Source organism: Corylus avellana, chromosome 6 (assembly GCF_965113065.1).
Source record: "Corylus avellana chromosome 6, dhCorAvel1.hap1.2, whole genome shotgun sequence".
Classification (NCBI taxonomy): domain Eukaryota; kingdom Viridiplantae; phylum Streptophyta; class Magnoliopsida; order Fagales; family Betulaceae; genus Corylus; species Corylus avellana.
This window is the reverse complement of record NC_142495.1, coordinates 18,999,971-19,144,149: the sequence shown is the minus strand read 5'-3', so window position 1 is coordinate 19,144,149 and position 144,179 is coordinate 18,999,971. Positions and strand designations below refer to the sequence as shown.

Genomic DNA, 144,179 nt, shown 5'->3' with positions numbered 1-144,179 from the left:
TTTTCATACCATTTATTTATTTTATTAGCCCAAAGTTTCCTTCATTTCCTGCGTTAGAAAATTCACATCTGATTATTTCTTCTCTTGATGTCTTTCACTACCAAAGAATAATTAAACAAACAAATAAAGTATCCCAATAATAATAATAAAAGGGACTAAAAGGATGAAAAAGCTGAAAGTGGAAACAAAGCCTCAATTAGCTTCCCTTTTACCAAACATTCATGTATATTATATACAAAATTAAAATAAAGAAGAAAGGTGGTAACATTACATAGCACTCTAATGATCACTTATTAATGGCTTGTTTATTATTAAATTTTTTTTATGTTCATTTGAATTGTGAGGGTATTAAATACAAACTATTTTTATTTTTATTGTAATTGAGATAAGCCGAGAAACATAAAAGCAAACATTAACACTTAATATTTTTCTGAAGCTTCAGAAGTTTAGATGGATACATATGCACCTACACCAGCTACTTCTTCTTGTCCCATAATCATAGATGATGAAGAATTAGAAACATATGATGATGAATCTGATGAGTTGGATACAGATACCCAAGGGATTAGATGTGTTTGTTTTGTGGGAACATCTCATGGTCGTGGTGGACAACTACCAATCCCTGGTCAAAAAAGATTAAGAACGAAAAGATCTTCAGTATGAGACCATTTTACTAAAGATATAAATAGTTCTAAAGATTTTCCTACTACAAATTGTAACTACTATGGGAGGTTATATTAAATGTCATCCTACAAGAAATGGCACCTCTAATATGTTGTACCATTTTAAAATTTGTGAAAAGTACAAGAGATTAAAAGCAAGAGAAGATAGCTCTCAATCTAAGTTCACTTTTATGGCCAAAGAGAGTCAGAGTGTTGGTGCTAGTGGTAATAACCTATTTGTTGCTAAGTATTTGGAAAAACTTCTTAGGGAGACACTTTGTGAAATGATCATTATTATTGAATTTCCATTTTCAGTTGTGGAGAAGATGGGTGTTAAGAAAATGTTTAGAATTTTTGAGCCTTAATTTAAGCATCCTTCTCGCTATACAGTGATGAAGGATTGTGTTAAGTTGTTTATGAGCAAAAATGATATAATAATAAAAAAAAAAATTGTTGATGGCTGGTCAAAGGGTTTATTTGACCACTGACACTTGGACTTCGATTCAGAATATGAATTACATGGCTGTAACTGGACAATTCATTGATCCTACTTGGAAATATCACAAAAGAATATTGGCATTTCGCCATGTCACGCCCCCCGATTAAGGTGAATAGGGGAATGCGACCTTAAAAGGAAAACACAACAATTAAGGAATATAATTATCAGATATCATTACATTAATACTAAACCAAGGAAAGATAGGATGTCAAAAGTTATATAGAACTATTGTTTTAATATGAACATTTATAAGATCTTGTTTACATATAAGCTGGAAATCCAAAAAAAAAAAAAAACAAACATTTCAAGCCGTGTTAGGAGGCATAATCAAAAGTGACTACTATAGGGAGGTTATAGCCTCCCCATGCGTTAAATGTTCTCCTATATACATATAACAAAAATTGTGCAGTCAACAAAAAAAAAAAAACAAAAGTCTGCACAACAATGGCTTGATCCTTGCAACCCATTGGAATCCCAAGCTTTAAAACTCCTGCGGCTCCGGAAAGCAGTAGGTCCATATGTCCCAAGCATAAGGCCATATAATCAGGTTCTCAAGAATAAGGACACCTACGAGAAGCCCCATTCTCAACACTATTATATATAATGGCATCTGAAAAATTTAAAGGGAAAATGGATGAGTTCAACAACTCAGTAAGTAGCCACAACACCAAAATACTATAAAACATGCTATGCAGATTTTATGCTATAATCTCAGTTATGCACAAATAATAAAATAATTGACAATTAATATAAGAATAGCAAGTAACTTATAAGATGTACAAGTACTTCCTTTTACTTTTCTTTCAAAACTACTATTTTACCCTTTTTGACCCGACACCACAAATTTACCGTGAGCGGCGCACGTTGGCTTGTCCCGAAGGACTTATATGCTCATCTTGTCATCACAGGGGAGAGCTACCAGGTTGGAAACTTCCCTAGGTAAAGGCTACTTGGCCGATAGCACACACCTTCTCGTAACCGTCTTTGGTGTGCTTGCCATGCTACCCTATGCGGTACCGATCGTCACTATAATCATGTCTCGGGTTAAACATTTATAGCAATGAATGCACATATAACATTTCATATGATCTGTAAGCTCATCTGTAACTGTATGCTATACCATGAACTTTAAGAGTTCTTTTCATTCATAATTGCATTCATGCATAATTCATGAAATAAGGTAACTGTAACATGTAAAATTCTTAAACAATGACATATGATTGAATAACAGTTGGCATTAAAATATGAAAGGAAGTGCAATTGAAAATCATGTAAATGAATTCTTCATAAAATCCTCAACATTTTTCCAAAAGACTTATAAAATTTGTTGGGGTTTTTGGTGGTGTCCCCTTACTTGGATTTGATGTTGAGTTGAATCGAGTCATCCTTTCACCTAAATAAATTGCAAAGATGAGCTTAGCGGAGTATATTAAAGTTTTAGTCAAAATTTTAAATAAAATATATATATATATATATATATATATATATATATATATATATATATATATATGTACACACAAAACAACGTGATTATATATATATATACACACACATGTGTGAGGTGCTAATCATTTATCCAACAAGTCTTACACATATAAAAAAATTTATTATTGTTATTATTATTATTATGGATGTATAATATCTAATCACAAAAATATTATACTGACTTATGTGAACATATTAAAAAAATTTGTCAAAACAAAAAATATATATAATCCTTATAAAACCTACAAAACTAACATTTCAATAATAAGAGTCAAACTCCTTAAATAACCACTCATACAAGAATCCTAAAATACCCATAAGAAGCAAATAATAACCTATCCTAAATCACTTTCAAAAAAAAAAAAAATGATAATAGAGAAAGGGGGTCCTCACCGCTGCTGTGTTAGAAATGAGGTTGCAAAAAAAAAAAAACTTGAAATAACCTCTAACTTGTTTTCTCTACTGTGTGGTCCTGATGAGAAATGAAGACTTTTTGGGTATTTATAATATATCAAGGAGAGTTGAGAGAGAGATATAATAAAACAAAAATCAAGCTAAGGGACAAGTGCCAAAATGGATATGGGGAGATCCATGCAAAAGGACAAATGTCCATTACGTGGAAGCCTTCATCTTACGCATGAAATACAAGTGGCAAATCAATTAGAAGAGTAAGACACGTTGATAAAATTGGCTTGGAGTCTACGTCTCTTTTTATTATTATTATTATTATTAAGTAATAAATCCCCCTAAAATCTAGAAGACTCCAAAGTATTTAATAGGCTAATAATCTCACTAATACTCTCTTAACTAAAAGAGTTCTCTTATATATGTATATATACCTATCACGTACCACGTTGAGTTAAGAAGAGATAAAATCTCCTCCTATATTCTAGGAGATCTACATGATATTTAATTGGATAAAAACTCACCTAACATTCTATTCTAATGGCTTTTCTATATATGAGTATATAAATATTCACATTTATGTATAATCACATGAATTAAATACAGCAACTATATATATATATATATATATATAAACAAAAATGCTTTATAATTTTATTTTAATTTACAAAATTTATAGGATGTCATACGCCAAGTGTCGGATCACAAGGCAATAACGATTATCAAGGAAATAGAGCAATGTTTGGTGGAATGGGGGATTAACTGTTTGTTGGCAATAATACTTGACAATACAAATGCTAATGACAAGGCAATTAGTGAATATATAAAAAAAAAAAAAAGAAATATGTCAATTAAAGATGTTATTTGTCGCCATGAGTTTGTTCATGTAAGGTGTTGTCCGCATGTTCTAAATTTAATTATGCAGGAGGGTACGAATGATGTACATGATTCAATTGAAATGATCCGAAATATGGTGAAGTATGTGAAGGGATCCTCCCCCCCAAAAGATTGGCCTTCTTTAAGTCTTGTATAGAAAGGAAGACACTTGGGTGTAAATCTTCATTGAAACTTGATGTTTCCACTATATGGAACACTACTTATACCATGTTGGAGGTGGCACAAAAGTATGAAAGGGTATTTGATCTTATGTTAGACGAAGATTCGAATTTTTTTAACTATTTGAATGATGATAGTGGTGGGAGGGATTCGTTGGGGGCTTTGACTGAAGATGATTGGAAGAAGGTTTGGTACTTTGTTAAATTTCTGCGTGTGTTTTATGAGGAGACAATTCAAATGTTGGGTTCCTCGTACTCAACTTCCAACTTGTTTTTTAATATACTCCAAAATGTTTATCATTGTTTGATGGAGTATCGTGAAAGTGATGATTATTCGTTGAGTAACATGGTAACAAAAATGAAAGAGAAATATGATAAGTATTGGGGAGACTTTGAGGCTATTAACCCCTTGTTGTTTCTTGTTTCTATTCTTGATCCACATTACAAGATATTTGTCTTGGAATTTTGATTACAAACAAATGTGGGTATACCAAAAGCAAAAAAAATTGTTGACAACTTAAAGAGTATCTTGGACCAGTTATATCAACATTATGTTAAGAATGTTGGAGAAAGTGGGGCTAGGGTTTCAAATGAAGGTGTGGGTGTGGGTACAAGTTCAGGAGGTGTGGGTACTAATAAGAAAGATGCTTTAGCTATTTACCATTCATTTCGGGCGTCCAAAAATGTGATGATGTGTTGGATAGAGATAGAACAATATTGTACGGAGGAGGTCGAGACACCAAATGAGACCTTTGATATTTTAATGTGGTGGAGGGTAAATAAGGCAAAGTTTCCGGTTCTCACCGAGATAGCACGGGATGTCCTGGCAATTCCACTTATTTTTGTTCCTTCTGAGTCAGCGTCTAACATCAAAGGTCGCATCATAGAACCTTTTCGAAGTTCTTTGGTTCTAAAAACAGTGAAAACTCTTATTTGTTGTTAGAATTGGTTGAGATCTTCTCCCAATTTTGAGTTTGGTGAGTCACTCTTGCCTAATATTGAAGATGAAGAAAGCTACAAGCTTGAGTCGAGTAATATTTGTTAATTTCAAATTTGTTCATTGTTCTAATTATTTGATTAAATTATTTTTATTAATCCTTTAAAAATTTCATTGTGGTAGAAATTATGTCTAATTCCCTCACATTTGACGCGGATTAAGACTTGATGGATGAACTTTGCGGGGTGATGTTTTGTTTAAAGTATTTGGTAAGTTTTTTGCATTTTATTTTTTTCTTACTTGATATTTATTTCTTACTCTTTAATTTTAATCACTAATAGCGATTCACTATGTTTATGTTTTGATTTGTTGGATTATTGAAGGAAGCAAATTTAAGGAATTGAAGATAATCCATGTTTGAAGTGGATCATGGAAATTATTATGTAACTGTGTTTATGTTTATCCATATTGATGACTATCTTTATATTTTCTCTCTACTATATTTGTGTAATTGGTGTTGCCCTTTATGTGGGTTATTTAACTTATTTTCTTTTTACTAAGCGACTTTACTTAGTTGATACTTTGTTTATTATTCTTGGATGGATTTTAATTTGGGTTTGGGTAGGTTTGATTTTTTTTTTTTTTTTTTTTTGAGTTTTGTTGATTTGAGATTGCAAGATTGGTGCAGTGTTTGCTACTTTAATGAATGCATTGGATGTGATTTCTTTGCCTTTTGTGAAAACATTTTTTATTAATTGGTTTTGTTTGGTTGAGATTTGCTTAGTCTAATTAGAATTTCTAAAGACACATTAATATTTTGTGACTGTTATTTTAATTTTTACGGTTGTTTAAGTTGACATGAAAATAAGTTTGTAATTGCATTAGCTAGGCTTCTCTGTTTTATTGACTTTTTCTATCTATATGACAAATGTAAGGTTTTAATCTCAAAAAGTAATTTGCAAGATAGTATAGAATGACACAATGGCATGATAGAAATGGATTGATTGTGTCCTTGATGATGAAACAAGCAAAGGATATTAACCATGTGCTTGGAATGGTTGATCACAAATTTTTAGATTTTGTTTAGATTTCTGAAACAACGAGGAAAATGAAAATAGCCTTGATTTCTTAATAAATTTTCCTTTGCCTTCCCCAACTGTTTCCTTGATAAGATAGCTAGAAAGGGTTAGCATTGAAACCTTGTTAATTTACAACCTCAGCAAGTAAATAATTGATCACTACTATAACTTTAGCTCAAGGTCATTGGCAGTTTATTCCTTTGATTTTTATTTTATAATATAAAAAAGATGTGGTGGATCAATATAAAAAAAAAATTTCAATAAGCTATTTTAGCCAAAATAAATAAATAAAAAGGCCCCCAAAAGGTCTAAAACAACTAATTTTTAGTAAGTTATTTTAGTCCAACAAAAAGTATTTGGGCCCCCAAAACAATTAATTTTTGCCCCAATTAGCAAAAAGTAAAAAGCCCACGAAAACCGGTTTAACCGATTACCGATTAACCGATAATTTTCGGTATAAAACCTTATCAGTTGGTAATCGGTTCCTAACTGATTAACCGATAGCTTATCGGTCGGTAACCGAAAACCCCCAAAACCGGACCGATATGACTGATAGCTAGCCCTAATACCTGACTATCACTTTGCTGTCTCGGACAAATTGCCATACCACATATGAGATCTGCTTCTTCTTTTCTAAAAATATCATAGATCAAACTTTTATTCCACCATTTAGTATCTCCATCTATAAGATAGCTAACCCGAGCATCAACATCAAGCATACTAACCAGAGATGAGATAGAATATGTTGATGGTGATGAAACCCATCTATCTTTCCAGATTTTTATGTCATTGCCATCCCTAACCCTCCATATTAATCCCTCTTGAAGAAGCTGTTTTGCTAACCACACACTCCTCCAAGCATATGAAGGTCTCGTACCAAGGTTGGATGTTGGAAAAGAGTCATTGTGGAAATACTTTTCTTTAAATATCCGAGCCACCAAAGAATCAAGATTTTGAATTATCTGCCACCCCTGTTTTGCCAACAAGGCTAAATTAAAACACTTTAAGGGCCTGTTTGGGATTGCGTTTGAGAGCTTAAAAATGCTTTTAACATACAAAAAGTCCGTTTGAAGAAAAAATTACTCGTTTGGTAAAAAAATTAAAAGCACTTTTAAGGGTCCAAAAAACCTAGAAATTGCCAAAACGCACTTTTAGCAAAAGTTTAAAAATAAAACTTTTGCCCAAAAGCTCATTTTGACTTAAAAGCTCTATTCCTCAAATGCAATCCCAAACAATTCTAAATCTCGGAAGCCCATACCACCTTTCTCCTCCCCCCTTCCCATCTTTTCTCAAATCATCCATGCCATTTTCGATCCATTATCCTTATGCCCCCACGAAAATTTAGACATCATGGAATTAATGTCTTTACTTAAAGTTTTTGGCAAAAGGAATACACTCATGGCGTATGTTGGAATAGCCTAAACCACCGCCTTCAACAGTACTTCTTTCCTTGCTTGAGATAAAAACATCTCATTCCACCCATTAATCCTATCCCAAATTCTCCCCTTTATGCTTGTGAAAGCACTCACTTGACTTCCCAGTTAGAGCAGGCAGCCTTAAATACTTTTCATATCTTCTAGTTGAATTGACACCCGCATTACAAAGAATAAGATCTTTCGCCTCTGTTTTTGTATTCTTACTGAAGAAGACTGAAGTTTTCTCCTTATTCTTTGTCCTGAAGCTTTCTTATAAATAGCAAAGAGCTCCTGAATACATAGCCACTCAATAATGCTCGTCTTACAGAAAAGCAGGCTATCATCAGCAAAACACAAGTGTTTAAGCTATTGAAATAGCTTTGATACCATGTTGAAATAATGATATGCGGAATATTGAGCAGAAGCAATATAGAAAAGGAACACAAAGAATTTACGGGTGGTTTGGTGTTAGACACCTACGTCCACCACTCGGAATACCTCTAAGGGCTACATTGTGTTCATTTACTTTTTTTTTTTTTTTTTACAATACAAAGGTCCTTATAGGGTAATGTATAAATATAAGTTTGGTAATCAAATCCTCTTGATTTGATTACAATCCAAATATATGATTACAATTAACCTATAAATAGAGAATATTTTAATATCAACTTAATTATGGAATATACGAAAAATATTATATACTTTCCTTATATTCTAACATAAACGAATACACCTAGTAATAGGAAGCCCTGTAATCCGTCAATTTCTTTCAGCCTGCTGGAGAAGTGAACTCAGACCTTCCGCACACAATATGAAAAAATATGGAGATAGTGGATCCTCCTGCCTGATACCTCGAGTTGGAACAATCTTTCTATACGATTGTCCATTGACCAACATCGAATAAGAGATCATCTGAATGCATGTCATAATCAATTGTACCCACTGACTTGCAAACCCAATCTTCTTCATTATAGCCTCCAAAAAATTCAATTCTACCCTATCGTACGCTTTGCTCATATCCAATTTTAGGTAAGGGGGATGAAGAAAATAAAATTAAGGAGATAAAAAATTAATTTTAGAAGAGTTATCTCATAAAAACATATTGATATTAGTTATAGCATATATATACTAACATATTATTAGGTTTTTTATTTTTATTTTTATTATTTTTTTTTTCACCATATTGATTTTTTTTTAAGAGTAGTTAATAAATCATAACTAAACATACTCTTTTCATAATGGAATTTGTAGAATAAATAATATTATGAAACTAAGGAAAATATTAATTTATTTATATTTGGTGGTGGAAGGTAAGTTATTATTATTTTTTTTGGCATAGTTGTCTTCTTATATATATACATAAAAGTTTTAATTTTATTTTTTAGACGATCTGGTATTTATGTTCTATTTATTTATTTATTTTCCAGATCGGACGGTTAGCATTTAATTTGGTCATTTAATATTTCTTTTGAAGACCAGATTTAATCTAAAGTTTCATATTTTCTTCTCTTCCGTTCTTCTCTCCCGTTCTTCTCTGTGTCTCTCCTATTGACAAAACGCCGGATCGTTCTCACTCCCCCCCGGACACCTCCTCGCCGAATTGCCATCGCCGTTTACTTCTTCTCCGAAAATTGCGTCTTCGCCGAACAATCGAGCTACATCTCCCGTTCTTCTCTCTGTCATTGACAAAATGTTGTCGTAGATTCACAGATCCGGCGTCATCGATTGCCTTCGTGCCAACAGGTCTCTCTCAAACATTATTATGCCATCTATTGGTACTTTTTTTTTTTTTTTGTCAATGGTTTAAGTTTTGTTTTCCATGATGGATTTGACATTCGTATGAGCCCGTGGCTTGTGAGTGATGGTTTAAGCCATTTTCTCAAAATTTTCTAAATCTGTAATTTTTTTTTTGGGTTCAACTCTGCTCCCAGTAGTGGCTTTCCCCCGAGATCAGAGCTTACGACGATCTTCTATGCGAAGATTCGGTGTTATTGTATTATTACATCAGTTGTATCGTTGCAAATTTGGATTTTTGTGAAGGTTGTGATTAGTTGCTGTATGCATTTGATCTGATTTGGAATTTCTGATTTCGTATAAATCATTAGATTGTGGACTTCGAATCTGGGCTCTGGTTTAATTCGAAAGATCCGGTTCCATGCAACCATTTTCCATTTCATATGTAGTGATGATGATGCCCCTGTGTGCGTGTGCGTGTTAATTGTGCTATTTACTATTCTTTGTGTAACAATTGGGTTGTACATGGTTGTGCTTCTTATTGTAATGTTTATGTGGTTAACAACATATTTCATTCTTTTAGGTGCTCGATACAAATACAGTTTCCTTTGCTGCCTTTTCAGCTGGTCTTTGTTGGTTCTCATTTCTGAATAAGTCAAGATGGTAAGGGTTCTTACTAATATATATATTTTTTTATCTTTATTTATTTATTTCAGTTTTTGAGTGCCGGTCTCAATTGAGTTACAGGGTTTGGAATTAATATCACGCCATAATTCAGCAATTGGAATGAGTAGAATGTATTTTATTTTTTCATTTTTTCAGTGCTTTTCTCAATTGAGTTATAGGGTTTGGAATTAATGTCATACCATAATTCAGCAATTAGAATGAGTACTCTTTTTGCAACATATTGCATTGCTGCGGCCTGCATAGAGCGTTGCATTCCTAGTAGCTCATTTTCTTGAATGGTTGACATTTATTATTGCCTAATATTGCATTCCACTATAATGTCACCCTCAGAATTGTAATGTCAATAAAAGTATGTGTTGCCATAAAATAATGCATGAACCTTATTATGATTGGTGGGTTGTTAAAACTATAGGAGATTATGTGATCTGTGTATAAAAAAAAAGATGATTTTTTTTTTTGGAGATAAATTGACAAGGATACTTCAATTTTTTTGATTAGTGATTGAAATTCATTAAAAGTGAAAGAGTGCAACCAAGTATATAGGAAGTATGCAAGAGAAATATGAAGACAATCATTGGCAAATTGTTCAGCGGTGAAGGGTTTTTATGAAGAATACCTTTAGTTCCATCTCCATTCTCTCACAATCTTCAAAACTACAATCATTTTTTTTTCTAGATATACTACATTTAGCATTATGTGATCATCTTCCACACTGCTACACTTTGAAAGGTCTCACACTGCCCCATATTACCTCTAAGTAGTTTGTTTAGTTGTGCTACTTCTAGGCCCCTATATGAACTCCGGAGAAGCTCTTGAAATAAAACATGTAAAATTATATAACTATGGGATAATCAATTATGACTACTGTGCACATATGCATGGAGGTGCTCTTCTTATCTACACCAGACATGTACATATATAAGAATCTGAAACCAATTTACTACAGTTCTAACATTTTGAACTCACTCTATACATCTGTACCAATATGGAGAGGATAGTCTAAAGCTTTGTACTATGGTTCTCTATAGTTTGTCTCCTTTAAGCATTCTCTAAAACTTTTTATTCAAGATTCAACCTAGTTTGGTTCTGGTTTAATTCGTTTTTGGCACATATTACTTATTTTTGCTGTTCCTTTATTTGTAGTATACATTCGAACAAAATTGTTTCTTAACTACATTGATTTGCGATATAGGTTGTTCTTGCCGCTTCTATTGTAAGCAAGTCTGGTAAAGGTGAGTTCTTTGCTTGTCAGTTGCAGTTTTTCCTTGAGTTGAGTTATCGAAAAATCTTTAATTTCCTTCTTGTTGATCTCAATAACTATCCACCTTGATGGGTAGTTTTTTTTTTTTTTTTTATGATGTATCTCACGAATTATTATTGCTATTTTTTTTATCTCAATTTTTTTTTTGAGAAATATTTCGAGGCTTGGAAAATTGCATGTTTCCTATATTGTCATTTGAATTCAAAATCATGCAATTCTTTTTGATCATGATTCTATTCAACATTAGTATGGACTTGACATCTCTATGTTCAAATTCCATAAATGTGAGTTTGAATGGTACATTAATTCTTTGCTGATGTTCACTTTCTTAAATGTGTTATTTCTAGAGCAGGATCTGTCATTGATTACCTTGCTCTGTTTTAGTTTTTCATTTGTTAGTCACTATATGGAGTACGATGACATCATTGAGTTGTTTCTGTTGACATTTTGTATTTTTTGTTTGGTTGCAGTGCTTGTTTCGAGGCAGTTTGTGGATATGACTCGTATAAGAATTGAAGGTCTTCTTGCAGCTTTTCCCAAGTTGGTAGGAACTGGGAAGCAGCACACATATGTTGAGACAGAGAATGTGCGCTATGTTTACCAGCCAATAGAAGCTCTGTACTTGCTACTTGTGACAAACAAACAAAGCAACATCCTTGAAGATTTGGAGACTTTGAGGCTGCTCTCTAAGCTTGTATCCTTTTCTTGGTGGTCGATTGTTCTATTTCATGGCCTGAACTTAAGTTTCCCTTGATTTCTTTGATTGACTAAGTTTGGATATATGTTAGGTTGTTGCTATAACTTAAATATTACTTGTGTGGATCTGGGTCCTACTTTTTTGATCTTTTTGTGCCCCATATGCTTATGCCTTATCTCCTTTTCATCTCCTGAAGCTTTCTTAGTGCATACTAGATTTTGTTTTGTTTTGTTTTTCTTGTTTCTTTTTCAGTTTAGGAACCTTCATTTTCGTAATTATTTGCCAAGCGATTTGTTTTATACAGAAAGGTTTACTAGTTGTTAGGGCTTGGTAGAAGAGATGGGCGTGGAATAAATTACAGGTAAAGCCATTATCGGTTCTAATCACCAAAGCATTTTACTTATCAAAAAAAAAAAAAAAAAATTACAGGTTTTCTTCTCTACTTTTTGTAGGTTTAATTGAACAATTTAAGGTCTGGTTATTTGAATTTAGATTAGAGAAAGAGACAAAAAGAAAAACGAAAGAAATGAAAGCCTGATCAATTGTGCCTAGCAATCATGCTGGAGAGGAGTTAATCACACGCTCTTGAAAGAGCTTTGAAGCTGCTGAAAATTCTCTGAATATCTCTCTTAAGCTGACAGACTACATAGACTTTGTATAGTCGTTTGGCACTTCTTATTCTTGAACCCCCCAATTTAGAGACAGGATCTAGGCAGATTGACTAGTTTTGATTACTAAAGGCCTGAAATAAGGATCCAATGAAACAACTTGTCTTACTTAAAATAAACCTCATGGATGGCCTAGGACAGATTCAGAAGCTGACTATGTCTGCTAATTTGGTGAGCTAAGTATAGGGAAAACTATGATTTAAGGCTCTAATACGTAAGACAACATGACTAAAGGTTTATAACTGGTTTTGGGATTACCTTAGGTGAATATTTGGTGACTGTTTCTTTCCCTGATATACTTTGTGTATTAGGGTTGCGTCCCTCTGCTCTCTTTGATGTAAATTCATTGCTTATAAAAAAAAAAAAAAAAATCAGCTAGACTTGATCTTTAAGTGGGCCTGCCGACCATCATTCTCAGATTTATTTGCTCTCTGAAGCTCTTTTTTTTTGAACCTCTTGTATTCTTCATCATTTCCCATTTTTACAATTTCAGAAGTTTCTGAGGCATGTGAGGTTTTTTACGATATTTATGTCAAAGATGTCCTTAAAAAATATACACGTTGAACATGTCAAATAGAGGCATCGAGTTTGTTCCTTAAATATTTCTAGGTACCTGAATATGCCTATTCTCTAGATGAAGAGGGAATTTGCAAGACAGCTTTTGAGCTGATTTTTGCTTTTGATGAAGTCATCTCCCTTGGGCACAAGGAAAATGTAACTGTTGCACAGGTTAAACAGTATTGTGAGATGGAGAGTCATGAAGAGAAATTGCACAAGCTGGTATTGCAGAGCAAGATCAATGAAACCAAGGATATTATGAAGCGCAAAGCTAGTGAGATTGACAAAAGCAAGGTATCCTTAAAGGACCTGCAATGCTTCTGTATATATTTTCTGCCTATTTTCCCAGTCATCAGCCATCCCTTATAAAATTTATTGTTACATATTCTGCAGATTGAAAGGGGGAGAGGGGATAAAGGAGGGTTTATTTCTTTACAGTCAATGGGCTCTGGAAGAATTGAGAGTAGCTTTGGTGATATGAACATATCTAGTGGTGGCGGAGGTGGTTTTGGAAGTGGTTCCGGCTTTGGATTGAGCACTGATATTGAATCCTTTTCTACCAAGTCCAAAGGTTTGTGCCTGTTTGTCCAGATGAATATTCTACATGGGCACTTTCATTCTTGATGAGTTGTGGATAATGTTGATATTTGGCAAATGTTTTAGATTCATGAGAATCTTCTGTTTATACATTTTAATAATTAGCTCTTGTACATTATTCATAAACATGTGAGATATGTGTTGTCAACTTCTAGAAACAGATGTTAGAATATCATTTAAATACATTGCAATGCATTGTGTTTAAGGTTTACACTGGTTGCCTCTTTGCGGAACACAGGTCTCTCTTCTCTAAAATTATTTTTTCATGCTGGATATATGTTTACCGCTCGAAACCCTTATGATACTGTATGCCTCGTCCTTAGGTCGTCCACCTTCATCTGCCACTGCTCCTCCAAAAGGTCTTGGCATGCAGCTTGGTAAATCTCAAAAGACAAACCAGTTCATAGAATCCTTGAAGGCAGAAGGGGAAGTAATTCTTGAGGACGTGCAGCCAAAGACAGGCCAGTCCAGATCAGCTGCTCCACCACTAACTGATCCCATCACTTTGACTGTTGAGGAGAAACTCAATGTGACACTGAAACGAGATGGTGGAGTTAGTAACTTTGATGTTCAAGGAACATTGTCACTTCAAATTCTTAATGAAGAAGATGGGCATATCCAAGTTCAGGTACTCTCTCTCTCTCTCTCTGCGCGCTTGTGCATAGTTAGTCAACAAGTGAGACATAACATAGGAAATATTTAATTGAAATAGGAGATAAACGGTAAAGTCAAAGTTCGAATTCAGGATCTCTGCTTTGATACCATATTAAGTCACCAGTTGTCACAAAAACTTATACTTATAAGAAATGATAAATTTAATTATCTAATTATTACTCTAACAAAGATTGAAGATAGACTAATATAGGTTAAAATCACTGCTAAAGGGCTGGTCTTCTTAGTTTTCTGAGCCAGGCAGCTAGGGAAAAGGATGAAAATAGCTTTGCTGAAAATTTATATGAAATCGGAATAATAATCAATTACAACCTTTAAACTCACTTTGATAGAAAGGAACCCTACTTAAATTATATCCTAAGCCTTGAAAATAATAAAATCTCACCCTATGAAAATAGTCTAAATAAAAGGACTCAAGAAAGAGATCAAAATAAAAGCCTGACTTGGTGGGGGATGGAGCGAGGATTAGCTTTTGGCATGACTTGTGGTGTGGAGATTCGGTTCTCAAGGTAGCCTTTCCAGTTTTATATGGAATTGCTCGTGAGAAGAATGCTTCAGTTGTGGCTAATATGGAGATGTTGGGAGGTTCAAATTAGTGGAATGTGAGTTTCAATAGAGAGGCACATGATTGAGAGTTGGAAGTCTTTGCATCCTTTCTTCAGGTGTTGCATTCAGTCAGAGTAAGACAAGGGTGTGAAGATAGATTGTGGTGGACTTCTTCCAAAAAAGGTCTTTTCAAGGTTAAGGCCCTCTTTCTTGCTTTGGCTGGCAATGAGGGTAGAAGTTTCCCTTGGAAGAGTGTGTGGAGGACGCAGACTCCTCCGAGAGCGGCTTTTTTTGTTTGGTTAGCGGCTCTAGGCAAAATTCTAACTTTGGATAATCTCAGGAAGCGTCACGTCATTGTGATAAACATGTGTTGCATGTGCAAGAGGAGTGAGGAGATGGTGGATCATCTTCTTTTTCATTGTGAAGTTGCTTCTGCTTTGTGGTACGCCATCTTTTGTCTCTTTGGGATGGCCTGGGTGATGCCAAGACAAGTTTTTGATCTTTTAGCCTATTGGTGGTCTTCTGGGAGGTGGAGGAGTGTTGTGGTGTGGAAGATGGTGCCTACGTGTCTGTTTTGGTGTTTATGGCAGGAAAGAAATAATAGGTGCTTTAAGGACTTGGAGAGGTCTTTGGATGACATTTTATCCTCTTGTTTTCACACTTTGTGTCATTGGACTGTAGCACATCTGTATCTGTTGTCGATTAGTTATGATGATTTCTTTACTCGCTTTTCTTTTTCTAGTTAGGTGATCCTTTGTATATTCCCTGTGTACCTAGGGACGCCTTACGCTTTTAATAATACTGGTTATTATTTATCAAAAAAAAAAAAAAAAAAAAAAAAGCCTTGAAACAAAAGCTGCCAAAGTGTTGTGGTACAGTATTATGAACAATACAGCTCCAGTGAGGTGAGCAGTATCCCCACTTTTTTTCAATAATTTTATAATCCTAGTTGAATCAATTCTCTAGTTGCATTTTTTTTCCTAATGTTTATTTTGAAATTTTGTCTCTGCTTAACGTATATTTTTGGCTGCCCATGCGGCGACAGTTTTTGTGCTTTTGCTTCACTGCAATTATGACAAATTGTGACTTATTTTTCAGATTGAAACCGGTGGGAATCCAGGTATCCTTTTCAAGACGCACCCTAATATGAACAAAGAGTTATTTTCCAACGAGAATATTCTAGGCCTTAAGGACCCAAATAGGCCTTTCCCAACCGGTCAGGGTGGTGATGCAACAGGTGTTGGTCTGTTGAAGTGGAGAATGCAAAGTACAGATGAGTCAGTGGTGCCATTGACAAGTGGGTTAAAATCTTACACTTCCCATCTTTCATCTTCCTTGTATACAATTTATGTTCTGTGCTCTTAACTTTTACATGAATTAATTTATGTTTCAGTCAACTGCTGGCCCTCTGTTTCTGGAAATGAAACTTATGTCAGCATTGAATATGAAGCTTCATCAATGTTTGATCTACGGAATGTTGTGATCTCAGTACCTCTTCCAGCTCTTCGAGAGGCACCAAATGTTAGGCAGATTGATGGAGAATGGAGGTGCGAGATTCAATTTTATGTCGTGTTCTTTTATTTTAACATCTAATTTATCAATAACTATTTAGGAATGCCATAACTGGCTATATTATGAAGTATTTGAATCAAGGTTTTCAACGCCTTCGGGTATATGCGTCAATCAAAGTTACAATTACACGAGACACTGATAGTTTGCACAAGATTTTCACCATTTATAGTTATTGAAGAAGAGACTTGATTAAGATGGTAGTGTCCAAAAAATAGAAGGTGCCAAAGTCATACTTTGTGACTGCAAATTTGAGAAAAGATTTGAATTAGCGTATTGTTTGAAAAGTTAACGCGGTTTAAACATTTACTTTTGTCTGTTATTATTGTTACCTTTTGCACTGCTTTTGACTTCAGGTATGACTCGAGGAATTCTGTGTTGGAGTGGTCCATTCTTCTTATTGATAACTCAAACCGAAGGTTTGTTGTAAACCCTGGACTCTTTGGTCTTCAAAACTTGCAGTGCTACATTTTCATTTTTAATACCAGTGCTTACAAATTTCTTGTGTTTCACTATTGAATCCTTGGCAGTGGATCCATGGAGTTTGTTGTTCCTCCAACAGATTCATCTATATTCTTCCCGATTTCTGTGCGGTTCTCAGCCACTAACACATTCAGTGATCTAAAGGTTTGCTCTTCTTCCTTCGTGTTTGACAATTGTAACAGGCTATTTTTCTGATACCGTGAGAGGTACTTTTTTGGTTTCTACTTCACTTGCAGGTTATAAATGTGATACCTCTGAAGGGCGGAGTCCCGCCAAAGCATGCCCAGAGAACACAGTTAATCACAGAGAATTACCAAGTGGTGTGAGTGGTGAGTGGGTTAAAATTTTGATGTTATACCTTTTCTACTCTATAAGAAGTGAGATCGATGGACTTATTATATCCACTTGTATGAACCTTATATGTAGGAGATACTTCTTGCAATAACTGCATTTGCCCCACTTGGCAACCCATATTTCTGCTTGTCTTTGGATTCTTGTACATCAGGCTGGATTCTAGCAATCGCATTTCTGTTGTGATTTCAGCCTAAGGATCTCTGTAGAGCTTGGATTTTACTTGCGATTTTTCTCATTTTGGGATTTTGTATGTCTAGCCTGGCCCATATGCTGCCAGTACAATTGAACCAACTTAAAATCCAAAGAGATTTGTTTTGTTTATTTTAGTGTACACATTATGTATGTTTACTAATTAGAGGGGGGAAAAAAATGGAAAGAGAGAGCTGATTCTGCAGAACTATGGAAAATGCTATTTCTTAAGTATAAATACGAGTTATGCAAGAATAAAAGAATACAACTATGTAACAATAAATTATGCACAAGGGTTAAGTGAAAAGGCAAGTTGTTTTCAATGTCTATTTTGGTGTCCAATGTGCTCCCAGAAACACCCAATTTGAAATCCAATATTCTTCCCCATTGTAGTGGTGTTTGGTAAATGAGTTGGCCTAGATACTTTAGTTGATCTAGATTGATGTGGAAAAAAAAAAAGTAAGAATGTTTTGTATAAAAAAGTGAAAAAGTGGTATGGAAAAGTGAAAAAGTTTTGTTTTGTAGTGATTTTTTTTTATTTGAATAATAATAAAAAGTGAATTATGTGATATAAAAAGTGAAAATGTTTTGATGTTGATTTTTTTGGGAAATGGTGATGAACAGTGTCTAAGTCAACTCTAACCCTTTTACCAAACAAGGCCGTAGACAAGTGTAATCATTTTGTTGTTGGACACTGCCCAAAAGCAAGCTATTTTTCTTTTTATTATTATTATTATTATTATTTCAACAATTGAATGGTTCTCATGAAGTTTAAGAGGGAAGTACCGTAAGGTTGACACTTTTTGACACAAACTCAGTATAAAATTATCAGGTTAAGAAGGTTTAATAAAATATAATTTGGATCAAATTGGGTCGACTTGATTAGACCTAAAAAATAAACGAGTCAATTTTGGGTCAACTTAACTTAACTCATGGGTAACTCGTACAAATTAATACTTTTTGTTTTGATTTTTTTTTTTTAAAAAAAAAAAAAATTCTGTTTCAAGTTCTTTTCACGCACAAATTTGTCAAGCTTGAGCTTTTACTGTGTTATCATTATTCAACAATGCCATGGATATTTTTGTGAACGGTATGTTAATAGTGATGTTATTATTATTATTATTATTATTTTTTATATGTCCGCACAAGAGGGGGAGGGGGGATTCGAACTAGTGACTTTCACTTCATTTGGCGTGGTCCCAGCCGATTAAGCTACCTCTTGGAGACAATAGTGATGTTATTATTATTTTACATTTTTGTTCATGATTGTGGCTTTAGCTCTTTCGAGCTTTGAAAGCAACAAAAATAATTACTTGGAGCCAAGTTTTAGGCAATTATTGTTTATAGTATACTTTAAGTTAATTGAAGTAATAAATAATTACTGCTCAAAAGAAGTTAGTGAGAGAAGCTCCTCCTTCTCTCTAGGTAGAGAATATACTACCTCCTTGTGAGGTCTTCCACCATCGTCTGTGTGGGATTTTGGGGGAGGAGGGCTCCTCTCCCTCTTTGCTTCATCTCCGACTTTGCAGTGTTGTTTTTGCTTGGTTTTCTCATTTTTTAGTCGCTCAAATTCACAACGTTTTTGCTTCTTTTTTCTGTCGTCCATCTCCCTACTGTCCTGGGTTGCTCACCTCCTTCCCCACTTGGCCGCTTGCCGCTCCCTGTCCTCCACGTTGTAGCTTGGATCTTCTTTGTTTTTAGATGAGTTTTTTTTAAAAAACCCGATCTACTCTCCTCAGATTGACCCGAGCCTACATGTGCCATTCCATCGTCATCACTGGCCTCCCAGCTTTTTAACACCATCGCCTGATCCATCACCAGCACGGCACGCGCCAGAGTGTGATCTCCACGCGCCTGAGCGTGGATCTCATGCGTCGGCACGTGTTCCTCATGCCCGGAACAATAGACCACTCCACCGTCATCACTATCCTCCAAGCTCACCTCCGCCTCCATGCGATCTACCTTTTGCACAACACTTGCCGGAGAATGAGCTCCAAGCGCCTGAGCGTGGTACTCACGCGCCGGCACGTTCGCTCCTCCTCCATCACCATTGCCTCTGCTGGTTGTTGGGTTTTGTGTTACTTTTTTGCTTGCTTTTTCTTTTCTGTATTTTTTTGTTTTTGTTTCCATGTATTTCCTATTTTTTTGTTTGGGTTTTGTGGGTTTTGGTCTCCCTCTGTTTGTATTGTTTAATTTTGTAGTGGAGACTTGTGCTTCTGGAGATAGTACTCCATTTCCAGTAGTTCTAGATCCGGATCTTATTTGTGCTTGTCCTATATCAACTTCCCTTGGGTGGTCGATGTTCTTTGCTGCGAGTGCAGATGGGTTTGGACCTCATGGGGTTCTTACAATTGTAAATAGGGTTTGTAAGCCTCATGAGGTTTATGACTCTTCCTGTATTTCTTTTGCCTTTAAAACCGCTTTATGCGGCCCCTTGGAGAGGACCGAGCTAATTATTTGGCCCATTTCCTACTTTGTTATTGTTGGTAATTTCTGTGTTTGAGTCTATTATAGGGGAGCCCACCCCTTTTCGGTATTTTGATCACTTGTAACCCTTTTCCTATTTGATTATGAAAAAAAAAAAAGTAATAAATAATTTATATATAATAAAAAGTCCTTCATATTGTCAAATGAGTTGAACAATGAAATCTTTTTCATGGATAAATCATATTTCCCCAATGTGGTACTACTTGGAGGTTGCATTTACTAAAAACACATGGGATTTGGATTAGAGGAATTGGTGAATCCATCTCTCGCATTGTCTGAACATCAAAAATCATGTTATGAAATTCGAGTCCCATGATATAAAACACATCTTCTGTTTTTGAAAGGTTTTGGTTTATATATATATATATCATCAACACAGATTATAAATCGTCAACATTTATAATCTGTGTAAATCCAAATCTGTCATTATAATTTTGTATCATATTAGAAAAAGAAATGATTGGTGTCAATAATTAGCTCATATTTTTATTATATTCTCCTATAAATTTAATAGATCAACCATTAAATTTGTGGGATTTAACATTAACTTATAAGTGAACTAATCTAATGGCTGAATTGTAAGATAATATGAAGAAAATATTGATACCGATAATTTCTCTATTGAAAACTAGCAACTTGCACTCTACAAAGGAAGTTGAGTTTCTTTGCTACCTTGTTGGTGTTGTTGGTGATTGCTTTCTTTTTATTCAAACATCATCGCTAAGGAATTCTGTTAGTACGTGAGCTAACAACGCAGAATCCTCATAATCGAATTTTTCGAGTATATAATTAAAAGAAGAGGTAGAGGTTGAGAATCTAAGATATTGAGAGTGTGGCGCAGGGTTGTGATTTGTGATTTGGTGAGTTTGCTTATATATATATATATATATATATATATATATATACGGGCATGAGTATCCTAAAACAGTTATCTGCAAATAGCGGTATGTACAGACCTAATTGCAATTAAAGAAAATTATTGTATTAGCCCTCAAGTTTTGGACTTTTTTAAATGGCTTTTTGAGTTTTATTATTATTATTATTATTATTATTATAGCTTATTGAGTTTGAGTCCACATAAAATTATAACTTTACAATTTTCAAAAAAGACAAAAAAAAAAGAAAAGAAAGAAAGGTAAAGTCCATTTAACCTCCTTAAACTATCACCACAATGACAATTTACCCCTCAAACTATCAATTATGACAATTTACCCCCAAAACTATCAATTACGACAATTTACCTCCCAAACTACGAAAACAACGACAATGTACCCTCTAATGCTAGCAAAATGATAAAATTACCCTTATAAAATTTTCAATAAGACAAAAATACCCTTAACATTTTGAAAAAAAAAAAAATTAGTATGTTATTTTTATTTTAGTAAGAGTAATTTTGTCATTTTTAAAAAATTGGAGGTACATTGTCATTGTTTTGGTAGTTTTAGGGTAAATTGTGGCAATTGATACTTCGATGGTAGATTGTCATTGGAGTAGTAGTTTGAGGGGGGTTAAGTGGATTTTACCAAAAAAAAAAAAAAAGTGGGGGCTCGTAGCCGCCACTTCGATCCTTTTTTCTCTTTCATTTTTTTATTTAAAAAAATGGTATAATTGTAATTTTATATGGTTTCATTAAAAATAAAAAATTGACAGAATCCATATGAAATTGGGCGAAATGATCAACTTGATAACGGATACAAAATCAAGCTGCTATAAAATAGAAACCCAAAAAGTGATTATAAAATAGCACTAAAAAAGAAGACTAATACAATAATTTTCTTTTCAAATATATTCTTAAATTATAGTAATTTAGCGTATGGCTTGCTAAGATAGGGAAATGCTAGGGGTACTAAATCTTTTACTAACAACGGCTTTCTAAACTAATGTGTAGCTCATTCATTGGAGAAAAATAAAATAATTAATTAAGAAAAATGTAACTGAGTACTAATGAATTTAATCTCAAGCCTTTCTCTATCTCCAACGCATATGGCAGGAAAAATTTCTTGGCCTTATGCGTTCCACCATGCTCATTGGGCTTCTAGGTTTTATCCAAAACCCAATTGCATTATATCTCTCTAAAATACTTAGCCCAATAAATAAGAAAGCTTTATTCTGGTTAAATTAAATCAGCTTGATGATGGACAGTGAAAAATAATTATTGGCTTAAATAAATCCGTAATCATGTTTCACTGACATTTGTTACACGACAATATTTTAATCAAAATGAATTTCACTAAATAATTGTGATTGCACTCCAATAAATATTTTTGATTAAGCAATTAATCTCTTTGACTTACTTAATTTTTTTTTTTGAAGACTTACTTAATGTTGACTTATGATTCTTGCATGAAATCTTCCGTAGCATAATTACCTCTTAATTCTCTATTTATTTATCATTGAGTCACTGATTTTATGTTATTCTCATACTTGCGAAAATCACATTTATATATTTGGTATGCCAACAAAAATGCTTTAGCCAAAGCCTTGAGAATAATATCCATAAAATCTATTTCAAGGAGAAATTTCGTATTTCTTTGCGCACCAACAAAGGATTTAGATTCTCTCTTGGAAAAAGCTTTCCCACAATGTTACATGTGATCACCCAATGTATTGAGGTTATTTCGACCGATGATAGGTCTCACTCTTTGATACATTGAATTAACCTACATGTAACATCTGAGTCTACAATTCCTTCATAATTTATAATCAAAGTCGTAAGTAGTCTTGAATGAGTTATTGTCTTTCCTTATAGACAATATTTTTATGGAAAGACAACCCCTTAGTCGGTTCAATGCCTTAGGGTCTCAGCACCTACACATATTTGAAAACACCACTTTGCTTCATCAAGGTAGATCACCAAGATTTGATGTGCAATAGTCTTACTCAAAATGAAATTGTCTTAGTTCCATTTATCGACTGCGAACTTTCTATGTTTAAGGATACATGGGTTACGGACTAAGACCTCATATGATAATCAAGTTACTCACCCCTATAGCCGATTCAATGTTATCATATGTGATAGACTTATCTTGTAGTAAGCATGTAAAAGATATTTCATATGCCATTTGGTCAAAATAATTTAATTAGTAAATATAACAAATATTCATTCATTAAAGACATTGAATGTCAACATGGATATAAAATAACTAAGATTCGGGGCATAATCCCCAACAACTACATGATGACATGTTCTCCTGTGCTGATTCATTAAATCATGAACTTAAACTATGATTTTTTTTTTTTGGTAAAACATACATGTTTTAAAGTTGGGTGTTCTTTAAAGGATGGTATATGAGAGCCCACGAGCAAGAGGAATGCTTTTCCTTTGGCTTGTGTGGTGTTGGTATTGTACTTTTGTCCATAGGCCTTGAGGTTCACTTTGATGGAAATTAGTTAGGGGATTCTATGAAAAAGAAAATGGGTGGGCAACCCATACAACAGCCCCGAACCAACCAAAAAACAGTGCCACTGTAAGAGAGCTAGAGAACCATTGGGAATTGATCAAATGAATGATCTGGCCCATCAAGAGAACAAGGGCAGCCACAAAGGGCTGCTAACAAAGGCAAAACAAGAATCATTGAAAGAAAACCTTTTGGTACTCTTGCAGAGAGAACCACTATAAAACCGGCACCGATAAAGGTTGGATCAACATCGCTAATAATCACCTAAACCCCAACAAACAAAATTGGTGAACAAACACCGAAAGGCAGAAATACAACCAGAAAATAAAACAACAAACATAAATACAACAAGAAATGAAAAAAACACAGAAACACCTCTACAACAACTAAACCAGCAGATCAGGCGACAAGGCATTGGCGTGCAACCCATGCGCCGGCGCGTGGGCGGCCGATGAAGATATGGAGCCTGGAGGCGAGGAGTGGAGTAGCTGGTGGAGATCTTGGCGAGGCGCGACAAAGGCACACAACAGAAAAGCAGTAGATAAGTAAGAAAAGTTCTCCAAACCCATAAATCAACAGCTGCGGGAGTGGGGGCGCGTGAGGCGGTGATGGGGTGAGGGGAGGCCAGAGAATACGGATGAGTCGCACCATGGAGGGTGGATCTGACAAGGTAAGATAGATTGAGCTTCAAAGAAGCCAAATCTAAGGCCCAAACCAGATCCAACTGGAGGAGACAGCGCAATGGCATAGAAGAAGCGGCGAGGTGGCTAGGGGCAAGCTGAGGCGGCGATTTATGGGGAAGAAAGGATAAATTGCACAAGGCGATGGATAAAGCCTTAAACGAGGCAGAAGGAGCTAGAAGAAAATCTAGCTAGTAGGAACTCGAAGGTAGAGCCATAAGAGAAGGAAGAAGAGAAGAAGGAAAAGGTTTAGCGGGAGGAGGAGGGAAGAGGGTTGATTGAGATACTTGATGATTATGCTTTCTCTATGTTAAGTTATGTTATGATGATTTAGTTATTGTATTATGATGTAGTGTAGTGGCAGCATTTATCCCAATGGAGTGATTTGGAATTTAGGCTAACCAGGACCAATTTTGCATTTAACCCAATTAAATTTGGAGGCATTACAACCTACCTTAGGTCCGAATGTTCCTCCACGTTTGCCCAAGGTTCGTTCAGACCAAGCCCTTTTGTTGTTGGAATAGACTATTTTTTCCTTAATATTTTTCTAATTTTTAAGTCTATTTCGTGTACCTATTTGACCCGAGACATACGGGCAAAGCCATACTCTTTTTTTTTTTAAATTGGACTCGAAAATTTCATAGCTTAAGGAGACCTTTCGGCCAATACAACCTCCCAAATGCAAGGAGGGACAGAATCCTCCCAGACATTACATTTTGTGAGATTCCAAGCCAATTTTGCTATTCTATGTGCCGCTTCATTAGCAGTTCTCTTCATGTGATTCACTCCCATGATTGGCAGCTACCCAACATGATCTTCTCATCGTCCAGTAAGTTCCCATAGTTCAACCTGCTACTTTCTTCACTCTGTAAGGCTTGAACAACTGATAGGGAGTCCCCCTTAAGAATGACGTTTTGGAAATTCCTTTGCCTGACCAGCTCAACGGTTTCCCAAGCTGCTACGGCCTCCGCGTTCGTTGGGTCTGGGTCTGTTATATGAAACTTCATCATGCACTTAGTCACCAACACCTCTCCAACATGGTTACGTGCAACTATTCCTACCCCCATCATCTTTCGCCTTGTGTCAAGGGCAGCATCCCAGTTGAGTTTCACTACCCCTAAGCCTGCTGCTTGCCACTTCTCCCGTGAAGGTTGTGTCACTAACACTGTATTTGCTTGTATAACTTTGTCAGCATGCATCGTCGCTTCTATCTGATCTTTTACATGTCATATTATTACTTTCGGTGGAAGAAGGTTCCCCTCAATGACCAGCTTATTTCTTCTCAGCCATTATTGTCTAGCAACACAGACTGTCAGGTCTAGTTCCTCATCCTTCAAACCATCCGTCAGCTTTGCAAAGATGTTTATAAAAGCATCTTCATCACTTGTACATTTTTTAAGCTTTTTGTCACATTCCAACCAAACATCTCTTGCGAGGGGCAACTCCAAATAGCATGGCCAATTGTTTCTACCTCCAACTTGTAGATCGGGCATAAAGGATCCCCCACAATTTTACATTTCCATAAATTCTCCATTGTGGGCAAAATATTGTTACAAGCCTGCCAAAGGAAAGTTTTCACCGTTCTTGGGCCACGTACTTTCCATATCCTTTTCCATACAGTGATCGTGGTATTTTCCATCGAACTCCCCCCCATGTCCTGCTGCATTATTTCCTTAGCTAGATGGTAAGCACTGCAAATTGTGTAGTCTCCATTTTTATTACCGCCCCAAACTCTCCAATCACCTTGAGTTCTTGGGCATATAGGCATACTACAAATTAATCTGGCCTTTTCCTCATTAAAAACCTCCTCGACAAGGGGAATATTCCACTAATTTGTATCCGAGTCAATGAGTTCACATACCCTAGCTTGACTGTGAAGAATCCGGGTCGGAGTTTGAACTACATGAGTCTTTGCCAATGGTAGCCATCTATCCTCCCAGATGTGAATTAACCATCCATCTCCAACTCTCCATAGCATACCCTCTCCCAACAAATACTTTGCATTCCATATGCTCCGCCATGCATAGGAGGGCCTTTTCCCAAGAGGAGTTTCCATGAACGTGTAGTTTGGGTAATATTTCTCTTTGTAAATCTTAGCCACAAGAGACTCAGGGGATTGAATCAGCCGCCATCCTCGCTTTGCCTACAAGGCCATATTGAAGCATTCTAAGTCACGATAGCCCAATCCACCTTGCTCCTTTGTCTTACCCATTTTTTCCCAACTCATCCACGACACCTTATTAACGTTTTCTTTATGCCCCCACTAAAACTTGGATATCATAGAGTTAATTTCTTTGCATAGAGTTTTGGGAAGTTGAAACATGCTCATTTTGTATGTGGGGATAGCCTGCACCACAGCTTTCAGCAACACCTCTTTCCTTGCTTGGGATAAGAATTTTTCCTCCTTCCAACCATGCATTTTGTCTCATATTCTGCCCTTTATCCTTGCAAAAGCACTTGTACGAGATCTACCTATTAAAGCTTGTTGGAAATAATTTTGGATGGTGCACAAATTCTCATTGATATAAAATCATTGCAATCTAAAAATTAACAATAAAATAACTAAAATACAAGAGATAAAAAGTAGAGTATGGAAAGATCTCACAATGTGCTATAGAATCACGCAAGAGCGTTGTCCTTAAAGGTTGATTCGTGCCTCCCGGAGTGTATAACTCGGTGCGATCGGATCCTTTGACACGCAACTTCCCAGGATTAGACTATAGCGTCTACCTTCGTTAAGGACGCACTTCCAATAACGAAGACTAGTAGAACAACCCTTTGATCTTCTTAAAAAAAAACCGCAAAGAGAAAATAGAAATTGAATAGAATAGAATTCTATGCAATTGATCTTCTAAAATAGGACAAAACTCTTTTATAAAGAAAATGAGTTTGCCTTTCTTTCTTTCTTGTTGCAAGCTCACTCTACCATGGGATTGTGGATGTTTTCTTTTCTTTTTATAATGTCCAAATGGTCATAACACCAAAAACGGTAAAACATTTGTTAATAACAAAATGGTCAAACTACAATAAAACTTGTTAAAGACTAACGGTCAAAACGGTAAAAATCAATTAAAACTAATTTTTATTCATAACCAAGTAATAAATACAAACGGTCATAAAAGTTATATCTCATAACCAAGTAATAAACACTAACGGTCATAAAAGTTATATCTTATAACCAAGTAATAAATACAAACGGTTATAAATCAAAATGATTAAAGATGATTTTTATTTCTCATAAAAACCTTTAAGAAGATATTATCAAATGATAAAACATTTCCAAATGACTTAAAATGAATGTTTGTAACAAATATTACAACAATCCCCCACATGTTACAAACATTAGAATAAAAGGAGATTGAAAGCATGCATCGATGTGGTACTCGAAAGTTTTAACCGCACCTAGGATAAATAAGTAGGAACTTAATGAATCGTGGTAGAGTTAAACTCTTTTAACCAAATCCACAAGTTAAACAAACTTATCATCCACATAACTTTCTCCAAAAACAAAAAATTAAATCAAATCAAATAAACAAAAAGTCAAATCAAATCAAATAAAGAAAATTGGGTTGTTCTATAGCGGATTGGCGCCTTATACAGGCCATGCGCCTCTGGGCTTCATGAGTGCTCTAGAGACTTGCCAAAGTCTCATAGGAGGCGGCACCACCTCCACACTCACATAGGTGGTGTCCATCAAGAATGTGTGCAGAGAACATCTCATCCCAACAAGTAGGGACTATGGACCCATTAAGAGTTTTAAACTCATCCTTACTCATTCTGCATCTTTTGTTATTACACCATAAAATGGCTTTCATGAGCGCTCTAGAGACCTACCCAAGTCTCATAGGAGATAGCACCTCCACACTCATATAGGTGGTATCCATCAAGAGTGTGTGCAGGGAACACCCCATCCCAACAGGTAGGGACTATGGATCCATTAAGAGCTTTAAGCTCATCCTTAATCACTCTGCATCTTGTACTGTCTTACACCATAGGGATGGACTCATAACTAATCTTTTCAACAAGATAGTTAATAAACATAAATTGACAGTACCATACCTCATTTCACTTGTGACTTCGTTTCCCATTAAACCTCATTCATGGGATCTCCAATCACAGAGGTTGGGTATCAATCATAGTGTCATGATTTGGGTATCAGTCCTATCCCCCTCGATGCTTCTCTCACTAGCCTTCTTGCTAGTGGCTTGGTCAAAGAATTTGTAGAATTCTTTTATGACCTCACAAAGTCCATGGACATATACCGGTCTCAATAAGCTGCCTCACAATATTGTGCACTTTCTTATTATAAATTATTTGCTCGAGCTTTGGCAGCCTGAAAATCACAATAAACACATAGGTGGAACTGTGTTAGCTTATAAAGACAAATAAATTAACCAATAGGTTCTTAGCCATTCATCTTCAGTTCCTGCCTTCTCCAAGGCAATTAACTCTGACTCCATAGTAAACATTGCTAAGCAATTCTTTTTTAAGGACTTCCAAGAGATAACTCCTTTAGCCAGAGTAAACACATAGCCACTAGTAGGCTTTGCTTATCTGAATCAAAAATCCAGTTAGCATCACAATATCCTTTCAATATAACAGGATAATCACAACATGACAAACCAAAATTAATTGTGCCTTTAAAGTTTCTCAACAATTTAGAGATAGCATCTCAATGCTCAATACCATGATTATGAGTATATCTACTCAATCTACTAACAATATATGTAATATATATCAAGGCATATACAGTTTGTCAAAACATCAAGCTATTAATGATTTGTGCATATTTTTCTTGCAAAACACAATCACCGTGATTCTTAACCAAATATATTTTTGAATCATATGGTGTAAACATAGGCGGATAATCAAAGTGCTCATATCTTTTAAACATCTTTCGAGCATAATATATCTGAGATAAAATAAGGTAATAATTATCTCTAATAACCTTAATGTCCAACATGACATTCGCTTTACCTATGTCTTACATATCAAAATTAGATGCAAGAAATCTTTTAAGTTCATGCACAACATCAATGTTAGTTCACAAAATAAGCAAGTCATGAATATAAACAAATAATGACACATTCATTATTGTAAAACTTGTTATGCATTTACTTGCATCATTAATCAAATATAAATTAAACAATATCACCTTGTCAAACGCCATTGTTTAGGAGCTTGCTTTAATCCATACAAGGATTTCACCAGTTTGTACACTTTATATTCTTGACCGGGGATTACTAGCCCCTCGGGTTGCTCCATATAAATCTCTTCATCATTTAGAAAAATAACTTTGACATCCATTTGATGTACAACAAGTTTATAAATATAAACAATGGCAAATAACATTCCAATAGATGCAATTTTAGTAACTGAAAAATAAGTATCAATTAATCAACATTTTGCATTTACTTGTAGCTTTTAGCTACCAAGTCTACCATGTACTTATCTATTGTATCATCCGGTTTAAGCTTCTTCTTAAACACCTATATATAACAAATTGATTTACTCTTAGAAGGTAACTCAACGAGTTCCAAAGCATGGTTAGACATAATTTATTCAAATTCGTTATTTATAGCTTCTAACCAAAAAAAATGCATCAAAAAGAGATTTAATTGCTTCATCATAACATATTGAATAATTATCAACAATATAAGCAATAAAATCATTACCGAGATTCCTTCCGTTCTAGCCCGCTTGCTTTTTTCTCAATTCTTATACATCACCAATAATTTATTAGAAGCAACAGAAAATTTATGAAAGAATTTTTCCTTATTTTTCAAAGGAAACACGTGCTCAAAGAAAATAGCATTTTTAGATTCAATAATAGCATTGCAATCTAAAATATCACTCTTGATAGTAAGGAATCTATAGCATGAACTATTACATGTAAAACCAGTAAAATCACAATCATAGGTTTTAAAACCAAGTTTCCTCATTTTAGGTTTGGGTAACATAACATTTGTTAAATACCCCCACACTTCGAGGTATTCCAAACAATACTTATGAATGTGACAAACAAAATAATGGCTTCCCCCCACAGTTTGGTGAATAACCCAAAACTGACAATTATAGAATTCATCATTTATTCCAATATTCTAATTTCTTTTCATCCCCTTGATGTAGCCAAGATTTACATGTATAAATCTATCATGCTAAATATTAATGGAATAAACCAAATATTCACAAGAAAATAAATTTTCATTAATAGCTCACAAGTGCTTTAAGAAATGACTTCTATGAGCTCATCTTTCTCTAGGTATGATGTGTCACTTCCTCTTCTTTATTTTCTGTCAATTGACAGTTCTAAAGCTGTTTTTTTTTTTAAAAAAATATTAATCATCACTTGTGATTTTTTAACATGATCCTTATATATTATATATATAGGGATTGCATATTTCAAGTTCTATTTAGATTTTAAAAATAAAATCTTTTTAACTAAAGCCGCAATAAATATGCAAGGTATCATGCTCAACCATATAATAATCAACTATTATTGGCTCATTGTCATAAATACGAGATTGGTATCAATTTAATGATATGATAAATTTATCATATATCAAATGAGCATCAATATAAAGGAACACCAATAATCACATATATTTTATTCTGAACCATCATGTCAGGAAAATTAAAAAACTGAATGATATAGATAAGGAATTACCAAATAACTTAATGTATTTATGCTAATCTAGCATGCCATTGCTAATAAAAATGCTAGATGCTATTTCAATTTTGAAATAGAGTAATAACCAGAGGTTCATCACTTATCAGATTACAATATTCATATAATATAAATTTTAATTCAATCAAGTAGTACCTTCATCACTTGATTTTTTTCTTTTAATAAATGAAATTGTATATCGTGTCTTGAAAAATATAAATCAAGATCTATGAATCATAATTTAAGAACTCACAGTGGAGCCAACGATTTTACTCAATATCCTCCAAAATAGATTGTCGCCACTACACACCAACTAGGTGTTGTGAAAACCGATCGACTCAATACCCGCACCACATTTTTTCCTCTTACAATGTGCTTACCTGCAAAAATCTTTAGCAAAGTTGTATTCTCTGCACACATTTAGCAATGCCTATGTATTTTTCTCCATCACACCATGAGAAACTACTCATTGTTATTATTATTAATCTACATGGATGTTTTCCAGCCAAGCTTAGCACAACATAACAAAGAAAATGCTAAGTTCTACAAATCCATAAAAAGGCTTAACTCTATTTATTGTAAGAATAGTAACCCAACAATAAAAGATTATTTGACAAACAAATTAAATTAACATAAATTTGAGTTCAAATAATCAAAAACTCTTTCAATTAAAATATTTTCACTTTCAATACCTACACATGAGATTAAGCTCTTTTTCTGATAAACAAATCAATTATCGGAATTTTTCACAACAAAATCTTTCCACCCAAGAATTGATTTCATCATTCTCGTATGCGAATTGTATACCACAAACTTTTATAGTATTTGACTTCTCATAAATTTAAATACTATTGTTATGATACTAATCAAAATATTTGTGCAACCATCATAATCAACCTTTAAGATTGTTGGAAATAATTTTGGATGGTGCACAAATTCTCATTGATATAAAATCATTGCAATCTAAAAATTAACAATAAAATAACTAAAATACAAGAGATAAAAAGTAGAGTATGGAAAGATCTCACAATGTGCTATAGAATCACGCAAGAGCGTTGTCCTTAAAGGTTGATTCGTGCCTCCCGGAGTGTATAACTCGGTGCGATCGGATCCTTTGACACGCAACTTCCCAGGATTAGACTATAGCGTCTACCTTCGTTAAGGACGCACTTCCAATAACGAAGACTAGTAGAACAACCCTTTGATCTTCTTAAAAAAAAACCGCAAAGAGAAAATAGAAATTGAATAGAATAGAATTCTATGCAATTGATCTTCTAAAATAGGACAAAACTCTTTTATAAAGAAAATGAGTTTGCCTTTCTTTCTTTCTTGTTGCAAGCTCACTCTACCATGGGATTGTGGATGTTTTCTTTTCTTTTTATAATGTCCAAATGGTCATAACACCAAAAACGGTAAAACATTTGTTAATAACAAAATGGTCAAACTACAATAAAACTTGTTAAAGACTAACGGTCAAAACGGTAAAAATCAATTAAAACTAATTTTTATTCATAACCAAGTAATAAATACAAACGGTCATAAAAGTTATATCTCATAACCAAGTAATAAACACTAACGGTCATAAAAGTTATATCTTATAACCAAGTAATAAATACAAACGGTTATAAATCAAAATGATTAAAGATGATTTTTATTTCTCATAAAAACCTTTAAGAAGATATTATCAAATGATAAAACATTTCCAAATGACTTAAAATGAATGTTTGTAACAAATATTACAACAAAGCTGGCAACGCCAAATACTTCTCATACCTTTGAGAAAGCCATACTCAGTTTATGACATATTTATTTGACTCAAAATAAAATCTTTACTTTTAGAACACCATATTTATACACCCTAACATCTGATCCCATCACCATTTTCAACTATATATATATATATATATATATATATTTGCATCCAATATCAAAGATCTTTCTTTTCTCTTTCTTCCTTAACTTCTTCCAATCATAGCAACACCCACAACAACAACAAAAAATGAGGCTCAACCATCTTGTTCTCCAACTCCCTACAATCCACTTTACACCCGATCTCCTCAAAGACCTCTACCTTTACCATGAAAAACTTTAAGCTCACTCTTTCACTACTTCAACCAAAACACACCATGCATTCATACCTAGACACCCACATTCTATAAATTATGAAGGAGAAGGGCTACATCCCCCTCGACTACTCAATTGCATGACAATGTATTTTCAAACTTTTAATTGAGATAATGTCCTCCTCCAAACTACAACAAATTATCAATGTCTCTCAATGACGAAAATAACCTTAATAAGATAAAATATTTGTTTTTTTTTTTTAAAAAAAAAAAAAAACCCAAGGTGTAGAAATTTAAAAAGAAAAATCATTTTTTTTCTTAGAGAAATAAATTTTTTTTTTGGGTTTTTTTTTGGGTTTTTTTTTTTTTTTTTTTCCGAATGTATTTGAGTATTATTGTCTTATTGAAAAAAAAATATGACCATTTTTGTCTTTTTCTAGCCTTGTGGAGACATTGTCAATTTTTTTGGTGGTTTAAGAGGGACATTGTCCCAATTGAATGTTTGGGGATGCCATAGTCAATTGAGTGGTACTTTGAGAGGGGTATATGAACTTTTTCCAATTTGAAATATATTAAAGCTATATATGTACCATAAATAATTTGAAACTTCAAAAAACTAATGAAAAAAGTATTAGGATCTTACCCTTAAAGGTTGCTCTAAGCCTTCTCGTTCCAAACACTCCCCTCTCTCCTTCTCTCAAATTTCTCAACTTTTCCTTTCTTTCTCTTTATTTTCTCTAGTTGGTGGCTGATTCGTGGCTATAATTCAAAATGTTACTAGTCTCAAAATCGCAGATGTAACCTTAATCTAGAAATATCTTTGTTGTGTTTACAATCTCAATCTTGGTGAGTGTCTATTTAGGGCTTAAAATCTAATGTTTTCTTGCCCTTTAAAAAACCTAGTTACCTCAACTTCCGCACCTTAATTGCTCAAATAATTATTTTTCTAATCATTCACTTTTAGTTACCACATATTTTTATTGAATTTATCATCATCACACTTGATTTCGCATTTTAATTTATAATTTTAAAGCACGCAGGTTATTACATGCGTTTATTGATTGAATACTTGTATGGTGATGTAGATAATTATCATCAACAACGACATAGGTTTTTTATTTATTATTTATTTTCTAGGGTGGTGATGTAATAATTATTATCAGAAACGACATTTTGCGTCGTTAATTGTTGATAACTTATTATCAATGATGAAATTTCGGTTTAAATTCTCAGATTATTTGCGACGAATTCTAACACTATTAGCAACGGGGCAAATTGCGACCACGATTAGTGACGTACGTCTAGTTTCGTTTTAGTTTGGTCATTAGCAAGAAATAATGATGATAGGTCATGCGGATCCATAATATTGTAATATCTTAATTTTTTTTTTCTAATTATTAGTATATTATTGTAATATCTTAATTATTAGTATATTATATGCGACCAATTTATTTTCAGTATTTATTTATTTATTTCTAAGCACGTCCAGTTGCTTCTCAGTTACATGATAGGTTTACAAATACGAAATACAGAAAGACACTAGTATTTCGTATTGCATAGCTTGGAGCAGCTCATCGCACAGCGTTGCAGTTTTTCCGGATCTGCAACATACAGAAATTATGTGTAAATACTTTATTTGAACAATATAAATTTGAATCACACTAATTAAGTTCACAAAAAAAAAAAAAAAAAAAGAATAAATTAAGTTTACTTGAAATTACAAAAAAATTGGAGTTTAGGGGAAAATTAGGAATTGATGAATATTTAAAGAAAAATAATGATATAAAATATTGGATGTATGAAAAGTCTGCCACATTTGCGCTAGAATTTCTTATAAATCCCAGTTTCACTTAGCGTCGGTCTGTTTGGGTGTGCGTTTGAGAGATCTAAAAGTTCGTTTATAGAAAAAAGTACCCGTTTGGTAAAAAAAAATTGAAAACGCCTTTAAGGGTTTAAAAAACCCAAAACACACTTTTTAACTTAAAAGCACTATTTCTGAAACACAATCTCAAACATGGCCTTAGTAACGCCCATGATTATCTTTATAAACCATCATTTTAGTATAGAATTATATAATTAAATATTGTATGCATGTATATATGCTTCATGCATAGGTATATATATATGGTAAATTAGGGTTTATTTTGTTCATACCAGAGCCCACATTTGTGCACATAAATTTGGAGCAGCTGTAAGTGCAGTTGCAGAGATTATCAGGGATGGACTTGGACTGCTTGCATTTGCCTATGCACAAGCTGGCGCACCAAAGGGGCCGAGTAACATGGCATTGAGGGTAACATTTGTCGTAGCAATCTTTGAAGGCAGGCGTGGCCTTGTCTTTGTGCCCTTCAACCCCTGCAAGCATCATGATCATCACCATTACCACAACTTTCCTAATAATCACTCCCTCCATAACTCCACTACTCCTTCTCTCTTTCTCTCTAATTAACTTGCAAATTAAGTTGAGACAACCCTTTCATTTATAACATTTCTCTTTATTGAAAGTTTGAAACAAAGCCTTATCTCTTTGCCCTAAACGACAGTTTTCATTAGATTCTACATTTAATGTCGGATATGATGTTCCTATTTTGGCATATGTCATTCATGGCATGTGTCATGCATGTGAAGTTACTCATTGAATGCTCATAGGTATATATTGGTCAAACCAACAAAAATCTCCATAAAATAAGGATTTTGTTCATTATAAACTCCTTATCATTTTTGTGGTTTACCTAACTTACAATTAATTTATTGTAATATTAAAATAGATTAAGAGGTTCTTGAAGTATGTCCAAAAACAAATTAGCTCCTATAGACAAACTTCGTCCACTAACTTAACCAATTCAGATAGTGTAAGATGTTGGACCCAATAATGACACGTGTACTATTTAAACAAGTGTTACACTAATGAAATGTATTTAATTAGTGTATAGAATTTACTTGTATGGAGTAAATTATTATTATTTTTTTTTTGACATACCTCACGGACCACTGAGTTTATTTTCATACCTCAAGAAATTAATTGTAAATCAGGTAAATCATAGAGACTGATTTTTCATTTTTCCCTCACAATTATCCCACAATTTTTATGTGGCGTGTAATCCTAATTCCCAAACAACCCTGAGATTGATCATTATTTAAAAATAAAAAATTGAGTTGATTGAAACTGCCACATTATCATTATAAATACTTGTCAAAAAAAATATAGCATATAACATTACTTCTATATAATATCTACATTTGGGCGCAACATTAATTGCTTATTCTTAAAGCCTGTTTGAGATTGCGTTTTAGAAATAGAGTTTTTAAGTCAAAAAACGCTTTTTGGCAAAAAACTTCATTTATAAGCTTTTGCCAAAAGTGTGTTTTGACAATTTTCAGGCTTTTTAGACCCTTAAAAGCGATTTTAATTTTTTTACCAAACGAGTATCTTTTTCTTCAAACGAATTTTTTGAGTATTAAACGCACTTTTAGGCCTCTCAAACGCAATTCAAATAGACCCTTAGTCGTTAAAATATATCGTACGATTTACACAAACCTCATATAAGTACCTTTTTCTTTTATCATGGTAGAATCTTAAATTTTTATATGGGATAAAATTATTAAAAAAAAAAAAAAAAAACTCTTTTGCAAAAAAAAAAAAAAAAAAAAAGATTGTTTTTTGGGAATATAACTTATAAAAATATAGATTTTTAAAGAAATTTAAAAAAATTTGTGTAACTGAGGCCCTCCAAACCAACCATCTAGTTCCATCCCTCAAAAATAATACTTGAGATTTTGAAAAAAATCAACTCTGATAGAGCTGTATGATCTTGATTTGTACCACACAATATCCAAACGGATCCTCTCAATTTTAATTGAAATGGAGAGAAGTTGGATAATGCAAATATGAGGGGCAAAATTATTCTAACATTAAAATCGGGATAATTTTACCTCTCTTTTAAGACTAACCAGTTCCTCTCTACTTCAAATGTAATGAAGAGAATTCTTCTCCACACTGGCTTTTAAGACGACTTTCAATGCTCTCTAGATAGTAGTAGACACTGGCATGATTTCTTGCTTAAATCTTCACAAACAAGCCATTACTTTAAGAGCAAATTAATTAAATTACATTTCATATTTGGGTAATACCATTAGGTAGGTACACTCAATGTGATTTAAGGCACGGGACCTCCAATTTAAATCTTATTTATTTATTTTATGGTATTTGACCTATAAATACTGCCCAAAGGGTGGCTGCTTTTGGGCAAAAGATAGGAGGAAAAAAAAAACAAAAATAAAAGAAGCAAAAAAATGGAGGGTCAAAGTGTGAAGGTAGTTGCTGTGATGGCTACGTTTGTGATGATATTTTTAGGTCAAGCAACGGCTAGGTTCGACAAATGCTATGCTAAGTGCTACTTCGATTGCATTCTCGACGTGAAGAAGACAATTCCATACGTGCCCAAGAAATTCTTGCCTTGTGCTTGGAAATGTACAAAGAAATGTATCTTTCATCCTGCCTCCACCCACATTTACTATTGTAACCTTGGTTGCACATTAGATTCTTGTGCCGATTTTTGCGAGGGTACGTATGCTCTCTTGCCCATTTTTCACTTCACTTGCCACTTCTAATTTTTTATTATTTTTGCAATCATATCGGTTTAAAAAATGTCAATTTAGTGTATCGATCTTTCAATATATATATATATATATATATATATATATATTTCAATTTCAAACCTCCGTTATGATTTCTGTTAAATCTTAACGGATGTGTGTCAAAATTCTTAAAATACTCATATATTTCTTTTTAGAAAAAAAAAAAAAAAATTGCAAGGATTTAGACATGCATTGGTTAGGATTTAATGAAATTTGCAAAAATACCCATCCCTGAATCTTTGAAAAAAAAATACAAAGACATCTTGAAAATTTTGACATTATACACTAAATTGACACTTTTTAAAGTTTAATGGTATAATTGCAAAAATGGTTAAATTCACTTTACCTCTGAAGTTTCAGGAGTTTTTCAATTCGTACCCCAATATTTAAAAATTGGCAATGTACCCTCCTAATGTTTCAAAAATTTTCAATTCAGAATCTCCGTTACTAATTTCCCTAAATTTCATAGGTTTTAATGAGAGTAATTACGTAATTTCATAGGTTTTAATGAGGGTAAAATTGGAATAGAAGGCATCAAAATCTCATGTGAGACGCACGTGAAATGATTTCCGTCCAATTAGATGGAAATTAATAATGGATGCTTGAATTGAAAATTTTTGAAACATTAGGAGAGTACATTGCCAATTTTTAAATATTAGGGTTCAAATTGAAAAAATCCTTGAAACTTCAAGGGAGTAAAGCAAATTTTCCCTTTTCAAAAACAATAAAAGATAAGGAGTAATAGATAAAGTTTTTCATATATAGTATCAAGGATTGGCTTTTTTTATATAAAATTATCCTTACTGTTATTATTATTATTGATACTTACAATTACTGTGCTTTGTATGTGGCAGATGCGTCGAAAATGGAAAGCTGTATTGGCAATTGCTCAAAAAATTACTGCATCGTCAATAAGTAGTAGCTAGCCTGTTATAGATTTGTGCCCATGAGAGCAATTCTCGTCCCTTAAAAAAACAAAAGAACACAGGAAAAAATAAAAAAAAAAAGTTTATGTGCTGTTGGAGTCTATCCTGTAAGATTGATTTTGCTGTTATCTTATTCATGCATTTCAATCAGATCTATGTTAATTAGAAAAAAAAGAAAAAAAAGATCTATGTTAGTATAGAAAATAGTTTCAATTGATATATGTTACAATTAGGACTTTAAATGAACTGATGTGTTTGAAAATAGCTCGAGTTCAACTCGTATAAATTATACGACTCGAGTTCGGTTAGTTTATTAAACTAACTAAGCTTGAACAAAAATTTAAGATTGTTTATTAAACGAATCAAAATCGTATAAACTCAGCTCAATTTGTATAAATTTGCCAAACTTTATTTTTTTTAATTTTTTTTTTTGAAGTATTATTTAACTTCGTATGGCAACAGAATTGAGAGATATTTTTAGTTAAATTTTTCCTTTTGAGTAACTAAGTTGCCCGTCTAGTCCTAGTAGAATTCTAAGTACATATTACAACCCAAATAGATAGGAGATAATTGTGTTGAGATAAGATTTTCATGCTTGAAACCTCACCAAGTTAATGTAAATTAACCAAGGTCGGACTTTTATTTATTGGGTTAGAGAGAAAGTATGAGTAATGCTAGAAGCCCCTCTTGTGTCCCGTTTATGTCACTCCAAGAATGACGTAATTTCTAAAATCACCATTGGGCCTGTGATTGATCATTATTGAATTTTGATCAAATTGTGTTTTTAAACGCTACCTCATTTTTTAAGTGATACGAAAGTGACTTATAGAATTATTCCATAAATATGCATAAGCAAGAGTTTGGGCTTACGGATAAAACCTAGGCCCAGGACACAAGGGTAGGTGCATATATGGTTTGGGAGTAAAATACCAGCCCAAGCCACACGTGTAGGGGATGCGGCTAGGGTATTAGTTTACCTTGCGACACCCCCTAGTTGCACTGGATTCAGACGATCGCGACTCCTAATCCCACATGCACCGGAACTAGCTCGATCCTCTCTCAATATGCTAAGCTTATAAATAGAGAGCTCTGCACCACTCAAAATACACTCTAGTTTTTCAGTATTTACTAATTAAGAATTTTATATTCTTGAGTGTTCTAAAAAAATAAGTATAAATTTTGTGAGAGCAAGTTGAGAGCCCACACTCTCGTTTTTATTTTCCGCTATACATGTGTCGTTTATGCTATATGGTATTAGAGCCAGGTTTTGTTTTATCGTTTTTCTAGTGTTGAAATTTGAAAGTTTTCAGAGCACCTCGATCATGTGACTTAAAAATTTGTTTAAGACCTGAAACATGTTGTTTAATATGTTAGGAGCTTGACTGAAAAATTTCAAGTCTTTTGGAGGTTATGGTTGCTTAGATTCCGAATTAATTAAATTTTAGAATTAGGGCTGCTTAGATTCCGAGTTTTAGTTATACCTTAGACAAGTCCTAAAACTAGTTGGGCACTTGTTTTCGCATGGAAAAATCGTGGTTGACATAGCAAAATTTTGTTTTGGTGTTTCAGAATTTTTACGAACCCGTTGTAATATGATTTCCATTGATCGACGAATTTGGAATTCATAATTCTTGTAAAATCGAGTTTTCTGTGATTATCAAATAAATTTAATTTATTATATAATGGGATATGTTGTAAAGTGTTATAAGGTATTGACCACAAAAAATGATCAATTGTACAAGCATAATTCATGTGGTTTTACAATTCTTGAAAAGTTTGTTTTAAGTTCATGTTTAAAAGACATGATGTTTGCAAAATTATGTTGTTGTTCTTTTGATGTCCAATTATTTTAAAAAAAACATTTGATCTTTGGAGTATAGTGTAAGAACACAAATTAAAGTTTGTTATGGGTGATCATGGTACTATAGTTGGGAACCAAAATACTACATAATTAAAGGTTAATTGTGTGTTTAAAAGTGATTTTTATAGAGAAAACTACATATAATTTTTTCAAAACACATTGTACCCTTTCGTAATATATATTGTAATATGATAGGAATGATCCAATTAATTATAAGCATAAGACTTTTGGACTTTTATTTATTTAGGACCAAGTCCTTACCAATTTGTGTAAATAAAGGCTTTTGAGTAGACACAAGCTTTATTGAAAGTCATAAACAATTGGATGATAAACAACTTAAAATTAGGGGTGAAAAGGTGGTTAGTAAAATCTATAGGCGGTTAATCGGCGGTTAGCGGTTAGCCGCTAATCGGTTTTTAAAGAAAATTTTTCTAAAAAAGTTAAAAATTAAAAAACAAAATGACATCGTTTTTATGATAATATGATAATACCCTACTACATACGACATCATTTCTATATTTTTATATATATTTAAATACAAAAACGACGTCGTTTCATGTATTTTTATATATAAATATAATATATATATAAATGCGGTTAGCGATTAATGGTTAGTGGTTTTTTCAAAACCTAAAACCATTAACCGAAACCACTTAGGTGGTTAGTGATTTTTCCTAACTGCCTTTAAAAGCGGTTAATGGTTAGCGATTAGCGGGCAGTTACCATTTTCTGCTTAAAATGCATGCAAGGTTAACGAAAAAGTTTCTTAACACGACAGTAATCATATTTTGGCTAAAAATCATCATTGTTGTTCAACTCTTCCTTCAAATAAATACTTTTTCTTTGAAAAATGTTCTTAGCCAGGATAAAAGAACTTTCAAAGAATCTTATCAGTATCTAGAAAAGTCAACAATAAGGTTCGTTTTTGAGTTTTGTAACTTTTCTATGATTCATGGACACGTACCAAACCAATAACTTGGGCCTGTCATGCATCCATTTTTGTAATTGAGAGTTACTTCTCTTTCTTTCAAAAGGCAAGTTTGAACATGACCTTTTTTTAAAAAAAAAATTTTTAATCAAGGTGATCCTCGTTTCACCTGTAGGTCAGGCAGTACCCGGACATACATGTTGGCTGGGAATCAAGCATAGAGGCCCAGCTAGGATCCACCAGACTAATCCCCGGTCCAATACTCCACACCACCTCAATGACTCACAATATTGTCTTACTTTTAACTCTCCCGAATCAGACGTCTCAAGAGATCACTAATCCTGGTACTACTTTTGTAGAAACACGCTTAACTATGGAGTTCTAATGGGTTCATAACCATCACGGTTTTAAAACGCGTTGTTGTCATGAAGGGTGTAAGTATACATATAAGCACATCTCCATCTTCATACTTAGGCGATGTGGAACGCCACAAATATTGATGTGGCAATCCTAATCAATTCATGCTTCTTTTTTTTTTTTTTTTTTTAAATAAGGACTAATCCAAAGGTTTGTTGGGATTGCCATGTCAGCTCTGTGGAATTATTGTGCGGTAAAAATGTGGTTTATAGTATTACTATTGGTGTTAAAATGGATGAAAAATGTCGCATTTTTCCTTCAAATTAAAAATAAATATATAAAAAAATAAAATAAACGAAAGAGACAAACCACTCCTAAGGTTGAAGGGTAGTTTTGACACCCCAAAAGAGAACTTTAGGTTGGTTGGATGACCCTAAACCTTCAAGGGGGTGGTCGGCGGACGGCCACCATGTCAACCCCTTTTTTCATTAGATTGAATGGTAATTTTGATATTTCAAGTAAAAATTTTGAGCCTATAAATCACATGCACAAATTTTGATCAATTATAACATCAAACACTAATGGAAGGTGTCAATTATAAAGAAATAATAGTTTGAGAGAGTCAAGTATCACAAATAGTACTTTAAGTGCCTACCTGCAATTAATGTGGAACTATGTGTATTTTCCCCTTAATAATATGAGGCTAGACTAATTACAACATTTATAAGGACAATATGCTCTTCCGACTTTTCAAAATCAACTATATTCCTCATTCCAAATAAAAATGAAGCGTGAACATATTACAACTATAAATGAAATTAACTAACGGATTTAAGCCTCACTAACACGCAAATTTGAAATGATTAGGTCTATATTAAACCCATCCTTCTTGTCATTCTTTTGCAATTTTTAATATTTTATAAGATTTATGAATTTTTCTAATTAATAAGATTGTTTGGATTCTTATGGCAGATTTTGATTTGGTGGAAGGCCCTTTGGAGACTTGCTATTACAACTATGGAAAGGATTGTTTTACTTCATAAAACATCCATGTTATGTATTTACTAAGAATAAAAGAAAAGTAATGACCACTTATATCCTTGTGGCCAAATACTAAAACTTTCCCTTTATTAAGGTTGGGTTTTCCTAGGAGGCTAGGATTGTAAACTCCATTTTTCAACTTTGATACTAATATAAATAATGGTTTTCTTTAACATCCATTTAAGACAATTGTTCTTTGCATCCCCAAGGGATAGCTCAATCGGCTGTAAACCACGACTCATGAAGCGGAGGTCACTAATTTAAATCTTCTCTCTGCCTTCTCTTGTGTGGACATGTCAAAAAAAAAAAAAAAAAGACAATTATTCTTTTTATAAGATAAGATGCAACTATAATTTCTCATCTCCGGTGTTGTTGTTGAACAAATTTCAAAATAAACATAATGTTTTATTCCTAAATTTGTTTATTCTTACAAACGATTTTCATCTAATGACAAGTTTTCTTTTTATTACTTCTTACAAACTTTATCATAAAGGTGAGGTTCATAGTTGGCTAGTGACATGACAACATTAATGATGGCTAGTGTGAGAAATGAACTAAAATGTTGGTTCTTTTAATTGGAAAACCCTAAAAGCCCAACTATTTTGCTCAACTTGGGGCCAATTTTTGTCTTATTTTTTAATTTTAAAAATAACAAAATAAATTAAAAAAAAAAGTTTCTGAAGCAATAATTTTTATTTTGGTTATCCTTTTTTTTTTTGTATTTTTTTTAAAAAAGTAAAAGCTGTATTTTTCTTTAGAAACTTTTTCCTTATTTTTTAATTTAAAAAATAACAAAATTTTAATTTTTTTTTTTAAAAAAATTGGTCATTATTATGAATAAAAATACAATTTTTATATTTTTTTTAAAATACCAAATAAAAGAATGACCAAATAAAAATTATTGCTTCAAAAACTTTTTTTATCTTTTATTTTGTTATTTTTTTAAATTAAAAAATAAGAAAAAAGTTGGCCTATATCATTCCTCACATTACTTTATTTCTCACATAAAACACGTGTAATTTTATTTTATTTTATTTTATTTTATTTTTATTATTATTATTATTATTTTAATATTGGTCATAAATTACCATGAAAATAGAGAAAAAAATAATAAAACTTTCTTCTCTTGGACATGATAAAAAAATTCCAATAAACTCTAGAATCATGATAACATACAATAAACGATTACTAATATTTATTTCTCCATGACCAGGAATTTGAGTATAAAAAATTTGCAATTTTTGTACTCACAATGTATATGCACAAAATTAATGGGATGAAACTTTTCAAAGTACCATAAATAAATAAAATAATAATTTTGCGCATAAATACTTTCGAATGATTTGAATTTAATAGAAGTTATATTTACCATTGTACTTCAAATAGAACGTGGTTATAGACTCACAAAAATAAATAATGTAGTGCAGAGAAAAAAGAGTCTTGTACAAATAAGTATCACACAAGGATACTACTTCCTAGAAACATTATGATCATCTACTATATTCGATACCCTAAATTGAAAGTTTTTTAACTTTATAAGAGTAATTTCAAAACGCATAGAAGTTCATGGAAGCATTGTAAAGTTTTAAAATCTGATTCTGAATTTGCACCTACAAAGACTTGCAATTTATTGCTGTTCTTTAAGCTTGCATGTTTGTTTTTGAAAATTTGTGATGCATGCAACACATGGAATCCATCAACTGTACAATCTTTCTTTTCCTTCCCCATTTCCCCCATTTGAATAAAAAATAAAAAAATAAAAAAATAAAAAAGTAAATGTTGCAAGGGAAATGAAGAGGAATGAATAAGGAATGACAAGCATCAACTTGTCAAGTGAGGTACAATGACATCATATTAGTCCAATCTTAAAGGCAACATCAGAACAGTTTTGCTCTGCTTGTATGACATTGCACTTCCAACATATATCCCAGATTTAGGGGACAACTATAAAACTGAGGGCAATATTAATGTCTTACAAGCTCAAATTATGCAGTCCGAACCCAAGATTTACCCAAAATGAAGTCAACAGTCTTTTCTCCAAAGACTAGACTCAGAAATTAAACCAGTACAAGAAAAAAGGACAGGATTCTGTAACTCTGCAGCATATGGGGATAAGGTTTTCCGAACTCTAAAACTACTTTCTTCTCGGGAGAAAAAGGTACCAGGATACTTCCGGACAGAAAGTAGAATTTTCCATGCAACTACTGGGAAGCACCTTTCAATCATCCGAACCCTTGGGGGAATTTTCTGGAGTCTTCAAATCCGTAGACAACTTCCCTTTATGTGCCGTAACGGCAGCTCGAAACTCGTCCACTATAGAACCATCCTTGAACTTCAATGCAAATGTAGAAAGACCATCTTTCCCTTCACTAGAACCACTATTAATGCAGGCAAAAGTGATGCCTTTCTTCTCCATATTTGTGAGCTTCATGTCTGGGTAAAGACTAGCATTCAAAATTAACCTGTAATTTCCTCTGGCTCGCATAAGAACTCTGGCTTTTCCCGTCCCAGTTGTGGTATTCACCTTAAGTTCTCCCTTTCCACGTTCCTTCCAACCTCCATCCACAAATTCAAACAACACAGAATCAGCAGTGAAAACCACTTTCTCATTTTCTTCCCCAGTCTCAACCACAACCTCCTGCATTGATGGGAAGCCAGCTCCCTCACTCTTCGAAACAATTGAAGAACTTCCATTATTAGAGAGACCGAGACTAAAAGGCTTGTCATCTTTCTTTCCAAAAAGAGACACAGAAGCAGTACCAAGTGTAGACCCATCATTTGAAATAGACCCAAAGGAAAATGTAGAGGTGGAAATTCCAGTACCAGCAAGACCAGTAAAGGCATTTTTGCTGCTTGAAAGCTGTTGGAATGAGCTCAAAGGGGTACCTTCCACACCTGAATTAACATCTTCTCCTGTGTTATCTTTCTCGTCTTCATCAACAGTCTTTTCTTCTTTTGCAGCTTGATCATTATCGAACTTAGTTTCAGTAGCCTCACTGCCAATATTACTGTTCTCCTTCTCCACGGCATTGTCCTTATCTGCTGCAGATTCACCCTCTGCCTCTTCAGTTCTGTTCTCTGACTGCTTATTGCCCTCATCTGCTGCAGATTCACCCTCTGCCTCATCTTTTCCATCTACACCGTCTGAAACTGTCTTCTCAGCAGCAGCTGGTGCTTCATTTGTAACTTCAGCTGAGGTTGCATTGGACTCTGTAGGAGGAACTAAGTGAATCCCAGCAAATGGATTGAAAGCGGGGGCTGATGTTGTCTGACTTCGACGAACTTTCACAATTCTTCTAGTTGCCAGCACCTCTTCACTGGCCCTCTTGAAAGTTCCAGTCTCTTGTTCAGGAAGATCTTCCTCATCTTCAAGACTAGCGTTATCTTTAGTGAGTTCCCTTCCAGCAGACCTCTTCTTTGAAGGTGGAAGGGCTTTTTCCGCATCCCCCATTGAAGAATCAGGTCAACAAACTAAGACTTAAGAACTGTTGTCACAACGACTTCAGGTAAACTAGTATCTGCAAGTCAGCAGAAATCATATTTTTCAAAAGACATTAATTAACTAAAAAAAAAAAAAGATCATATAAAGGGGAAAGTTACATTGACCAACATTGAGGTTCATGAAATTACAATACTTTCCCTTGATGTTTCAAATTAGACACTAAACTCCCTCAAATTGGAACATGTCATATACCAGTCATACTTAAGGCCCTAAAAACTTTAGATTTTCAAATCATTTACTGATTTACACAGAAGAAAGTGGACAACAACTTTTTTGCTAATAATGGGCCGTGTTTGGTAAAACATAGTTACCAAATGAAACATGTTTCAAAAAACAAAATACAACACTTTTTAGAAACGTCGCACACGTTCCTATAGGAATATTTTTGAGAAATACATGCTTATTTTTTCAGGTGCCGAGACCTACTTGTTACTTATAAAAAACAAAAATAAAAATAAGAAAACATATAGAAAGATGGCCACGCAGCCACCCCAATAGGACAGGCTGCTACCTGCAACAAATAGGAGGGGATTGCCGCACGGCCACCCCTGACTTTTTTCCTTTTTCTGTTTTGTTTCTTTTATTACTGAAAACACTTCTAAGATTTTTTGCTTTTCAAAAACACTAAACACACTTTTCAATAAGCTTACCAACAATTTTCTTCTATGGACCCCCACAAAAAAACACTTTTTAAATGTTACCCTCACTTAAACACTTTCTATTTTTCACATTTTCTAAAACTCTTTTCAAAACACACTTTTCTAATTTTCAAAATACAATACAAAAACTTTACTAAACGTATGAAAAACTTGTTCTTGGACCACTACTTTCTAATTTTTTCAAAATTTTTGTCTTAACTTTCAAAATTATGTCCCCTCACAGCATGCATAATGCTTCAGAAACTAGAATTCATTTGAAAAAACAACAAAAATAATCAAAACCACAAAGCAAATGTGCAAGGGATTGTGAAAAAATATGCTAGAACAATTGCACTGGTTTGAATCAAGTTTCCGTAAATAATTTCAGTCCAGCGTTTTGTACAATGATTACTAAGCATAAATTTGTCCGTTGCACTTGTAAACACAAATAGTATTTTATACATTTTAAGCCAAATTATGTTCCTACGTAAATAAAAGATCCTGATAGCTGATTTAATAGATATTAGTATCTAGGGGTGATCAGACTATTCAATTCAAGGTTAGTGTGCAATTCAAAAAAGGGAGAAGCACATTTTGTGAAACCTCAAGGGAGGTTAGTTTAACTTTACCTAAAATAAACTCATCTTCCAACAACCAAGTTAATTTTTGATTGAAACCAAGGTAACAAAAATAAAATAAAATAAAACACTAAAAATAGACAATAATACAATAGAATTTGCATTTGAAAAAAAAAAAAAAAAAAAACCTAACTAACTAGAGTTCTTGGCTTTTAGGACATTGTGTATCAAAACCCTGACTCTCCAAATCAAATTCACTAACTGAAATGAATGCTAAAGCACTGTAAAGTTATATTGACTCAACTCCTCTAAGTTATCATTCTGTCCCCAAAAAACCCCTGGCATATCAATTTAAGCCCTCATGGCCAACTTCAAATGCATACCATGAGCTGCTTTATTTGAAGAACAAGAAATTCCTTAAGGGAAGTTTGTAACCTTTAGCTAGGTCCCAGAGCACCACCTCAAATATGTTAGTTATGATACATCATATAACAACCACAACATATGACCAAATCTGGTCACATGAAACGGGAATGACTGATCCAAAAGTTGACTCCACCCAAAGAGTGTAGTACATGATATCTATCAAAATTTATTAATACTGAAGTTTTCCTGAACTGGCAATTTCAGACAAAACTCAATTTGAAAAAAGAAAAAAAAGAAAAAAAAAAAGAAAAAAAAAAAGGGCAGAATCAAAGATCAAAAATGCATCAAGTAAAGTCATAACTAGGAGCTCTAATTTGGAGAGATCAGTTTAGAAGTCACTGCAATAAAGAAGTGTGGAAGTTCAGCTTAATATGGAGCATTTGGAGAAAACGCAACACTCGAAATTTCAAAGATTGTGCGAAGACAGTGATAAGAGTTAAAAGTCAAATGTGTTTAAAACTCTTTATGTTTAGATGGCTGCTTACAATTGTTCTCGTTTCTCTAATTTCTAGAGTTTCTTGATTTGTGTTTTCTCAATTAAACTCTTTGTAGCATTATGAAGGACCAAATATATATGATATAAAACCAGAAAATTTGCTAAATCAGTCCCTGCAGTTTGACCTTGTAACAAATATATCCATGTGATTTCAAAATGAACATATAAATCCCTCTTTAGAAATTCCAGCCATTTTTCCAACAGTCTTAATGAAATTAAAAATTCACCCTCAAATAAAAATTAAAAAAAAAAAAAAAGAAACAAACAAACAAATAAAAAGCCAAAAAGAAAGATTTGGGATGGTCAACCACCCTCAAGATCTACTATTGGGGGTGGCAGAACCACTCCCATGACTATGGGGGTGGCTGAACCACCCCTAAGGGTCTTGCTGGTGGTTTAGCAACTCCCTCTAGTTGATGGGGGCGATTCAAACCCCCAAAACCGACTGCTGGGGGTGGCTGAACCAGCAGTATCAACTAAAGGACATAGCAAAACCACCCCCGAGGCGGCCCCACCCTAAACCTTTTTTTTTTTTTAATAGTTTTTTTATTTGAGGGTTTCATAAGGACTGTCGAAGAAATGCCAAAATTTGTACGGAGGGATCATTTTATTACAGAAGCACACCACAAAGATTTATAAGTTCATTTCGAAACCAAAAGAATTTATTTGTTACAAGGTCAAATCACAGGGACCAATTTTGCAATTTTCCTTATAATACTAGCACATGTATTTGAAGTTTAAACAAAAAAAAAAACTACACATATGTCATTGCTAACCCATTCCTTTCTAGTCCAAAACTACTTAATTTTGTGTTGCATCATTTTTGATGGATCTTATTGGGATAGAAATAGACAAATAAGGGACAATGATTGGTGTCAAACTTAGCAACTAAAATGACTATAAAATAAGTATTTTGAAAATTAAAGCATCCTATAAAATCATGTTAAGAGGCTGGAAATTCACCATTGGTAGTTGCTACCAAGTGTTCCAACTGACCTAGGCAAAAATAAATATGATAAAATTATGGAATGCTAGAAGTTAAACCAGGAATCCCACATTTCATATTGTGATATCCATGCACAAAGCCACAAGGACAATTAACATTTTATATGTCCACACTAATATCCCCAGCTTAGTTTAAGAACATACAATAGAAACCATCAGCTGCCAGACTACATCCACACATTCTACAAATGACAGACAACAAAACTGTAATAATTGGACAATAAAACAAAATGAATGAATGCCTTGTCTACAATATGAAAGATTTTCTTTTGGTAGTCATATCTACAAGAAATCTATGCTAGCACTTTAAAGTGAAATGTTTTCTTTTGGTTTTCATATCTACATGATATCAATGCTAACATTTTTCAAAACATCAAACACTTACTAGCACCTCCAAGTAAGATCTTTTCCCAGTACTGTGTCTAATTCCAAATGCACTCCAATTCTATATACTTTAGGCAATATTTTTTACTTATAAATATTACAAGTGATATCTTGCTTTGGCTTAAATATAAAAATTCATAAAATACTGTAGATATACTATCCATCCAAAATATTACCCACCAGTTCAACTATAATTAAATATATCCTATACCGAAATCTTGACTTCTTTGTAGTAACAATCTAGGATTGAATTAATGCTATGATGACAACAGTCTCCTAAGCACAATTGTACAAACTTGGAAATTATATTCATATACAATAAAGTAAGTACGTTAGCGTGGAAAATAAGTACACAAAGAAAGAAAAGCAGTAATGCCATGGTGGCGCTCAAAGGCCACTTCAAATGACCATTTTTTATTTTTTTTTTGATAAATTAAGATGACCATTTTATTAACATTTTCCCTTTTAAGGTATACAAAGGAACTTCCCCTGCAAACATTTAATTGATACATCATTCCAATCCAGTGCCCAAAATAATTCGATGTTTGAACCTTTCTTCATTCTTCTCTAAATCAATTGCCATTCATTGAAAAGTACCCAACATATAGTATAACATAACAAAAGTAAGATACAGCTGAGTCCTGGTTCATTTCAAGATCAAGAGGGAATATGAAAAGACAGTCAAAGAATGATATTCAACTTCAAATGTCAATCTTAACACCAACACACTAAGGTAGCAATGAAAGTGCCAACTTGCTGGGGGAGGAGTGGGGTAAAGCAAACAGAAGCTAGCATATATGTCCATAGTATTGCTTGCTTAGCAGTAAAACAAATAAAACAAAAATCAGAGAAATGTTTGCAACCCTAAAAGTGTCTACAGGAACCAAGGCATTCAGCACCCAACCGCTAAATGCCCAACAAATGCAATACTGAAAAGGGGGGGAAATTACTTATGGATGTCTATAGGAGCCCAATTAGCATGAAATCTCCGACTTAAATTTTCCAAATGTGAAATCCCCAACCATATAAGAGTAAAAACGCAGTGAAAATAAAAACCACAGTAAATAAAACTACGTAAAAAGGACTCTGAAAGGGCAATATCTAACCATAAATCGCTTTGAAAATGTACTAAAAAGAAGAGAATATTAAACCAAAACCACCAAAATATTAGTGATATATGGGACCCAACAAAGAAAACGCTACATTCATCTAAGTCTTCGTTGAGCTGGGTTTTCATTTTCTTGCCAAACTGAACCCACAAACAACATAAAATAAAAATATCTTTTCATTTATTGTCTTTTCTTTTCTTTTCTTCTACCAGCAACCAAACAAAGACTAACACCCTAAACCCTAAGCATCCGAAACGAAAGCTAAAACATCACGAAATGGGTCACCAGGAAACACCAAGAAAGCAATAAATCCAAGAGATTACAACCAATCTGCCACTAAAGAAAAACCCTAGAAGTATGCACAATATACACAATTAAAAAAAATAAATAAAAAATAAATAAATAAATAAAGGAAAAGAAAAACAGTACCAAGAATGAAAACATATTCCAAAACCATGAAACATCATTACTTTGTATGGAAACAGAAATGGACTGAGATTGGGAGTAGGAATTACCTAGAACCAAAGGCAAACCGAGAGCCAAATCCTCAGAGAAAGAGAGTGAGAGGGGGTTCAGAGATGTGAAAAACAAAATAAAAGAGAAATGATATTAAATTATTTTCTTATATTTTATAAATTTGTTGGATTGAAGGGTTTGGACTTTGGATATGGAAGTGTCTGAGGGTTTCCTCTCCTTTACATCAGCTCCGAAAGGGCTTTTAATTGTGCATAGCGATGTTGAATAGAGGATTCCTCACCTGCTGTTGCTTAGAATTTTGCGTGTTACTGTGACAGAATTGTGACACGTGTAATCAGGGCTAAAATGATTTTCGGGAGTATGGATTTGGGTTTGTGGTTTTCAGGCCTGAGATAAATGGCCCATGACTTCGGCTTTCGGGTTTTGATTGTCATTAATTAGCAGGCAACCCGTTTGTCCTAATGGGCTAACGAATGGCCCATTACACTAGCACCTCCATAGGTTTTGCAATCGCCTTGTACGCATCTGGTTGGAATTTTGAATTTTGAATTTTGAATACCAACACTTGAATCTAGTGGGTCTAGCTTAACGCATAATAATAGCATGAATATAATTGACTCTTGTCGGAGGATTGCTTTTACTGATGGTGGGGGTCGTACACAATAGAAAAAATAATCACTAGAATCCATTAGTCCGTGAGGGAATGAGGACACTCCAATAATTAAGTTAATATTGTCTTAAAGAAAGAAATTGAATAAAGAGTTCTCAAAGAGAAAGAGACATAATACTTTCGTATTGAAAAACGCTATGCCAACCCCAAAAACTTGTTTATCACAATTTATGCGGAATTAATACTATGAAATAATAAATAATTCAATTACCAAAATATATAAAGCAATAAAGAGGCAGACACATATATTTTGGTTACGAAGAGGAAACCTTTTAAAAACTGATCTAAAAGTAAAGCCTCTTCGAGGCAGCCAAACCCAGGAAATCACTATCAAAAAATTATCTAGATATTACAGACACTAGGAACATTTACAACCCTTTGCAAGACCTTGGCTCTATAAGATCGACAAGCCTACAACTCGTCTCCTTACTCACAATCTTCTTCAATGTTATTCTCATTTACCAAACCATTCCGATAGACTTCTCAACCGTAGATTTATCAAAGGAATAACTCAAACTCTAAGAGATTCAATTTGACACTCACCACATATGATCTCTCTTAGCACAGCCTCTAATAAACTCTCTAGGGGTGAAAATTTGTACCTCTCTCTTTTATAATGATGTATATATATCAGTACATCAAACCCTAGACCAAGGCCCACTAAAAATATGTTTTTGGGCATAATAGGTACTAGGTGTCCGGACAGGATTAGTGCTTGTCCGGACAGGGCCTTGCGAGCAAAAAACATGCTTGCTAGAATTGGTGTCCGGATAGCCTAGCAGCATGTCTGGACACCCCTGCAAAGGACATTCCATCGGTCCTTGATCAACAGCTTCGATCGATGAATGTTTGTGGTCCGATTGAGCTGAAACTTTGTAAGGATGTTTATGGCACATGAGTCCACATTATCAACGGTGGAAATCGGATTCTGAGCATTCGATATCAGTGTTTGAGCCCGTTGACAGTAGCCTCTGCATTTTGGAACCGAATTAAGCTAACACAAATACTAACAAACTCCTCCTTTGGTAATTCGGTGACAAAAACCAAAATGCCGAGCCAATTCTATCATCATCATCTCCCCATATTTTCGCCCCCTTTTTGTCACAGAATGATAAAAGGTTTTCATGTTTCTTGAAACACTTCACAAAATACATCAAGACATATATCGAACAGGAATACATAAATAAAAACTCATGATCATAAGAAAATGACATAGAATGCAAGATCATGAAAACACATCAGCAAAACTCTCCCTCAATGTATAACTCAATAAGTACAAGGAAAACAATTTGCAAACAGGAGTATTCATAATAAGAGTATATCCAATAAATGATCAAAAATTGCAGATTTAGCATAAACTCTTGTTGAATGTGCCAAAAATACCCAAAGCATACAAGAGTTTCAAAAGATGAATAAACAAAATCATTGTTGCAACTCATGGCATGCCATTAAGTACCATCACTATTCATGCTATATGTGTTGTATGTGACAAGCCACAATCAAGAGCCAAGCAATAGACAAACATATATTGACAAAGAAGACACATTAAAACTTCCAAACCATATGAAAGAAATTCATAACTTGTTAGGTTAGAAGTCAAACCTTACTAGGGCCTAGTCACCCTCATCCAATACTCTCCCCCTTAATCTTATCACAAGGCTCAAAGCTACATCCAGAATTTTTATTTTGGATGAGCCAAGCACAAAAATTGACACAGTGAAAATTTCATTTTTGAAATATTTTGACATTTTGCACATTTCACTTTAGATTTTCTCTTTAAGAACGTGTCTTTCATAATATTAAATACAAGACATAAGAGTTTGAGCTGGAATTTATAGGTTCTTGGTTCAACCAACATTTGGTCAATTTTAACCCACAAAGAAAATCCATTCTATGTATATGGTTTGTCCAACACAACAAATTTGTCATGGATTGATATTCCTTCTTGAAGCATAAGTGCATAGAGATAGCATAAATTAAATGTACCACAATAACACATACTTGAATGGATCAATGATAGTTCATTATAAAGATAATCAACTCAAGCATGATAAGTGTATTCCATAGGTACATAAATTAAGAGGATTTCCAATTAAGCAATTAAAGAGCATTTAAAGCATATAACTATATTAACTTTTCAAACATCTTTGCAACAACAATACATTTCTAAAAAATTTATTAACACAAATAAAACACAAAGAAGGGCAGCAAAGAAAAACAACAACATGTTTGAATTGAGATTAGAACAGGCAATATATGAATTTCATTTAGCATTAAACTTTCATCACATCTTATAGGTTCAACTACCAAATAATGATTTTGTTTAATAACTACTTCTAGGTCTTAACAAGACATTACATATTCATGAATGTTTGATTAGTAAGTAGACAAAAATCTTGGTGGTCCGCACACAACATTTCATCTATACGCCTTTCAAAGATCATGGTAAATGAATTTCTTGAAAAATCCTTTAGGAATTTACCTCAAAACAAGAATCTCAAAATAACCATGTATACACTCTTCGTGCAAAAAGTGTAACAACAAAAACAATGCAATGCATAAACAAGAAAGAAAACACCAAAAAAAAAAAAAATGCAAAGCAAAGAAAACCAACATGCTCTAGGATATTCAAAAATATGCAAATCAATCAATCCTAGGCATGTTATTGACTTACCTAAATTAAGGTGAGATCACTACCACTCCCCCTCAATAGGTGAATGGTATAATCATTCCTAACCCACTTTTGAACAATCTTAGAACCAGATTTATGACGCACAAATGGTCTCAATTTAAAACAATTTGGTCGAATATGATCAATTTTGCCACAACGATGACAGGTGGGAACAAACCTTTGAGAATGTTGTCTTTTATGATGAGGGATATATTTAGACTTTGATCTAGGCAAACCTGACTCTATATCACTTTTTTCTTTCTTAGGAGAAGCCAAGGCCTTGTTTGGATGGGCCAGATTTTGTTTTTGTTTTGGATATTTTAAAAAACCCATGCAGATTTGGTGTTTGGCCCGTTTGTCACAAAACCCAACTGGAATTTAATTCCGAAATGTGATCCAGGTCCAAATTCCAAAACCGGCCCGTTCGCACACTCGAACCCCAAGCACGACTAGCCCTGATTTTAAGGCCAGTGTTCTATAGTACCTACAGGGGTTCAGAAACAAGGCCCAATAATTACTGCCCACCGACTCACACGCACCGACACACCAACCCACTGCAGCGGATTTACTACTTGGCGTGAAGATCAACTGAAGTCAGGCGGCTCTGCAACAATAAATTAAAACCACCTGTACCCAATGTCACGCTGAACTCGGCTTGGGAGACGAGATGCATCTGTAAGAAATAAGGTGCTTTAATCCTAACCGTCAGTCGGTATTCGGTAATGCTAAGGATGACATGTGGCAGGTCCCTGTAATTCCATTCAAATCCGCGACCCACGGAATCATGCGCCACTGCTGTCAAAAGTTAATAAGAAGGAACAAAATCCACTACAAGATTTACAACGGCAACCAACGCACGTTCTCCATGCGTTGGTTGCCGTGAAAGCTGGCGAATCCAACGAAAAGCAAAACTGATGTGCGGGAATTCCAACATTAGCTGAGCATCGTCCGATTTCTTTCAAACCTCATCTGACCGTCCGTTTTCAGAGTTAGAGAATTTTAGGATGGACTTGCACTCATGGTAAAGGGATGAAATTCTTGACCATCGACTCGTGGATGGACGCCACCTCACCCATCATGTAACCTGTGCCTAACAAACATATGTGATCTACTCGCGCAGACTTTTGCCATGCACCTACACCACACCGAATCACACCCATTGCGTGAATTGCGAACCGCGTATGTCTAGTGGCATCTTGATTTGTGCATGCTCATCAGATCGTCCATTTTTTTTTGAACAAATGTGGGCCGTCCATACCAGATATGTGAGCACAACGTGCCCTTTCAATCATCGTTGATTTGTTTATTGTCTGAACCATTTTGGCTTATCTCCGCAAACGAGAGCTGCGATGCATTTTTTCAATGGGCAATTACACCCGTCTTCTCCAGCGTCCTCTGCAGTACGTATGCCCTCAACTTCTTCCACCCCGAGCCGCGCGCTAATGGAGTCCTCATCAATACCTAGTACACTTTCCCCGGAGCTGAGCTGATATGTGAATAGTAATCACCCGTCCATATAATCCTCCTCCACAATGACATGCAGAAGCCCATCTTCATAGACCTTTCTTTAGAGGGGTCTGTGAAATCCTCCGATAGCTACTCCGTTACAACTATTCCGCAGTCACCTTGTAAGCAACGGCGACCCTGTATCATTTCAGCATCTACGGACACAGGCACCCCTTCGAAGACACGGTCTTGGAAGGTTATAATCGCGCTCCCTCTCAATTTCTATGCTCTTTTTCGTTCAATTTGTTTAGTTTCTATATCATTTACACACACTGTGACCTATATTTGTGCAGGCGTATTGGACAAGGAGTAGCAAGCGATCTCGGGATCCAGAGACACCCATCTCCTACAAAAGGCGTAAAGTATGCCTCACACGAGCTATTCGGGTTTTTTTTTGTTGTTTGGCAGTGAAATGCAATTCTTCATAAGATGTAGACATGAAAGCGATTTTTTTTTTTTTTTTTTACGTTGGTATATTTATGCATAGATGGAACTCGCTGAAGGCGAGGACCCATCACTTTGGTCTCCTGAGTTTGAACGTATGTTTGTGCAAATGCTGGTCGAATTGTCCAATACGGGGAGAATAGTGAATGGGTCAGTTAATATGAACTTGTGGTCGCCTATAGCTTCCCAGCTTTCTACAATGACCGGTCGGACCTACACTGCCGTACAGTGTCGGACTAAATTTTCCAGACTTAGGATGAACCACCGTGACTTCTCTGACCTCCTCCAGCACAGAACTGGATTTGGTTGGGACCTAGTATCAAACACAGTCCAGGGGACGAAGACCTAGTGGCAGCAGTATCTTAGGGTAAAGTTCGGTAACCCTTGCCTAATATATCAGTTCCCACATCTAATTTTAGGTCACACAGAAGCGTTCTTATTTTTTATTTTTTCGTCTGTCCTAGTTCAAGCCGAAGGCTAGTCGTTTTCGAAGGAAGGGCTGTCCAAACTACGAAATGTTGGGTCTACTCTTCAATGGCTCAACAGCCACTGGGGTCCTCCGCCATTCATTCGCTAGGACACCACCGAGTAGTGACGAAGACGACGAGTTGAATGAGCAACTCTTGCGGTTTGGAATGCATGTTAGTCAAGCAACCAATGCGGCTGTTGATAACAGTGTGAGTGGGGATTTTCTTGGTTCTGTGGGTGGTTCGAGTCAGGGGAGTGGCCAACCTCCTCCTCAAAATAGGGGTATAGTCATTGGGGGTAACGGACGTGGTAAGCGTCCAGTTGATACTTCTGGGCCTAGCACAGAAAACAAGAAGAAAGGTAAGGGTAAATCTCATATAGATTCTCTTCGAAGTGATGCATTAAAAGAGTTTACCGAGGTTAGCCGTTTGAAGAAAGAAATCTTGTTACAAGATCAACTGCGAATGAGTAGTGGGGAAGGTAGTGCAGGTGCTGGGGGTAGTGGCGCATCTTTTTCCAATGGCATGAGTAGGGCCATTGGCATGTTGGATGAGATTGCCCCCAACCTAGATGATGATAGGTATTTCAGGGCATTTGAGCTCTTTAGGGATGAGAATGTCCGTAATGGTTTTATTGCACTACCTCCAGAAAGGAAGAAGGCTTGGATTGAGAAGCTGTAACTATGTTGTTGGGCTTGTGGTTTAAGTTTGTATGCATGCTGACTGCATAGTCCAGTGTTGGACCGTTTCTAATGCTACTTATGGCATTGTTTGTTTTTTCAACATGTTTCTATGGGTTTGTCGGCTTGTTTAATTATGTTATTTTCCAAGAACAATTGGCATGTAATATTAGTGCCACTGGCACTTTTTTATATTTGCTTATTTCCAAGAACAATTGGCATGTAATATTAGTGCCACTGGCACCTTTATATTTGCTTTTTTATATTTGCTTATTTCCAAGAACAATTGGCACGTAATATTAGTGCCACTGGCACCTTTTTTATATTTGCTTTAACTTCTGGCACTTAACTAATGTGACATGTTTGACAACATCTCATGCAAATTATTTGTCATCAATGACTAATCATTTGCATTTAAGGCAACCAACAATTTGTGAATACCCAAAAAAGTGTGGTTTTCAAACTAGAATTGTACTTTATCTTCAACATGAAAATTTTTACATTTCAGAAATCTGAACCAAAATTTTTTACAAAATCAAAAAATACGAATTTCAAAACAAAAACAAAAAAGTGACCAGCCAAACAAGGCCCAAGTTTTTCCAAAGTCTTTGGGATTTAAATTAAAAATAGTTTGTTCTGATGTGACCAATAATCCTATAATGGTGGCATATCGGAACAAACTTAGCTTGAGTTTGTTTCCTAGAAGAAGTCTTCGATTTGGGCTTCACACAATTATTTAAACAAGAGGTTTTGCCCTTATCCAAACAGACTGTATTAGCCTTGACTTCTTTAACATTCACAGGCTTAACAAACAAGATTTTTCTTTCAGATTTAGAAGCATGCAAAGTAGAGCAAACACCATCATCAACAATCATACTATACTTGTTATTAACACTAAAAAAACTTTTCAGATTATCACTAGAGAATTTTTGTGAGAGTTCTTTCAAATCATTCTCAAGTGATATATTCTTTTTAACAAGCATAGACATCTCAAAATTTAAAGAATCAATCAAAGCTTGTGATTTAGACAATTCATTCGCCAAAGACTCTTTTTCATGTTCTACAGTTTTAAAATTCTTACAAATCTTTTTGTATCTATAGGACAGTTGACTATACTCATTAGAGAAGATCTAATACACATTGTCAAGATCATCAAAACCAAAAGAGTCAATGACAAGAGACTGAGATGTATTCATAGTAAAAAGGAGTCAAGGATCTCACTCAGGAGTTTAAACCAAACAGAGTGAACCCGCTCTGATACCAAATTGAAAAACGCTATGCCGACTCCAAAAACTTGTTTATCACAATTTATGCGGAATTAATACGATGAAGCAATAAACAATTCAATCACCAAGATATATAAAGCAATAAAGAGGCAGACATAAATATTTTGGTTACGGAGATGAAGCCTTTTAGAAACTGATCTAAAAGTAAAATCTCTCCGGGGCAGCCAAACCAAAGAAATCATTATCAAAAGATTATCCAGAGATTACGGACACTAGGAACACTTAAAACCCTTTGCAATACCTTGACTTTGTAAGATCGACAAGCCTACAACACGTTTCCTTGTTCACAATCTTGTTCAACGTGATTCTCCTTTACCGGACCCTTCTGATAGACTTCTCAACTGTAGATTTATCAAAGGAATAACTTAAACTCTAAGAGATTCAATTTAACGCCACCACATATGATCTCTCTTAACACAGCCTCTGACAAACTCTCTGGAGGTGAAAATTCGTACCTCTCTCTCAACAATGATGTGTATCAGTACATCAAACCCTAGACCTGAGTCCACTAAAAACACGTTTTTGGGCATAATAGGTACGAGGTGTTCGGAAAGGATTAGTGCTTGTCTGAACAAGGTCTTGCAGCAAAAAACATGCTTGCTGGAATTGGTGTCCGGACAGCCTAGCAGCATGTCAGAACACCCCCTGCAAAGGACATTCCGTCGGTCCTTAATCAACAGCTTCGATCGATGAGTGTTGTGGTCCGATTGAGCTGAAACTTTATAGGGACATTTATGACACATGAATCCACATTGTGAACGATGAAGATTGGATTCTGAGCATTCTATATTAGTGTTTGAGCCTGTGGACAGTAGCCTCTACATTTTGAAACTGAATTAAGCCAACACAAATACTAACATGTATGACTCTTTTTGAAAAGAGTGTTCCTTTGCAAACTGAAGGGCTTGCTAAATATGCTCCTCAAATGCTTGCACGAGGTGGGCTAGGAGCTATCTGATTATTACCATGTAATGGGCCGCTTGATAAGGCTTTTTATATTAAATGAGATTTCTACTTGGGCCTTATCTTGATTTATTATACTAACAGCTACCCCCAATTCTCATGGTTGACTTATCTAGCTAGTCGCCCATTGAGAATCTTGTGTGTACTTGTAATCGTTGTTACCTCTGACCTTCAATACTAATGGTGAAGAGTTGGTCGCCAGGTGCCTATTTAGGACTACAGGTGTTAAGGGTGCCAAGCGTGGGGAGTAGGTCTTAGCCCCTCGAGCTCGTGGCTCGGTACTTGTCAAATCGTTGTTGGCAAACTTATCAAATCATTATTCCCTTTTAGGTTATGCTTGAAGAAAGGTTTTCACATAAATGCATGGGGTGAGGCAACATGCAAGGCCACGCCATTAGTGTCCCGAGTCTAACTTAACACCTGAGGAAAGATGTAGTCATAGAATTTCAATCCGGTCACTCACACATAGAAAATTTTATGCTAGTGCAATGGAGATCCTAGCAAGTTGGGAAATGTGCACTACAAAAAATTCACATAAACCCAGCGTTTCCAATTCCGATGTTTAGGGAAAACGCCGTGTAAAACGCCATAAGCCAGCGATTTTAGAGGAAACGTCGTCCATGGGTCGGCGTTTGAGAAAAAAATTGTTGCATTTTATTTCTTTTCTTTTAGGTGGACTGCATAATCATTTTTAATATTTGGGTCCATAATGGGCTAGACCAATTCTATAAGCACTTAAGGAAGCCATGTACTCTCACCCTACATATATAATGAAGTTAGTCCATTAGACTTCATTAGGTCATCAGAGCAATTAGGATTGAGAGACTACTACACTTTACACACACAACACAATAGGATAAAAGAAGATGGCAAACTCATCTTCTAACAAAGAAGGTACTATACATTCTTTTCATTATTGTTCACATGCTATGGAGTAAGACATATTTATTTAGTGAAATTCTAACAATTGGTATCAGTGCCTTCTGTCTCCTTTCTCCATGGCAGTGATAAATCTCATTGTTTTAAATAATAATAATAATATTATTATTATTTTTTAATATAAACAATGAGACTTGAGTTTGAACTGCTTTCTTTATGGAGTTTTTTTTTCGTATGGGTCATCATATGCGTATTTTTTTTTTTTTTTGTTCTTTGGTGAATAAACGAACTCACTGCAATGCATATCTGTGCACTTGAAGACGGTCACAATGCATGACCTTCGTTTTTGTTGAATAAACGAACTCACTGTAGAGACAAATAAAAAAAATTAAAAATAATAATAATAAAAAAAAAGTCTGGCCAGAGTCCTAACAATTTCAAGCGGCGCACTGTGGGTATTGGTACTTCACAGAATATGGATAATATGATATTTTTAGATCCTGCCTGCACATTACTTTTTTTTCAAGAAAATATCAACACATCTCACAATTTACTGTGAATGTCTTGAAAGGTCCAAGACATAATTTCATTAAAAAATAAAATTGGGAGATGATAGACGCAGTCTTGAAAGTCAAATTTTTTGTTTGAGAAAAGACAAAATTTCGTTTGTTTATGCGTGAAAAGCTGCTAGCCTAAGCTTAACGGAACATTATTTTGTTTATTCATTTGGTTCAAGTTTATTTGTTTATTTGGCTTTTGGAGTGTGGCCAATGTATGTTTTTCTCTGATTTTGAGTTTGCTTTGATTTTTGAAGCATAAGATCTTAACCGTTTATATATATATATATATATTTTAAAAAGGAAAAATTACAGTTTACCTTCCCAAAGTTGACAACATTTTTCAATTCGAGCACCAAAGTTTCAATTTTTGCAATCCACCCCCTCCAAAGTTTCAAATTTTTGCAATTTGACCAATTGTATCCAAAACTTCCCATATTGCCCCTAATTTTTATTTTTTAATTTTTTATAAAAAAAAAAAAAAAAAAAAAAAAAAATCAGGGTGGCTGTAGCCACCCCTTTGCCCATCTAGCCATTTTTGCACCCCCAATTTTTTTTTTTTCATAAAAAAAAAAAATCAGGGCCAATATGGGAATTTTGTGATAATATTGGTTGAATAGAAAAAAATTGAAACTTTGTGGGGGTGGATTGCAAAAATTGAAACTTTGATGTTCGAATTGAAAAATGCTGTCTACTTTGGGGGGGTAAACTGTAATTTTCCCTTTAAAAAAAAAAAAAGGAAGGTTAAGATGGGCATGCCATAGAGGTGTGAAGTTCAAATGTATGTGCACTTTTGATGGAGCGATGAGGCTTTTGCATTGATATTGATTTACTTATTTACCAAACAAAGCAAGTTAAAGATTGAAGCATGTGTCGTGACTTCTAGAATTTCTTTCGACACTTGTGGCATTTTATAATTTTTAAATCTGTGTGAACTTATCTTAGATTCATGTCATTTTATGTCCAATTATGAGTTGTTTATATTTTTATAAATTTGGATTTATTGGATATGAGATTTTGCAGAAAGGAGATTGGGTTCAACTACGGTATTTGTTTTGAGATTGTTAAGTTTTTGTTCAGTATTTATTTCAACAATGTGTTTTATTTTTGTGAATATACACATTGTTTTGTTTTTCATGCATACATATGGTTTTGAGTATACATATTATTTGGGAAAAGTACACTTTACCCCCCCAAAGTTTGGGGCGATTTTCAATTCGACCTTCAATATTTCAATTTTTGCAATGCACCCTCCCAAACTTACAAATTTTTTTCAATTCGACCAATTTCATCCCAAAATTCCGATATTGCCCCTAATTTATTTATTTTATTTTTTATAAAAAAATTTTTTTAAAAAAATATTCGGGGTGGCCATAGCCACCTCTTTGGCCATTTGGCCATTTTTGCAACCCCCCAAATTTTCTTTTTTTCTTTTTTTTTTTTTTATAAAAAATAAAAAAGTAAAAAAAATTAGGGGTAATATGGAAATTTTGGAATGACATTGGTCGAATTGAAAAAAATTTGCAAATTTGGGGGAGTGCATTGCAAAAATTGAAACATTGGTGGTCAAATTGAAAATCGCCCCAAATTTTGGGGGGCTAAAGTGTAATTTTTCCATATTTATTTTTATCCTTAAAAGGGAGGGCTTTGACAACTTCATTGATATTTATTTCAATCATATGTGTTGTTTATTTTGATTGAAATATTTTTTGACGAGCATAAATTGTTAATGTGTTATACAATATATTTATGTTCAACATAAAGACTTAAGCTTTATGGTGCACAAATTGACAATTTCCTGCATGCGTGTTAAATGTGGAACATAAAATCCGAAATTTTTATTTCCTTCATCTTGGATGACAAGCTTTTTTTGTCCTAAGAGATTTTCAGTATTTTTCTTGGAGACATATAATCATGAGAGTAGTAAATTATATATATTCTCATAAAATTTGGTTCTACCCCCATCAATTGATAAAATATAAATGATGCAACTATTGTAGTTGTAACACTTATTGATTTGTAAAATGACTCACATACGTGAGATAGTTGAGTCAATGTAAAATAAACTCACACATCAATGGGAGATTTATTGTGAATGCACGTGTGAGTGTTTGTCTCATATTAAGGAAATAAAAGAAATGGGTACATGTATTATATTGAAGAAAACAAATGTTAATATCTGTGTATTTTGTATACACATTGTTTTATATACATTGTTCATAGCATTTATGATACTGAAATATTTGGTTATGAACAAAGACTAATTTCAAGATATGTGCTATAATAAATAAATAAAATGGTGCGCATATTATTGTTGCATGTGAAACTATATGCATTCATTTCAAGATCTATATGTGAATTTATATACATTCTTATTGAGATTAAGGAATTTTGTGCAATATCAATAATTGTGTTATGTATAAAATTGATCATTTTGACCAGTTAAGATCTCACTTATCGTGGGACTAACTGCGATAAATTGTTAGATTTTATTGTTGATTCAATGAAGGATTTTGTGACGTTTGAGAGCATCGGCATGTTTAATACATGATGCATTATTGCCTTTATTGTAATTCAGTGATGTTTTGCATGTGGTGTAATTTGGTGGTTGCTACGGTTTTGTGTTATTTTGATTGAATATTATTTTGTGTCTATTGGTTAAATCTCTAGCATGTTTGAAATATATCTTGGTGTAAATCTAGAGATTATTTGCGAATATAAAGTTTTTTATTTAAAGAAACAAAATCTATTTTGCCCATAATATTTAATAATGATTATCAAGTAATTATTCAATTATATTGTGTCTTTATTATTGTAAATATGCACTTGTTAATTATTTTAATGAGTTTTTTCAAAATATTTTTGGATTAAGTGAGACAAATAAATGGATTTCATTTACACTTTTACATAAGAAAAGTTTTTAAATGAGATATACAATTTACAACTAATGTTCATTTTGATTATGAGTAGAAGTAATATTTATGATTTTCTGTTATATTTCAATTGAAGTTGAACTACTTGAATGTATAATGATATTCACTTAGAGATAAATGAACTTTGAGAGTCTCCACTAGGGTTTCTCTGAAACGGCTAGGTTGGAGTGGTAGTCTTCTACCGCCTCTGTGGGAGGAGGAAAGGGGTGGTTCGGAGTGTTAGTCCTCTACTGTTATTGCAAGAGAAGGTGAAGGGTGCTAGTTTTCTACGCGGCATCCTCTGGCTATATGGCGGAGGGGTTGGAGGCGTTACGTGGCAAAATATCCTTGACGGGGGGTGAAAAGGTTGGGTTGAAAATTTGTGAAGGGGAAATCGCAGATGGCCGGGCAAAAGGGGAGCGATGTTTGGTTTGCAAAATCGGAGGGGAGCGTCGGGTTAACAAGGAGGCGTTCAGAACAGTTTTGTCTCGAATATGGCAGCTGTCGGGCTCAGTGGTTTTCAAGGAGATCCAGGATAACATTTGGTTGTTCGAATTTGAGGAGATACATGATAAGAGACGGGTGCTGGAGGGTAGGCCCTGGTCCATCGACCGTCAAATTCTGGTTTTGCAGGAGTTTGATGGGAGTACTCCGCCCTCGCAAATGGACTTCTCTTTTTCACCGTTCTGGATTCAGGTTCATGAGATGCCCCTATTGTGTATGACCAAGGCAGTGGCTAGTAGGATTGGAGCGTCATTAGGCAATGTTGAAGACGTCGACATAGCCGGTGATGGAGTGGGGTGGGGAAGATGTCTCCGTATACGAGTTACTATTAATCTTCGTGCACCACTGGAGCGAGGAAGGGCATTGCAGGTGGATGGAAAAACACATTGGGTGATTTTCAAGTACGAAAAGGTTCCTATGATGTGTTTTGATTGTGGTAGAATTCTGCATGGGCCTATAGGGTGTCTGGTGATGGCGAGTCCCAGGAGGAATACAGATGGAAGGAAGCAGGAGTGGGGTGTTTGGCTGCGGGCCGAAGACTCTCGGCGGAACAGTGGAGGGGATAGGGGCGGAGGAGCTACTCGCTCGACAGACATGGGCTTTGACAGCGGGTATTCAGCTAAGGGAGGGGAGAATAAGGCAACTCATTCTATTAAGGGAAACCCTAGTTGCTCTAGTGATGGAGAAGATGGGACGAGTAGCAAATATTGTGATTCTTTCCATATGGAGGTCGAGGGATTGGCGGGGGGCGGTGATGTGTTGCTGGATACGCAGGGGACTGATGCGATTTTCTCTCCTCCTATGGGCGATTCGGACGTGAATAAATGCATGGGTCCCCAGGCTGGTTTAAGTGTGGACGAAGATGCAGTTGCTGTCAAGAAAGGAACTTCCAGCGCGGCGCCTAGTCAAGTCACTGTGGCGACAGATAGTAATAGTTCTAAACAGGTGGCCAGTCTGACAGGTGGGTCCAAGGGGAAGGAGGTTGCTAAGGTGAGTTGTATTAATATAGAGGGGAGGGACGAAGGTGGGTTTGAAAGCCTGACGACTCAAAAGGATGCTGTGGGTGTGGTTGAATGTGAGCCAGCAACTAATGTTGGGATGGAGGGGACACAAACCAACCTGAGGAGATGGAAAAGACGAGCAAGAGCACCGGAAGAGGAAAGGGTGAGTTTACCCCGTTCGGGTGCTAATAAGAGAAAGGCCCTTCCTACAGGAGAAGGGTCAGCAGGGGGTGGGAGGTTGAAGAAAACTTGCTATGAGATTGGGCTGGAGCAAACAGTTGATTCAATGACGGCGGTGGTTGTTAAGCAACCCCGCCAAATGAGTCTCATAAGTTGGAACTGTCGAGGGCTTGGGAACCCTTGCACAGTTCGAGACCTTAAGCAAATGGTTAAGACTAAGAAGCCCAGCTTTTTGTTTTTAATGGAAACCATTTGCAACAAAAAGCGTATGGAGCGGATACGAGTGAAACTTGGTTTTGAAGGCCTTTTTGTGGTGGAGTAGGTGGGCAGGAGCGGAGGTTTAGCTCTCCTATGGAAGGTGGCAGGGGAGTTAGAAATTCAAAACTACTCCCGGCGTCATATTAACGCTATCGTGAAGGTGTCGGACAATGGGGTGCCATGGAAACTCACTGGGTTTTATGGGCACCCTGACCCTACAAAACGAGCAGAATCATGGTCCCTTCTCACTCATCTAAAAATATATGCTCCGATTCCATGGCTTTGTGTGGGCGATTTTAATGAAATCACCCTCCAATCCGAGGAAGTTGGTGATGGTCGGCGACGAGAAGGACAGATGGAGGCATTCCAGACAACTCTTGAGGAGTGCAATTTGGGTGACTTGGGGTTTTCGGGCCCAAAATTTACGTGGTCTAACAAGCAACAAGATGATACCCACACCCAAGAAAGGTTGGATCGAGTTGTTGCTAATAGCGGGTGGTGTGAGATGTTTAACTCAGCGGGGGTGGACGTTTTGGCAGCAAGAACCTCGGACCATAACCCACTTTTTGTTTCTCTCTATAATACACAGTCCTGGTGCATGCAGGGTAGAAGAGGATTCAAGTTTGAGGCCAGTTGGCTTCCGGATGAAGAGTGTGGGGCCATTATAAAAGAGGTCTAGGAGGAAGCAGGAGATGGGGGGAATGCCATGACGCACGTGCGGGGAAGTTGGACCGGTGCAAGTCTAGGCTCAAATGGTGGAGTAGGGGTAAGTATGGAAGGCACGAAAATCTGGTCAAGGAGAAGACTGAGTTGCTGGCCAACCTGCAGACCCGTGAAGGACCTGAACATTATGCAGCCATTAAACATCTTCAAATGGAGATAGAAGCTTTGCTGAATTTTGAGGATACTAGATGGAAACAACAAGCGAAACAAAATTGGTATCAGGATGGGGATCGAAACACTAATTTTTTTCATGCATGGGCCAGCCATCGACGAAGAATTAATACTATTAAGCGGGTTGTTGATGTCGAAGGACGAGAATGGTCCAAGGTGGAGGAGATTAGTAGTGCTTTTGTGTCGTATTATGAGAAATTGTTCGCTTCTGAAGGGACCGAAGGCAAAGAGGTGTTCTTAGAGGGTTTGGCAGCCAAGGTTACCGAGGAGATGAATTTTCGCTTGATAAGCACTTTTGAGGCGGGGGAGGTGGACCTCGCCTTAGCACAAATGCATCCACTTAAGTCATCGGGTCCAGACGGTTTCTCTGCTTGCTTCTATCAGAATTCATGGAGTACGGTACGTAATGAAGTTTGTCAAGCAGTCCTTGATTTTTTAAATGGTGGCTTTTTTGATTCAACGATTAATGTCACACACATAGCTCTGATTCCTAAAACAAAACACCCTACCCGGATTACGGATTTCCGCCCCATCAGCCTTTGTAATGTTATTTATAAGTTAATTTCAAAGGTATTGGCAAATAGATTGAAGCGGGTGTTAGGGGAGATCATCTCCCCAAATCAAAGTGCGTTTATCACCGAGAGGCTCATAACGGACAATGTTCTTATTGCTTTTGAGGCCTTACATACGATGGATGCTCGATTGGTTGGCAAGGAGGGGTATATGGCCTTGAAACTCGATATGAGTAAGGCATATGACCGGGTTGAATGGGATTTTTTAGAATTAGTCATGAGAAAAATGGGGTTTGCAGACTAGTGGATTCATTTGACCATGACCTGTGTACGTACAGTCCAGTACTCGGTTATTATCAATGGGCAAGCATATGGGGAAATTACACCATCGAGAGGCCTTCGGCAGGGTGATCCGCTCTCGCCCTATTTTTTCATAATGTGTGCTGAAGGGCTCAGCTCCGCCTTGCAAAGGAGAGAGGGTGTTGGTGATCTTACGGGCTTGCCTATTACTCGGGGTGGCATAAGATTAAATCATCTTTTTTATTGCGGACAACAGTCTGTTATTCTGCAAAGCAAAAGAATTCGAGTTAAGGTGCCTTCAACAAGTCCTTAATGATTATAAGCAAGCTTCGGGCCAAAAGCTAAATAAAGAGAAGACCTCTATCTTTTTCAGTCGAAATACCCCGACTGTAACACGAGGGCTACTATCACAAGTGGTTGGAGTGCCGGTGACATAGAGATATGACACATACTTAGGCTTGCCAGCGCTTGTGGGAAGATCCCGACTCCAAGCTTTTGAAGGGATCAAAAGGCGCGTTTGGGATAAAATGAACGAGTGGAAAGAGAAGTTCCTGTCACAAGCTGGGAAGGAGGTGCTCCTGAAATCTGTGGTACAGGCAATCCCAACATATACCATGAGTGTTTTCCAACTGCCAAAAACTTTGTGCCGGGAGATAAATGCCATGATGTCTAAATTTTGGTGGGGGCATAAGAAAAATGGGAATAAGATAGCTTGGATGAGTTGGGAGAAGATGGGGAGGTCCAAGGAGTCGGGTGGGCTGGGTTACCGAGATTTGGAATGTTTTAATATGGCCTTGCTCGCAAAACAAGGTTGGAGGTTGATCCAAAACCCAGAGTCGCTAGTAGCAAAAATTTTTAAGGAGAAGTATTATCCGAATAGCACTTTCCTAGACACTCCGATGGGGACGAAACCGTCTTACGCATGGCGAAGCATATGGAATGCCAAGTGGATACTACGGGAGGGTATGGTGTGGCAGGTTGGTGATGGATCCTCTATTTCCATTTGGGGTGACCACTGGCTACCGGTGCAAACAACTCATAAGGTACAATCACCTGTTCGGTTCCTTGAGGAGACTGCGAAAGTAAAGAAGCTTATTGACAACAATACCCATTGGTGGAATATTTCCCTAGTGGAAGCAATCTTTCACCCGGATGAAGTAAGTGTAATTTGTGGTATTCCTATATGCCTAAATTCGCAAGTGGACCAACTGATTTGGGGCCCAGCTAAGAACGGAAGATTTACCGTTCGTAGTGCCTATCATGTTGCATTGGAGGCTGGTGGGCGATATTCGGGAGGGTGTTCGGAAGATGGGCAACAAAAAAGCTTGTGGAGAAGGATATGGCGGATCGGAGGCCCAAGGGTGGTGAAGATGTTTTTGTGGCAGGCCTGCAATAACATATTGCCAACAAATGAGAACTTGTACAAGAGGAAAGTTCTGAAAGATCCTTCCTGTCCAATCTGCAAGTGAGAACCTGAAACAATGTGTCACGCGCTATGGACTTGTCCGGCGGCACAAGACGTTTGGCATGGAAGTCTGAGGGAGATACAAAAGAGCGCCACGGCAGATATGAGTTTCTGGGATATTGTTGGGAGTCTGCTGGATCGCTTGGAAGGTGCCGAAGTGGATGTGTTTGCATGTACTGCAAGACAAGTCTGGCTTCGCAAGAATAAGTGGGTTTTTGAAGGGGCTTTCTTCTCTCCAGTACAGCTGCATGAGTGGGCCTCTGACCAGGTGGAGGCAGTTAAACAAGGAAACCAGGGACGAAAACAGGGGAGTGGGCTGTTGTGTTAAAGATCTCCAACACGATGGAGTCCGCCAATATCAGATTTTTTGAAGTGCAATTGGGATGCTGCGGTTGACCTGGCGGGGAAAAGAATGGGGATGGGTATTGTACTCCGAAATTATGCTGGTGAGGTGGTGGCGGCAAAGTGCTCGACGTAGAGGTACATCACTGACCCCATGACTACTGAAGTTGTGGCAGTATGGACAGCAGCTCAATTCATTCGACAACTTGGAGTAGAGAAGGTTATCCTTGAAGGTGATTCTCTTGGAGTGATCCAGAGTTTACAAGGGGAGGAGAGTAGTTGGGCTTCAGTGGGGCAATTGCTGGAAGATGTGAAGATACTCATGGGTACCTGCAGATCTTGGCGTGCCATTCATGTTCGAAGAGCAGCAAACTTGGCAGCAAACAAGTTGGCTAAGGTGGCGTTGCAATTAAATGAGGAACACCAATGGCGGGCCTCTACTCCTTTATGTATTCGGGACATTGTAATGGCTGAGAGATCTTGATCTTTTTATGAAATAATAGAATCCCATTTCAAAAAAAAAAAAAAAAAAAAAAAAGAGATAAATGAACTTTGGGTTAAATGTGCATAATTTTTTTGTACACCAAAATGATAATTTTGAATGGTTATGTATCTGCTTATTATGAGACTAATCATGATAAATTATTGAAATTTACTGGTTCAATGTGGATATGTTGTTGTACATCAAAATGAATGATTTTGAGTGGTTATGTACTTGCCTATCATGAGACTAACCATGATGAATTATTAGATTTTATCGGATATTATTCGAAATAAATAAATAAATTTGGGGTTATTATTTTGTGAATCGTAACAATTATACCAAAGTCCATACGGATAATAACTTTGCCCTTTCGACAAATTATTATATGGTAGGATGCTTAGGACAATGAAGAAATTGGTTAGATACTTTGCACTTGGTTGCCCAATCTTATCCTCTTGATAGCGGGTCATTTTAAGTTCTTGTATTTAATTATTTTGCTTTATCATGCGTAGCAGTCAATTTTTTTGTATTGCAGACTCTAGCATGAAATTGAGATAAAAATAATGTATAAGAGTCAATTGTGTGGTACAGACTTTAGTATGGATTTGACATAAAAATAGTACATAAGAGTTTATTATTTGTTAGAGACTCTAACATGAATTTGAGGTAAAATTAATGTGTAAGAGTGCAATGTGTATTTTGAACTCTAGCATGTGTAAGATAAAAATCTTACTATTTAGTGAATGGGGATATTTATGAGCGCATATTTATGGTTTTATATGCATCATAAATTTCTTGTGACATCTTCAATCCTGATGATCCTGGCATATCTCTCTTGAAAAGACACATATTATGAAAATGTGATAACTTCCAAGTCTCAAGAGCCTCAAGCAATCATATTGGAGTTAACTGTGTGTAGCTCGATGTGCACTTAACGGTAATCCACATTTATGATGTAGTTGGATATTGTGATGCCGATTATTTTGGTTGTCCAGGTAGTGTATTTGTGGTGGTGGGAAGAGCTATTTTTGTGGAAAAGTGTTATATAAACACTTATAGCTTCCTCAACTATGAAGACATAATGTGTAGCTTGCTGTGAGGCTACATGTTAGGATACATGACTACATAATTTCATCTCAAGGTTGGGTATTCCAGATGCCATTGTGATGCCGTTAGAGATATTTTGAGTTAATTCTGCAGATTTTTTTCTTTCTCTTAAAATACTAGGAGCTCCTTGCAATACAAGCATATTGACATAAAATATTTATTTGTTAAAGAGAAAGCTAATTGAATCTCACGTTTGTGTAGTGCTCCCACAGAATATATGTTGGTAGATCTACTGACAAAGAATTTTGGCTCCTATAGTATTTCAGGAGCATGCGACTCATATGGGGTTGTTAGAGTCTTTTGTTCTATTAAGTTAGTGAGAGTTATGTGCCTTATATATATCGTGAGTATGTTTATGTTGCCATTTGTGTGCATTTGTGTTAATTATGGCATTGATGTTATGATACAAGACATTGTGTGTGAGTCTCAGTGAGACATTGTATATTAGTCTTAGTGGGCTTCATTTGAAAATATACTGATCACTATTTGTGCTATTTGTGAGCAATACTTGCATTCTATTTTTCTACATCACGTGATTGTAAATACTTGTTATATGTTATACAACCTATCAATGTGTTCATAACTTGTAGTTGCAAACACATCCAGATCAGATTGTGTTTTTGTAATACTTATTTGTGTTTACTTGGTAATTAAATGACTTATGCAGTCTAAGTGGGAGATTGTTGTATTTTATTTCTTTTTTTCTTTTTGGGTGGATTGCATAGTCATTTTAATATTTGGGTCCATAATGGGTTGGACCAATTCTATAAGCACTTGATGAAGCCATGTACTCTCACCCTACATATATAATGATGTTAGCACATTAAACTTTATTAGGTCATTAGAGCAATTAGGGTTGAGAGACTAGTACCCCTACACACACAACACAACAGGACAAAAGAAGATGGTAGACTCATCTTCTAACAAATAAGGTACTTTACATTCTTTTCATTATTGTTCACATGTTATGGAGTAAGACAGATTTATTTAGTGAAATTCTAACAAAAAACACTAATCATTTTGGGGAAAGGTGTCGTTTCTTTCCAAACACTGTAAAATGCAATCCACTTAACTTCCTTTTGAATATCTTTGCAACCTATATTGTCTTGCGAAGAGATTTCTGATTTGCTCCCCCCTATTTGAAAGTTCATTCTAAGTTTTAGACTCATACCCAAGCATTGAAGAAAGGGGCGGAGAGAGGTAAAAATCTTCCATAGATCCTAAGCTTTCACCCTCAATATTACAAAAATATTGATACTCATTTTATTAAATAATTAAAAAAAATTGAAACTCCATTTTCTCAGCAACCAAACAGTAAAAAAAGAAATTCAAAATTAGAAATTGGGAAAGATGACGGGTCCTCATCTTTTTACCCTGTTTCTTTCTCTTCTTGTTTATCTTCCCGTCCACTAAGTGACGCACAAGTGCTGAATCTCATCAAGTAGAACATCACGAAGTCAGGCAGGTCTAGAGGATGTTCTCAAGGGTCTGATTCTTGAAGGTTGAAGTAAGAAAACAAGGAAGATGAGAAGAATAAGGTTTAAAATTAAAGGGCATTTTGGGAAGGGAAAAGTGGCGAGAAAAAACTTAATTTTTGGGAATAGCTTAAATATTAATGATTCAATATGACCGTATATAGCTTAAATGAGTGGATGTTGTGATCCTGAGCATTAATTATGATAATTAATTTCAAGAGTTAACTTAAATCGTTTGATCAAATCTACAAGATTGAGCTCATGGTTATTTAAAGCACCATATAATTTCCAGAGCATGAGGTGGCCTACAACTGGATCCCATTTTCCCTTCACCAACGGTTCAGATTAAACAAAAATTAATCTAACGGTTCATATTAAAAATCAAAGGTGCATTTTTGGCCTCGGTAAGTGTGAGCGTCAGGCACAGAGAAATTATTAACTGTGAGTTTTCACACTCAATTACGCTCCATGTCGCCCAATGATTGATCCGAACCATAGAATAAAAGATCTTAGTTGATGATTAAATGAAATCGTTGGATCTTTGTGCGGTGATGGATATGCGGGACATAAGATTATTGCCTTTTGAGTTTATGCGTATCCCACCATCACGCATCAACGGCTTACATTTAATAAAAAAAACATTGAACGGTTCAATACGTTTTCACAAGAATTTAGGTGATTTAAATACAAATCCTTAATTAGTCAGTACCAAAACGCACCATTTTTTTTAATTTTTTGCATTAATTACTATTAACTTTGTGTTTAATGCAATTCAAAGAATATAATTTTATGTTTAGGTTATTTAAACGTTGAGCAATTATTATGCACATTTAAGGATAGTTAAGGAAAAAAAAAAAAAAAAGATAATTAACTAGTCCATACTTGTGTACTAACACCCTACATGTCGGAGGGTTGGTGTAATACCCCAACCTTTTAATTGAGATTAAGTATGTCCCAATTGGATTAGGAGAGTGTTAAGTTGGATTCTGAGTGTAAGAGGTGGATTTTGGACTTTTTCTTGAAATTTTCTACCAAGTGAACGTTCGAAGTTGGATTCAAACGATCAAGGGGAATGTTGGATTTGAACAATCAACGTTGCTAGTATTTTTTTTTTTAATTAAAAATAAAAAAATAAAAAGAAGCATGTGAGACACCTCAACCCTTATTATCCTTTCAGCTCGCCTATAAGAAGGATATTACGTCCCTTAGTCACCATTTTCGTCCATTAAAATCCAGAAAACCTTAAGAGAGAGAGAGAGAGAGAAAGAGAGAGGAGAAGAATGAAGATCTTGTTGTTGTTCTCAAGAGAGGTAACACCTCTTACTTTGATCTCCTCTCTACTACCATTTTTAAACATGTTTTCTGTTGTTAGCTTTGTAGTATTAGTTTGTGTTTATGTTAGTATTATAAGTTTTTGTGTTGGATATTATGGGTTAGGTGGTGTTTTGTTGAGTTAGACCATGCTTAACATGTTGAGATTAATGATTTTCGTTGTGATTACCCTACTGACTCATAGATTTGTTATAGGTCTACTTGGTCATTTTGGTTTTAATATGAGATTAGTGATGGGTTAGTGAGTTAATAATCTTAGACGTGCATTTCGGTGCATGGAAGTGTTATTTATTGTTAAGTCAGCCTTAAGCTTGACAATAGGACCTTAGATCATGTGTGGGTGGGTAAATGTAAAATGGGAGGTTTTGTCAGACCTTTGAACGTTCACGAGGGCTACCGAACATTCGATACAATACTCAAACGATCGATGGCCATATAAATTGACCATTTTGCCCCAATTTAGGTTTATGGTATTTTCGTCTAGATTAGGGATTGATATTAGATTATTTTACAGCTTTGGATGTCAGAGATGGTTTAGAGAATTACCCAGTGGAAAATCACGACGATGGTGAGTAAAAACTCACACGGATACTTGTTATTTTAGTTCTCTCATGACATGATTATTTTATGTATTAAATATGCATGTTTACAACTCATATGAAATGCATCTTAGAAAAATGTGAACTGTATTTTGTGAAAATGATTGATGAAAAATAAAAGGATAAAAATACGAGTTCGTAAATGCATGCATGCATGGAAAAGACTGTGAATAATTGAATCATATAACATAGTACATCGGAACGTGCAGAATAACGATTATGAGCTTATTATTATAAGGGTTAGCCTTATGGTCAAAGAGATTTGATTTACTTTTATCGTTTGGCCTTGGATCCAATAGTTATTTGTGACGGGCACATCATGGAAGGATAGGTCACCATTACAGCATTCCACCCAAGATTGAATTTGGTCGGGCTACTAGAATATGGTGATATACGACACTATTTAGGGCACCAATATTGTACTACAAGTCACTCGAGACAGCGCCAACCGTACTAAGAATGGGTTAAAGGCTTGAATAAACCATATAGAGTTGAACTATAACTTGTTTCTTTTAATTATAATGTAATTATATCTATATTGCATCATCATGTCATATAATCTATAAACTGAGAATCTTACCTTATTACCGCTTGTGATTTATAAACCTTTTAATAAATAACTAAGTTCACTGCAAAAACAATGATTAGTTCATGTTTATTATTACTCACTCAGTCTTAAACTTACACTTGTATATTTTTTCCTGCAAAACATGTGTTATATTATAGTTAGTTTGTTCAATGATGACGGAAACGATGGAGAATGAACCATTTTTTAACGAAAAGCCTTGGAGGATTTGGCTGGACTTATTTTTGAGGAATTGGTTTTTGATGTTAAGAGAAAATACGGGGAGGAGGAATTGATCATTTTTAGAGTATCTACATGGTATTATATTTAATTCAGTGTATTTGGAGTGAGGGCCCTCAAATTGAACCTATTGTTGAGGTTATTCAAGATTGTGATATGACCATTCATGGAGATTTTAGAGTTTGGAGTTGGGAGTTGGCAAACAACTTTCCCATGTTGGAAAACAACTTTCCCTCCTTACCAAGTTCAACATCAAATGACGAGAATTAAAATATCATTTAAAAAAAAAAAAAAAAAAAAAAACCAAAGTCGCCGCTAGTTGGAATAAAACTTTTCAAATTCCATACCAATATTTTACCACTTCATAACTCACACATTCAGTTAGCAATTGGTGTTAACATGGACAAAAAATCCCTCACGTGGGACTACTTTCCAAAATGTTATTAAAAAGTATTAAAAAAAAAAAAAAATGAAGGGGTGGCCGAACCACCCCCTTCTCCATTTACTTTGTTATAGGAACCGAGAAAAAAAAAAAAAAAAAAAAACACATATTATGCATGTAAGTGGTTCCTTCAATGATCGCTAACTATCACTCACCAACCAAGTCACAATATTAGGTGCCCCTTAGAGGCTCTCTCAGTTAGCTTCCATAGTCGACGATAAAATCAGACTTGCAAGTAAGAGTGTAAACGAGCTGAGCTTGAGCGAGCTTCTCTTGTTTAGACTTGGCTTGTTTAAATTTTACTCGAGCTCAAGTTCAAGTCGAGCTCAAGGATGAGTCAAAAAAATCAAGTTCGAGCTCATTATAAGTCGAGCTGGCTCTTATATTTATTTATTTATTTTCTTAAAAAAAAAAAATTAAACTTCAAGTACTCTTAAATGGCTTAAGAAGTCAACTTGCATATGAGAATTTCCTAAGCCTGGCTAGTCGGAGTATGGAGCCTAAGTCAATACAGCAAGACACTTAGTTTTAAAGAGATAAGATATGCATCCTTTTATAGATAAGCAAACTTGGGGATTGATATTTTCTTAGCAATGTAGGACAAGTTAATATGTTGTATTCAGACTGCATTTGGACAACGCCCCCCACAAAAAAATATTTTTTCAACGTCTCTCTCTCAATCTCCCTCACCAGTCATAGCGCATCTTCCACCTGAACTCCCATTTCCCACTCTCTCTCACTCTCGCTCACCAGATAGGTAGTGATAGTGTTTGTGTCTGTTTGATTCTTCAATAATTTATACCTTTCGCAATCTCCCTCAATAGTTTCTGTTTGATTCTTCTTCCTTTTGTTTAGGTCTGCTCTAATTAAATCGGAGTCTTTTAAATGATTGCTCTCTCTCTCTCTCTCTTTCTAATGCTTAAATATTAGTGCAATTTTAAGATTTTAATAATTATGAGATTTATAATTAATTATGTGTTACTTAGTTTATATATATATATATATAGAGAGAGACACACACACACACACGAGCTTATACGAGCTTGCTCACGAGCTTAACCGAGTCGAGCCGAGCTTGTTTCGTTTAATATTCGAGCTAAGATTTGTGTTCACGAAGCGTTTAATTTAATAATCGAGTCGAACTTATACGAGCCGATCCCGAATTCGCTCGTGAGCAGCTTGCTCACTAAACACCCCTACTTGCAAGTGTACCTTTATGGTGACCTCAATTGAAAATCGAAGTTTGTTGCTTCCAGAATATAGATTTGGTCTTGCAGTCAACGCATGTGGCGCACCTTTCTCTAATAAAAAGACTAGCACTAGCACTAAACGCATCAGAAGACCATCACCAACGACCTTGACAAACTCAAGCCCCACATTTTCAACCACCATCTCTATTGTGGTAATTCTTTCGGCTGAATCTGAAAGTACTTTGTCATGGTAACTATGTTAAGTTAATTGCCTATCGAAAAAAAAAAAGAAGTGCTCCCAGTAAAAAAATTACTACTCTATTCAATAGACCAAGAACAATTGAGAAAAGATAGATGAGTACAATATCTCTTCGAATATGAAATATGGTGATACATCTGATAGTACCAACCTACATATGTCTCTCTCCCATCAATCGGTACTAGTTATTGTTATTTGGATTCCTCTTCACTTGATTTGTCCGATGACAAATATGAAGTGAAAGAAGGATCCTCCTGTTGGGAATTAGATTATACTCTTTCTCTCCCATCTTCTCACAAATATAGAGATGAATTGATCGATTTATCAAATCCTAGGTCGAGATTGACGAGGCTTTGAAGTTGTACCCTCCGTTATGGTCTCTTACTCTCTGCTTCCTCTTCCTTTTTTGCCACACCGTCATACTCGATGACAAAGCAGTTACCAGCACTGAGAGGGCTTGCGGCAGATTTTGATAAGGCATTGGAGGACTTAGTAGACTCTGCTTGTGGATATAGAACTATAGAAGGCCAAGTGAGGCCCCACCAAGGCTGCCATGTCAAGGTATAGTGACAACAACATTGTTGCGGATAAAAACAAATGAAGGAGACAAATCTTGGGGATGAAAGCATGAAAGCTTGATGCTGCCAATTGTACTAATAGCTCAAGGTTATGCTTTCTTGCTGGTCATACCAGATTTGATTCCCCATTGCAGCGCCGCAAGCAGGCTCTATAGCCTTGTTTGTTAAACAATAGGGCACTATTCATGCATTTTGAATAATAATAATAATAATAAAAATAATAATTGATATTGAAAAGTGAAAAAATTATGTTATATAGTACTTTTTTTTATTTAAATAGTAGTAAAAAGTGAATGATATGATATAAAAAGTGAGAATGTTTTGATATTATTTTTTATTTTATTTTTTTGAAAAATGAGGTGAATAGTATTTAGGGGAGGGGTGGTGTTTATAAGTAAGGTCGCTATATTAGCCTATATATGTATATAACCGCCAAAGCTTTAGCTTGTCAAATTTACAAATTTACCGACAAGATTCCCTCTTGCTACTTCCACGAGACTTGACCTTACCTCAAGTTGGCACATTTTATTGCCTTCAGCTACTCCCAATGGGTCAAGGTGTTGCTTAATCAAGTAATGCTTTAAGTAGTGTCCTGTTATTCTCCTAAAGATAATATGACTTTTAAAATCATCATTAGATTAAAATTCAATAATGATCATTTCAAATTTAATAATCTAATATATATATATATATATATATATATATATATAGGGGAGTTTTAGACAGGAGTCTCTGAAATTTCAACTAGTGGCATTTTATTTTGCTGACAAGTGTTAATTTAAGTGTGAAACCTACACTCTAAGGACTGTTATTGGGTCAGAGTCCTGTATCTAAGTTATTTCTTTAGAAATCTCATCCTTAAGTACCTACGCTCATAACAAATACACAAACATATCTAAATGATGTCAGGTGTTTCCTGTGTGTTTTTGTGTTTTTCCGTACTCAAAAATTTAAAACAAACGTACATTGCATTTTAGAGATGGAACATGAAAAGTCTAAAAAGAAATATACAAAAAATTTGTGCCGGATGCATTGCATATGGATATAAAGAAGAAAAAGAACAAAAGTTTGTGAGCCCATGTTTGACAGGAGAAATTAATGAAAGATTGCTATTTCAACAAATAGTGCAAGTTATATTTGTCGATTGTTTCGTATTTTTAAAATTCCAAAAAGCACTTTTAGATAGCCAAAGTATAAGAGCCTTTTTTTTTTTGTTAAAAATAACTAGTTAAATTATACACAGATTTAAAATATTAATTATGTAATTTAAAACGCATTTGGAACGAGAGAAATGCAAGAAGTTTTGAAGACTTGGCTAGGAATTTAGAGGACCTTACGCATTTTTTCTTGTACACCCTCTTTACTTGGACTGCTGGTCGGTTTGCGCCTATAGTGATCAGCTTCTAAGATTTTCTTTTTATGTTCTCTTTTCTTTTTCTTCTACTTAGTCGCTCTCTTGTATACTTCCAGTGTACTAGAGTTGCGCCCCTCTGCACCTTTGATATATATATCTTTATTTATTAAAACAAAAATTTAAAACAACTTAAATAGCCATAATCTTTCTCCTCTGAAGAGTTGCACGTTTATTTAATAGTAATTTTAGAAGTTCCGTCACTTTTTAATGAATAAAAGAAAGAACATAAAAAATTAAGTCATACTTCTAACATTACTAGCCCCACTCCCACCTCTTCAATTTTTTTCTTATTTTTATAATTATTAGTTTAATATTTTTTAGAGGCGCTATAGAAAGGTCCAGTTAAAAAAAAAAAATCAGAGTTAGGCATATACAGTATCTTCTTTCCCTCTTCGTAGTTTATATGTTCATTAACCATCTATTTTAGAGACAAATAATCTGTCTGCTGATCCTATATAAACATACACAATCAAGCGTTTCAGTTTCGCTGTTGCCAAAAGATTGAAACAGAATGCATTCATCATATGAACAAGCTCACGCACAAACACGACTTACCACAATTTCCACCCCAAAGAAGGTCCAAACCTTACTCAAGAAACCAGTCTTAGGAAAATCCAACACTTGATAAGCTTCTCATGTAGAAAATGAATAATAATAATAATAATAATAATAAGGCATGTTTACAATCCAAGATGAATATAAGAGAATTCCCACAACAAACAAGGGAACCAAAAACATCTAGAATTTGAACAATGAAAAAAAGAAATCTGGTGATCTTCTCTGGTTCAATTTTTTCTACATTCACAATGGAACTAAATTCGAGATAGCCCTTAGAATATGCTAAAAGAAAAGGAAGAAAATTGAAAAAGCAATTAACTAAAGCTAAGAAATTTTTTATACTATATGGCCCAATGGCAAAATTCAAGGCGCTACAAAGCCACACCATCAGGCAACAGAAACAACAAATCCCCACAATCACTTATAGATAGATAGCTTTCTCATCTCTTCTCACTTTAAGAAATCCATACAGCTGGAACCTACTGATGTGGCGTAAGCACTGCCAACAGAAAAAAAGGAATAAGAACCAAGTCATGATAAATCTACCCAGTGTCTATAAAAAATAAATGAAGAAATAAACAAAGATGGCATGACAAGGGGAGAAGGAAGATGCAAATCAAGTTCTTAGCTCACACTATACATTCAGGGTAGACAAATTTATATATTCATGGAACTAAATATACATAATATGAATATGCATACACACACACAAACATCTAAGGAAGGCGACAAATCATCTTCAATTGTATGCCCATATTTCTAAAATGAAAAGATTGCAGAGCAACACCAGCAAGTCAGTGAAACTACAAGTTAGATATGGAAATCATTAGAAATCCAATAGATCATTGTAATGTCAAATGTCATATCAAGCTGGCGATGTTACAGGAATCCATTTTGCCCATTTGAAATCAAGAAACAACTAGCTTACATGCCCTATAATACACTACAAATGTTCAAACGCTCTAAAATATCATATTAGAAAGACATACGTTAATGACATTACAAATAGTAGAGACTAGACTTGGTCATTTGTTATGTAATAATGTACTAGATAATACATATTATGATCATAATATAGTTCCCTATAGATTGAGCATACAAGTAGCAACAACAAAAAAGACGAAAATAACACAAGAAGAAAATTAACGGGTGATTACAATGAGTTAGTAGTTGTAGGGTTAGTTTTAGTAGATATTGTAATAGTCCAAAAAAAAAAAAAAAAGAGCAAGTTACGGAATGGGAGTTAGAAATGACACTTTAGAATCAATTAATCACCAGATACAAAATTTGGATTTTCACATTGGCTCAACCAATTGCTTTTAGGCCGACGGGGTTCCTTCATTATTCGTACCCCACTCTTCGTCAGCCTCGTTGCCGTTAACGAGTACAGCCCCATCTGTTGAATCAGCATCCACTACGACACCCTCCTCCTGGCTACCTTCTTCTCCATTGTGTTCCTCTTCATTCTGTTCTTCTTCATTCTGCTCTTCTCCATTCTGTTCTTCTCCATTCTGTACCAGTAACCCGTAACAAATATATTAAAGTGTACTAACACAAGTTCCATAGAAAATTTGGAGAACCAACAATAAGAGAATTACAACAGAAGTTCACATGTTCAAGAGAAAAAGCAAAAATAAAATTGACAATATATCAAGAGTATGAAACACCAAAGTATTGTACACTTATACATAGAAACATCGCTCGTAAAGTAGTCCAAGTTTAACATGTCACGCAGTATGGTGTTATTTGCATTAAATAAAACCAAACACATTTTCCACCAAGTAAATATAAATTATATAGGCAGAGTGTACCTCGTGATCTGTGTCTCCATTCTCAAGGGGTTCCTCACCATCAATTTGCATGTTTCTGAAAGCCTCCACAAGTGTAATATGTGATCTATCGGCATGGTTTATATATTCATGTGCAGGAGGATACATGCCCCTAGAAAGCAATTAAAATAAGGCAGTTAATAATTGCTATCTATTCAGGTAGCAGCATAGAGAAAAGATTAATAAGAATCTCAAGGAAAAACCATCCAGACAAAGGCTGGTATATATCTGAATGCTTGAGTACCTTGTCTCTGCAACTTTGGATTCAACAGATAGTGCAACTTGCCAATCCTCAAACAAATTAGGATACTCCTCAGGAACGGCTAAAGATTCAGCAGCTTTTGTATTGACCTACAAATAGCAGCAAATTTGGTTGAATAATCTACATGATCATACATACATAAAGATATATGTGCATAATTATGCGTAGCATTTTGGCATTACAGCAGACTACCAAATAACTATCCTCACAATTATGACACCTGATATTGTTAACACAAATTTTTTATTACACAATCCAAACCCAGCATAACAAACAGCTCAAAAACAGTTACCTTATTGAGGTCCTTTCTCCAAATTGCGACTATCTCTGAGACCTTGCTTGGAAGATAAGATCGCGCCATCAACGCAGCCTCAGGAATCCGATTGCTGCAAAAATATAATTTCATGCATTTGTGTTCTAATGTTTCATGTTCAAAATAAAAATAAAAATAAAAATAAAATAATATACCTATCCAACAACAGCTGGAGGCACTCTTCCAATTTACCCAACATGAATAAGCAAAGGAATGCAACGTTGTTCTTTCCCTGCTCTTTAGCAAGGGAAGCAAGTTGTGATATCCCTTCAGCATCACCTAAAGAAGAATAAAGCAGCAATAAACCACTCAAGTCCATTGCATGCTTTAAACATTCCTCGGCCATTTCTAACTGCAATACTCCAAAAAGAGCAGAATGTCAATTAAGTGAAATATTTAATTAAAAACAAACATTTCACAGGATAAGTTTCTAGAGAAGTTTGGCTGAGGAAGCAACATTTGCAACAACGAGTCCAAAATCCACATAAACAGTATAGCATCTAACAGGAGACTACTAAATTCAAACAGCATAGCATCTAAAAGCAAATGAAAACTTAGGTTATCGCATTTTTTGAAATATTAAATTGGGATGATTTTTCACCAAGACTACTGTCACAATAAAAGATTTATTCTAAACGAAATCAACACCTTTCCAGTGGACATAGCTAATTCTCCCAACTGCTTCCATTTAGTCTCACTCTGCACTTCTGAGGCAATACCCTGCACAAACATATATAAATTACTCAAGTCAAAATTGGTAAATGGACATATCACCCCTCAAAAGGAAATTAGAAATGTTCAAATGCTAAAGCAGACAAATGCTCTCAAGGCTACTTATATCCTCTCAATGACACAATTGAATTGGACTTACCTTTGCAACCTCTAATCTGCCAAGCTGTATGGCTAGCTCAAATCTGTAATCAGGGTCTGTAGCTACTTCAAGAGCATCCTCTATCATTCCACGTGATTCCAAGAAACGAGCAACACTATCAACAAAAGAAAAAGAATAAAAAAATCATCAGGATCCAAAGAACAATTTAGTTCCTGAACTTCACATATATCACAAATGATAAAATTCTGTTAATATATTTTTAGACTAAACAGATCTGATGTGCACAGATGCCAGCCATATGATCACCCATCTTGCAAGAACATTCAGATCATAGATATGAAGAATAGCTATTGATATATCTTCCAAGTAACAATTTTGAAACAGTTCAACAATTACTTTTGCAATAAACTGTGTTTCGGCCTATCAAATGAAACATAGGAGTGTCCAAATAGCCAAATGTAACACATAAGAAGAAATTGTTTAAGAATTAAAAGAAATTTGCCATTTTCCATCATTTGCAAACTCTGTACACACCTATTATGATGCTCTTTAGGAATTGAAGGTAAAAGTTCACTGGCCCTTTCCAGGTCCCCACGCATCACAAGAGTCTTATACTCAATCAAGCTAACAAGTAAGGTGTATCCCATAACACTGCATGAACAAATAGATAAACAAGAAAAAGATTAATAATGAAGCGAACAGCCTAACTGACCTCCTCAATGGACAGAAACCAAAACACTACTTACTTGAACTCTTTGTCAATTAGATACACTCGACTTTGACTAGCAAGATAACCCAACAAATACATAGGCCGGTCCAAATGAAACATTGTGGTTACCTAAATAAATAGAATAACTTATCAAGATGGCCCTATCAAATCCACGGAATGATAATATCTGGATATGTAAAACAAGTTCAAACCAGGTATGGACCATATACAATACCTCACCACCAACACAGTAATTGAGCCTCCAGGAGGAGTTGTTATAAATAAAACAATCCCCAACCCATATACCAGTCCTGACACGTTCATTCACTTCATGGAGAAGCTCAAAGGCATCCTCAACACCTTGTTCATCTACAGGTCTTCCACTATCCAAATAAGAAGAAACCACATCACGCTGCAACATTAAAGATCAGATCAAGTTCGTAATAAATTGCACAAAACCACAGGTAAATGACAGAAACGTGCACATCTCATGAAAAAAAAATGAACTAGTGTCCTAAAGAGAATTTACTAAATGAAAGACTAAGATTGAATAGATCCTTACACTGTACTTCAAGATATAGAATGATGTATCGCTGGCAATCGCCACTAAATCTCCACTGTCAGCCCAATGAAGATTCTGATACATCAACACAAAAGAGTGAAACATAGGAAGCAGTGTAGCTGGAAAAAAAAAGGCAACTGATAGACATCTTAAAGTTATTTTGTTGCTTACTTTCACATTAACATCAATTCGCCGAATTAACCTGCATTCAGCCCAATCATAGAAACAAATAAAATCATTTGAACACATTGCCAATAAGGCTCCCCCATAAATACGCTCAGCCGAGAAGGTTGGACGAACGCTCCTCTTTTCCTGATAGATGAAACCTCCATTAAACTCAACAAACATTCACTAGAATATAAATTGATATTCACAAGGTTACAGATGAATTGAACCAATATTCATGATCTAACATCCTGATAATTGAGTCAAATTTCAAAACCAAGGCATCCACTTTTGGAGGTTTCCATGACCTTTCCCTAATTTGAAGGTAATATATCATTGGAATTGGCAATATGATTTATAACTACCCATCAAAATGTTCAAGAATCATAACTCCTTTTGTAGGAAATGAAACTGACAACCAGCTTTCCAACAGAAGTGACAAGAAATAAGGAGTGAAACGAAATCAGTAGCTTCCAGCATCTCACTGGACATATAGACAAACCTGGAAATTTTTACTGAAAATCTTAATCTTTGATGTGCTTTCTCTAACAGCGTATTCTCCATCTGACGACCATGCAAATTCCAAAGCCGAACCGAATGACCTATTTCTCCATGCCAAAGCTGTATATATAATGTACTCACCATCTCCACAGACAACAACAAACCTCCCATTGGGATTGTGCTTTAAGCTCTGAAAATAAAAACAATAAACAATAAACCCAATAACACATGCAAATAGACACAAAAACAATTTATACAAAATGTCACAACATTTTAGGAACAATCTTTCTTTATATCCTCACACTTCCATTTGCAAATGCAGACTGCCATGAACTATAGCAGGACACAGAACCAATTTTCACATCACATCCTCAAAATCCACATGTTACACTACAGTTTTCCTTCCCCACCAAGTAAATGCTTATTACTCTGGAATTAATAAAACTAAACATGTTACAGTACAGTTTCCCTTCCCCATCAAGTAAATGCTTACCATTTTTCCCCTCCTGAAAAAAGCAATAATCATCATCTTGGAACAAGCAGCACTTTTTCAGATTACAGAAATTGAACAGCTAAAATCAACTTATAAAGAAAACTTTCATGACATTAATCACTACTTAAAAATACAAAGTTATTTCTATGTCAACATCACTATAGATGATGGAAATTCATATGGAAAATTGCATGGTAGCAAGCTGTTTCAGATATGCAGAGAACTAAACAAAATAAGATATGGGAAATCAAAAGCTATAGATTATAGAAACAAACTTCGGCCTCCGAATAAAGAGCTATGGAACAAGAAGCCAGTCTGAGGAGACCTAAAAGTAAAGGTGCGACACTAATCTGCTACAAATTTAATCTGGGTTATACTTAGCCATGACTTGTCATACACAACAATTTCTGAATTTCAAACTCTTTTGTTCCCAGAACATTATGAGTAATCCCAAATCGATAAATCTGAACCAGACTGTTACATCAGCCAAAAAGACTAAATAACAAGCATAGAATAGCTACAAAGGAAGATTATTTAATCGGATAGGATACCATAAGTTACTGTACACATAAACTTACAAAGACTCATTTCTTTCCTACCATGCGGATTACATGGCAGAAGCAGAAGAAATGAAAAATGCACAAATACAACAAACAAATAACAGGAATTGAAATGAGACCAGAAGTATTCCAGATCACCTGTGGGTAAAGATCACAGGTTCCCAACTCCTTAACAGCCAAAGGCAATCTTTCTCCATCAGCAACCTAACAAGCAAAGTAAACAGAGAAGTTGGAATGTCAAGAAAAGAAAAGGCAAATCATTTTATTTCTGAAGTCCATGTGATGGAGCAAATTAAGGGTGTGTAATTGAATTCAAACCTCCAAATCTGCCCCCACACTCTTAATGTTCACAGTTTGAATTTCATTATGCTTAGCCCATATGATTTTTCCACTGTTGTCCATACTAGCTACAGGTTCTTCCCGACCAAGTTTCACCATAATGGTTCCTTCATCATAACCAATTACTACCCTGAACAAAAAAACAGTACTCTAGTAGTTTAGCAAGAAGAACAACAAGATGAACACATCAGACACAATTTTGAAAGATATAAAACAACTTCAACAAAGTAACAGGGCCCAATTCTCAACAAAGTAATACAAAGAATTTTGACCCATGAAAACAAACAACTCAAGAAGAAATGTGCCAGGAAACAAAAACAACAATTAAAATGATGCCTCTCACATTCTCTAAGAAAATGAGCGAACTTAATTAATATAAGTATCCCATACTAGGATTTGAACCACATTAACACATTTCTAAGTATAAGAGTGAATATACAACCCTCAAAGTACTTCAAACTTAAAGGAGAAACGACAATGATATTTGCTTAAAAGAAAAATCTAATCAAGAAACTTACCGACGTGAACCTTTCATGTATCCAATAGCCCAAACTCTTTCAAGACCATAATTCAATGTGTTCTCAAGCCTGAAAGTAAATGAGAGCTGAAGGTTAGCATAAATCCATAAAACTCAATCATACATTGATAGGATTTTTCAAATTAAAAAAGAAAAAAGAAAAGAAAAGGAAATACTGAATTCTGCAACAAATTTAATTAAAAAAAGAAAAAATGAAAAAAGGAGACGAAGAGGAACAAGGAAAGAAAAAGGGAACACAAAAATAAGGTTCTACTTTATAAGTTTCAATATTGTGTCAATTCTGGGCTCAATTTAAATCTGAATTTCAGCCCAATTCAGCCTTTTATCACATTAGAAATAAAGGATGATCAAATTTATACTCTATGTAACCAAGACCAGAATGATAGGTTCTTATGTTCACATGAGAAAGATGGCAAGTTGTGTGGAAGTTGTATCATCCATTACTCTAAAGCATCGACAATTCCTCATAGCATCTTCGTAACAGGATATCATTTGATAAGGTTATCTAGGAAAATATAGGGCAGAAAAGAAGGGAGGATGGGAGAAGGGAAATGTTCAAAAAGATAAACTTGAACAGATTTTTCCAATACTTCAAACAAACTTATGAACTCAAATTTCAATTCAAAATCATACACCATCATGTGAAAGGGAACTGTTATGCAGAAAAACAACTGTTTTACCAAAGAACAAAAGTTCTTCAAAGGAAGATAGAACAAAAGCTCAGGCCATGCCAATTTCAAAGACATAAAACTAAGAAAATATTGTACAAAGTGAATTACCTGTAAGTGGTAGAGTGCCATATACGAACAGTCCCATCTTCAGAACCAGTAATTATTATAGGAAGTTCAGGATGAAAACATACTGCAGAGACATTGTGTGTGTGGCCCTCTAGTGTCTGGACACAGCTTTTGGTCTGATAGTCCCACACCTGCTTTCATAAAGGATTTATCCATAAATGTTCCAGATCATTGTACATATGTTTTAATTAGAAATATTGCAAAGAAAAGAAACGGACAGGCGGCAGACCTTAGCAGTGTGATCATCAGAACCAGTAATTAGATAAGGTTTATCACCACCGGTAAAGTAATCAACGCAATTAACACCCTTCTGATGCGCATCCAATGTAAAATTCGGGTCGGGTGAGCCAAGATTCCAAATCTAGAAGGAATTGCGAAAACAGAGCATTATTAGCATAATTACAAGAAAAAAAGTCACCACTGACAATCCCATTGTACCTTTATGGTGCGATCAAGAGATGCACTTGCAAATGTGTTGGTGTCTTTTGGATTAAATGTAACTTGCATCACATAATGGGAATGCCCCTCAAAAATCTGAGTACATGCCCAACCTTTCTCCCAATCCCAAAGCTTTATGAGCATATCATCAGATGACGACAGCACATATGGAAGGGTAGGATGGACAGCCACACACCTAATGTAGTCTGTATGTGCCTCAAATACTTTAACCTTATCCATAGTGTTGTAGTTGTATACACGAATAAACATGTCATCAGCTCCAGCAACAACCCATTGTTTGCGGGCTATAAACTTGGCTGACCTAACTGCAAGTAGGGATATAGCTTTAGCACCCTAATTAAATTAATACCAAGAACGACTCCAGGGAAAAATCTTCTCGACAACGTCATCAAGCAGGGAAATATAAAAACAAACAAAATAACATTTTATATAAGATACCTGGTAACTCTGTGACCTCAAAAGACTTCGCCATTGTCTGGTGTGGTGACAGGGAGATTTAAGTTAGACATAAATGCTTTATAAACCTCCAAAGAACTCAACATAGAAAATAGTTAATAGCAATAACCTCAAGCTCCTAAGGCTTGTAACCGACTCAAGACCCTCCATAAGGAAGGAAGAAAACTCAAGCACTTTTTTCTGACATTTCAAGAATATGCAGACATAAAACTGGTCTTTTTTATTAGAACATAACACCTCTTACAAGCCATGAAATAACAAATAAATTCAATTCATCATACAGTTGACTAGAAGAATGTAGCCACACATAGCGTCTTCAGAAGTGCTGAATATAAAACACAGAATGGACAGAAAGCAGACTTCTTGTTACTTCAGGTAACTCCTGACGTTCAAAAACATCAAGCATATAAAAACCCTTTATAGACCTTCTGATATATACCTCAGTGACCTTAACGAATGGCATTATTTTCATAGTATTATTCCATTAAAGACATAGAACAAATGTTGTGAGGCAAATTATACAAGACACACAAACACAAGCACACACATACACCCACGCATGGGCACAGGTGCACTCATACATGTAACACATACATGTATAGATGTGTATGTAGAGAGAGAGAGAGAGAGAGAGATGTGCCACTTATTTGGCATAGGTCAGCCATGAAAGAGGACCCAAGTTGAACTATAACACTAAGGCCCCGTTTGGTTTGCGGAATAGGTATTCCATAAGGAAAATGAATAGTTATTACTGAGAATAGAGGAGGTTGAAATAGAATAATTATTCATATTCTTTAGTTTGATAACAACACATATTTTATAGTTGGAATTGAACCAAAATTACTAAAAAAACCCATATGATTTCTAATTTTTCCAAAACTCAAATTAAAAAAGAAAAAACAGTTGAATGTGTGCCACCCACACATTCAACCTTTTTTTTTAAAAAAAAAAATTTGGAAAACCTTGTCTATCGCCTTAGGAATAGCTATTCCTCTCATGTTTAGAGCATCTCCGACAGAAGTAAGCAAAATAGCTACTGAAAAAATACAAATTTTTAATTTAGCTACTCATTTTTCCATACACACTCCAACAGATTATCTATTCTACTCTCTATTTTCTTTAAATATTATTTTGTGTGGGAGAGAGTGAAAGAAAGAAGAGAGAGAGAGTAAAAGAAAGAAAGGGAGAGAAAAATAATAATAAACAAAGTTTATAGTGTGAATAGTGAATAGCCTATTCTCTTGGAGATGCTCTTAGGGGAATGGTCATTCCTATGGAAATAACTATTCTTAAAAATAGATCCTCACCAAATGGAAAAATGGCTATTCCATAGGAATAGTCATTCCATTCCTGAAGTCTATTCTATAAACCAAACGGGACCTAAATGGCACTACTTCAGCACAAGCATTGGGGCTTTTCATCAACAAGCCCATAAGAGAAGCCCGGGAGGCATTGTGCAGAAGTTTGAAAGAGAATCAAATTGCCACTGAGGACACTACGAGAGGATCTTATTAACAAATCACATCACAAAATTTTCACCAACTTTAAGAATTAAAATTTACACCATAAACGAATGATGTGCTGTGACATCCCTACAACAGTGAATCACTGCTTGCATCCTCTTCTTGAATGCCCTCATTGTCTTCCACAGGTTTGTGATTTATATATGTGGCACAATAAAAAGGTGCTTCGTAGATGGATTTTGTTTGACTGAGTATAAATACGAATAAGTTAAAAAGGTTGATGGTATGTCAAATGTATTTGAAAACAGGAAGAAAACCAAAAAAGATGAGAACTTTGTGGGGGGGTTGTTTCTTCAAAGATTGTGGTCACTACTAGGTTCTCCTTCACATAAATTCTTTCTATGTAGTAACTAAGGACTTTGTTAGGATCTGTTTAGCATTCTGTCCCCTGAACAGCTCATACTTTTTATTAATTAGTATATCTCAGGGTATCCAATCCTCAGGGCAGACTCTGTCTGAGTGTGTCAGGACTCGGGATCATGATATTTGACTACTCTGAGTGTACAGTGCTTCAACCAAGGATTGTGGTCACTACGAGGCTCTAATCCACATAACTTCTTTCTATGTAGTAACTAAGGACTTGGTTGGGATCAGTTTAGCATTCTTCCCCCTGAACAGCTCACACTTTAACTTAATTAGTATATCACTGGGTGACCAATCCTCAGGGCAGACTCTGAGTCTGTATGTATCGGGAACATGATATTGACTACTCTGAGTGCAGAGTGCAGAGTGCTTCAACCAAGGAAGCAAGAGGGGAGCAATCTAAGACTCTCCAAATACAGTAAATTTGTTCAACTTGTTGACAACTTTGTACAGATCTCACCTTATTAAAATTAACAATGAAAATTTCAAAAAATAAAAAATAAAAGCAAAAGTAGCAGTTCTAATTTCCCAGATCATATTTTTCATCATTACATTCCCATACCTGTGATTGGTAGTTCCAGATACACACGGTTCCTGAATACAAACTCGCAAGAATCCTGCAATAACAATTGAATGCATCAGATTTCAGTACACAACAACCACTTAAAATTTTGCATAACAGTGTAAAAGTGCGATTTTGCATAGCAAGTGCCTCACTTCGTAAATAAATTTTCCCTCTAGGATACTTTGGAAAACAATTTGAGAGGCAACCACACAATTACAGCCTCAGGATATATAACATTGCTCTACCAATAGCCATTTTACCATATAAGAACATAATAGTGCCGCTATTTTTCTAACATAAAAGTATATGAATACAAAGAATTTAAGTAAAGCATATAATTTACCATGGTTCTGTTGGATGCAGATCCACAGACTTTACTCTCTCGGATCTTTGAGCAAGCTTTCTCTGATCCAAAGATCAAAACGACATCATTACTCAAACAATCAAACACTTTCAAATCCAAATTCTGTTTGGTTTCTATGCTCACACATTAAAATGAATAATTCTCGGCAACCAAACAGAAAATACCAAAATTCAGAAAACACAAAAAACAAAACAAAACTTGAGAACTTGAGATCTAATTTCACAGTACCTTGATTTCGAGTCTCAGAGGCTTCAGAGGAGCGAACAACAGAACCAAAGAAAAAAAGAGTCAGTTAGCGAAGAAACACCAGATCTCGTGGAAACTGAAACCGCTTAATTAATTCTAAGTTTCTCATTCGAAGTAATTAATCAAAAACTGCTTGAATTACACCCAATCAACTACGTGATTCAGCAAAATTAACACCAAATCGAATGGAATTTGTGCCAGATCTAATCTAAAATGAAATGTGAAAGCGTTTGAGAAATGAAATCGAATAGAAACACTCACCATTATTGCAGATTAGAGAAGAAGCAAGTTTCGATCGGAACCACGAAACCAGAGATCGAAATCCACGAGCCCAGTGGATCAAGAGAGAGAGAGAGAGAGAGGGAGAGAGGTTTTGCAGTTGTATCGTAGGGAGCTTGGTGTAAAATATTATGCTTTGTAGTTAAGGGAGAGAGATTTACGAAACTGCCACTAGATGGGGTACTCTTGTGAGGGATGGTGCAGGATAGGGTGGATGAAATGTTGGTGGATCTGAAGATGTGTTGGACTAGAGGACGGGGAGGATCGGAGGAGTGGCAGTTTTGTGTTGTCAACAGAGTAAGGGGTGGCAGTGACGCGCCTGCCATGCTGGCAGAAGGGGCCCACCTTGGGACTGTATAGATCTTGCACATGATGTAATCTAGCCAACCAGAGTTTTTTTATTTTTTATTTTTTTAGGTCTAGCCAACCAAAGTTTTTTTTTTTTTTTACATAATAAATTCATTACTCAAAAGAGAAAGTAGCCAAGAGCATAAAAACTCTAAACAGTCAGAGCAAATTGCTCTAATAACACAATATCATAAATACACCTAGGTATTTCTTTCATCCAAATTTGCTCAGTAGGACATAAAAGAGCAAATTTCGCAAGGTGATGAGCCGCTGAATTAGCTTCCCGCTTTATATGAGAAATCATCCAACTCCGATGCATTCCTAGGACTGCTCGAGCATCCTCCACAATCTGTCCATATGGTCTAAAATTTACTCCAGTCTCGCGAAAAGCTTGGACAACTTGAAGAGAGTCACCCTCAAGAATAATATCCAGCAAACCCAAATCCCTGCTAAATTCTGCCGCAATCAATGAAACCAATGCTTCCGCAATAACTGGTTCCTGAATAATGTCCAATCTCCTACACAGTGCCGCAATAACTAATCCACCATGATCACGAACAATAATCCCACAGCCCAGGCATTTGCGGTGTATGTCAACCGAAACATCCCAATTCACTTTGTATTTTCCAAACAAAGGCTTTTCCCATATGATCCTAGACATTGGAGCTTGCTCTGCTGCACCACTTATGAAAATATCTCCTCCCAAGGCTGTGTGAAGGGAAATAAGAATATCCCCTGCCTCTTGAACAATTCTATTAGGATGAATAAAATCACCCCCATGCACAACTTGATTACGCCTAGCCCATATTTTTTTTGCAAGAACAGCAAATAAATTTTGCTCCTCCCTACTGCACCTTGTGGTCACATAATCGAACACCTCCAACAGCGAATGGTTCTGAACATAAATTTTTTGGAGTCTTCTAGCACAATCCCCCCAGACATCCATTGATGAAGGACACTCCCAAATAATGTGAAAAACAGTTTCTATTTCCTGTAGGCAAAAAATACACAGCCCCTCTTTGATAACCCCACGTCGCAGTAGATTATCCTTGGTTGGAAGAATATTTGCACACGACCGCCACATAAAAACCTTAACTGCATTAGGAACTTGTAAGCCCCAAATCTTCTTCCATACCCTAGAAAAACTTGATGTAGATGACCCCTCTCCCCGCAGCGAATCAACCCTCTCTTTTTCCAAATAATACGCACTCCTAACAGTGAACATACCATTTTCAGTTGCTCGCCAAATCAATTTATCTTCCTGACGATATCTGCTAAGAGGGAGGTTACAAATAATTTCTGCTTCGCCAGCCACAAAAATATTACAAATAAGCCTTTTGTTCCATCCCCCTGTAACTGAATCCATAAGCTCATGGACTTTAGCTCCCCTATCCAACTGAGAACAAGGGGATTGAACAGCAAAAGAAGAAGGCTTAGGCAACCATTTATCTCCCCAAATGTGAGCCGTATTCCCATCCCCAATCCACCATAAAAGCCCCTCTTGAAGAAGATCCTTTGCTGCTAAAAGACTACGCCATGCAAATGAAGGTCGACTCCCAATTTTTGCCCCCAACAAATGCCCTCGAGGATAGTATTTAGCTTTGATAATCCTGCCCGCCAAGCTCTCCGGAGATTGAATAAGTCGCCAACATTGCTTTGCTAACAAAGCTTTGTTAAAACAAATAAGATCCCGGAATCCCATACTACCTTGGGATTTTGCAACTCCCATCTTTTCCCAGCTCATCCAGTGGATCTTCCTATTATTCTCCTTGTGACCCCACTAGAAATTCCTCATAAGTGAATTTAATTCCCTACACAAGTCTTTAGGTAAAAGAAAAATACTCTTGCTATAAGAAGGAATAGCTTGTAAAACCGCCTTGATAAGTATTTCTTTTCCTGCCTGGGAAAGAAATTGCGTCTTCCAATCATTAATTCTCCTTTTGACCCTTTCAATAATAGACCGGAATTCACTTATACGAGACTGCCCCACCAAAGCCGGCAAACCCAGATATGTGTCAAAACGTTGTGATGCATTAATCCCAGACATACGAAAGATAAGATCCCGAGCCACTTGCTTTGTATTTTTGCTAAAGAATATGGTTGTTTTGTCTTTATTAAGCCGCTGCCCCGAGGCTCTCTCATACATCTCTAAAATTCCTGCCAAGCAATTCCATTCCTCCCTGTTAACCTTACAGAAAAGAAGGCTGTCGTCAGCAAAGAATAAATGGTTTACTTTTGGCCCTCCCACTGAAGTTGGAACTCCTTTTAAATCCCCAACATAATTAGCTCTGTGGAGTAATGAGCTTAAAGCCTCTGCACAAATAAGAAAAAGATAGGGGGATAGTGGGTCCCCCTGTCATATTCCTCGAGATGGCTTGATATGCCCCACCGGGTCTCCGTTAATAAGAATTGAATAATGAACAGTAGAAATACACTTCATTATCAAATCAATCCACTTCTGAGCAAACCTCATACGCTTCATCACCTCTGCCAGAAAAACCCATTCTACCTTATCATATGCCTTACTCATGTCAATTTTTATAGCCATATACCCTTCCTTCCCCCACATACGAGAGTTCATGGTATGAAGTGTTTCATAAGCAGCTAAAATGTTATCAAAAATCAGGCGCTTCGGGATAAAAGCACTCTGATTACTAGATATAATATGAGGGAGAATAACTTTAAGCCTATTTGCAATCACTTTTGAGAGAATTTTATAGACAACATTACAAAGGCTAATTGGGCGAAATTCGGTAACCTTAGTGGGATTTTTTGTTTTGAGAATCAAAGCAATATAGGTATAATTAATATCCGCATCAAAACTACTAGTATGGAAAAAATTCAGAATGGCATCACAAACCTCCTTTCCCACCACTTCCCATTGCTCTTGATAAAACCCCGCAGGAAAACCATCTAGACTCGGTGATTTGTAAGGCACCATTTTGTTGAAGTGCATAAAACACCTCCTCCTTGTTAAAATTAAGGTTGTTAAGTGAGTGAAGCGTCTCGCGAGCAAGTTCGGGTTCGGCTCGCATAAGCTCGGCTCGTGCTCGACTCGAATATTAAATGAAGCACTTCATAAACACAAATCCTAGCTCGAATATTAAACGAAGCAAGCTCGGCTCGACTCGGCTAAGCTCATGAATAGCTTGTATAAGCTCGTATATATATATATAAACTAAGTAATACATAATTAATTATAAATCTCATAATTATTAAAACCTTAAAATTGCATTTATATTTAAGCGTTAGAGAATGAAAAATTCTAGACCCTTCGAGATCAAAAAGAGAGAGAACAATCATTAAAAAGACCTCGATTCAATTAGAGCAGACCCAAACGAAAGGAAGAAGAATCAAGCAGAAACTATTGAGGGAGATTGAGAAAGGCATAAACTATTGAAGAATCAAACAGACCCAAACACTATCACTACCTGTCTGGTGAGCGAGAGTGAGAGAGTGGGAAATGAGAGTTCAGGTGGAAGTTCCGTTGTGACTGGTGAGGGGGATTGAGAGAGAGACGTTAAAAAAATATTTTTTTGTAGGGGGCGTTGTCCCAATGCAGTCTGAATGCAACCTGTTAACTTGTCCCACATTGTTAAGAAAACATCAATCTCCAAGTTTGCTTATCTATAAAAGGATATATATCATCTCTCTTTGAAACCAAATGCCTTGCTGTATTGACTCAGGCTCCATATTCGACTAGCTAGGTTAAGCAAATACTCATATGCAAACTAACTTCTTAAGCCGTTTAAGAGTACTTGAAATTAAAAAAAAAAAATTTAAAACAAAAACATTAAATATAAGAGCTAGCTCGCAAGCTGGCTCGGCTCGACTTATTATTAGCTCGAGCTCGATTATTTTGGCTCGCCCTTAAGCTCGACTCGAGCTCGAGCTTGAGTAAAATTTAAACGAGCCAAGCCTGAACAAGGGAAGCTCGCTCAAGCTCGGCTCGTTTACACCCCTAGTTAAAATCAGCCAGCAGCAGCCCATTCATAGTGGAGGACACGGTGCTTGGCAAAAATTCAAGACGCTGACTCATACCAGCTGGGTTGGAAGAAGAGAACATACCCTCAAAATACTCAACAAAAGCATTTTCGACATCTACAGGGTTTGATCGAAAACTTCCACCCTCATCAGAAATCCCAAAGATTGTATTCGACTGTCGACGTTGCTTTACACTAGCATGAAAATATTTTGTATTTTTGTTGCCCAATTTGAGCCAATGTTCCTTTGCCAACTGACGCCACTTCAGGTCTTTAGACTCCATCATCTCATTTACTTCGGATTGAAACCTACGGATGGTTTCCAACTCTGGCATACCCTCAACCTTTTGCAAGACCTTAATGTCATGGGTTTTTTGAGTAATTGACAGCTCCATATTACTTCTATGCTCCTTATTCCAGCTTATTAAATGTCTTTTACTCCTCTCCAGATTTTTTGAAACAGTCCTCCATACACATTCTGCAGTTGATTTCTTTTGCCACACTTGCCGTATAACAGCCCTTGATTGTTCCTTATTTCTCCAACCAGCCACATACCTGAAAGGTTTAAATTTTTTCCTATGCCCACCCATCAGCTTTTGAAAGTGTAACAAAATAGGAGCATGGTCCGAGTTCCTTGTAGCTAGAACCTCGACCTTGACCACCGGGTACAAATTGCGCCATTCCACCGATGCCAACGCTCTATCCAGCCGTTCTCTTATAAGATCTCCATCTGCCCTCAAATTGCACCACGTAAACTTAGGACCGATGAAACCCAAATCCTGCAGATGACAGAAATTCAGTGTAGTACGAAATACATCCATCTGTCTCCAAGGTTTTCTGCATGATCCAAATTTTTCACTTGGTTCTAAAATTTCATTGAAATCTCCAATGCACATCCAGGCCACCAGAGAGAAAGACCGCAAATGACAAAGGAGATCCCATGATTCCTTCCATTTATCCGCCTCTGGGTTCCCATAGAATCCCGTAAACTTCCATGGCTGTCCATTAACTTCAGAGTGAACCACTGCATTAATGTGTCTCCTACTAAAATTTTGAATGTTCACCATAACTTCAGTACTCCATAACAAAGCAAGTCCTCCGATATGACCAACACTGTCGATTGTAAACACACTTCTGAACCCGATTTTTGCTTTAATTACTTCCATTTTATGGGCTCGTAGCTTGGTTTCCATTAAGAAAACCAAACTTGGCTTCTTTTCCTTTACCATTCGGCAAAGATCCCTAACTGTTCAGAGGTTCCCAAGCCCCCGACAGTTCCAGCTTAAGATATTCATTTGACGTGGCGGGGCTGAACCTCAGCCTCCGCCAAAACCTTAGAACCGGAAACCATTTGTTTCCCTTCATTATTTTCTGTCCTCTTCTTCCCCACTGTCGGTGTCTTCCCCCCTCTGGATTTCTCCTTCCTTTTACTGCCCAAAACACCCGTTGGTATAGGACTGACGCTACTCCTAGAAATATTACGGGCTGACCTCTTCCATTGCTTGATATTCCTGCTACCAAGAGAATCCCCCACAGCATCTATCCTACCCGTATTGACATCTTGTTCCAAATTAACTGCCTCCTCTTGGTGCAAAAAATTATTTTCTTTTGGACCCACCCCACATGGCTCAATTACAAATTCCATACGTGTAAAATCACCTTGACCCTCATCTACTATCTCATGTGTCAAAGGCAATAACCCATCTTGACCCTCCAAAGACTTTTGCAATATCACATGGCTTTCCAAAAGTGCCCCACCTTGCATGCAAAAATTAGACTTACGTATCACATCCTCCTCATCCCTTAGCACAAGCCCCACTAACCGAAATTCCATACTACCAGCCCCTAAAATATCTCCACTAATAACCTCTTTTTCCTTCCCACTTTGTCCCTTCTTAACCACAATAGTATTATCAACAGCAGTTATATCCACATCAGAAGGCAAAGATCGAAAACCGCAATCATCTCCCCCGCTGTGTCTCAGCCCAGATTCGCCACTACTAGCAGTTTTTGTAGGTTGATGTGAGTGGGAAGTTCTCCCATGGAAAACGGAACTGAAATTCTGGATTTGCTGGTCAGGACTATTCCGCCCAACCTCCGTCGCTTGCTCCTCCGAAAAAGAGGACCCACCCCCACTACCATACCGGAATTGGACTTTCATCTTCGGAGCATCCGCTCTCAAAGACACACCCCATTCCTTCCCTTCATCTCCTCCGTTCAGCTGTTTTTGTGATCGATTAGAGCACCCTTAGTTCCATGAATCACACAACCACATTTAAAACAGAACAACGGTAGTTTCTCATATTTCAAAATCACCCAGTGAGATTTCCCACCCACATTCAGAGTACGTCCTCGTTCCAAAGGTCGAGACAGATCCATCAAAACCCGAATGCGAAGACACCTCCCCCAGCCTACTCCATCACCCGCCACATCTACATCTTCTAGCACACCCAGAGAATCACCAATTTTCTTTCCCACCTCTCTATTCATACAAAGAAGCGGCAAGTCATGCACTTGTATCCAAAATGGTGATTTAGTGAACTCCATTTTAGATGGGGGACAATGGCCATCAAATTCATTTAATACAAGAATCTGTCTATCGAAAGACCATGGCCTTCCTTTCATCACTATTTCCTTGTCGACCTCATCAGTAAACTCAAAAAGCCAAATATGATCTTGCACCTCCTTGAACACCACTGATCCTGTCAGGCGCCATAACCTTGACAGAACAGATTTGAAAGCTTCACGATTTATAGGTCTCTCAGGTCCTATCTTGCCAATCAAGTATCTTCGTCCAATCTCCCGAACAACATCCACTTCACCCTCCGTAACAAATATCCCACACTTCTCACCCTCGGACAAAGAAATCTTACTCCATAATTTCTCCAAATCCAAATCCATAACTACATACACCCTACACGAAGCAAACTCCTACACCCTCCACTTGCAATATTGGAGACTAATACCTCACGCCTAGTTAATCCCAGAGAGAAAAACAAGAGAGAAGACTTTTCCACACATCCGTTAAAGGATCACTCGGCTTGATCTTTTCTAGAGTTTTAGTTTTGAATTCATTTATCAAACACAAATCAAAATATCTTTTTTTTTTTTTAAAAAAAAAAAACAAAACAAAACAAATAAACAAATGAACAAAATACTCTCAAAAGGTTTGTGCTTGGGGTGGTCATCATTCCATACTTCCATGTCCAAGTATGCATTACCCAAAACTTGTGAAACTTTAAAATCTTATTTAAATACTAATGTGAGAATTGCTTAACTTTTCAATTTTTTTTTAAAAAATAGTTGGTTTTCAAAAAATATGTCACTCTATTTCATGAGTCGGCGACACATTTTAGTAACATATTATTTAAGAACTTACCTTTGAAAAAAAAAAAATTGAAAAGTGTAGCATTTCTATATTCATTATATTGTTTAAAATAACAATCAATTACAAGTTTTGTAGGGTTTTAATTTTATATTAGATACACATGCATATCATGTTAATACTTACTAAGGCAACTTGTTAGATAAGAGGAATGATTACTCCTTTAAGAAAAAAAAAAAAAAAAAAAACTTATAAATAGGAATGAAATAATGTAAAATGGGAAGGCTATTTTTATTTCATAGTTTCATCAAATGTATTGAAATACTCAAGATTTATATAATAAAATAATAGTAATAATTAAAAAAAAAAAAAAAAAAAACGAAGAACAACCTAGTCCTTCCAACGCCATTATATCGACACTTATCTGGTGATTAACCTTTCTCTTTTGGCAGTTTCATTCACCTATTAGTATTCAACGACTTGACATTATCAACACACATAATACCATGACATTTTAATCTAAATTCTTTTTTTTTTTTTTTGACATGTCCACACAAGGGAAGAGGAAGGGGAGATTCGAACTAATAATCTCCGCTTTATGAAGCGTGGTCTACTGCCGATTGAGCTACCCCTTGGGGACGAATTTTAATCGAAAGTTACCTTTGTAGTACATAGGTTTCACCTTTTTTTTTTTTTTTACACCTAGGTCTTAAATTGTATCACAAATAGTACTTGACTAATGAGAAAAGAGCAACTTAGTACCTCCGTCAGATTTCGTCAACCCAAACTAACAAACTACCACATCACCGCCACATAAATTAGCTTAAAGGCTGACACTTGTCTCGGGTTCTACATTAGCAAACTTAATTGGCCACATCACCTACCACCCCTTCCTTCTTCTTCTTCAACCCTGAACTACCTACCCATTTATCCCCAAATTGCAGAATCGAGCTTAAATCATATGTTCTTTCGTTTATCCCCAAATCGAGCTTAAATATTGAAGTAGACACACGCATACGGGAATCTCGACCTGTCTTCCTTTCATTTACCATGAGAACTCGCACGAGAAGGCACGGAGAAGGAAAATGTTATCAGGCCGAGTACAGGAATCTAAAGGAAATGAAGCTTCCAGTAGGGATAAGGTATGTACTCAAACTCAAATCAAATTTTTTAGTGGTTTTTTTGGTAAATACGGTAAAATTAACTAGGATTCACATTATTTTCTTAAGAGCAGATGAAGTCATCATCTGGATCTGGATCTACTTCCTGGAGTGTACTCAGATGCCTTAGATATGTTATTGTGATTTACCTGCACTATTGAAGACATCTTGTACTGATGAAAACCCTGGCAAAAGATTTTGGGGTTGTGCTATTCTAACATTAGTAGTTTGATTGCACAAAATATCAATATTTGTTTTTAATCAAATTTGAAGCATTAATACTCTGAAGTGAGTTTACCGTTTTAATATTTTACGTACATGTAGAGAAAAGAAGCTTGCTGATTTTTCAAATGGATGGGCTGTAACGACCTAGATTTTAAAACTCTTATTTAAATAATATTAAATAGATTAAAAATATAATCGATAAATTAAAACAATGATATGTGGATTAATGATATTAAATAACTATTTAGTGTTAAAGGTATATTACATTGATTTTTGACCTCTTATGTATATTACTTCAATTCTAAAAATTTAGCTTCACTAATATGTTTATGGGCATAATCAAACCCAATCTAGTGAATAAATTATTTATATTGGTGTTTAGCGAAGTCATAAATTAATTTGAAGCTTTGCAATTTTTAGCCTAAAAAGCAGTGTCTTAATTTTCATACTGTCTAATGAGATTAAAACTGCTAAAGAAAGATACCAAGGCTAGCCATCTTTGTTGAAAGCTTAAAGTCTTCTAGTAATGATGATTATAGTGAATATCATGATTATAATGATTTAATAAGGCAAGTGGCCAAGTGGGAATGCAAATAGTTAAAGCCTAAGTTGAATTGGAAACTTTGTATAGGCCAAAAATATACTCAAATGAACTCAGATGAAGTCGAACCAAAAATATAAAATGTTTGTCTCGGAGTCCTCTATCTACTCTCAAAATTTCATGTCAATCGGAGTACGTTTGGACATTGAAAAATGGATCGGGATACACTGCCCTCATTTTGGACGAAAATTCTAATTGGTATAGAGCATGAAATATGGACTAGGTTCATTCTTTTGGTTAAATACATCTCAACCCTTAGATCAAATGTGTAAAAATAAATCATAACCATTCATTCTCTTATAAATAGAGCCTTAGCTAAATTCACTTTCACTTAAGTTTTTACAATCTTAGAACAAGTAAAATTGTTTGCTCCTCCTTTCATTTTATTTCTTAGTTCTAGTCAAATACCATATAGCCTAGATCTTTCTTGTAGTGTTCAAGCGTTTTTTTTAAAACTAGCTACCTAGAGAAGATTTGGTGGAGTTTTACTTCTAAAGGATTATTGGGTAAGTGTTTCTTGTATAAATATCATGATTTATTGCTTTTATTACTTGTCCTCATTTAATTGTTTAAAGACCCAATAAGCGTATAATGTCAAATAAAGTAATGGATACAAGTGAATTAATAATAAAGAGTTAGTGGACAAAATCAATTAAGGACTTACAATATTATCTATATATTATTTACTTTACAGTATTTACATTCAGTCATTTCTTTTATGTCATTTAAATTTCTGTTCATATTTCTGGTGGTAAGGACCGTTTGATCTCATCCCAAAAATATGCATTATTTACATTCAGTTATTTCTTTTATGTCATTTAAATTTCTGTTCATATTTCTGGCGGTAAGGACCATTTGATCTCATCCCCGAAATATGCATTATTTACATTCAGTTATTTCTTTTATGTCATTTAAATTTTAATTCATATTTTTGGCGGTCATCCCCAGAATATCAATTCAGTATTTACATTCAGTCATTTCTTTTATTGTCATTTAAATTTTGATTCATACTTTGGTAGGTACGGACCATTGGTCTCATCTCCAAAATATGAGTCATGTTTTATATATATTATTTATAATACTTGTTTGTATTTAGTGATACTGGCCATTAGCCTCGTCACCAAAAATAAATTCAGGCATAAAGCTTGTTATAAGTAATTATCTTAGATTAATATAATAAAATGAGTAAGTAAAGATGAAGTGACGGATAATAAATAAATATAAAAAGATGAGGGTCTTTAAACAATGATATTATTGGAGAATGAACTAAGTATTGTTTGTATGTATGTATTATATGCAGAAGTGGAGCAGAATACTACACTAAGGAGAGTAAGTATGGATATACTTACTGAGTACTAGCTTTGTTTTATTGTTATATGAATTCTTATTTTGTCTTATTGATATAATTTTGCAATACAACTGCTGCATAATGTGTCTAATAAAATGGGCTGATAAGATAGCCACCTTAAGAACAAGCTGGGTGGATTGCCGCGAGGAACTGTCGGTATCTCAGTGGATGGGGGTATATAACCGTCCAACAGGCCTAATATATAACTAAGCTGGGACGGTGTAGTTGCCAGCACCAAACAGGTAAACCTCTAAAGTGTGAGGGACATAACGGACGTAAGCGGGCTGAGAGCTCATGAGAAGAGGTCTGAAGAAAGATTATCATAAAACACAAACTAATCTGTCATTACGCTGCATTCACAACTCATTCATTATTATATATTTTAGTCTTTAATCTTATTTGTTCAAACTAGTCTTTTTAGTCTTTATATCTAGGAAAATAGATTACTCACTTGTTTGCCTATGTAAATATGATAACGTCATCTTTACATAGATCTTGATGCAGGGATAGAAAGTGAGGACGATGGTCCTTTTACTGGTTTTGATGGTTGATAGACCATCTGCTGCAGGATTTATACTTACTCTATGGAGCAAGTCTCATTTATGTTAATCGCTTTTATTATGTATGGTGATGTGTGTAAACTTAATAGATATTACTATGTTAATTTAGGTGCCGTCTGTGGCATATATTTGGTACACCTAGTGTGTACATATGTTGTAATGAAAACCATGTTTCTATTTTATTTAATAATATATCACCTCGAGGTATTTCAGTCAGCTCAACTGTGTTGTGTAAGTTATTCTTAGGTCATAGAAAAAGAAAAAAATATACATACTCCGCTGTAAGATTGTATTTTCTAAAGTTGCAGCGTCACGACTTCGATATTTGCTAGTTCAAATATCGAGGCGTTACATGGGCAAACCAGTTATGAAAGGGGTATGAAGGTACTGCCCGAGTTCTTTTTTTTTTTAAGAAATCTTTCATATTCATTCCTTAAAAAAAGATCAAGAGCATAAAACTCTTACATTAAAGAGCATAAAACTCTAATAAATCATAGCCAAAGCTATGTGGTTACAACGTCATAAAGACAAATATAAAAATTTTAAAATCAAGTCCTGTCAATGACTTTAACATTCGCTAACCCATGTCCAAACTTATAGTTATAGAATACATCTGTTCCACGCAAACTCAATCTAATACATAGGTAGCTCATATTCCCAACTTTTATTTTCTTGGCCATGAGAGTAAAACCCTCACACCGAAGCTAATCCTCCTCAACCCAAAGGCCGAGTTATTGAAGAAGGTAAAAGAGCTAAAAAATGAAAATTATCAATATATGGCAAGGGTTATACACCTTCACACTAAAAGTGATAGCTACAGTGCAATGGTGAACGACCTTTAAATTGAACGTTATGGCTACATTGCAAGGGTGAGGCAACTGAAGAAGGAAGATGATAGACACTTGAAAATGTTTACCTACTTAGAAAATGAGAATGATATGTATAGGGCAATAGAGAAATTTTTCATGTTTGATTTGTTGTTGTCATGGTTGCTAGTGTTGTTGACTGGTATTACTGCACTCAGCAAATGAGTGTTTTGTAATGTTGTATGTAAGCGATTAGTTATGGATATGTATTATTGTACTAAGTAACTAATTGTTTTGTAATATTGTATGTAATTGATGTGTTACGAAAATTTTCTTACTTAATGGAATTTATGTTTCTTGGTTATGAAATTTGTCAATTTGTAGAACATCTTGGTATACATAATGGGTATGCAAATTATGTACATGGTCCAAATTATGTATACTCTGTAATTGAACCAGTCATATTATGCATATATACATTTTGCTCATATAGTCTAAATATGCATAATACATCTAAATATGCATCTCCACCAAAAAAATGCATTGTCACAAACTTCCATCCAAATATGCATTATCCACAAAAGTCAAAACAAAAAAAATAATAATAATACATTGTCACAACCTTCCATCCAAATATGCATAATCCACCAAAAAAATGTATTGTCACAAGCTTTCATCCAAATATGCATAATCCATGAAAGGGATGCATTCCCATAAAAAATAAAAAAATAAAAAAATAAAAAAATAAAAAGAAAAATAAAACTTTCATTAACCCATCCAAATATGTCATAAACTTTCATCAACTCACATTGTCACAAAATACATAAGGGGCATAAAACCATACCAACAAAATACATAGGAAAACCTTAAGACAAAGTGTTTTAACACAACATCTTTTTGTACAAAAAATACATAATTGTCAGAATTCATGTCCCTATTGTGTGACGCCTTAATTGTGTTGGCTGTGGATAAGGTTGATGTTGCCCCACTGGCTGTGATAATCTAACCTGCATGAAAGTAGGTAACAAAATTAACCATATGGACTATGTAGCGCCCCGGAATTTTCAAAATATTTAAATAGATTATTTTGATAATGATGCTATTTTGATATTCATTTTAGCCTATGATTTTAATTCTCGGGAAATTTATGATATTACAGAGAGTGGTAATTAGAGAATGGTAATTGGTGAAATAATAGGATAGTAAAATGGAAGGTAGAATAGTCAATGGTAGGAATAATAGTATTAGTAGAAGGAAGGTAGAATTGTAGATGGATAAAGGAAGGTATAATAGTGTTGGTAGATGAAATGGTAAAATGAGGCTAGAATTGTAGATGGATAAATGTAGGTATAATAGTGTTGTTAGATGGAATGGTAAAATGAGGCTAGAATTGTAGATGGATAAATGTAGGTATAATAGTGTTGGTAGATGGAATAGTAGAATGGAAGGTAGAATAGTACTTGATTTTTCTTATAAATAGAGTTCTTCCCCTTCACAAATTTCACCACTCCTCTCCCTTCTCTTCCACATATTCTTCCTTCTTCCGTTTTCTACTCGGTCTTTCTTCTTTCTCTAAGTGTTTACACGAAACAGAGAGAGAAAGGGCGAGACAAAGCGTTGCAAGAAAGAAAGAACATGAGAGAGAACGGACTCGAGAAATTAGTTTCAAAAGATATACTAGTGGTGTTAGTCAGATTGGAGCAACTAGATCCTTCAGACCACTTTTAGCTTCAGTCTATAAGTAAGTAAATTCACTACCCCTTCTAAAATTACTTCATGTCATGCTATTTATTCATTCTTATATCAAACTATAAATGATTATTTTATTTACCTGTCTTGGAGATATGTTGCATGCATGAAGGATTTCTAAAAAAATTATTTAGAAAGTTTCTATTTCTTTAAATGCTTTCTAAGTACACAAGTTTATATTTGGAAAAGTTTTCATTTTTTAAGAAAAGAAAGTTGAGAAATGATGATGATTATAAGAAAGAAAAATGATGATAAACCCTCCTACATGTTGCCCTAAGATGCATCAAAAGAAGTACAAAGAAAAGTACAAGAAATGAGTTAAATGTTTATGAAATTAGGGCACATGTATGGAGGAGAGTATTTTTGGCCCCAAGATAAGATGAGATGAGTTCGGTACTGATACTCGGATGGAGGCGAAACCACTGAAGGAGGCTATGCCAGAAGGTGGTATTCCATCAACAGACCGTTGAGTGCACCAAGAGGAAGAGTTAATTGACGGTCGGGCATGGCTGAGGCCTCAGTTCAGTGCCATGGTCACAGGACCCGCAACCCTCGTACACAGGGGTAACAGTGTACATGGGTCTTAATATGAGAAAATGATAATATAATTTCAACAATGATATACTATGATGATTTACAATGATGATTTATAAAGATAATTTATGACGATGACTTATTACTAGAGGTAATAGTATGTATATGCTACGGGAGATGCAACCGTACATACATGTATTATTATGACTAAATGTATATTTATTTGTGAAAACGATTTTTAAAATTGAGAACAAGGAGTAAAACTATTTATGGTTGTGGATTTTACTTGTGGGCCCCTTTGGGCTCATTCAGTTTTATTTCTTGTTTTCAGATAGAAAGGACGCTGGAATAGGAGGCCGGAATGGGGGCGGGAATAATTATTAACTTTTAAGTCTTTTCATATCAGTTATTGTAATAATATGATATTCCGCAACTAAAGTTTAATGTTTCCTAATTTCGCTTGTAATAAAATCTCTTGAAGAATGTTTTATACATTGATAGTATCCTTTAAAATTAAGTACTCTGATAGACCTTATAGATCTTTGCAAAGACTTTTGTTGAGTAAGAAGAAAAGTGACAAACTCAGCCTTAACGGGTTGGGGATGTTACAGACTAAATAACCTCTCTAGCAATTAATACTACTACACAAAAACTCAAATTGAGGAACTCCTCATTGATTGTAACCTAGTGGACTTCCTATTGTCTAGCTTGGTAGACCTCCTTGTTTGTCGACTTGGGACTGTTTGTTGGGGAATGCCAGTTGGTTGCATTGGTTGTGAGGTACTTCCTTCTTACATCATATCATCAAAAAAATCAGTATAATCCTACATGGAAAAATTAAAAAATGTCAATATCAAACAAAGTTAGTATATTATGGACAAAATCACATCTATATCAGTGTTCGGCTTTATCTTTTTAACCTTCTTGGGCTATAACTTTCTATTTGGATTGTTTGGTTGGGTACAACTTCAAATGTTGTGGCCTTGTTGGCCATAGTTTCCACAAAGTATATTATAACCTTTCGACTGACCTTAACACTTTCATCGGACTCATTTTTATTAGGTCATCTCATTCTCACCTTCTTTGGCCTACATTGTTGTTTTTTAGGTAAATGCTATATTGTGGGGTCTACATCATTGTCAATGGCCCAATCCATTGTCACAATCCTTAGGGTCAGGCATTGGCTCAATACTATGGGCATATGACTTCATAAAAATATCCACCAAGTACCATTTATTGATTTAACTCACTGAAACCTCCTTATTTGCGTAAGGGAAAATTACACTTTAGTCCCCTAAAGTTGGCAACGATTTTCAATTCGACCTCCAAAGTTTCAATTTTTGCAATCCACCCCCACAAAGTTTCAATTTTTTTCAATTAAGCCATTCCATCAGTCTAAGCCGCTATGACTGACAGAACAATAATCACGTGCGTTGCACGTGATCACTTATGCCTTTTCGTACCCAAAATGCCCCCATTCTAACAGACACTCACTCCTCTGTTTGCCAACAACGACCCAGCTCTCAACTCCGATTTCCACTCCATCTCGTCATGCACAAAAACTAGGATGTAGCTATCGTCCTCTTTCTTCGAACTGGGGCTACTTGGAAGGAACAGAGGCTCACCGCATTCCTCTGTTTTCCATAGATGTGCTTCCTTAGCTCTCTAGTGAAGAGGTCTACTTTGGCGAAACCCGATACTTTTGGCCACGCTGCTTCAACGACGGCAAGGGGCGGGTTCTGGGCAAGGAGGAGCGCGCTGCTGAGAACATCTACATCACGGTCTTCTATTGTTTTTGTTTGTTTGGTGAAAAAATGAAGAAAGTGCTAGAGAAAAAAAAAAAAAAATCAGAGAAGTGAAGAAATTAAATCGATTACAGTCAGGTCCAATCAGTTACGATTCTAGTCCACCAATGGTTTAAATCAATTCCAGTCTACCAATCAAAAAAACTTGGACAAATTTATGTTGATTTAATTAAATCGATTCCATTTTTTTTTCATCAACCAATCAAAGTGATTCCAGTCCAACATATTAAGCGGACCTCTATTTGGATGCTGAGAAAACTTGGAGAAGTGAAGAAATTTTGATATTGAAAGCTTACTTTTTTTTTTCTTTTTCTTTTTATAAATCTGAGCGGCTTTGAACATCATAACCCACCTTGTGGTTCTCGAGGGTGAAGGTGATTGTGAAGCTCAAGAGCAATGTCAAACCCATCTGTTTTGCTTCACAAATGAAGCCTGCAAATTGCGAGCAACTGGGTGAGGCTTAGTCTCTCAAAACCGCCTGTTTATGTTGAAAAGGTTATGACAAGAATTGCGAAAAGGCTCAGCTTCACAAATTGACCTTCCTGTTCTCAAAACTTGTATCAAAACAGAGATAAGAATGGTCAATTTTTACCTTTCTATAATACCATGATAAAGAGTTTAATAGGTTATGAAAAGGCTCTCGGCCAATTTGTGAAGCAGAGAGGCTCAGGTTATGTAGATTGGACGAAACCTAGGAGGAATGGACGGACGAGATGGTCGGGATTGTTAGGGCTTTGCATCAGAAATTGCCCATTCAGGTGAGGGTAGTTTTTGGTAATTGATTTGATGAGGGTGGGGACATTTTGGAAAAAAAAAAAAGGCAACAGTGATCACGTGTGTCGCACGTGACCACTGTTCCATAAGTCAAAACGGTTTTGATTGACGGAATGGCTGAATTGAAAAAAATTGAAACTTTGTGAGGGTGGATTGCAAAAATTGAAACTTTGGAGGTTGAATTGAAAATTGCTGCCAACTTTAGGGGGGTAAAGTGTAATTTTTCCTTTGTGTAAATTGGACAACAGGCATGAAGGCATAAAATCTCATTTAATTGCCACCTACCATATTCACAACTTTTGACATTCAGATTCACAACCCTCCTAGCCTTATGATTGTGGTCAACCTCAAATGTCAGATTGTTACTTCATTGGGAGAAGTAATTCTTAGCATCTAACTTGTTCCTATCTAACCTTTTTCACAATCTTAGAGCAAATAACATTTGTTGAAGTTGATGCACTAGCCCCTTTTTTGTTGATCCTATTCATTAGTTGTCGCTTTATCATCTCCATGTAAGTGAGAATAGGTTGCTCTTTAGCTTCAAGGACCCATGAATAGAAAGTCTCTATTATATTATTCAAAAGGATGTCACTGCAATTGTATGCACTAAAAGCATGCTTTGACCACATCTTTGGGTCCACCTTCTCAATGTAGTCATATACTACAGTATCCATGCATTTTATCACAGACAAATAATACTTAAATTGATTATCATTCGCTACTCGAGTAGCACTCCACAATACATCATTGTATGCCTTGCCCTCATAACCCATGCTCTTAAAGTTTGCATGTAAATGTCTAACACATAATATGTGCTCTAGAACACGCATTAAATACTCCATACCATCCAGCAACTCATTTGTAACAAGAGAATAATTTAACACACGTTAGTTAAAATGTTAAACAACTGTTAAATAATCATGCAAATAAGCAATTTGATATTACCTTTTGTTGGTCGGACATAAATGCTCATGTGTGCTCCCTTGGATACCCATTATCCTCCAACAAATTGTTTAAAAATCATGTTCAGGTGGATTCCACTTGCGTATTGCATTAACATGTAATACTCATACGTATAAAAAAAAAATTAAAAAAAGAAGAAGTCAACTTAATGAGAATGGGAAATATATTCAGATTAAAACATCAAGGCTTCAATGTATCTGTGAGTTACCTGATCCTAGCTCAGCTTAATCGTGTCCTATCTGCACCCACTCTTTTTTTTTTTTTTTTTAAGTCGGAAGTTTCTGTCCGAGAAGCTTCATTACCAATTTCGTCATCCCAGCCTTACTCAACTCTGGCTTGGCAAACTTTTTAGCAGCAAGAATTCCAAGATCTAAGGCATGAGTCATGTGTAAACTGCAATCATCTCTGAGTTTTTAGAGAGGTTTCTCCATGCCTAGTCCCACAATCTTCAAATCCTTGTTATTCAAAAACTTTGAGAGAAGATGGGGAATAGAGGCACCGGCTTGGCTGACTTAAAAATTGAGACACTATCGGCCCACGCATAACTGCAAAATGGGGACGTCAAACTCCCATTGCTTGCCAAAGGCGTAGCGCCACCGGATGCTAAGTCCTACTATCAGCTCGAGGTATATCTTGATTTGGGTGAGCCAATACTCCACAACGGATGGTTCCTTGGTGACAAGGGTATGGATGGTCTCAGCAGAATTTAAAAATGGTAGTGGCACTACAATGGTGACCACCATTGTTAAGAGATGAAAAATGTAATGAACAATGAGTCTAAGAGTAAGCAATGAGATGAAAAGTGCAATGATCTATGAGAGGGTGAGCACTGAGCAGTGAGAAAGGCGAGGGTATGAGCGTCATGAGGGATGTAGTGCGTGCATGTAAGACAAAGTGAGAGAAACGAGGGTGTTAGCGTCATGAGGGTGCAGTATGTGAATGTAAGACAAAGTGAAGGGTGCAATGTGTGCATGTAAGACAAAATATTCCGCTAAGGAAGGAACACCTTTGTGCACCACCACGTGTAATTGGAGCTTTGCAACCAGAGCAATCCTAGGTCAGAGCCAGCAACGAGTAATTGGAGCCTTGCAACCAGAGAGAACCTAGGTTGGACATGCAAGGTCAAATGCTCCAAGGGAAGAGCTTTAAATGTTATCTTGGCACAACTCAAGGCTTTTATACCCACCATTAAGAAGTTGCCACATTTGTTGTAACAAAAAAAAATACGATAGCATCTTCTGTGTTGTCGGTGCACAAAAGCCACTTTTTGTGACCAACTCTCACTGAATGACAAATTAGCATTTCACAATATACAAAATAGTCTTAAGTACACATGATAATATCAATCTCATCATAAAATCAAAACAAAACAATAGAAGATTACTACATCCTTTTTTATGAACAAAGTCTCGCTTCAAAGATGTTGCTGAAAGCTGATTGATGTTACTTTTTTATTATCTAATGCATGGGCCACGTGTAAACTGCAATCATCCCTAAGTTTTTGGAGAGATTTCTCCATGCCTAGTCCCACAATATTCAAATCCTTGTTATTCAAAAACTTTGAGAGAAGATGGGTAATAGAGCCACCTGCTTGGTTGGTATGAAAAATGAGATACTATCGGCCCACGCACAACTGCAAAATAGCGACATCAAACAACCTCTACTTGCCAAAGGTGTGGTGCCACTAGACGCTAAGTCCTACTATCCGTCAGGAGTACAACTTGATTTGGCCGAGCCAATACTCCACGATGAATGGTTCCTTGGTGACGAGGGTATGAATGGTCACTGAGAAATTTGAAAATGGCAGTGGCACTGTAATGGTGACCGCCATTGTTGACAGATGAAAAGTAGAATGATCTATGATGGAGTGACAACTACGCAGTGAGAGAGGCGAGGGTATGAGCTTCGTGAGGGGTGTAATGCGTGTATGTAAGACAAAGTGAGAGAGGCGAGGGTGTGAGCGTGTTGAGGGTGTAGAGCGTGCATGTAAGACAAAATATTTTGTTAAGGAGAGAACACCTTTACGCACCATCACGTGTAATTGGAGCTTTGCAACCAGAGCAATCCTAGGTCGAAGCCAGCAACGAGTAATTGGAGCCTTGCAACCGGAGCGAACCTGGGTCAGACACGCAGGGTCAAATGCTCTAAGGGAAGAGCTTTAAATGTTATCTTGGCACAACTCAAGGCTTTTATACCTACCATTAAGAAGTTGCCACATTTGTTGTAACAAAAAAAATACAAGAGCATCTTCTATGTTGTCAATGCACAAAAGCCACATTTTGTGCCCACCTCTAAGTGAATGACAAATCAGCATTTCACAATATACAAAATAGTTTTGAGTACACCTGATAATATCAATCTCATCATAAAATCAAAACAAAGCAATAGAAGATCATGACATCATTCATGCCCAGGCCACGCCGCAACAACCCATGCCACCCATCCCTTGGCGCCCACCCTACCTAGCCGGCTTAAAAAATTCGGTGCCGGTGCCCCCATCCCAGCCTACGCGCAGCCCACAGGCACCCCGCCCAGCCCACTCCCATCCCACTGCTTCTCTGACTGAAAAAAAACTATCGATAAATGATTTTGTTTGAAATTTCTTTGTATTGATGATTTTAAATGTTTCCGACTATGGTAGAAATTTTTGAACTCACATGAACTTGTCAAAAAAAGGATCACCAGAATAAGAAATTTTTATTGTTTTTTGTTTGAATTTGTGTCATGTATATGTAAAAAAGTTGCTATCTTCTCTCTCGTGTGTGTAAAAAGATTGGCTTAATGTGTGAAACTTTGTTGAGAAAATGTGCTAAAAATTTTGTCTATCAAATGTTTGACGAAATGTCTTAGTAAGAATTTTTTTAGTGTTTTGTTGGGTTATATTTGCATGCTTGATGTGGTTGCTTATTTTATGACTAGTTGGAGAGACACAAAATTATCCTGCATCATTATGTCATGTGTTTCGACCAGTTGAGCATCATATGTAATTGTGGTAGCTTTAATGCATATGTGCTTTAGAACATGCATTAAATACTCCATAGCATCCAACATCTCATGTGTAGCAAGAGAATAATTTAACACATTTTAGTTAAATGTTAAACAACTGGTAAATAATCATGTAAATATGCAATTAGATATTACCTTTTGTCGGTCGGACATAAATGCTCATGTGTACTCATTTGGATATCCAATATCCTCCATCACGTTGTTTAAAAACCATGTCTAGGTGGATTCCACTTACGTATTGCATTAACATGTAATACACATATGTATAAAAGAATAGTCAATTTAATGAGAATGGGAGATATACTCAAAATAAAACATAAAAGCTTCAATGCATCCGTGAATTTCCTAATCCTAGCTTAGCTCAACCTTGTCCTATTTGCTCCTCATTTTTCTTTGTGTTGGAAGTTTATGTCTGAGAAGCTCCATTACCAATTTTGTCATCCCAGCCTTACTCAATTCTAGCATGAAAAATTTTCTAGCAGCAAGAGTTTCAAGATCTAATGCATGGGCTACGTGTAAACCACAATCATCCTTAAGTTTTTGTAGAGGTTTCTCCAATCCTAGTCCCACAATCTTCAAATCCTTTTTATTCAGAAACTTTGGGAGAAGATGGGGAATAGAGCCACTGGCTTGGATGACTTGAAAAATGAGACACTGTCGGCTTATGCACAACTGCAAAGTGGCGACGTCAAACAATCTTTGTTTGCCAAAGGCGTGGTGCCACCGTACGCCAAGTCCTACTATCAGTTGGAGGTACAATTTTATTTGGGCGAGCCAATAATCCATGATGAATGGTTCTTTGGTGAATAGGGTACGGATGGTCTCAGAGGAATTTGAAAATGGCAGTGGCAGTAGAATGGTGACAACCATTGTTGGGAGATGAAAAGTGTAATGATCTATGAGAGAGTGAGCACTGAGTAGTGAGAGAGGCGAGGGTATGAGCATTGTGATGGGTGTAGTCTGTGCATGTAAGATAAAGTGAGAGAGGCGAGGGTGTGAGTGTTGTGAGGGTGCAAGTAAAACAAAGTGAATGGTACAGTGCGTGCACGTGAGTCAAAATATTTCGGTAAGGAGAGAAAACATTTGTGCGTGACCACGTGTAATTGGAACTTTGCAACGGGAGCAATCCTGGGTCGGAGCCAACATAGAGTGATTGGAGTCTTGCAACCGGAGCGAACCTGGGTCGGACATGCAGGGTCAAATGCTTGAAGGGAAGAGCTTCAAATGTTATCTTAGCACAAGTTAAGGCTTTTATACCCAACATTGAGAAGTTGCCACATTTGTTGTAACAAAAAAAACACGAGAGCATCATTAGTGTTGTCGGTGCACAAAAGTCACCTTTTGTGACCACCTTTGAGTGAATGACAAATCAGCGGTGTTGTTTGTTAAACAACATCACATTCCCCCATATTATTCATCTCATTTAAAAAAAAAAAATCAACATCAAAACATTCTCACTTTTTATATCACATCATTTACCTTCTATATCACATCATTTATTTTTTACTATTATTTAAATAAAAAAATCACTACAAAACAAAATTTTCTAACTTTTCAATACAACTTTTTCACTTTCCTATACTAATTATTACACTCATTTTTTTTCCTCATCAATCATGAACAGTGCATTGTAAAGCCATTGTTGTTTACCAAACAAGGCAAGCATTTCACAATATACAAAATAGTCTTGAGTACACATGACAATATCTATCACATCATAAAATCAAAACAAAACAATAAAAGATCACAATATCCTTCACGCCCAGCCCACGCCGCAACAACCCACACCGCCTATCCCCTAGCGCCCATCCCTGCGTAGCCAGCTTCAAAATCCGGCGATGGTGCCTCCAACCCAGCCTACGCCCAGCCCATTGGCACCATGCCCAGCCCACTCCCAGCCCACCGTTTCTCCAGCTAAAAAACTTCCATCGGTAGATGACTTTGTCTGAAACTTTTTTGTTTTGATGAATTTGATTGTTCCCAACCATAGCTGAAATTTTTAAACTCACATGAACTTGTCAAAAAAAGGATCATTAGAATAAGAATTTTTTATTGTTTTTTGTTTGAATTTGTGTTATGGATATGTAAAAAATGTGCTATCTTCTCTCTTGTGTGTGTAAAAAGATTGGCTTAATGTGTGAAATTTAGTTGAGAAATTGTGCTAAAAATTTTGTCTACCAAATGTTTGATAAAATGTCTAAATAAGAATTTTTAGAGTGTTTAAATGGGTTATGTTTGCATGCTTGATGTGTTTGCTTTGTTTATGATAAGTTTCCTTGTCTTTAGTTTTGCATATAAAATCATATTTGGTTATGTTTTAGATTTACATAAAAAATTTGATTTTCTTACGTTTCAAATTTGCATAAAGAATCAGCCTACCGCCCAACCCACCACAGATCATCATATATAATTGTGGTTGTTTCAATGCATATGTGCTTTAAAACATGCATTAAATACTCCATTGCATCCCCCAGCTCATGTATAACAAGAGAATAGTTTAACACATTTTAATTAAATGTTAAACAACTGTTAAATAATCATGCAAATATGCAATTAGATATTACCTTTTGTCGGTCAGACATAAATGCTCATGTATGCTCCCTTGGATACCCAATATCCTCTAACACATTGTTTAAAAACCATGTCCATGTGGATTGTACTTATGAATTGCATTAACATGTAATACGCATACATATAAAAGAATAGTCAATTTAACGAGAATGGGAGATATATTTAGATTAAAATATAAAAGCTTCAATGCATCCGTGAGTTATCATGCCCTAGCTTAGCTCAAGCTTATCCTATCTGCTCCTCATTTTTCTTTGAGTCGGAAGTTTCTATACGAGAAGCTTCATTACCAGTTCCGTCATCCCATCCTTACTCAACTCTGGCATGGAAAACATTTTATCAGCAAGAGTCCCAAGATCTAATGCATGGGCCACGTGTAAACCGCAATCATCCCTAAGTTTTTGGAGATTTTTTTCCTTGCCTAGTCCCCCAATCTTCAAATCCTTGTTATTTAGAGAGTTTGAGAGAAGATGAGGAACAAAGCCACTAGCTTGGCTGACTTGAAAAATGAGACATCGTCGACTCACGCAGAGCTGCAAAGTGGCGACTTCAAACAATCTTTGCTTGCCAAAGACCTGGCGCCACCGGACGTCAAGTCCTACTATAAGTTGGGGGTACAACTTGGTTTGGGCGAGCCAATACTCCACGTTGGATGGTTCTTTGGTGAAGAGCAAACGGATGGACTTAGAAAAATTTGAAAATGGCAGTGGCATTGCAATGGTGACAGCCATTGTTGGGAGATGAAAAGTGTAATGACCTAAGAGAGGGAGTATTGAGTAGTGAGAGAGGCGAGGGTAAGAGTGTCGTGACGGGTGTAGTGAGCACATGTAAGACAAAGTGAGAGAGGTGAGGGTGTGAGCGTCGTGAGAGTGCAGTGCATGAAAGTAAGGCAAAGTGAAGGGTGCAGTGCGTGCATGTTAGACAAAAAATTCCGTTAAGGAGAGAACACATTTGCGCGTGACCACGTGTAATTGGAGCTTTGCAACCGTAGCAATCCTGGGTTGGAGCCAACAATGAGTAATCGGAGTCTTGCAACCGGAGCGAACGTGGGTCAAACATGCAGGGTCAAATGCTCCAAGGGAAGAGCTTCAAATGTTATCTTGGAACAACTCAAGGCTTTTGTACCCACCATTAAGAAGTTGCCACATTTGTTGTAACAAAAAAAAAAAAAAACACGAGAGCATCTTCTGTGTTGTCGGTGCACAAAAGCCACCTTTTGTGCCCACCTCTCAGTGAATGACAAATCAGCATTTCACAATATACAAAATTGTCTCAAGTACACTTGATAATATCAATCTCAACATATAATCAAAACAAAACAATAGAAGATCGTGGCATTCTTCACACCCAACCCACGCTGCCCATCCTCTGACGCCCATCCCTGCCTAGCCGGCTGCAAAAATCTGGCGCCGGTGCCCACAATCCAGCCTACACCCAACCCACCGACACCTTGCCCAGCCCACTCCCAACCCGCCGCTTCTCCTGCTGAAAAACTTTCATCGGTAGATTATTTTGTTTGAAACTTCTTTGTATTAATGATTTTGATTGTTTTTTGCTGAAATTTTTAAACTCACATGAACTTGTCAAAAAAATGATCACTAGAATAAGAAATTTTTATTGTTTTTGGTTTAAATTTGTTTTATGGATATGTGAAAAAATTGCAATCTTCTCTCTCGTGTGTGTAAAAAGATTGGCTTCAAGTGTGCAACTTTATAGAGAAATTGTACTAAAAATTTTGTCTACCAAATGTTTTAAGAACTATCTTAGTAAGAATTTTTTAAGTGTTTAGTTGGGTTATGTTTGCATCCTTGATGTAGTTGCTTTGTTTATGATGAGTTTTCTTATCTGCACTTTGCATATAAAATCAGAATTTGTTTATCTTTTAGATTTTCATAAAAAATCAGATTTTCTTACATTTCAAATTTGCATATAGAATCAGCCCACCACCTAGCCCATCGTTGATCCAACGGTACACTGTCGCTACTCCGGCTGTGGTTGCTTTGCCTTTTTGTGATCAAAGTGTCGCTTCAAAGATGTTGCTGAAAGCTGATTAAAAGATTATATAGAGAATTGGAGAGACTGAAAATTATCCCACATCATTATGTCATGTGTCTGGACCAGTTGATCATCATATATAATTGTGGTTGCGTCAATGTATATGTGCTTTAAAACATGCATTAAATATTCCATTGCATCCTGCAGCTCATGTGTAACACAAGAATAATTTAACACATTTTAATTAAATGTTAGACAACTGTTAAATAATCATGCAAATATGCAATTAGATATTACCTTTTGTCGGCCGGACATAAATGTTCATGTGTGCTCTCTTGAATACCCAATATCCTCCAACATGTTGTTTAAAAATCATGTCCAGGTAGATTCCCCTTACGTATTGTATTAACATGTAATATGCATATGTATAAAAAAATAGTCAATTTAATGAGAATGAGAGATATATTCAGATTGAAACATAAAAGCTTCAATACATTCTTGAGTTACCTGATCCTAGCTTAGCTCAACCTTGTCCTATCTGCTCCTCATTTTTCTTTGAGTGAGAAGTTTCTATCCGAGAAGCTCCTTTACCAATTTCGTCATCCCATCCTTACTCAACTCTGGCATGGCAAAACTTTTTAGCAGCAAGAGTTCAAAGATCTAATGCATGGGCCACGTGTAAACTGCAATCGTCCTTAAATTTTTGGAGAGATTTCTCAATGCCTAGTCCCATAATCTTCAAATCCTTGTTATTTAGAAATTTTGAGAGAAGATGGGGAACAGAGCCACCGGCTTGGCTGACTTGAAAAATGAGACACTGTCGGCTCATACACAACTCCAAAGTGGTGACGTCAAACAATCTTTGCTTGCCAAAGGCGTGGCGCCACCGGACGCCAAGTCCTTATATAAGTTGGGGGTACAACTTGATTTGAGCGAGCCAATACTCTACGATGGATAGTTCTATGGTGACAAGGGTACGGATGGTCTCAGAGGAATTTTAAACTAGCAGCGGCACTGCAATGGCGACCGCCATTGTTGGGAGATGAAAAGTGCAATGATCTATGAGAAAGTGAGCATTGAGCAGTGAGAGAGGCGGGGGTAAGAGCGTTGTGATGGGTGTAGTGCGTACATATAAGACAAAGTGAGAGGCGAGGGTGTGAGCGTTGTGAAGGTGCAGTGCGTGCATGTAAGACAAGTGAATGGTGCAGTGCGTACATGTGAGTCAAAATATTCCGTTAAGTAGAGACCACATTTGCATGTGACCACGTGTAATTGGACCTTTACAATCAGAGCAATCCTGGGTCAGAGCCAACAGCAAGTAGTTGGAGTCTTGTCACCAGAGTGAACCTGGGTCGGACATGCAGAGTCAAATGCTCCAAGGGAAGAGCTTCAAATGTTATCTTGCCACAACTCAAGGCTTTTGTACCCACCATTAAGAAGTTGCCACATTTGTTGTAACAAAAAAAAAAAAAACCCCGAGAGCATCTTCTCTGTTGTCGATGCCCAAAAGCCACTTTTTGTGCCTACCTCTCAATGAATGACAAATTAGCATTTCACAATATACAAAATAGTTTTGAGTACACCTGATAATATCAATCTCATCATATAATCAAAACAAAACAATGGTAAGATCATGGCATCCTTCATGCCCAGCCCACGCCGCCTATCCCACGACGCCCATCCCTCCCTAGCAGGCTTCAAAAATCCGGCGGCGGTGCCTCCAGCCCAGCCTACGCCTAACCCGCCAACACCCGGCCCAGCCCAGGCCCGGCCCACTCCTAGCCCGCTGCTTCTCCTTCTGAAAAACTTTCAACGTAGATGATTTTGTTTGAAACTTCTTCGTATTGATGATTTTGATTGTTTCTAACTTTGGCTGAAATTTTTAAACTCACATGAACTTGTTAAAAAAAGGATCACTAGAATAAGAAATTTTTATTGTTTTTGGTTTAAATTTGTTTTATGGATATGTAAAAAATTGATATCTTCTCTCTCGTGTGTGTAAAAAGATTGGCTTAAAGTATGAAACTTTGTTTAGAAATTGTACTAAAAATTTTGTCTACCAAATGTTTTAAGAACTGTCTTAATAAGAATTTTTTTAGTATTTAGTTGGGTTATTTTGCATGCTTGATGTGGTTGCTTTGTTTATGATGAGTTTTCTTATCTGCACTTTGCATATAAAAGCAGAATTTGTTATGTTTTAGATTTGCATAAAAAATCAGATTTTCTTACATTTCAAATTTACATACAGAATCAACTCACCACCTAGCCCATCACTGATCCGATGGTACACCGTTGCTACTCCGGCTGTTAATGCTTTGATTTTTTGTGATCAAAGTATCGCTTCAAAGATGTTGTTGAAAGCTGATCAATAGATTATATAGCGAATTGGAGAGACTGAAAATTATCGTGCATCATTATGTTATGTGTTTGGACTTGTTGATCATCATACGTAATTGTGGTTGCTTCAATGCATATGTGCTTTAAAACATGCGTTAAATACTCCATTGCATCCCACAGCTCGTGTGTAACAGGAGAATAATTTAACACATTTTAGTTAAATGTTAGACAACTGTTAAATAATCATACAAATATGCAATTAGATATTACCTTTTGTCGGTCAGACGTAAATGCTCATGAGTGCTCCCTTGAATACCCAATATCCTCCAACACGTTGTTTAAAAATCATGTCCGGGTAGATTCCCCTTACGTATTGTATTAACATGTAATACGCATATGTATAAAAAAATAGTCAATTTAATGAGAATGAGAGATATATTCAGATTGAAACATAAAAGCTTCAATGCATTCGTGAGTTACCTGATCCTAGCTTAGCTCAACCTTGTCCTATCCGCTCCTCATTTTTCTTTGAGTCAGAAGTTTCTGTCCGAGAAGCTCCTTTACCAGTTTCGTCATCCCATCCTTACTCAACTCTGGCATGGCAAAACTTTTTAGCAGCAAGAGTTCAAAGATCTAATGCATGGGTCATGTGTAAACCGCAATCATTCTTAAGTTTTTGGAGAGATTTATCAATGCCTAGTACCACAATCTTCAAATCCTTGTTATTCAGAAATTTTGAGAGAAGATGGGGAACAGAGCCACCGGCTTGGCTGACTTGAAAAATGAGACACTGTCGGCTCACACACAACTGCAAGGTGGCGACATCAAACAATCTTTGCTTGCCAAAGGCGTGGAGCCACCGAACGCCAAGTCCTTCTATAAGTTGGGGATACAACTTGATTTGGGTGAGCCAATACTCTACGATAGATAGTTCTACGGTGACGAGGGTATGAATGGTCTCAGAGGAATTTTAAACTGGTAGCAACCCTGCAATGGCGATCGCTATTGTTTTGAGATGAAAAGTGCAATAATCTATGAGAAAGTGAGCACTGAGCAGTGAGAGAGGCGAGGGTAAGAGCGTTGTGATGGGTGTAGTGCGTACATATAAGAAAAAGTGAGAGAGGCATGAGTGTGAGCGTCGTGAGGGTGCAGTGCGTGCATGTAAGACAAAGTGAATGGTGTAGTGCGTACATGTGAGTCAAAATATTCCGTTAAGGAGAGAACACATTTGCGCATGACCACGTGTAATTGGACCTTTACAATCGGAGCAATCTTGGATCAGAGCCAAAAACGAGTAATTGGAGTTCTGTCACTGGAGCGAACCTGGGTTGGACATGCAGGGTCAAATGCTCATAGGGAAGATCTTCAAATGTTATCTTGTCACAACTCAAGGCTTTTGTACCCACCATTAAGAAGTTGCCACATTTGTTGTAACAAAAAAAAAAAAAATACACGATGGCATCTTCTCTGTTGTTGGTGCACAAAAGCCACCTTTTGTGCCCACCTCTCAGTGAATGACAAATCAGCATTTTACAATATACAATATAGTTTTGAGTAGACCTGATAATATCAATCTCATCATATAATCAAAGCAAAACAATAGAAGATCATGGCATCCTTCGCGCCCAGCCAACGCCGCCCATCCCTCCCTAGCCGGCTTCAAAAATCCGGCGCCAGTGCCTCCAACCCAGCCTACGCCCTACCCCCCAACACCCCGCCCAGCCCACGCCCGGCCCACTCCCAGCCCGTTGCTTCTCCTTCTGAAAAACTTTCATCAGTAGATGATTTTCTTTGAAACTTCTTTGTATTGATGATTTTGATTGTTTCTAACTTTGGCTGAAATTTTTAAACTCACGTGAACTTGTTAAAAAAGGATCACTAGAATAATAAATTTTTATTGTTTTTCGTTTAAATTTGTTTGATGGATATGTGAAAAAAATTGATATTTTCTCTCTCATGTGTGTAAAAAGATTGGTTTGAAGTATGAAACTTTGTTTAGAAATTGTACTAAAAATTTTGTTTACCAAATGTTTTAAGGATTGTCTTAATAAGAATGTTTTTAGTATTTAGTTGGGTTATGTTTGCATGCTTGATGTGGTTGTTTTGTTTATGATGAGTTTTCTTATTTGCACTTTGCATATAAAAGCAGAATTTGTTATGTTTTAGATTTGCATAAAAAATCAGATTTTTTTACATTTGAAATTTGTATACATAATCAACTCACCGCCTAGCCCATTGCTGATCCGATGGTTCACCGTCACTACTCCGGCTGTTAATGCTTTGCTTTTTTGTGATCAAAGTGTCGCTTCAAAGATGTTGCTGAAAGCTAATCGATAGATTATATAGCGAATTGGAGAGACTGAAAATTATCGTGCATCATTATGTCATGTGTTTGGACTAGTTGATCATCACATGTAATTGTGGTTGCTTCAATGCATATGTGCTTTAAAACATGCATTAAATACTCCATTGCATCCCGCAACTCATGTGTAATAGGAGAATAATTTAACACATTTTAGTTAAATGTTAGACAACTGTTAAATAATCATGCAAATATGCAATTGGATATTACCTTTTGTCGGTGGGACGTAAATGCTCATGTGTGCTCCCTTGGATACCCAATATCCTCCAACACGTTGTTTAAAAACCATGTCCATGTGGATTGCACTTATGAATTCCATTAACATGTAATACGCATACATATAAAAGAATAGTCAATTTAACGAGAATGAGAGATATATTCAGATTAAAACATAAAAGCTTCAATGCATCCGTAAGTTATCTGGTCCTAGCTTTGCTTAACCTTGTCCTATCTGCTCCACATTTATCTTTGAGTCGAAATTTTCTGTCCGAGAAGATCCATTACCAGTTCCGTCATCCCAGCCTTACTCAACTCTGGTATGGCAAACATTTTAGCAGCAAAAATCCCAAGATCTAATGCATGGGCCACATGTAAACCGCAATCATCCCTATGTTTTTGGAGATTTTTCTCTTTGCCTTGTCCCCCAATTTTCAAATCCTTGTTATTTAGAGGCTTTGAGAGAAGATGGGGAACAGAGCCACCAGTTTGGTTGACTTGAAAAATGAGACATTGTCGGCTCACGCACAGCTGCAAAGTGGGGACATCAAACAATCTTTGCTTGCCAAAGGCTTGGCGCCACCGGACACCAAGTCCTACTATCAATTGGGGGTACAACTTGATTTTGGCAAGCTAATACTCCACGTTGGATGGTTCTTTGGTGAAGAGCTTACAGATGGTCTCAGAGGAATTTGAAATGGTAGTGGCACTTCAATGGTGACAGCCATTGTTGGAAATGAAAAGTGTAATGATCTATGAGAAGGTGAGTACAGAGCAGTGAGAGGCGAGGGTATGCGCGTCATGACGGGTGTAGTGTGTGCATATAAGACAAAGTGAGAGAGGCGAGGGTGTGAGCATCGTGAGGGTGCAATGCGTGAAAGTAAGGCAAAGTGAAGGGTGCAGTGCATGCATGTTAGACAAAAAATTTCGTTAAGGAGAGAACACATTTGCGCATGAGCACGTGTAATTGGAGCTTTGCAACCAAAGCAATCCTGGGTTGGTGCCAACAATGAGTAATTGGAGTCTTGCAACCGAAATGAACCTGGGTCGGATATGCAGGGTCAAATGCTCCAAAAGAAGAGTTTCAAATGTTATCTTGGCACAACTCAAGGCTATGATACCCACTATTAAAAAGTTGTCACATTTGTTGTAACAAAAAATACAAGAGAGCATCTTCAGTGTTGTCGGTGCACAAAAGCCACCTTTTGTGACCACCTCTCAGTTAATGACTAATCAATGTTTCACAATATACAAAATAGTCTTGAGTATACTTGATAATATCAATCTCATCATAAAATCAAAACAAAACAATAGAAGATCATGACATCCTTCACCCCCAGCTCACGCTGCAACAACCCACGCTGCCCATCTCCCGGCGCCCTTCCCTGCCTAGTTGGCTTCAAAATTTGACGTCGTTGCCCCCAACCCAACCTACGCCAAGCCCACTGCTTCTCCAGCTGAAAAAAATTCATCAGTAGATAATTTTGTCTGAAACTTCTTTATTTTGATGAATTTGATTGTTGCCAACTATGATTGAAATTTTTAAACTCACATGAACTTGTCAAAAAAATGATTACTAGAATAAGAAATTTTTATTGTTCTTTGTTTGAATTTGTGTTATGGATATGTGAAAAAGTTGCTATCTTCTCTCTCGTGTGTGTAAAAAGATTGCCTTAATGTGTGAAATGTTGTTGAGAAATTGTACTAAAAATTTTGTCTACCAAATGTTTGATGAACTATCTTAATAAGAATTTTTTAGTGTTTAGTTGGGTTATGTTTGCATGCTTGATGTGGTTACTTTGTTTATGATGAGTTTTCTTATCTTCAAGTTTGCATATAAAATCATATTTGGTTATGTTTTAGATTTGCATAAAAAATCAGATTTTCTTACGTTTCAGATTTGCATATAGAATCAGCCCATCGCCCAGCCCACCGCTGATCTGACGGTGCACTGTCACTGCTCCGGCTATTGTTGCTTTGCTTTTTTGTGATCAAAGTCTCGCTTCAAAGATGTTGCTGAGTGCTGATTGATAGATCATATAGCGAATTGGAGAGACTGAAAATTACCCTGCATCATTATGTCATGTGTTTGTACCAGTTGAGCTTCACACATAATTGTAGTAGCTTCAACGCACATGTGCTTTAAAACATGCATTAAATACTCAATAACATCTAGCAACTCATATGTAATAAGAGAATAATTTAACACATTTTAGTTAAATGTTAGACAACTGTTAAATAATGATGCAAATATGCAATTCGATATTACCTTCTGTCGGTCAAACATAAATCTTCATGAGTGCTCTCTTGGATACCCAATATCCTCCAACACGTTGTTTAAAAATCATGTCTAGGTAGATTTTCCCTACGTATTGTATTAACATGCAATACGCAGATGTATAAAAGAATAGTCAAATTAATGAGAATGAGAGATATATTCAAATTAAAACATAAAAGCCTCAATGCATTTGAGAGTTACCTGATGCTACCTTAGTTCAACCTTGTCCTATCTGCTCCTCATTTTTCTTTGAGTTAGAAGTTTTTGTCTGATAAGCTCATTTACCAGTTTCGTCATCCCAGCCTTACTCAACTCTGGCATGGCAAACTTTTTAGAAGCAAGAGTCTCAAAATCTAATGCATGGGACATGTGTGAACGACAATCATCCCTAAGTTTTTGGAGAGATTTCTCCATGCGTAGTCCCACATTCTTCAAATCCTTGTTATTCAGAAACTTTGAGAGAAGATGGGGAATAGAGCCACCGGCTTGGCTGACTTGAAAAATGAGACACTGTCGGCTCACGCACAGCTTCAAAGTGGCGACGTCAAACAATCTTTGCATGCCAAAGGTGTGGCGCCACCGAACGCAAAGTCCTTCTATCAATTGCGGGTACAACTTGATTTAGGCGAGCCAATACTCTACGATGGATGGTTCTTTGGTGACGAGGGTATGGATGGTCTCAGAGAAATTTTAAACTGGCAGTGGCATTGCAATGGTGACTGCCATTGTTGGGAGATGAAAAGTGCAATGATCTATGAGAGAGTGAGCACTGAGTAGTGAGAAAGGCAGGGGTATGAGTGTCATGATCGGTGTAGTGCACGCATGTAAGACAAAGTGAGAGAGGCAAGGGTGTGAGCGTTGTGAGGGTGCAATGCGTGCATGTAAGACAAAGTGAATAATGCAGTGCGTGCATGTGAGTCAAAATATTCCGTTAAGGAGAGAAAACATTTGTGCGTGACCACGTGTAATTGGAGCTTTGCAACGGGAGCAATCCTGGGTCAGAGCCAACAACAAGTAATTGGAGTCTTGTAACCGGAGCGAACCTAGGTCAGACATGCATGGTCAAATGCTCCAAGGGAAGATCTTCAAATGTTATCATGACACAACTCAAGGCTTTTGTACCCATCAATAAGAAGTTGCCACATTTGTTGTAACAAAAAAAACACGAGCATCTTCTGTGTTGTCGGTGCACAAAAGCCACATTTTGTGTCCACCTCTCAATGAATGACAAATTAGCATTTCACAATATACAAAATAGTCTTGAGTACACCTGTTAATATCAATGTCATCATAAAATCAAAACAAAACAAAAGAAGATCACGGCATCCTTCACGTCTAGCCCACGCCGCAACAACCCACGTCGTCCATCCCCAGGCATCCATCTCTGCCTATCCAGCTTCAAAAATTCGGCACCGGTGCCCCTAACCCAGCCAACGCCCAACCCACCAGCACCCTGCCCAGCCCACGCCCAGCCCACTCCCAACCCACCGCTTATCCGGCTGAAAAACTTTCATCGGTAAATGATTTTGTTTGAAACTTTATTGTATTGATGATTTTGATTGTTTCCAACTATGGCTGAAATTTTTAAACTCACATGAACTTGTCAAAAAAAGGATCACTAGAATAAAAATTTTTTATTGTTTTTTGTTTGAATTTGTTTTATAGATATGTGAAAAAGTTGCTATCTTCTCTCTCGTGTGTGTAAAAAGATTGGCTTAATGTGCGAAACTTTGTTGAGAAATTGTGTTAAAAATTTTGTCTACCGAATGTTAGATGAAATGTCTTAGTAGAAATTTTTTTAGTGTTTAGTTGGGTTATGTGTGCATGCTTGATGTGGTTGCTTTCTTTATGATGAGTTTTCTTATCTGCAGCTTTGCATATAAAAATCAAATTTGGTTATGTTTTAGATTTGCATAAAAAATCAGATTTTCTTACATTTCAGATTTGCATATAGAATCAGCCCACCACCTAGCCCACCGTTGATCCGATGGTACACCATCGCTGCTCCGGATGTAGTTGCTTTGCTTTTTTGTGATCAAAGTCTCACTTCAAAGATGTTGCTGAAAGCTAATTGATAGATCATATAGCAAATTGGAGAGGCTGAAAATTATCCTACATCATTATGTCATGTGTTTGGACCAGTTGAGCATCACATGTAATTGTTGTATCTTTAATGCATGTGCTTTAGAACATGCATTAAATACTCTATAGCATCCAGCACTTCATGTGTAACAAGAGAATAATTAAACACAATTTAGTTAGATGTTAGACAACTATTAAATAATCATGCAAATATGCAATTAGATATTATCTTTTGTTGGTTGGACATAAATGTTCATGTGTGCTCCCTTGGATATCCAATATCTTCCAACCCATTGTTTAAAAACCATGTCCAGTTTGATTCTACTTACGAATTGCATTAACATGTAAGATGCATACGTATAAAAGAATAGTAAATTTAATGAGAATGAGAGATATATTCAGATTAAAACATAAAAGCTTCAATACATCCGTGAGTTACGAGGTCCTAGCTTAGCTCAACCTTGTCTTGTCTGCTCCTCAATTTTCTTTGAGTTGAAAGTTTATGTATGAGAAGCTCCATTACCAGTTCCATCATCCCTGCCTCACTCAACTCTGGCATGGCAAACTTTTTAGCAACAAGAGTCCCAAGATCTAATGCATGGGCCGCGTGTAAACCGCAATCATTCTTAAATTTTTAGATAGGTTTCTCCTTGCCTAGTCCCATAATCTTCAAATCTTTGTTATTCAAAAATTTTGAGAGAAGATGGGAAAGAGAGCCACTGGATTGGCTGATTTGAAAAATGAGACACTGTTGGCTCACGCATAGCTGCAAAGTGGTGACATCAAACAATCTTTGCTTACTAAAGGCGTGACGCCACCAGACGCCAAGTGCTACTATCAATTGGGGGTAGAACTTAATTTAGGCGAGCCAATACTCCACGATGAATGGTTCTTTGGTGACGAGGGTACAAATGGTCTATGAGAAATTTGAAAATGGCAGTGGCACTGCAATGGTGACCGCCAATGTTGGGAGATGAAAAGTGCAATGATCTATGAGAGAGTGAGCACTAAGAAGTGAGAGAGGAGAGGGTTCGAGCGTCGTGACTGGTGTAATGTGCGCATGTAAGACAGTGAGAGAGGCGAGGGTGTGAGTGTCGTGACGGTGCAGTGCGTGCATGTAAGACAAAGTGACGGGTGTAGTGCGTGCATGTGAGACAAAATATTCCGTTAAGGAGAGAACACATTTGCGCGCGACCATGTGTAATTGGAGCTTTGCAACCGAAGCAATCCTGGGTCGGAGCCAACAACGAGTAATTGGAGTCTTGCAACCGGAGCGAACCTGGGTTAGACATGCAGGGTCAAATGCTCCAAGGGAAGATCTTGGCACAACTCAATGCTTTTATACCCACCATTAAGAAGTTGCCACGTTTTTTGGAACAAAAAAAAACACGAGAGCATCTTCTGTGTTGCCGGTGCACAAAAGCCACCTTTTGTACCCACCTCTCAATGAATGACAAATCAGCATTTCACAATATACAAAATAGTCTTGAGTACACATGATAATATCAATCTCATCATAAAATCAAAACAAAACAATAGAACATCATGACATCTTTCATGCCCAGCCCACAACGGAACAACCCACGCCACCCATCCCCCGGTGCCCATCCCTGCCTAGCCGGCTTCAAAAATTCAACGCTGGTGCCCCCAACCCTGCCCAGTCCATCGGCACCACCTAGCCTACGCCCAACCCTCCGGCACCCTGCCCAGCCCACTATTGCTCCAGTTGAAAAACCTCCATCAATATATGATTATGTTTGAAACTTCTTTGTTTTGTTGATTTTGATTATTTCCAACTATGGCAGAAATGATTAAACTCACATGAACTTGTCAAAAAAAGGATCACTAGAATTATAAATTTTTATTGTTTTTTGTTTGAATTTGTGTTATGGATATATTAAAAAGTTGCTATCTTCTCTCTCGTGTGTGTAAAAAGATTGGCTTAACGTGTAAAACTTTGTTGAGAAATTGTGTTAAAAATTTTGTTTACCAAATGTTCGATGAAATGTCTTAGTAATAATGTTTTTAGTGTTTAGTTGTGTTATGTTTGCATGCTTGATGTGGTTGCTTTGTTTATGATGAATTTTCTTATCTGGAGCTTTGCCTATAAAATCAGATTTAGTTATGTTTTAGATTTGCATATAGAATCTGATTTTCTTATGTTTTAGATTTACATGTAAAATCAGCCCACCGCCCAGCCCACCGCTACTCTGACGATACACCGTCGCTACTCCGACTGTTGTTGCTTTGCCTTTATGTGATCAAAGTCTTGCTTCAGAGATGTTGCTTAAAGCTAATTGATAGATCATATTGCAAATTGGAGACTGAAAATTATTCTGCATCATTATGTCATGTGTTTGGACTAGTTGAGCTTTACATGTAATTGTGGTATCTTCCTTGTAATTTGATTCATTTTCTTTGTAGCCAAGTGCTGTATTAACTGCCTTGGTTTTTTTTTTTTCACTATATTTTGGTATGCGAATTTTTATTTAGAGTATTAAATGGGAAAAAGCCTGCCAGAAAGTGTATGTCCGAATCTATTTCTTTTACTTGTTAGTTTCAAAACCTATATAAGTATTAAAAAAGAAAAAACCACTCCAATTCAACATTAATAGAAACTGGACAAAAACATTAATGGTGGTTTCCATTGCTCTTGTTGTAACAACATTTACAAAAAAAAAAAATTAAAAATTAAAAAAAAAAACTAACAGTACAAACATTCCAGCAATTTAAATTGTTGCAAATCTAATAGTACACCATACAGCTACATACAACCATATTACGGTTAACACAACCTCACAAAAAAGACCACACTACACACACCACCACAACTTCAAGTAGTTTCATAGGCATTGATGTTGTTTGCACCAATATCAATTGTAGTTGATGAACATACAAGATCTTGAGACATGGCAAATGTAGTTGTAGAGAGATACTCCATAATTGGCCAAAAGGACTGTAAATAATTCACAAATAATGAAAATTAGATAATTGACCAAAATTACTTTGATAGAGGATATGTTATAATAAAAATTTAACTTTACTAAACTTTTTTGATCCATCAACCCCAAGTTAGTTGCCCTTATATTGTCATTCACAATATCCCTATACAAAATAAGATTTTAATGCGAATTAAATCAAAATGCATATTAATGTAAATTATTGTAAATCACAAAATTGATAAGATTACCTTGCTTGCTTATGTGAAGGACAATTGGTTCTCATGTGTCCTGTTTGCCTGCAAATGGTACATATTCTTTTCTTGATTTTCTTTTGGATTTTTTTGTTTCAAAGATTTTGGTTTTCCTCTACAATGAATATGTACAGGATCTTGCGAAGTAAATGTAAGGTTTGATAGTACTTGGCTGTTTAACACAGGACCCTTGGCGCTTCCTACATCATCATCCTTTTTTTATCTTTATCACAATGGTCATCCATTGTGAGAAGCTCGTGATGAAGCTTTTGTAAACCAATCCCAAGATGTTCATATTTTCTTTTTGATTGGCATCCCGCTTCTACAATTTCATAAAATTGCAACAATAAGTTATTTCTTATCAAGGTGGAAGAATTTGGTTTTCCTGCTTGATTATCATCACTAGATATGCCAAGTATAATACGACTCTTGGCATTGATCGTCCATTTTTCTAGAGCATAATATTGGAGAATAGTATCCACCAAAGATTTCTTCACAAAAATTTGAAGAATGTGCTTACATAGAATTTCAATAAATTCAAACTTGTGGCGTGTACAAGTAGCTTTCTTCTCAAGAACTTCAAATGCAACTTCATAAAATGAACTTTCTCTCCCATGAAGGGCCACCCTATATATCTTCACCCCTCATTCTTTCTGATGTTTAGATGAGTAGTAATTTTGACTATTAAATAGCTCTCTTGAAATATCAAAAAAGACTTTCTTGTGTAAAACTTTGCCGCCTCTGCTTCCATCTTGTAACATGTTTTCAAAATCGGTCTAGAAGTTTTTGTTTTAACATCTTTCTTTCTCTTTAAAATAACGTGCATCCATTGCTTTTTCATATTGATAGACAAAGTCACTCACCATTGTGCTTGAATGGACATAATCTTTAAAAAACTTATTCATACTCTCACTCCTTTGAGTAGTAGACATGTCGGCACAAAATGTTGTTCACAAGTAAGCCGGCATCCACTTTTCATGTTGTCTATAAAGATTTTTTAACCAATCCTTCTCTCCCAACTCATACTTGTGTACAAATTCACTCCATTCGGTCTCAAAATTTTTAATTGTGATTGTATTATGAATACAATGCCAAAAATCTCCTTGGAAGGATGAATATTTATTATATATATGAGCCAAATGTTCTGAAACTTTTTGTAAAATATGCCACAAACACAATCAATGAGTGGTATTTGGTAGTACCTCTGCAATTGTCTTAACTATAACCTTGTCATTGTCTGTACTAATTGTAGAAGGAGCACGCCCAAGCATTGCCTCAAGCCATGTTTTCAACAACCACGTGCAAGATTCAGCAGTTTCATTTATGAGCAAAGCACATCCAAACATCATAGATTGATGATAATGGTTAACTCCAATAAAAGGAACAAAAAGCATCTTATAACAATTTGTCAAGTAAGTAGCAACATCTCCAAAATATTGGTTCGCAGCTCGTGATCTACCATCTGCCCAAAAGCAATTGCCCATGCATCCATTTTCATCAACTTGTATTGCATAAACATAACCCGAATTTTTGCTTTGTCTCTCTCGAAAATAATTGTACATTTTTTGTGCATCTCCCTCTCCAAAAATAATTCTTTTATTGCCTAAGTGATTTTGAACATCTTTAGCAATACAACTAATATTATGGTCATCACCAGATTTTTTACTCAACACCGACATTATCTTTCTTGGAACTACACCAGACTCAATGAGTGTATCCATAAGCCATTTTTGGACACTTGTTATCACTCTATGTCCACGAAGCAAACTTGTACTTCTAGGAGAAATGAGGTCATGATTATGTTTAATTATGAACTTACATACAATCCATCTTAACTCCACATTCTTCAAACCCATAAGTGCTCTACATCCTATCCTTGTTTCTGCAGGCTCCAAATTTGTATAAATTTTGTTTTGAGACTTTTTATCACGAAACCCTTCCCTTGAACAAACATATTATATTGCAATTAATGACTTATCCTTCGATAGTCGACTATGACTTCTGCAAATACTAAAACCTATTTGCGTTGCATAAGCATTATAACATGCATGAGCATCTTCTAATTCATCAAATTTCATACTAAGACGTGGTTACACATTACCATTAGATAAAGAAAAGCGGACAGTAGGTTGCTTCAAATTACTTTGATCTTCTACCATTAGAATATCAGCGTGTCCATCTTCAATATTCTCATCACCCTATGAGATTATGTCAAATTCTTCACTATTAGTACTCATTCTAGTGATCTTGCAAGAGCATGCAAATATAACCGAACTAAACATTAAAAACATTCTTACTAAGACATTTCATCAAACACTTGGTAGACAAATTTTCAGCAAATCTTTTTAAATACCCACCCTCTAAAAACACATACGAGAGAAGTTAGCAACTTTTTCATATATCTATAACACAAATTCAAACGAAAAACATTAAACATTTCTCATTCTAGTGATCTTTTTTTGATAAGTTCATGTGAGTTTAATCATTTTTGCCATAGTTGGAAACAATCAAAATCATCAATAAAAAGAAGTTTCAAACAAAATTATTAATGCAGAATATTTCCAACTAATATTTTAGGAAAAATGAAACATGGATTTAGTAAGAGTGGGCCATTGAAATATCAAGCTCACTGTGTCGCAAGACCTGTAAGAGGTTATATATATGCCCTTGAAATGAAATGACCAGCTACAAGAATATGTCTGGACATTAGATACCATGGGCAAAAATGACTATCTTCTTACACGACAAAACCAAATACTAGATTACTTAACACTTGTGGAACAGCAACAACTATGGACAATGATTTGTAAATCAACTTACCGGTGGAGGAATTTCGAAGCTGGCTGGGCGGCTTAGGCTAGACACTGTGGGCCCACCAATGTGGGATTTTCGAAGTCGGCTAGGCGGGGGATGGGCAGTTTGGGCTGGGCAGTGACGGCGTGTTGCAACGTCAAGGTTTGGGTCATTACAACGTGAAGGTTTGTTTGTTGTTTTGATTTGATGTTGAGATTGGTATTATCAAGTGTAGTCAAGACTATTTTGTATCTTGTGAAATGCTGATTTGTCATTCATTGAGTGATAGGCACAAAAGGTAGCTTTTGTACCACAAACACATTGAAGATATTCTAAAAAAACACATGTTAACAAAATATATGATTTATGTATTGCATTAACATAAGAAGCATGCTACTAGGATTCCAAATACGTATTGCATTAACATACTCTCTTGTAAGTTTGTACTACTCATCATGTGTTCTACTTAGCAAATCAAACACCATTCTATTGGCACGGTGACAACTCAGCAAGGACATCTCCACATTGTAATCCCTTCTAACCATTTTTTTCAAAGCACTAGCCTTCCAATCAGGCTAATCCTGAAACCTTTTGATGTTTCGGTGTGACGCCCACTTGATTGTTGCTCTTTTGTTTTGGTAATGGCTTCCACAGTTATGGACATCAAATAATGTCTTTATTTGAAAGTATTTCTTATCAATTGTTCATGATGCATATACTCTCTAACCACATTGTTTCTTACAAAAGATTGATACACGGTTTTTCTCGTTATACATATCTGTGTAATTGAAATAATTATGCACTGCATATACCTGTATTGCCTCTTTAAATTGAGATGGTTATGTAAACTTCAACCCACTCGTATTTCAACCTTCTCTTTATAGTCTTGCAATTCTTTCCATTGCGGATACTTCTTTCTATTGCATTTGGGTGACCCTTCACCATCATCTTCACTATCTACACTACATAGATCAAGACTTTTCACAACCTCTTCATTTGGCTGTTTGGATTTACCCTTATACTGATTGTCCTACTCCTTAAATGATGATGCTACACCCCATAGCTGGAACCACTTGGATGTAGCCTCCTTAGCATCACATTTTCTAACACAAATGTCCTATTCCTCTCCATCAGTCACGTCAAGATCACTTCATGGAAGTTGAATTTCATCTTCATTATCTTCTCCATTATCTTCTCTATGTAAAGGGGGCTACCTTGCGCTGCTTGGCAACATGCTTCTGCCTTGTGGGCTGCCTGGCTCTGGACTGCTTGGTTGTAGATTGCCTGGCTACATGCTTTTTCCTGGTAGCATGCTTCTTTTGTGATTGGTTCCCCTTGGTAGTTTGCTGCTTGGTAGACTGTTGGATGGTAAGCTACTGTGGGGGCTGCTCTTCTGTTAGCAGCTCTTCATATCCATAGCCATCTCCCATATCCATCCCCATCCCCATCTCCATCTCCATCTCCAACTCCAACTCCAACTACATCTCCATTTCCATCTTTATGTAGGAGAAATTTGAGAAAATTGTTATTTTAATTATGCATGTGTATTTTAGTTTTCTTTTTTCAATAAGGATTGGGTTTTTCCTTTCCTATTAGGATTTATTTTCCTTTTCCTATTAGGATTTGTATTCACTTTCTAATTAGGTTTGCTTTTCTTTTTTCTTATTAATTTAGGAGGTGTCTAGCCTATATAAAGGCATCTAGTCTTTGTTATTTTTCAATTCAGTTTATATTATCAATTAAATTTAAGTTTTTCAGAGTTATTTTTCTGTTTGCTTATTTGGGGCACTTAGGGATTTTATCTTCCCTATTTGTTATTTTCTCTTTTCCTGCATTCCCTTTTTAATCTTCAATTCTTAGTTTCTGCTATTATTATATGTTTTCAAAACAATCTTAGCTCTGCCCGGCATCAGTTGGTATCAAAGCATAGCGTCTTCTTGGGATGAATTTTTTTCATTAGTTTTTCAAGACTCGTGGTCGTGGTCGACGTGGACAGGTTCCTAATGAGGAAGTCCCTTACCATGAGCGCAATATACAAGACGTGATGATTGAGGATTTGCAGAGGCAGGTTGTGGAATTAACCCAGTGTCTAGCGGCGCAAAACTTAGAGATGTATTGCGATAGATGGTCGCAATTCAAAATCCAATTTCGAGAACCCATATCACAAGTCTGTTTTGTTTCAGGAACAACGTGTTCGGGATGAACGACATGGAGACTTAGACTTCAGAGTTAAGTTTGTTGATGAAGAGTTTCAACATGAAGAAGACATTGAAGATCCTTCTCAATGTTTTGTGCATTGGAATCCTCCACCAACTTATGATACATATGTCGACGATGAAGATCTTATAGAGGTGACGGTAAATTTTATTTTCAAAGAGGAAGAAATATTTGATCCTTTTTGGGAGATTTATATGTCGTACGAATGTGAGAAGATAAATGAATACCGTGTGAAGATTGAAGTATCTCAATATGATATAAAGAGTTTTCAAACTACTATTCCCAGTCATGTTTTGATGGGTTGTAAATTATTTCTCTTTCGGTATCAAGTTGCATTGATGTTGAGAAGTACATGATGGAAGGAATTAAGGGGGCATCCAAAAGATCGAGGAAAATATGATTTGAACTCGAGGGTGAGTTCTTTCCAACTCGGAGAAATTGATGCATGAGAAATTTGAGAAAATTGTTACTTTAATTATGCATGTGTGTTTTAGTTTTCTTTTTTTTAATAAGGATTGGGTTTTTCCTTTCTTATTAGGATTTGTTTTCCTTTTCCTATTACGATTTGTATACATTTTCTAATTAGGTTTGCTTTTCTTTTTCCTTGTTAATTTAGGAGGTGCCTAACCTATATAAAGGCAACTAGTCTTTGTTATTTTTCAATTCAGTTTATATTATCAATTAAATTTAGGAAAAAATATAAAAAAGCCCTCCATACTGACAGCCATTTGTGAGTTGGCCCCCCAATGTTCAAAAGGTACTAAAGTAGCCCAACAAAGTTCCAAAATGTGTCAAAATGGCCACTCCATTAGTCAGCCCCATCAATTTGGATGAAAAATGCATCACGTGCTATTTTTTGACTTAAAGGTACGAAAATGCCCTTTTTTGAAAACATAAATTTTATCCCCCTCAAGCGACGTCGTTTGGCCTAGGATCATGAGCACAAGACATTTAACTTCATCACTGAAGTTTGCACCTCCGGCACTCTGAGGGAGTATAGGAGGAAGCACCGGCATGTGTCAATCAAGGCCTTGAAGAATTGGCTGAGATAGATATTGAGGACTAAAACACAGAACAACCATAAATGTGATTAAAACGTCTGAAACCCATATACTAAATACTAAAAAAAAAAAAAAAAAAAACCACTCGTCGGGACTTTAGTTGAACAAACCAAAACTACCAAAATTTTATTCTTGGAAAATATTGCAGAAAGAGCAAAGTACATACCTTGATCTCTTCGACTTCTCCGAGGTGGTCTCATTTTTACTCCTCCGACATACAACGTCGAGTTACCAACACTACAAACGTCTCCTCTGACATGCTCAGATTAGATCAGACCATGCCGCACAGTCAATTTCCTTTCAAAGCAATCGATAATCCAACAACTCCAAACCCAAATCCAGACCAACACGAGAATCCAAACAATCGCAATCGCAGATATGGGAAGCTTTGGGGGAAATTCAGAATTTGGGTGGGTTATTCTAAACCTAGGGCACGAACGGGAAAATGGGGAAATAGGGAATGAATTTCATTTTTTTATTTTTATTATATATATATATTATGTTGGTGTTGAGGTGAATTTACATGTAATTACATTAAGATAAGATAAAACAAAAGAGAAAAAAAAATGACACGTGTCACAATATTAAGGGCGGTGATGTGGCAATTTGTTAGTTTGAGCTAATGAAATCTAACGTAGGTACTAAGTTGGTATTTTCCCATAAGTCAAGTACCATTTGTGATACGATTTGAAACTTAGGTGAAAAAAAATTAAAAAGTAAAAAACCTAGGTACTAGAAATGTAATTAACCCTTTAATCTAACCTATAAGTCGCCCATTTTGTGACTCTACGAGCTATGTTTGATCCTACACTTGACATGGTGGTTGGCTCTCATACTAAATAATACAAATTTTGGGAAAAACTTACCCTTAAAAATCGACTTGTAAGAGGAGGCTGTCCAAGAGCTTTTATATACATGGGTAAGATTGTACTTAAGTCATGTAAGACACTCAGAATCGTAGCAAAGTTCCTCCCCCAAAAAGCTTTTTTCTTTCAAGTTCATAAAGCTGAATATGATTCACCTTATATTAAATATTCAATCAAAAACTTCAAGAACTGTCACAATAGAAGAAATTGACATTGATCAACTCTTTAACCCACATATTCCCTTCCTATGATTCATATGCCAATAGACTAAAATTAAATAAATAATGTTAGGAATCGGGCCGATCAGATAGTCCAACTATTGAGATGGGTTGTAAAGAGCGTCCCAGAGATCAGTGAGGCCCAAAACCAAGCCCATTATTTGTGCAAATCATGGCATGGATTTCTAAGATTCTTCGGGAAATGCTATAGGAAATCTTAGATATTTTTTACCGAGAATACATGTAATAACACCACAATGCCAGGATTTTCAGGATCACATCAATCCCGAGAAACGGGAGATCTAATCGATGTCAATTGCAACACCCTCCTATATAAGGAGGACTCAATACAAGCCAAAGAGGTCAACTTTTTGTGAATAAGAGTTGGTGTTATCTTCTAAAAAGAAAATCACTAACTTAGGCACTATAGCTATCCCAACGCCGGCACATCCTCATAAGCTCTTTTGTCTGATCTCTTTTTGCAAGTTTCTATTTGTCCAGTGCAAGTGTTTACCCAACTGGAAACTTTTCCAATAGTTTGGTGTCGTATGTGGGACAATTATTCATTTCTAGACAAAATCCGCAATGGTGAATACACGCTGAAGGAAAACCATAAACTGGTCTCTACTACAAGGAGGAGGAGGTGCTCCTAATCCAAGGATTCTGGTAGGTGTGCAAACTACCAAAGCCCCTACCAAAACAAGAACAGGAAGAAGATAGTGAAGAAGTCCAACATAGTCAAATCAAGCACCATAATCATATTGCCGAGCATGGGTCGCGACATGCTAATAATCAAGAGGATTTGAATGGACTTTACGCAATTGTGGAAGATCTTAAGTTCAAATATGACAAGATGTCACAGAAAGAGTAAGGGAAGCGATCAGTGGTTGATGACTTGCCATAGAACACCAACTTAGCTTTCACTAATTAGGTGTTGAAGTTTCCTTTACCCGATAAATTCAAGGTTCCCCAAGTGGAGAAATATAGCAGAAGTGCAGAACCGAGGACTCAATGGCACATGGAGAGCTAAAAAACACATTTGGTCCTTCATGAGACCCCGGATGAAATAGCTTGCCAAGCTTTTCCTCTTACTCGCATGGAAAGTGAAGATTAATCGAAAAAGAGTCAAACCCGTTCAATCTACCTTAGTAGGTTTTGCAGGAGAAAGGGTTCAATCAGTAGGGGGTAATCACACTCCCAATAATAACTGGGAATCTCCCTATACAAGTTACCATGATGGTTGATTTTCTGGTGATAGACCATCTTTCGGCGTACAACGTTATAGTTGGAAGGCCAACTTTAAATAAGTTACGACCAATAGCTTCAACCCATCACTGGAAGATGAAATTTCCAACCGATAATGGGGTTGGTGATTTCAAAGGAGATGAGATGGCGGTTAAGAGATGTTACAATACAACTTTGAAAGAGCCGATCAGAAATGAGAGTTTGTCTGTAAGAGTTGGATGTGAGACAAGGAGATATTGCAAAATAGAGAACTGGTCAAAGAATTAGAAGAAATTTCAATCGGTGAGCCTAACAAAAAGGTCAAAATTGGGTCACAACTAGCCTAAGAGATTCGGGAGGAGTTAATTGGTTCCCTTTAAGACTATGGTGATATATTTGCATGGACTCATGAATATATGCTGGGGATAGATCCCTCGGTAATTGTCCACCAATTGACCATAGACGTAGCGACCCAACCAGTGAAGCAGTAGAGACGAAGCTTTGCCCCCGAGCGAAACTAAGCAGCCAAGAATGAAGTGGAGAAATTGCTCCAAGCATGTTTTTTCAAGGAGGTCCATTATCTTGAGTGGCTTGTGAATGTAGTGCTAGTTAAGAAGTCTAACGACAAATGGAGAATGTGTGCAGACTTCACAAACTTCAATAAGGCATGTCAAAAGGATAGGTTTTCACTCCCTTAGATAGACCTTTTGGTTGACTCAACTTCGGGGTACAATCTCCTCGGCTTTAAGTATGCATTCTTAAAATATAACTAGATTTATATGCATGCGATGGGCCAAGAGAAAAAGTTTTCAGCATGATTGATGGCTATAATGTTACAAAGTCATGCCTTTCGAACTAAAGAATCATTACGAAAGGAAGATTATTTCCTAACATTAATTAAATGCCAAGAATTATATATTTTTTGGTAGTTAGTAAATAATGGTGGTGGAGTGTCAAGAAAATTACATCCTAGTACATAACCTAGCACATGAGAATACCATAAAGCTCTGGCAAATAAGTCTGCCAAGAAGTCCTGACATATAATAATGTGCCAGAATTTATAACTTGCATATTTTCATATGCCAAAGAGTGGGAGATTCTGGCGCATGAAAATGTCCTAGTAAGTTATAAATCCTGGCACATAATATGTACCAAGATATATACAAAACTAGTGGCACACTCATGTGCCACCAAATTGGTGGCACTTAAAAATTGATTTATTCGGAAGTATTTATTTTAATACCAGAAATTGTTTTTTTTTTTTTTAATTTTTTTTATTTAAAGCCAAATTTGGTGCCACCTAATGATAAATTAAATATAAATTAAGAGAGATAATAATCATAGACATCAAAAACATAATACAAAATAATTAATTGCTAATAAACATATATAACCGCAACCACATCATCGTTCCTTACAAATTTACTACCAATTTATATCATTGTTCCTTAATAGCAAAATACAGACATACAAAATACAACAAATTCACATAATTGTTCATTACAAATCTACTACAGTTAAATATAACCACCAGAATAAAAGGGTCCCTCGTGTTCAACCGGTTCCAGAGAAGCCTAAGCCTTCAATAATAAATAGTATAGCACACTTTTTGATATATATTTTTTTACCCATAAGCTACGACATGTTCTTCATGTTGCAATTGATGGAAATGTGGAGAATCATCCTGAGAATAATACTTAGAATGAAAAAATTATACGAAATGCATGTGAAAAGAAATTAATTAGAATGATTTAACATATGAAATCCTGATAGAATGATAAAGGTCAATTATTTCTGTAGACATTTTTCGATTGATTCAACATAATGATATTCTTCAAAAACAACAATATAGTAGCAATAATATAAAAATATTGCAAAACTTCAAAGGGATCTTTGATTACAGGAAGGTAGGGATTGAAAAAAGACAAACGCTCTCTCTTCCTTCTTTTTCCAAGTCTCTTCTCACATTAGGGTTAGGTTTTTCTGAGGTTGAAGATGGTTGAGGGTCAAAGAATAAGGCTTATATAGAGGGTAGAGGTGTGTCTTGCTCTGAAAAAAGTAGAGAATGGGTTAAAATTGCTTTTCAAAATTGGCAATGAGCGCTCGGGTACTGTTGAGTGAGCGCTCGGGTACTATTTACATGATAGGTAAAAAGGTTCAGGCGTATGTTTGGGCTTTACCCAATGGATTGAAGACTGGTCAGTGAACACTCGTGTGGTACCCTAGCACGCGCTTGGCGAGTGAGGTGGTTTGGGGTTTTTGCCTCCAAAAGTCTCAAGGGGTTGGGTTCTTTAAAAAATGTTTAGGTCTCTTGGTTTAAGATTTGTTTTAAGGAAACATTAACCGCTAAAGTAAGAAATCCTTAACTTTGAAAACAGATGTTTTGTCTGGGTATTACAATATGTGTGAAGAAATACTATGAAGGTACATAAGTCTTGAGCTTATTTTGACAGATTTGGTGTAATAAGGATTCAAGAGAAGAAGACGCAGGGGTCGATCTATTGGCTCATTTGGGCTCCACAACTGATGAAGAGATAAAAGACTCAGAGGAGAAGGTGCAGGTGTTAGCCGAGCTAGCAATTGCTAAAACAACGCAAGTATTGCAAGTAGAGACAAGCCCAAATTGGGCCGAAGAAATAATCCGATTATGGAAAGAGGTAAAACTCCATGAGGATCGACGAAAGTCGCAAATAGTAAGGATGTAGTATGCTCACTATATTTTGATTGGCGATGCCCTATACAAGAGGGGATACACATTGCCCCTCCTTAAGTGTATCTAAAAGAAAGAGGCATGGTACATCCTATGAGAAATACACGAAGGCATATATAGTAGCTACTCATAAGGTCGGATGTTGGCCCACAAGAAAGTTGGGCCCGGGTATTATTGGCCTCAAACGAACAAATAATCGCTTGAGATGGTGAAGAATTGTGACAAGTGCCAGAGATTTGCCAATTTCATAAAAAATCCCGTAGGTGTTAAGTTCAATCTCCTCACCTTAGCCTTCCGCACAATGGGGGTAGACCTTGTTGGTCCATCCCAAGGAAAATGGGGAGTTAAGTTTGTGTTCATGGTCGTAGACTATTTTACAAAATGGGTAGAAGCATAGGCTCTCACAAACATAACAACTAGCAACATTAAAAATTTCCTCTTAAAATCGGTGGTGTGTTGCTATGAAGTTCTGTATGCTCTAATCACAAACAATGAAATGCAGTTCGATTGCGAGCCTTTCTAAGAATGGTGTTCCGCACTGCACATCAAGAACTACTCCTCTCCGGGGCATCCCAAAACAAATAGACAAGTACAAGTAACTAATAAAACCATCTTCAATATTTTGATGAAGAAGTTGGGAGAAAAGAAGGCACTATGCTTCAGCACAGATTCATTAGTCCTTATTGAAATTGGATCTGCCCGTTTCTGAGTATATAACTATATTCTGGGGCTCAATGATGAAGGTATAAAAAATCTTTGATAGTGAAATAAAGACAAATAAGAAAATATCAATCACCACACAATTAACACAAGGATTTTGGTAAATAAGGGGAAACCTTTTGAAAAACTCTTTAAAAGTAAAACCACTCTAGGGAAGTCAAAACCTAGGAAATCAATCCACTATATAATAATAAGGATTATAAGAAGTTCACACTTACAAAACCTTTAAAGTTGACACTCTCTTGCATAAGAAAAGCGATCCACTTGACTTCTACCGTAATAATCCTTCTAGAACATTTAAACAATTGTTCTACTTGATCTCCTTTACCAGAACTACGATAGGCTTCTATTGTTGTTGATGAAAGGTTGTGGTATATAAAAAAAACTTTAAGAGATGAGCAATTGAAAGCAGAAAAACCTAAACTTTATAGAAGGAAAAAAAAAAAAAAAAAACTTTTTTTTAAAAAAAAATATTGCCTCTAATACTTACAAAATTTGCGCTTCAAAGCCCTTAAATAGACTTGAGAACGTAGCCCTAAAATCATAAAGTCGGTTCCCAAAATGTGCAGATTTTCATACTTCTATTTATGACCCGTTTTTTACCCATTAAACATTAGAATTAGAATCATGAAATACAAAGTTGTATAATTTTGAGTCACATTTTCAACACCATCAAGTTTGCTTCAATCAGAGATCGAAATCAAAATTTATGACCATTTTAGTCCAACTAGGTCAATATTGACAACATAAACAAACTTTAATAAATATGTCTTGGATCAACTTTTTCACTAAATTAACCCAAAACTAAAACTTACAACCATATATATTTTGACATTGAATTTGCCAACATTAAAAACCTACCAATTTCATTAAAGAGAAAGTTACAAATTATGGCATTCAGTTTATGTACATTTTTACACTTGATCAAGTTGTAGGCATATTTACTAAGGGACTCACTAGTTCTGGATTCTGTTTTTTACAGGACAAATGGAAGGTTTGCTCACCCATTAGTTTGCAGGGGGTATTAAGATAATCATTGATAATCTAGCTTTATATTTTATCTTCTATTTGTATTTTCAAATCTCTATAACTTATCATTAGAAGAAGTGTATGAATCATTTGTAACATAATTGTACTCAAGGTTCTTTATATAGTGAATACACACGACTGTTTTGGATTATCAACCAAAACAGATTTTCACATTTTACAGAGATAAGTCATTGATTTTTTTTTTTTTTCTAGTATCCATTACAAATTAATTCTATTATAGCTAAAATAAAAATTATTCATACATCCTTTTCTTCTGGTCTTCCTCTTCAACTAGGTTAAAGATGGACACAGTTATTCATACAAAACACACCCTATATAGTACAATAGTAGCAACATTAGACGACTTTATTGCTCCAAATCTTCCTTCTCGGTCTTGAACTTGTAGGTTCAGAAAATATATCCCAACTTTCAAGTGAACCTAATATTGATCACAACTATTCCATTGTCACAACCAAATGCAATCCTGTAAGAAGTAGGCATATTAGTAAGGATATATAGTGATATTTATGGTTAAATATTAAAGTGGGAAGCAGATAAGTTTTCCTACAATTGCAGACAAAATCTAATGCCTTATTATATATGAACATCTATGAATGATTTTATCGTTCCCATATTTTGAGAAAATAAACAAATAATGAGAACTATTTAGAAGCTATCAATAATATATCAAGAATCTTACTGGTTTGATCCTTTCTTGTATCCAATATCCCAAACTCTTCCAAGATCATAGTTCAATGTGTTCTCAAGCCTGCAAGTTAGTGAGAACTATTTAGAAGCTTTGAAACAGAAATATAGCATTAAAAAGTTTCTAATAAATTCCAATTTATGCAGAAGTTTCCAAGCAACAATTGTTAAAATATATGACTTTTCCTTATTGATTTGATTTGTATATCATATTCTCTCCACTTAAGACAGTTTCCCTACAAATAGAAACTTTCTTATTTTTAAACAAATCAAGTTAAATAAGAGTAAAATATAGCCATGACGACAATAATCAATG

The 144,179-nt window shown here is 35.9% G+C and overlaps 7 protein-coding genes, 1 long non-coding RNA gene, 1 other non-coding gene and 1 pseudogene across 12 annotated transcripts in view; 3 read left to right on the top strand and 7 right to left on the bottom strand.

The window, feature by feature from the left end:
* The first annotated feature begins 9,027 nt into the window (after positions 1–9,027).
* On the top strand, positions 9,028–17,684 carry LOC132186739 (coatomer subunit delta). The gene is made up of 13 exons (XM_059600765.2): positions 9,028–9,280; positions 9,855–9,934; positions 11,151–11,190; positions 11,690–11,913; positions 13,194–13,436; positions 13,536–13,713; positions 14,063–14,367; positions 16,056–16,254; positions 16,351–16,504; positions 16,883–16,945; positions 17,057–17,153; positions 17,246–17,338; positions 17,436–17,684. Exons 2-12 carry the CDS (start codon positions 9,932–9,934, stop codon positions 17,333–17,335), a joined length of 1,596 nt encoding a protein of 531 aa, XP_059456748.1. The 5' UTR covers positions 9,028–9,280; positions 9,855–9,931; the 3' UTR covers positions 17,336–17,338; positions 17,436–17,684.
* A 26,715-nt stretch (positions 17,685–44,399) lies between these two features.
* Positions 44,400–51,436, bottom strand: LOC132186696 (NUP50 (Nucleoporin 50 kDa) protein). Its single transcript, XM_059600707.2, has 2 exons — positions 51,252–51,436; positions 44,400–46,116 (listed from the first exon to the last, which is right to left on the bottom strand). The coding sequence occupies exon 2, from the start codon at positions 46,047–46,049 to the stop codon at positions 44,817–44,819; it is 1,233 nt and encodes a 410-aa protein (XP_059456690.2). The 5' UTR covers positions 46,050–46,116; positions 51,252–51,436; the 3' UTR covers positions 44,400–44,816.
* A 13,121-nt stretch (positions 51,437–64,557) lies between these two features.
* On the top strand, positions 64,558–66,870 carry LOC148584990 (uncharacterized). The gene is made up of 2 exons (XM_088517632.1): positions 64,558–66,141; positions 66,256–66,870. The coding sequence occupies exons 1-2, from the start codon at positions 64,558–64,560 to the stop codon at positions 66,868–66,870; spliced, it is 2,199 nt and encodes a 732-aa protein (XP_088373758.1).
* A 13,144-nt stretch (positions 66,871–80,014) lies between these two features.
* On the bottom strand, positions 80,015–92,220 carry LOC132187263 (coatomer subunit beta'-2). 3 transcript variants are annotated; one of them, XM_059601519.2, is made up of 25 exons: positions 92,085–92,220; positions 91,806–91,826; positions 91,557–91,618; positions 91,211–91,265; positions 88,745–88,781; positions 88,286–88,611; positions 88,077–88,208; positions 87,830–87,978; positions 87,031–87,099; positions 86,492–86,642; positions 86,312–86,377; positions 85,122–85,310; positions 84,626–84,766; positions 84,455–84,529; positions 84,128–84,304; positions 83,930–84,021; positions 83,718–83,834; positions 83,223–83,337; positions 83,000–83,071; positions 82,507–82,703; positions 82,331–82,424; positions 82,021–82,127; positions 81,759–81,888; positions 81,223–81,458; positions 80,015–80,446 (listed from the first exon to the last, which is right to left on the bottom strand). In XM_059601519.2, exons 1-24 carry the CDS (start codon positions 92,085–92,087, stop codon positions 81,267–81,269), a joined length of 2,769 nt encoding a protein of 922 aa, XP_059457502.2. In that variant the 5' UTR covers positions 92,088–92,220; the 3' UTR covers positions 80,015–80,446; positions 81,223–81,266. The 3 variants fall into 3 exon arrangements, with proteins under 3 accessions (XP_059457502.2, XP_059457504.2, XP_059457505.2); XM_059601521.2 differs by having other exon boundaries at positions 81,247–81,458; XM_059601522.2 differs by having other exon boundaries at positions 81,299–81,458.
* LOC132188909 (small nucleolar RNA snoR134) lies at positions 90,094–90,222 on the bottom strand. The gene has a single exon (XR_009440968.2). It is a non-coding gene; the product is annotated as a small nucleolar RNA snoR134 (small nucleolar RNA).
* A 4,191-nt stretch (positions 92,221–96,411) lies between the features above and the next one.
* On the bottom strand, positions 96,412–97,662 carry LOC148584989 (uncharacterized). Its single transcript, XM_088517629.1, has one exon. The coding sequence runs from the start codon at positions 97,660–97,662 to the stop codon at positions 96,412–96,414; it is 1,251 nt and encodes a 416-aa protein (XP_088373755.1).
* Positions 97,663–102,916: 5,254 nt separating this feature from the next.
* Positions 102,917–103,874, top strand: LOC132190686 (uncharacterized). The gene is made up of 2 exons (XR_009441161.2): positions 102,917–103,073; positions 103,585–103,874. It is a non-coding gene; the product is annotated as an uncharacterized LOC132190686 (long non-coding RNA).
* Positions 103,875–116,126: 12,252 nt separating this feature from the next.
* Positions 116,127–116,588, bottom strand: LOC148584988 (uncharacterized). The gene has a single exon (XM_088517628.1). It carries the CDS (start codon positions 116,586–116,588, stop codon positions 116,127–116,129), a length of 462 nt encoding a protein of 153 aa, XP_088373754.1.
* A 13,245-nt stretch (positions 116,589–129,833) lies between these two features.
* On the bottom strand, positions 129,834–136,831 carry LOC148584987 (protein FAR1-RELATED SEQUENCE 5 pseudogene; annotated as a pseudogene). Its single transcript, XR_015912720.1, has 2 exons — positions 136,558–136,831; positions 129,834–132,518 (listed from the first exon to the last, which is right to left on the bottom strand). The product of XR_015912720.1 is annotated as a protein FAR1-RELATED SEQUENCE 5 pseudogene (transcript).
* A 6,528-nt stretch (positions 136,832–143,359) lies between these two features.
* Positions 143,360–144,179, bottom strand: part of LOC132188485 (coatomer subunit beta'-1) — a 4,333-nt gene continuing 3,513 nt past the window's right edge. Inside the window, exons 9-10 of the mRNA XM_059602955.2 lie at positions 143,859–143,927; positions 143,360–143,642 (exon numbers count right to left, since the gene is read on the bottom strand). Coding sequence (XP_059458938.2) covers positions 143,588–143,642; positions 143,859–143,927 — 124 coding nt within the window. The 3' untranslated portion in view covers positions 143,360–143,587. The remainder of the gene's footprint in view (positions 143,643–143,858; positions 143,928–144,179) is intronic.

What these genes read in the sequence shown, in the direction of transcription:
- LOC132186739 (XM_059600765.2), top strand. An exon ending in GTCAGTGGTGCCATTGACAA is followed by an intron (nt 16,255 to 16,350) that starts GTGGGTTAAAAT and finishes TTTATGTTTCAG; the next exon opens with TCAACTGCTGGCCCTCTGTT. An exon ending in CAGATTGATGGAGAATGGAG is followed by an intron (nt 16,505 to 16,882) that starts GTGCGAGATTCA and finishes TTTTGACTTCAG; the next exon opens with GTATGACTCGAGGAATTCTG.
- LOC132186696 (XM_059600707.2), bottom strand. Translation starts at nt 46,049, where the DNA reads ATGGGGGATGCGGAAAAAGCCCTTCCACCTTCAAAGAAGAGGTCTGCT.
- LOC148584990 (XM_088517632.1), top strand. Translation starts at nt 64,558, where the DNA reads ATGGCGGAGGGGTTGGAGGCGTTACGTGGCAAAATATCCTTGACGGGG. An exon ending in TTCGAGACCTTAAGCAAATG is followed by an intron (nt 66,142 to 66,255) that starts GTTAAGACTAAG and finishes GTGGTGGAGTAG; the next exon opens with GTGGGCAGGAGCGGAGGTTT.
- LOC132187263 (XM_059601519.2), bottom strand. An exon ending in TGAGGTCACAGAGTTACCAG is followed by an intron (nt 88,612 to 88,744) that starts GTATCTTATATA and finishes CCCTACTTGCAG; the next exon opens with TTAGGTCAGCCAAGTTTATA. An exon ending in TTTTCAGTAAAAATTTCCAG is followed by an intron (nt 84,767 to 85,121) that starts GTTTGTCTATAT and finishes TTCATCTATCAG; the next exon opens with GAAAAGAGGAGCGTTCGTCC.
- LOC148584989 (XM_088517629.1), bottom strand. Translation starts at nt 97,662, where the DNA reads ATGGTAAAGGAAAAGAAGCCAAGTTTGGTTTTCTTAATGGAAACCAAG.
- LOC148584988 (XM_088517628.1), bottom strand. Translation starts at nt 116,588, where the DNA reads ATGGCTGTCACCATTGCAATGCCACTGCCATTTTCAAATTTTTCTAAG.